This window comes from Canis lupus, chromosome 32, assembly GCF_048164855.1.
Source record: "Canis lupus baileyi chromosome 32, mCanLup2.hap1, whole genome shotgun sequence".
NCBI lineage: Eukaryota > Metazoa > Chordata > Mammalia > Carnivora > Canidae > Canis > Canis lupus.
This window is the reverse complement of record NC_132869.1, coordinates 39,484,757-39,628,935: the sequence shown is the minus strand read 5'-3', so window position 1 is coordinate 39,628,935 and position 144,179 is coordinate 39,484,757. Positions and strand designations below refer to the sequence as shown.

General features: G+C 43.2%; 2 protein-coding genes and 1 long non-coding RNA gene across 8 annotated transcripts; 2 read left to right on the top strand and 1 right to left on the bottom strand.

Annotated features, from left to right (window-relative positions):
• Window positions 1-43,061: 43,061 nt before the first annotated feature.
• ADPGK (ADP dependent glucokinase) lies at window positions 43,062-75,416 on the top strand. Of its 2 annotated transcripts, none has more exons than XM_072809534.1 (7): window positions 43,062-43,332; window positions 51,054-51,279; window positions 54,827-54,889; window positions 66,337-66,457; window positions 70,844-71,040; window positions 71,623-71,721; window positions 73,972-75,416. In XM_072809534.1, exons 1-7 carry the CDS (start codon window positions 43,106-43,108, stop codon window positions 74,521-74,523), a joined length of 1,485 nt encoding a protein of 494 aa, XP_072665635.1. In that variant the 5' UTR covers window positions 43,062-43,105; the 3' UTR covers window positions 74,524-75,416. The 2 variants fall into 2 exon arrangements, with proteins under 2 accessions (XP_072665635.1, XP_072665634.1); XM_072809533.1 differs by having other exon boundaries at window positions 73,969-75,416.
• Window positions 75,417-81,913: 6,497 nt separating this feature from the next.
• Window positions 81,914-139,406, bottom strand: BBS4 (Bardet-Biedl syndrome 4). Of its 5 annotated transcripts, XM_072809529.1 has the most exons (17): window positions 139,070-139,086; window positions 136,789-136,872; window positions 128,276-128,327; window positions 103,867-103,946; window positions 100,438-100,501; window positions 99,068-99,179; window positions 98,017-98,089; window positions 92,961-93,014; window positions 91,569-91,696; window positions 88,873-88,927; window positions 87,685-87,753; window positions 86,574-86,726; window positions 86,304-86,475; window positions 84,666-84,735; window positions 84,081-84,222; window positions 83,384-83,585; window positions 81,914-82,849 (listed from the first exon to the last, which is right to left on the bottom strand). In XM_072809529.1, exons 9-17 carry the CDS (start codon window positions 91,637-91,639, stop codon window positions 82,734-82,736), a joined length of 1,050 nt encoding a protein of 349 aa, XP_072665630.1. In that variant the 5' UTR covers window positions 91,640-91,696; window positions 92,961-93,014; window positions 98,017-98,089; window positions 99,068-99,179; window positions 100,438-100,501; window positions 103,867-103,946; window positions 128,276-128,327; window positions 136,789-136,872; window positions 139,070-139,086; the 3' UTR covers window positions 81,914-82,733. The 5 variants fall into 5 exon arrangements, with proteins under 5 accessions (XP_072665630.1, XP_072665629.1, XP_072665628.1 ...); XM_072809528.1 differs by lacking the exon at window positions 136,789-136,872 and having other exon boundaries at window positions 139,070-139,406; XM_072809527.1 differs by lacking the exons at window positions 136,789-136,872; window positions 139,070-139,086 and adding an exon at window positions 133,053-133,109.
• LOC140623250 (uncharacterized) lies at window positions 96,797-100,325 on the top strand. Its single transcript, XR_012022922.1, has 2 exons — window positions 96,797-97,071; window positions 97,388-100,325. It is a non-coding gene; the product is annotated as an uncharacterized lncRNA (long non-coding RNA).
• Window positions 139,407-144,179: the final 4,773 nt, after the last annotated feature.

Genomic DNA, 144,179 nt, shown 5'->3' with positions numbered 1-144,179 from the left:
AGAAACAACTACAGGAAGCACTCTCTGCCCTCCCCTTTCTACCTAAAAGCAGGACATAAAATTTCTCCCTGAGACGGGTGCCCTCCTACATCAGGAAGAGAACATTCTTATCAGAAGAGCCTGGGAGTTGACATTGAATTGGAATCGTACAAACAAACCTACAAATACAACCCTTATCTTCCATTAGTTTTCCACATATACTTTCCAGTCACAGTCCCGCAATTTCTGTCCCCCAAATTGCTTTTGGGTCAGTCCAAAGGGAGACTAGAAAAGGGATGCAAAAGGGGACACTGGGCCCAGGAGGGCTATGTGGGAGGAAGTCATCGTGCCCATGTTCTTGAGGACATTCATGCATGAAGATGGGCCCAGGGCTTGGGAGCAGCAGACTAGCAGCACTTCCAGGCCTGAAGATGACACACGTCGAATCATGAGGTGGAAGCACCGGACACCTGGGTGTCTGCCTACAGGGAGGCGGTGCTGGCCACAGGTGCCTCCTTAGTCCTGGTAAATTCATCCCAGCAGCTCCCCGTTAGGGTCTGTTTCACCTGTCCACTGACCGTTGGGTGAAGATGCCCTCATACCTTTGTCTCCCACACATTCGAGAGTGTGTGTGTGTGTGTGTGTGTGTGTGTGTGTGTGATTGTTTTAAAATCTGACTGCAGTTCCCACCACTAGTCCTAAAAGGATGATAGAATTCCTCTGAGGGAGAAAGCTGCTCTTTTGTTTAGGAAAACACCTTAATGGATCTTTTAATTATGCAGAGAGAGGCCCTAGGGCTGCTTTGGAAAGGAAGAATGAGACAAAGAGGAAGCTAAATTGCACTGCATAATAAACTCAACAGGAATTTTGGACCTATCCCAGGAGGTAGCCTTGGGAAGGGGGCGGTGGGGGCAGTCAGGAGCCAAAGGAAAAAGCCAGTGAGCAAAGAGTGAGAAACGCAGCCTTCCCCACCACCACATCCGTGTACCAACACCCTGGGGGCACAGTACAGTTTTTCCCACAGCGTGTTGGGATGAAACCTTGTTAATGGAAAGAACAGCCTAGAAGGCTGGAATGTGGAGACATCTAGATTACAGATTTCAACTATTTCACTCCCTAGGCCTGCAAATTTTTATTATTGTTAAACCACAAAAGTTCGAATGAGTAAATCTAAAGATCAGATTGGTTTATTCAAAGATTCATGAATTAAGCAGCATCCCATCTGGCAAATAGAAAGGGGCTCTGCTGAGAGCTGTAGAAAAAGGAAAGATTCCTAAAGGCGGAAAGAGGACACACAACAAAGGAAATTTTAGCCAAGAATGCATTGTTCTGGCAAAGTCCCCCTCCGGAGGGACAGGGATAGTCTATCGGGCAGATCACCTCACGAATGCTGACCCATGTTGACTGGCTAAAGGTCACCCTTCTGAGTGGTCGAAACTGCGATCAGGTTAGGTATTAAGTCTTGGTTTGCTGAAATGGGAGTTAGCACAAATGACTCCATTTGGGGCCTGCTGGCTCCCTCTTAATAATTCCTCCCTTTCGGTCAGACTCTCAGCCTAACTGTGAGATACGTTCAAAATTTAAAGGCACTTGACATCACTCTCAGCCCCTGTTCTGGGTTCCAGTAGTTTAGGTCAATCTTCTGTGTGGTAGTCACAGGCCATGATGTTTTTGCTTAATCCCTGTGCTATTCACAGGTCATGGCTTCAGGTGAACAATCTTGAAGTTGGTCATTCTCTTCGCTCCTTTTCTGTTGTTCCAGTCTTAGGGAGATCATTTGCTCGGTGGTTAGCAGCTGCAAACATACATCTGAAGCTTTGAGAGAATAAAACACACAGGGAGACTACTATGATTACTCTAAGCTGGGTAGCTCCGAGTAATTGGAGTGCACTTCGGAGCCATGGTCCCTAAGACCCCAACCAATCAAATCCGTCAAAGAACCTCACTGAAGGAATCACCTTTTTAAGCCAAGCGGCTTCTCAGTGATCTTATGCAACCCTGCTTCAATTTTCCCAGAAGTGTTAATCCAGGTGCAGCAGGTGGCCCGGGCCACAGCACAAATACCTCCTTGCTCAGCTAAAAAGATCATCAAGAGCTATCCTATTAACAAGAATGACTTTGGCCAGAGTGCCTAAGAATTTGGGGGGGGGGGGGGGGCAGCTTTCAGTTTAGCAGAGAATTATGGAATATTCTCAATAGTTAAGAGAGATTTCTGATAGTCTTGCTTGGAATAAATATTCCTAGCCAGGAAAGTGTGGCCCTGCCAAAGGATGTGAATCCTGAGTCACACATGAATGCCTCCTGGTAATTCCTTTCCAACTTGACTATGTAAATCCAAGGGAGTCTGAATGGGGAAAAATCAGAAAGGAAGACAAACCATGAAAGACTGGAAACTCTGGGAAACAAACTGAGGGTTGCTGAAGGGGGAGGTGGGGGGGCAGATGGGGTAACTGGGTGATGGGCATTGGGGAGGGTACATGATGTAATGAGCACTGGGTATTATACTACATGTTGGCAAATTGAATTTAAATTTAAAAAAATAATAAATCCAGGATGCCTGGGTGGCTCAGTGGTTAAGCGTCTGCCTTCAGCTCAGGTCATGATCCCGAGGTCCTGGGATCGAGTCCCACATCAGGCTCCCCCAGGGAGCCTGCTTCTCCTTCTGTCCATGTCTCTGCCTCTCTCTCAGTGTCTCTCGTGAATAAATATAAATAAATAAATAAATAAATAAATAAATAAATAAATAAATAAAATCTTTTTAAATAAATAAATAAATCCAAGGGAGTCAACCAATAAGGTGGGTTAGCCTGTGCAAAGTTAAGGGCATGGCTAGTTTTAAGACACAGTGCCTGGTTATATGCCCTCTATCCAGGCATTTATAGACCCAAGGAGAATCATAATCACCACAGATAAAGACAACCCTGTTGGGCAAAAACCATTCCTGTTAAGATGGCACTGTTATTAGATAGATAGCAATTTTTGATCACAAATCCAGCAGCCTGAGAGGGCTCCCCTCCCCTTAGGATACAGATGCAGGCATTACCTTTCCAGGCCAGAGTAAAAGAAAGAAAGTGAAGAAGGCTTTCACGTTTAGTTGAAGGGTGAAGTCTTGATCCAGTATCTTAGGTGAAAGCAGTCTACCTCAATGTCAGCTACTTCTCCTTTTCTCTTCCTCATCAATTTGATGGGAAGGTCTCCAGTGTTTGTGCCAAAACCAAATGTCAAATAGAGCCTTCTTCAGTAATGAGATGTATATCCAAGGATCAAGTTCCTGAAGTTTGGCTGTCACCTGGGTAGTAAAGAGGACTCAGCATAGTACCTTTCAAGTAGATTGAAGGGGAGTCTCTACTCTTAGTGATTCCAAATCAGAAAGGTGGAAGAAAATTGGAAACATTAGTTTGGAGATTTGTAGCCAGTGTTTTTTTTTTTTTTTTTTTTTAAGAAACTAGATGAATTTAGGATCTAGTCCAATTTAACAAAACCTCATAGGCAATTAACAAGATTAGAATCTAGTATAGACAAAGATGCAAACATAATTTCTTCTCTCTACAATTAACCTCATTTTTTATCAAAGATAATTATAGTAAAGCTAGTTTGTTTATATTAAATTTGGCCTGATTATTTACGTGAGTGTAGCAAGGATAGTGAAGGACCACATAAGCTCTTTTTAAGATTGCTTTGGTGAAACTTTGTAATCATGGTACCAGGCTGATTTTTCCAAGGGGCTTTATTGGCTCTGTAAAGTCAACCTTAGTTCCTTAAAACTGTCTGGTCATACCTGAGTCTGTGTACATCTATCTCAAATATGACATTCTAGTCAAAACCTTGTTGGTGTAACCAATATTTCACCAATATAACACAATAATGGTATCTTATTAACAAGTGGAACACATTCTCACTGAACTTATGTCCACCATGAAAAGAATACTCAGGAGTTTCCAAATTCTGGTGGGATCAGGCAGGGATAAAAAAGCAAATGTTTCATCTTTATTAGCAAAGGTATACATTACCAAATTGTTGATAGCTTAAGAGAAAAAGATTGTGTAAACTCTGGAAAAACAAAACATTAAAGAACCAGCAATGTTTCAGACATAAAAGTTACAATTTTTTCCCTTATTCAGTCCCATGTAATTATTATTTGTTCTACTTCAATCCAGTTTTTCCATTCATTGTAAAAATTCTTACCCAGTTCAGTTTTATGATCTTAAAGTTATCAGAAATCTGTACTTGTTATCAGAAACTTGTACTGATAACTTCAAGTTATCAGAAAGCTCCATGAATCTCCTCCAAGATGAAGCACTAGGGGCACCTGGGGGCTCAGTCAGTTAAGCGTCTGCCTTAGGCTCAGGTCAAGATTCCAGGGTCCTGGGATGGAGCCCCACATCCGGCTCCCTGCTGAGCAAGGAGCCTCCTTCTCCCTCTCCTTGCTTGTGCACTCTCTCTCTCTCTCTCTGTCAAATAAATAAATAAAATCTTTTAAAAATTTTTTAATAAAAATGAATTACCAATCTTAGCCAGTCCTGACTACACATAAAATTCTTTTCTAAAGATTTCTTTTCCGTAAACCTTCTACGACTTTTAAATTTTGTCCTCTATATTTCCTCTTTCTCATTTTGAAATAACTGATCTCATTTTAGCCCAAAATTATTTTCTCAACAAAAATATAACTGCACTCTTCGTATCTTCTTTCATCAAAACACACATTCTACTTTGCTTATATAGAGAGTTGTTTCCTGTGTGATTTCTAATAGCTTTAACCACATATGTTAGCTAGAATTTGTGACCCTTAGAAACCTGAATTTCTAGTGAAAACTAAGAAGCAAACAATTGTGAACTGTTACATTAGTTAGTATTCTTTAGATTGGCAAATCTATGAAAGCATTTCATAATTTTTAGAAGCATACACTTACAGTACAATCTTTCAGCATGGCACATGTTTTCTAACAGTTCTTTTTAAAACTATTTATTTCAGAGAGAGAGAGATAGAGCATGAGCAGAAAGAGCAGAAGAAGAAGGAGAGAGAATCTCAAGCAGACTCTGCACTGAGCATGGAGCCCAATATGGGGCTAGAGTCCAACATGGGGGCTAGAGTCCATCCCATGACCATGACATCGCGACCTAAGCTAAAACCAAGAATCAGACACCCAAATGACTGTGCTATCCAGGCAGCCCAACAGTTCTTTAATAAGAGTCAAAAGCAGATAAGCCTATGTTCAGTAATTATTGTTTCATTATGTTATCTTATTTGGAAATGATCTGAATATTCAATGAATTTAACTTCACTCATCATTTAATTTAACTTAGCAAAACTTTAAGGTTTCAGGTTACCAAAAATATTTGAGGAAACTATTTTAAAAGTTTACCTAAATTTTTTTTATCCTACTTACATCCAGTTAACTTATTTGTTCTTTATATGTTTAGATTACCCACAAAAACTTCATGGACATTAGACCAAGTCAGTCATTATCCCAAGCTTTTTTTTTTTTTTTTTCCTAAAAAATTTTGTGAGACATAACACAAACTCATTTGGCCTTTCATAAGCTTAGGTGGAATAACAGTTGCCTGTCTGCATTATTTGTAATGTTGATAACTCTTAAGACACATCTATTTTAATTAAGCTAACAAACTTTAAATTAACTTTAATACCAAATATTTTCCCTGAAATTCATTTGGGTTAGTTTCTATTACATTTTTGAGAATTTAATTTATATAAGCACTTAATTTTATTTAAGCCAATTCAATAGGGCTCTTTCAGAAATTAATTTTTGCACCATCTGGAGGCAGAAAATACCATCACACGTCTACAACACATCTATACAGACACACAGGAAACATACAGACGCAAACAGACCTTATAGTTTTTGTGACTAAAACTTTTTATTACTAACATTTATGGAGAAGACACTTCAGATTCATACTGATCCTTGGTGAGTAATCTTTTTGAGGCTGTGGAGCAGTTTGTATTGTTTTGTAATAAAAAAATAATGGTCTCTTCCGCCAGCCACACCACCACCACCTTTTTTTTTTTTCAGTCTTAGGAATTGGGGATGGTCTAGATAAGGGTTCTCCTAGGGGTCAGGTGGAAGAAATGCAAGTTCCTCCAAGAAGGAGTTTGGTTTCCCAAGGCCAATATTTATGAGCATTTTGAGATTAAAAGAAGAGGATTGGGGAGTGGCAAAAAGGAAGAGGTGAACTTTGAATCGCCTCTAAAGCCACATTTCTAGTTTTGCAGAGGTTTGTGAGATAAGAACAGTTGCTCTCAATCTTTCAAAGAGTTGAGCTGCAGCTGAAATGATGGCATAGGTTGAGCTGCCCATCTAATTACATCATCTTTTTTAGTAAATTCTTTAACAAAGGCTTCAGGTTTTCCTTTCTCTCTGGGCACATAGTTTCATTTTACTTTAGGGGAGGAGGCCTAACAAAATTCCTATTAGTCTCTGAATACCAGCTTCCAATTTGGCCAACTTTTGGGTACAGAGCTACTTAAAAATTTCCTTTAAATACCTTGTCAGTTTTTAGCCAGGACAAACAGCAAACATTTCTGGCACTATTGAATATCCCCTGCCTTGAATGTAAGAGCAGTCCCAAAAAAGGTGCAAAAGATGATTTATTTTTTCTCTCTCCCCTGAGTATCATAGAGATCTAGGAATGCTGGCTCTGGTAAGAATCCTCACCTTTAGCTGACTTCAGACAGTTTTTCCAGATTCCCCTCTGCCGGTTCTGAGTGGGGTTGAAAATAGAGTGTAGCTTCAATATTTACTTGAATTTGGAAGGGTTATTTAAAAATAGATTTTAGGGCAGCCCCGGTGGCTTAGCAGTTTAGCGCCGCCTTCAGCCCAGGGTGTGATCCTGGAGTCCTGGGATCGAGTCCCATGTCGGGCTCCCTGCGTGGAGCCTGCTTCTGTGTGTGTGTGTGTGTGTGTGTGTGTGTGTGTGTGTGTCTAGTAAGTGAATAAAAATCTTTTAAAAAATAAAGATAGATTTTAATTTTCATTTCCCCTTGACTGTTTAAGGGAATAATGTAGCAGAAAATTCTTCAGGGTCTTGTCAACTCCGGGTGGAGTCCCTATGGAAGCCCTCCCTTGAGGGTAGATATAGGAGCATCTGTGAGGCCTTGGTTGACTTGTATTTATGGTGTAAAGGTGATTCCAATGGGGGATTTCTAGAATGAGTGCTCGAATAAAGGAGGATACAAAGGAGGAGCAGGAGTTGAGTCCATCTTACAGTTTTTAATTTTATGTAACTTCTGTATCTTTAATTTTTCATTAGTCTTTTGCAGTGACTCTTTAATAAAGCTATTTTTGAATTTTAAGCCTTTTGTAGGCTTCCACATGCCACTTAAAGTAGGCATCTTATCCTGTTTGAGAACTATGAATTTCAAGTGCACTTCTTTTTTTTTAAGATTTTATTGATTTATTCATTACAGACACAGAGAGAGAGGCAGAGACATAGGCAGAGGGAGAAGCAGGCTCCATGCAGGAAGCCCAATGTGGGATTCGATCCTGGTACCCTGGGATCACATCCTGAGCCAAAGGCAGATGCTCAACCCCTGAGCCACCCAGGCGTCCCTCAAGTGAACTTCTTAAATTATTTTATCTTAAGATACTTTTCATAATGGCCACTGTAGTTCCCTGAGCGTTAGCAGCAGTTTGGGAGGACCCTGACGTGGAAATAAGATTTAACCCACATTTCTGTACAGCCATCTCTGGCCTCAAATGGAGTATCTGAGAGCCAAACAAATACCTAAAAGGGATGTGCCATGGGGTTGGGGTTTGTGTGGGAACTCTACAGAGTACTTCATTGCCTGGAAATTTTTCTTGAGGTTGGCAGGTGACCTACTGTCAATCTAATCCATTCTGTGACCCATATCTTAACATAGGAGTCTTTGTGTTAAGGGTCTGATGAGTGTTCTAACAGCCTTTAACTGTTCAACTTATGCCCAACAATTTTTGTGACTTTTTTTTTTTTTTTTGGCTTCCAAGATCCCCACCAGCAATAGTCTTTATCAACACCACATGAGACAAACAACATGTGCATCTTAATATACCAGCAGTAACCAAGAGATTACTGCGGACTGGCCAAGAGAAGGCAGTACACACCACCAGCAATTCCCAGTATGGACTAAATCAGCAAAGCTCAGTACGTAGGCACTTCAGACTGGAACTGAGGACAGTGACTCCAAATAACCAAGGAACTGCAGACTGAGCCAAGGGCTAGGGACTCAGGTTTCAGATATAACTGTCAGCTCAAGTTGACTCAGCCCTGGACTGGAAAGCCAATTAGATTGGGAGCTCAAAGCAAAGACAGTGGAACTTAGGACCAAGAGAAATAGTGAGAAAGACAAGGAACTGAAAAAAGGCTTTATCAATACCACCCCTGTGTTTTTCATTGTCCCCAAATGCCATCAAAAGTTTACCTGAGATCCCAGACAAACAATTATGAGGGAAAATTATGAAAAACAACATGCCAACAAGTTGGACAACCTAGAAGAAATGGGTAAATTCCTAGAAGCATAATAACTACCAAAACTGAAACAAAAAAGAAACAGAAAATTCAAACAGACCAATAACCAGCAAAGAAATTAAATCAGTAATCAAAAAACTTCCAACAAACAAAAACCCAGGGCCATGGCTTCACAGGAATATTTTAGCAAACATTTAAATAAGAGTAAATACCTGTTTTTCTCAAACTATTCCAAGAGATAGAAGAGGAAAGAAAACGTCCAGAGTCATCCTATGAGGCTGGCATTACTCTGATACCAAAATCATTAGAGACTCCACTAAAAGAACTATAGGCCAATATCCCTAATGAACATGAATGCAAAAATTCTCAGTAAAATAGTACCAAATCAAATCCATTTTTCACAGATCCAGAACAAACAATCCTAAAATTTTTACAAAACCACAAAAGGTCTTGAATAACCTTGAAAAAGAAAAGCAAAGCTGGAGGCATCACAATTCCAGACTTCAATACATTTAAAAAAAATCATTCACCATGAACAAGTGAGATTTATTCCTGGGTTGCAAGAATGAGTCAATATTCACAAATCAATCAGCATGATATACCACATTAATAAAAGAAAGAATAAGAACCATATAATCATTTCAGTAGATAAAGGAAAAGCTTTTGACAAAGTACAACATCTATTCATGATAAAAAACCCTCAACAAAATAGGTTTAGAGGGAACATACCTCAACATGATAAAGGCCATATATGAAAAACCCACAGCTAATATCATCCAGGAACAAGACAGGAATGTCCACTCTTACCACAGTTATTTAATGTTGTACTAGAAGTCCTAGCCACAATAATCAGGCAACAAAAAGAAATAAAAAGTATCCAAACAAGCAAGGAAGAAGTCAAACTTTCACTATTTGCAGATGACATGATACTATATATAGAAAACCCAAAAGACACCAGCAAAACATTGCTAGAACTGATACTGATACATGAATTTAGTAAAGTCACAAAATACAAAATCAACATACAGAATTCTGTTACATTACTATACACCAACAATAAAGCAGCAGAAAGAGAAATTAAAGAATCAATCCCATTTACAATTATACCAAAAATTGTAAGATACCTAGGAATTAATCTAATCAAAGAAGTCGAAGACCTGTACTCTGAAAACTATAAAACACTGATAAAAGATGTTGAAGATGACACAAAAGAAATGGAAAGATATTCCATGCCCATGGACTGGAAGAACAAATATTGTTAAAATGTCTGAACTATCCAAAGCAATCTACACATTTAATGCAATCCCCATCCAAACCAACAGCATTTTTCACAGAGCCAGAACAAACAATCCTAAAATTTTTATGGAACCACAAAAGGTCTTGAATAATCTTGAAAAAGAAAAGCAAAGCTAGAGGCATCACAGTTCCAGACTTCAAATTATACTACAAGGATATCTGGCTGGACTTGTGACTGTTGATCTCAACAGCTGATGTGAGTTCAAGTCCCACACTGGGTGTACAGATTACTTAAAAATAAAATCCCTTTTAAAAAAAATGTATATTACAAAGCTATAGTGATCAAAACACTATGGTACAGGCACAACAATAGACATATAGATTAGTAGAAAAAAATAGAAAACCCAGAAATGAACCCACAACTATATGGTCAATTAATCTTCCACAAAGCAAGAAAGAGTATCCAATGGGAAAAAGACAGACTCTTCAACAAATGATGCTGGGAAAATTGGACAGCCACATGAAAAGAATGAAATGGGACCACTTTCTTACACCATACACAAAAATAAATTCAAAATGGATGAAAGATTTAAATGTGAGACTTGAAACCATCAAAATCCTAGAGAACAGAGGCAGTAACATCTTTGTTTGGCTTTGACATCAGCCATAGCAACATCTTTCTAGATATGTCTCCGGAGGCAAGGGAAACAGAAAAACAACACAAAAAAATATTGGGACTTCACCAATATAAAAAGGTTCTGCACAGCAAAGAAAACAATTGACAAAACTAAAAGGCAACCTTCAGAATAGAAGATATTTGAAAATGACATATCTGATAAAGGGTTAGTATCCAAAATATATAAAGAACTTATAAAGCTCAACACCCAAAAAACAAGTAACCCAATTTAAAAATGGGCAGAAGACATGAGCAGACATTTCTCCAAAGAAGACATACAGATGACCAACGGACACATGAAAATATGCTGAACATCACTGAGCATCAGGGAAATGCAAATCAAAACCACAATAAGATATCACCTCACACCTGTCAGAATGGCTAAAACCAACAACACAAGAAATGACAGGTGCTGGTGGGAATGTGAAGGAAGGAGAATCTTCTTGCACCATTGGTGGGAATGCAAACTGGTACAACCACTCTGGAAAACAGTATAGAGGTTCCTCAAAACATTAAAAGTAGGACTACCCTATAATCCAGCAATTGCACCACTAGGTATTTACCCAAAGAATACAAAAATGTTAATTCAAAGGGAAACATGCACCCTGATGTTTATAGCATTACCTACAATAGCCAAATTATGGAAACAGCCCAAGTGTCCATCAACTGATGAATGGATAAAGAAAATGTAGGATCTCTATACAATGGAATATTACTAAGCCATCAAAAAGAAAGAAATCTTGCCTTTTGCAACAATGTGGATGGAGCTAGAGAGTATTATGCTAAGTGAAATAAGTCAGTCAGAGAAAGACAAATATCATATTATTTCACTCATATATGGAATTTAAGAAACAAAAAAAATGAGCAAAGCAGAGGGAGAGAGAGAGCGAGAGTGAGAGAGAGAGAAACCAAGAAATAGACTTTTAACTCTGGAGAACAAACTGGTGGTTAAAAGAAGGGAGGTAGGGATCCCTGGGTGGCGCAGCGGTTTGGCGCCTGCCTTTGGCCCAGGGCGCAATCCTGGAGACCCGGGATCGAATCCCACGTCGGGCTCCCGGTGCATGGAGCCTGCTTCTCCCTCTGCCTGTGTTTCTGCCTCTCTCTCTTTCTCTCTCTGTGACTATCATAGATAAATAAAAATTAAAAAAAAAGGGGAGGTAGGTGGGGGTGGGTGGGTGAAAAAGTGATGGAGATTAGCAAGTGCACTTGTTACGATGAGCAGTAGGTATTGTATGGAATTGTTGAATCACTATATTGTATACATGAAATTGACATTACACTGTCTGTTAACTAACTGGAATTTAAATTAAAACTTTTTTAAAAGTTCACTTCAGATCCCATCAGGGCCACCAAATCTGTTAAGCAACTGAATAAATTTAAGGATCTAATTGGCTTCATTCTAGGATTCAACTGAATAAATTTAAGGATCTAATTGGCTTCATTCTAGGACTCATGAATCAGGCAGTCTCCCACCTAGCAGACAGAAAGGAGCTCTGCTGAGCTGTAGAAAAGGAAAGGTTTTTAAAGGTATAAAGAGGGCAGGAAAAGGAAATTATTAGCAAGAATTGCAGGTAAAGTCACCCTCCTGAGGAGGCCAGAAGGTTCTATCAAGCAGGTCACCTCACTAGTGCTGACCAGGTAATTCCATGTTGACTGGTTAAAGTTTACATTTCTGGGAAGTTGAAACTGCAATAGGATTAGATATTAAGTCTTGATTTGCTGACATGGTGTTGAGCACAGGTGACTCCATTTTGGACCTACTATCTCCCTTTTAGCATTATAAAGCACTAACTTGGCACTGGAGTGTCTCAAACTTTGAGTATCAAAGTTTGAGTATCTCAAACTTTCCAGGAGTCAGAGAAGGAGAGAGGAAACATGGGGACTGATGAGATAGAGGTGAAGCACCTGGCCACCAAAGGGAGATTTGGTATTAGGACAGAGATGACCAAGGGGTGTTTGACTTTAGTCTTTTTTATAGTTTATAGGATTACCCTCCATCCCATGGTTTCACCAACTCACTTGTAAAAGCCACATCACTTGCCAATGATCTGTGGAGTACTATTTGATTTTTAGGGGAGGTAATCAAATGTCAAATCCTTCTCAGGCAGATGTGAACAATAGCGGAGACTCAGTCTGGGTTCTCACCTAAAGTTTAACGTATTCTGTTCAAAGGACTGTCCTTTATTCTTAGATTATGTCCTTCCTGTCTTTCATGAGGTAATGGGATATTGTTTTCATCTTCCTACTTGAAAAAAATATATACATTTTAACCTAGTATTACTTCTTTTTAAGAAAACTTTTCCACTGGTCCTTGAACTAACATCTGACCTGAAGCCACACTCTGAAGGTCCTGGGTCTCACAAATCTTACCATGGTCAGAAATGCCCCTTCCGATGGGAGTGGCTCTCTTTTTCCTAAAGCTTATGGCTGCTTCTGCATCAGCACAGGGACAGGTACGCCAGGCAATCTTTCAAACAATGAAAACAGCGTTTACAAACCATAAATGATGATTTGAGGGATGTTTTATGTTCTTGGGGAAACTTCTTTTTTTCCAGAACAAGCATCAGACTCAGAGGCACACAGATTTTAATTTGATGTTCAATTCACAATATCAGAATTTTTATTTTTCTTTTTTTAAAGATTTTACTTATGTATTTGTGAGAGACACAGAGACATAGGCAGAGGGAGAAGCAGGCTCCCTACAGGGAGCCTGATGTGGGACTCGATCCCAGGACCTGGGATCACACCCTGAGACAAAGGCAGATAGATGCTCGACCACTGAGCCACCCAGGTGCCCCAAAATCAGAATTTTTCATCTTCTCAATCACATTTAAATACTGGTTAGCCTATATTATACATCACAAGGGAAAGAAACTTTTCATGGTCTCTTCTAGTCTTTTTTTTTTTAAGATTTTATTTATTTATTCACAAGAGACACAGAGAGAGAGAGAGAGAGGCAGAGACACAGGCAGAGGGAGAAGCAGGCTCCACGCAGGGAGCCCGACCTGGGACTCCATCCTGGGACTCCAGGATCACGCCCTGGGCCAAAAGTGGCACTACACTGCTGAGCCACCCGGGTATCCCTCTTGTAGTCTTTCTTTCAGTCATGAAGTTTGGTGGCCCTTTGCACCCCCCATCCTATCTATGTGTTGGTGTCCCCAGGCTTTGTACTCCTGGGGTCTCCTCCCTCTCTGACCATGCCCAGATGAAGCACTTGTATGGTCTGCCCTTGGCCCTGTTCTCTCTCCTCACCAGAGAGATCCTCAAAAGTTCATCTGGACCTGCATTCAAACTACCTCCTATAGGTCTCAGGGGGCTGAGCTGGAGTTCGAATGGACATTAAATGACACAAAGCCACCTGGTGACCACGTTCCCTCCTCCAGGTCAGACCAAGGCTTAGTGGCTGACCACTTGGGACAGGGCTTCCAGGGGCACATCTACCCTAGGTTTCTGGTCACAGTCTCTTGGGAAACCCACCCCACCGCACCCCAGCCCTCTGGGGATGAGATGAGCCACACCCTCTGTTCCCTTCTCCATCCTCCATGATCAGCAAGATCATCTCTCTGCATGGTTGGCCTGGAGCTCACTCTACAGCTCGTAGGTATTTAGGCTCAGGTGCCCCCAAGGTCACCAGGAAGGAACAGGAGGCCACAGCTCCTCTCTGTGTCTGCAGGAGGCAGAGAGTGAGTATGGGGGCCAGGGGTGTTGACACTCTTCCCAAAGATGACAGTTTTATCATTCTCTCGTCCCTTCTAACTCTTGGTATTACTCGCCTTCTCTTTTTGCCAGTAGGATGTGTATGAGGTAATTTTTCATTGTTGTTTTAATTTGCATCTCTTTGATTACTGATGTGGTTTGAGCATCTTTTCAAATACTCCTTATCCTTAGCCCAAAACAAAGTTTCCTACCAAGTGTCTGGTCACTATCCTTTGCTCATTGTTCAATGAGGTGCATCTCAGCTGCCTGATTTGGCCCAGAAGCTCTGGGATGGGAAAAATCAGTCTAGCTTGGAGTTACCTCCACCCACAAAAACAGCTTCTGTTGGTGGGAGCTGTAGCTCTTTCTGGACACTCTGTTTCCTGAACTTTCTCACCCACCTGCGCTTAGAAAAAGCAAGTAGTTCAAAGCCAAGACAAAGGAGGTATAAGATCCAGAAGCTCAATGACAAAGAAAGACACTACATTGGGGAACAGTTTTTCTGGTGTGTGGGCTTCCTGGGATGAAAGAGGCCAAGTTTCAGAGTTTTATTTAGCCCTTGTCAGGAAAGGCTTAGGGATTATTCTGGGAGACACCAAGGTGGGAGTGGAAAGGGTTGTAGAAAGGCCTCGGTCACCAAGGGCTCCGTGTGTCTGCAAGGGCCCCTCACCTATGGAATGAGCTGGATTATGGGAGGAAACCTACCTCCCTGCAGAACAGAATACAGGCTACACTTCCCTCAGATGTGCTGGCAGGTGTGAACCTTCAAAAATGGAGCTTCCTCACCCAAGGAGGATCAGAGACTGTGTAGCCTTTCCCACTGAATGCTTAACCATTCCTCTATGCTTTGGAAGCACAAACCATCTGTGTGGGCAGATGCCCAGATATGGCAGTTTTTACAAATTGGAGGTTTGTGGCCACAGTATTGCCACCACGTTTCCAACAGCATTGCTCACTTTGTGCCTCTGTGTCACATTTTGGTAATTCTCACAATATTCCAAACTTGTTCATTATGATTATATTTGCTATGGTGATCTGTGATCATTGATTACAACTTACTGAAAGCTCAGATGATGGTTAGCTTTTTCTTTCTTTTTAAAGATTTTATTTATTTATTCATGAGACACACACACAGAGAGAGGCAGAGATACAGGCAGAGGGAGAAGCAGGCTCCATGCAGGAAGCCCGATGCGGAACTCGATCCCAGGACTCCAGGATCATGCCCTGGGCCGAAGGCAGACGCTCAACCGCTGAGCCACCCAGGCATCCCGATGGTTAGCATTTTTAACGATGACAATTTTTTAAAGATTTTATGTATTTATTTGACAGTGAGAGCAAGAGAGCACAAGCAGGGGAAGCAGCAGGCAGAGAAAAAGCAGGCTCCCCATTGAGCAGGGAGCCCAATGCAGGGCTTGATCCCAGGACTCTAAGATCATGACCTGAGCTGAAGGCAGGTGCTTAACCGACTGAGCCAGCCAGGTGCCCCAACAATGAACTATTTTTTAATTAAAGCATGTACATTCTTTTTTTGGACTTAATGCTATTGCATGCTTAATAGACTACAGCATGGTGTAAACTTAACTGTCACGTGCACCAAGAAACCAAAAACTTCATTCAACTCACTGTATTGCTATGCTCACTTTATTGCAGTGGTCTATACCAGAACCCACAATATCTCCGAGATATGCCTGTGTAGCCATGTGTGTTTTGTGGGGCATTTAATATGAATTATAATATGTATGTATGTTCCCCACAAACTTGTGTATGGGTAAATATGTGTATATGTGGGTCTGCTAGTGTGTGTGTGTGTGTGTGTGTGTGTCTGTGTGAACATGACTGAGCACAAGTCCTGGTGTGCGTATGTGTGCACAACTCTTATAAAGGACAAGGCCATGGGCATGCCATAGTGTGTAAAATGAAGAGTATAGAGAGTTCTTAAGAAAAACATAAAAGGGAATTGCTATGGGCTGAAAGTTTGTGTTCCCCAAAATTCGTATGCTGAAATCCTACCCTCCAAAAAGATGATATTAGGATATGGGACCTTTGGGGGGATTGGGTGGTGAGGGTGCAGCCTTCATAAATGGGATTAGCACCTTCTAAAAGAGACCCCAGAGAGCTTCCTGGACCCTTCTACCATGTAAGGACACAGTGAAAAGCTGGTTGTCTGTGAACCAGGAAGCAGGCCCTCGCCAAACCTTCTGGTGTATGGATCGCAGACTTCCCAGGCTCCAGAATTGTGAGAAATGAATTGTTGTTTAAGCTACTCAATCTATGGTATTTGTATCATAGCAGCTGGAGCAAGGACCAGAACTAAAAGAATGAAAATTGTATCTCTCGGGGTACATGAATGGATCAGTTGGTTAAGCATCTGCCTTCAGCTCGGGTCATGATCCCAGAGTCCCATGTTCGAGCCCCACATTGGGCTCCCCATTCTGTGCTCCCCACTCTCATGCACTCTTCTCTCTCTCTCTAAAAAAATAAATAAATAAATAAATAAAATTTTTAAAAAAATAAAATCGTGTCTCTCCTCTTCTTCAATGATCCCTTCTCTGACTCTCAGCACATGGGAACTCAGAAAAGTTTGAAAAATCTCAGAGTTGGAAAGAGCCATCTAATGCTCGAAGCCCCTGTGCGGCATGCCCGGCAAGAAATTGTCATCAATTTACACACTCCTGATGCGGTCCTGTGCTCACTGCCACTCTGGGCAGTACAGTCTCACTGGCAGGCGGCTCTGAGCACTGGAAATACCTTCGTATATCACCTGAAATCTGTACCCCTGCCAGTTCCACTCGCTGATGCAGCTTCCATCCGACAGGTTCCACAAGGCGAGTCTCTCTTCTCTGGGCCAGCCACGTCGTGCTCTCTTGCAATATGACCCCCGGGGCCAAACGAGAGTCTCCAGACGCAGCCAGATGAGAATAGGCAGATCAGATGAAAAGTCTTTGCCATGGCCAGAACAAAGTAGAGACAGGGAGTGATGTCTAGAAAATTCTGAGAACCTCTGCAAATCAACACAAAGAAATCGGCCCTGCAGTAGGACAATAAGCAGAGGATAACAAGCAGACGACTTAGGGAGAAGGAACCTCCAAAGGCCAAGGAACAGTGGCAAAGAGGTTCAGCCCACAGTAGTAAGCAAATACATGCAAGTTCAGATGACAATGAAAGACGACTTTGCATGTGTTAGACTGGCACTGAGAAGCTGAATAAGAGCAAGTGTTGGCAGAGATGTGGGAATGTAGAATTGTCACCCCTGGTGACAGCGTCGGACAGCGCAGCCTCCGGGGACTGCACCCTGGGGGAGGCCGGGATGTGCTACCCTCTGACCCAGCGGCCCCTTGCCTGGGTGTACATCGCAAGTTCATTCTCATGAGGGCCCACAGGGACCTGAGCAAGGATGTCGGTGCAGTTGTCCGTGATGGCAGGAAGGGGGACAGTGGGTTTCAGGTAGAGGACACTGCATACACGAAGTCCCCACGGCCTGGCAGGGCTTCGCCTCTGCTCCGACAGTCTCGCATTGCTCTGAAAATGGAAACTTCTGGAAAATGCAGTGCATCCACCTCTGTGTGTGTCTGCAGCGAGTCCCCAGGAGGGCGGGAAGAGAGAGAATGTGGTGAGCATACACGGGACCAGCCATGGGAACTAACAAAAGCCAGAGGTATTTTCTTGTCACCTTTGGGCAGCAAGGCAGCAGACATAAGCAGAGAATAGTTAAGGCTGTCGCAAGAATGAATTTCCTTTGAAACAGCACAAGTGAAAAACAAAAATCCTCTTAACCTAGTGACGGTTCCGGATGGAATAAAGCACTTTCTCTGAAACGACCCCCAAATTAGCAAAACCATAATTAAGATTACCAAATGAATAGATCAGAATTCCATAGAGAAAATATTTACTCAGGCAAAACCTCCTCAATTCAATAGCTCTTTCAATTAATTTTTTTCTAAAGTTTTGGATTTCCACAGACTAATCTGCTGGTATTTAGAAGGATTTGTAAACCACTTGCCAAGTAGTTAAAAAGTGTGAAAAGCCTTTGCCGGGAAGCTCTTTGGGGACCTTTGCGAGAACAGGCAGAGAGGAGTGAGGTGTTCCAAAACGGGGAGGTGTCCCTGCAGCCGATGGGACACTGCTCTCTCCACTGCAGGTTCATCCCCCAACCCCCCGGAAGATGCCTTACAAACTGTCCCAAGTAGCCTAGGATTGCCCAATGCCCTGGTCAAGTCCCAAAGTGGTGGCTGCCCCTGCAGGCGGGATGGAGCAAGGGTGGGAGACTGGTCTGCTATGGACCCGAGGGTTCCACTGGAGGAAGCTAATGAGTGATTGAAGCTTATGCACAATGAAGATGGGCTCCGTAGCTTTGAAGGTAAGACAGCATCGATATTTCCCACTCATTTTTTTCCCTTTCCCCTTTATTCCCTTTCACTATTTTTTATATTCCCCAAATGAAATATCAGAAAGGGAGACAGAGCATGAGAGACTCCTAACTCTGGGAAACGAACTAAGGGTGGTAGAAAGGGAGGTGGGCAGGGGGTGGGGGTGACTGGGTGATGGGGACTGAGGGGGGCACTTGATGGGATGAGCACTGGGTGTTATTCTATATGTTGGCAAATTGAACACCAATAAAAAATAAAAAAATAAAAAAAGACAGCATCGAGCCCGGGCCGCAGGCAGCCTGGAGACTCATTGGACCACTCTCAGATTCTGACCAGCATGTCTGGGAGAACCCTTGATGGGGAACGCACCTGAGGCCCTGCCCAGAGCCCTAACCCACTCACCAGCATCATCTCCTGCCTCTGTTCCTCACCCCTCCCAGCACACGCAGACATACCTGCCCACACAGTCTCTTCCTCCCCTTCCAACCTCACCTTTTGGCCTTTTGTGCCCTCACTTTTTTTTTTTTTTTTTTTTTTTTTTTGTGCCCTCACTTTAAATGGTCTTTTCCTTAACGAAAGGAATGGTCAGAGCAGAGATCACAGTGTAGTGGTACCCAGGGCTCCACGGCCCCCCGAACCAGGACCTGGTGCCCTCCCAGTGGGAGCCCCTGACCCACCCCTCCTCAGCTTTGCGGCAACTCAGCATTCCTCTCTGTTTCTCCAAAGAAGATCCATAGCACAGTGCATCAGAGTGAGAAAGACATTTTGTTCCAAAGTTTCAACAGGGGACACAGTGTAGAGAGTCGCAGGGCAGGGCACAGAGCAAACTTAACATCTCCACTCTCCCTGCAAGTTTCTTCTCGGCCATACACAACCCACCCACCACCCACCCCTGCTCTGCTGCTTTGTCCCTCTGCCAACCTTCTCCAAGCTTCAGTCTCTGTTCCCACCACCCCCTATATATTTCCCTCTTTCTGCAGAGCAATTTACCCTTCCCCGCCTTGCTTCCAACTTTGCAGACTCTTTCCCATGACTCCTTCGACACTGTTCGTGCTCCATCTTCTTTAGAAGGTTGGGATGAGGGTGGGGAGCATGTATTTGGAGTCCTGGCTGGTGGGGAGCATCTGAATTTCTGATAGCCAGCAGGGCGGCAGCAGTGAGCAAGAACCAGGAGAAGTTTGTAGGCTGACTTGCATCCCTGGAAACTGGAAATAAACCCTTAGAAGGATTGGACTTCCTGCTACTCAGATTGGCGGGGGTGCAGAGCCTTCATACATTGAGATATTTTGTTCGGGAGCATTTTACCTACAGAATCCACCAATTTGGGTGTTGTCAGATATTTACATAGATATTTACACCGATTAAGATGGGCCTCTGACAGGTTGTGCCTTCCAAAGACGGTCACAGTAGTACCACCCGTTGGACGTGTCCTTCTGTGAAGTAACCCTGCCACACTCCTATCAGGAGGTGGAGTTTATTTCCCATTTGTATCTGAGTTGTCCAATGTCTGCTGCAACCAACAGCCTATAACAGAAGTGATGTGCCAGTTCTGGGCAGAGCTTTCCACTGTCTTGGTAGCTTCTACTTCCTGCCTCTTGGAATGGTCACTCTCGAGATTATCCCTTTCAGAATGCTGCTACTATATTGACTATATTTATGTATTTTCTCTATCCTCAGTGCTCTGCCATTTGACCCTGGAGAGACTATCCCTCCCAGGTTTAGCTAATTTCTAGAGCTTCCCTCATGAGTACGGCTTTGATATACAAACCAACCTATCCAGAGCCCATACCTCCAACAATCCCCTTTATGAAATTCTCACACACCAAGCCAGTATTACCCTGTCCTAAGTCACCGCAGGCCCAAGTACCAGGCATAAGGACCACTCCTATACCCAGAGACCACAATTACTCAAACTATCCAATCCTTTTTTTTTTTTTTTAAACTATCCAATCCTAAATTTACTCAGCATATCTACCCTGCCTCACCCATTGCCTCTCATGAAAGCCCCAGTAAAGGCTCTGGGCACACTCTCCTCTCCCTCCTTTCTGCCTCCCCACCGACCCCAGTGCTTCTGCATGTGGTCTCGCAGGGCCAGCTGCACCTCCTGTTTCTAGGGATCTAGAGTAAGTATAAACATTTCCATGTCTGAATGTCTTACCATATCTGATTAGCACAAATCCTGGGTGTGTTTTAGAACACCCACCATTGCTGTGAGAAGCCCAAGCCACATGGAGAGGCCATGCAAAGGCATGATAGTCAGTAACCCCAGACAAAAGCTTGTGTCAGCTGCCAACCATGTAAGTGAGCCCTCTTGGACGGAAGACCACAGCTCCAGCCAACTTCTGCAACTCCATGAGGGTTGAGCCCAGTGAGAACTGCTGAGCTGAGCCCAATCAACACACGGAATAGTAAATTATATTTTAGGCCACTCTGTTTCTTTTCTAATTTTATTTAAATTCAATTAATTAACATATAATGTATTATTGATTTCAGAGGTAGAGGTCAGTGATTCATCAGTGTTATACAACCCCCCAGCGCTCATTACATCACGTGCCCTCCTTAATGCCCATCACCCAGTTACCCCGACCCCTAGGCTACTCCTCTCTAACGGCCCTCAGTTTGTTTCCTATGATTAAGAAAGAGTCTCTTGTGGTTTGTCTCCCTCTCTGATTTCATTTTGTTTATATTTTTCCTCTTTTCCCTTATGGTCCTCTGTTTTGTTTCTTAAATTCCACACTTTGAGTGAGATCATATGATAATTATCTTTTCTGATTAATTATTTCACTTGGCATAATATCCTCAAGTTCCATCCACATCATTGCAAATGGCAGGATTTTTTTTTTTTTTTTGATGGCTGGCTGAGTAGTAGATGTATATATATATCACATCTTCTTTATCCATTCATCTGTCAATGGACATCAGGGCTCTTTCCACAGTCTGGCTATTGTGGACATTGCTGCTATAAAAATTGGGGTGCAGGTACCCTTTCGCATCACTACATTTATATCTTTGGGGTGAACCTCACTGTTTTGAGGGTAGTTTGATACAAGGCTGTAGATAACCAGGACATGTATGATGCTCTTTCACTGAAGGATCATTTCCTATAATATTAAGTTCCCATGAATGGTACCACAGCTCACTGCAACTCAAAGCTTGAACAAACCCCAGAAGCTCATTGCAAATGCAGAATTCAACCATCTCAAATTTATGAAGCCAGAGTCTGCATTTTAACAAGAGTCCCTGATGAATTGAATGCACATTAAAGTTTAAGAAGCACTGCTGTGGCCAATATTGACTATACTCTACCCAGTTCTCCTTAAATCCTTTAAATGGTTCTCTATGCCCCTCTCTCACCTTCCGTCTAGGTGTTTTTATTCCAAGAGCTTGCTCCTGCGATCTTTAGACTATTGACCTTGGGTTACTGCAGTTGATTTGCCTGCACATGCAGACAGTCAGAAATATCTGGGAGCTTATGCCCTGGGATAGCCCACACAGTGACTGACTAATATGGCAATATGAAAGCCCAGCTCTTTGCCTCAAAGTGGAACAAACTTTATTTTTCTTTTTGTTTTATTTTATTTTTGTTTTATTTATTTATGTTTGTCTGTTTATTGGGGTGGGGAGAGTGAGGAGGGACAGAGGGAAAGGCAAAGAGAACCCCAAGCAGGCTCCACAGCCAGCACAGAGCCTGATGTGGGGCTTGGTCTTAAAACCCTGAGATCACAACCAGAGCCAAAATCAAGAGTCAGACTCTTAACCAACTAAGCCATGCAGGCACCCCACAGGGTGAAACAAACTTTTTTTAGTCTTAAAATATGTTTTTTAAAGATTTATTTATTTATTTTAGAGAGAGAGAGTGAAATGAGGAGGCAGAGGGAGAAGGTGAGAGAATTTTAAGCAGACTCTGTATTTTTTTTAAAAGATTTTATTTATTGGGGGTCCCTGGGTGGCTCAGCGGCTGAGCGGCTGCCTTTGGCTCAGGGCCTGATCCTGGAGTCCCAGGATCGAGTCCCACGTCGGGCTCCCTGCATGGAGCCTGCTTCTCCCTCTGCCTGTGTCTCTGCCTCTGGCTCTCTCCGTGTCTCTCATGAATAAATAAATATAATCTTTTTTTTTATAGCTTCTGAGTTTCTTTCTTTTTTTTTTTAAGACTCCAGGATCAGGCCCTGAGCCCAAGGCAGCCGCTCAGCCACTGAGCCAGCCAGATAAAGGCAGCCGCTCAGCCGCTGAGCCAGCCAGATGTCCCAAGCCGACTCTGTATTGAGCACGGAGCCCTATATGGGGCTCTATCTCATGAGAGTGAGGTGATGACCTGAACCAAAACCAAGAGTCAGACAATCAACTCCACTACCCAGGTGCCCCAAAATTACATTTAAGGTATAATTTTCCCCAGAGCTGTCTGAGATCAGTAGGAGACTTGGACTTTACCTGAAATGTCATCCTTACTCTACTTCCGCCTCTTTCCTGACCTGCTTCCCCCAATCCCTTCCCAACTTCTCTTAAGGGCTCTACCTTAATAAATTCTCCGCACATGAATGCTCAACTTAGAGTCTGCAACAGGTACCTAAGAAAACATTGCCCTATGACATCCTCATCACCCGGATAGTAGACATTGGCTAATACACCAGGATAGGATTGGGGGTGGTGGTGATGAGTACAGAAAACTCCTTTAAAGAGCTTTGCTAAAGAGGGGAACTAAAAAATGATGTCATGATTGGAAAGAATGAAAGTTGGGTTTATATTGCTGTGTAACCCATTACTCCAAAACTTAGCAGCTTGAAACAACAGACATTTGTTATTTCACAGTCTCAGAGAGTCAGGAATTCCTCTGGGTGGTCCTGCTCAGAGTCTGTCATGTGGTTGCAGTTGTGATGGCAACCAGGGCTGTAGTCTCATCCGAAGACTTGGTGGGGGCTGGAGGATCTGCTTCGAAACTCACTCACGTGACTGCTGGCCAGAGGCTTCCGTTCTTCTCTATTTGGGCCTCTCCATTGAGTTGCTTGGGGCATTGCTTTTCCCCAGGATGAGTGATGAGAGAGACAGGTGTTTGTAAATGCAAACCATGAATTGGCAAGGGCACACTGTTAGCAGTTGGTAAAAATCCTTAACCCTTGGGAGGATTGAGGAGCACAGGACTGTAGGGGTGATGAAGACAGATTTCCATTTTATATACCTCTTAGTTCCTTTTGTAATTTTATTTATTTTTTTTAATTTTTATTTATTTATGATAGTCACACAGAGAGAGAGAGAGGCAGAGACATAGGCAGAGGGAGAAGCAGGCTCCATGCAGGGAGCCTGATGTGGGACTCGATCCTGGGTCTCCAGGATCACGCCCCGGGCCAAAGGCAGGCCAAACTGCTGCGCCACCCAGGGATCACTCCTTTTGTAATTTTAAAACATTAAAAGAGAAAGCTTAAATGAATCACTAGTAGTGGGGCGCCTCGGTGGCTCAGTTGGTTAAGCATCTGCCTTCCGCTCAGGTCATGGTCCCAGAGTCCTGGGATGGAGCCCCATGTCAGGCTCCCCACTCAAAAAGTCTGCTTCTCCTCTTCCTTTCCCCTGCTTGTGCTCTCTCCCTCTCTCCAATAAATAAATACAATCTTTTAAAAAGAAAAACGAACACCAGTAGCTTGTAATGAATAAAGCTAAGTCTGTTGCAAAAATAACTATAAGAAGGAGAAATGACAAGGACAGAAAATTTGAACTGAGTCATAAAAAATATGTAAGTGATTTAAAAATGTGATTAATATTAGAGGCATGTATGTGTCCTATGTAGGATTTCTGGAAACTTGTTATAAGCTCTGGAACTGCTGCTGACCCCAGGTACATAGGAGTTCCTACCTCCACTAAAAAAGCCCCAAGCATTTTCTTTTCCATTCGCTCTACCCACCATGGGAGGACATCAACTCCGACCCGCTCGCTCTACGTGGCCTTTTTTCACCAACTGCCTTTCTGGGGCCTGACTATCGGCTTTCTGGTCTGATCTTAATAAACACCTCAGAATCAAACCTCTCCTGCTTCCTGCAATGGGCATGACCATTTGCCCTAGATGCAGAGTCCTGATGCCTCCAGCAGAGACAACTGAAACAATTAAGCCCCAGGTTTTGGCATCAGCTCCTAAGAGGAAGGATAGGAGAGTGATTTGTCTTAAACCCAGAAATGCACCTGCCACGCGCAGGTGGCGCTGCCTGCCCCTCTCAGTTCAAGGGGCAAATGGGCCTGGCTTCCTCTCCCAAGTCTCTGGAGCTGACCATCGGGCACAGGAGAGGTCCTGGCTGGGTCAAAGGCAACCTGGCACTCTCAGCGTGACCCTTGGCTCAGAAGCCTCCACTCTAGGCATGTATTTCAAGGTCCCTCATCATAAACCGATGACTCAGGGAGAAGCAGGGGATGAAGAGGCTGGTGGAGATGGAGAAAGCTTGGGGATCTGTACCTGTGTGAGGACAGTGAGAGAAGAGAGGGCTTAGGGATCCCTGGGTGGCGCAGTGGTTTAGCGCCTGCCTTTGGCCCAGGGCGCGATCCTGGAGACCCGGGATCGAATCCCACGTCAGGCTCCCGGTGCATGGAGCCTGCTTCTCCCTCTGCCTGTGTCTCTGCCTCTCTCTCTCTCTGTGACTATCATAAATAAATAAAAAAAATAAAATAAAATAAAAAAATAAAAAAAAAAATTTATAAAAAAAAAAAAAAAAAAAAAGAAGAGAGGGCTTAGTAGCCTAACATGAACGCCACATGACAGAGGGGGAAGTTCTCAAACTGTAATTGAGAAAGACAGTGGGGTAGGATTCAGACTGGTGGTTTCTGGTACTTTCCTTAGAGGCAAGAGGGGGTCCCTACCCTGGCTTCTGGGACTTCGAGCAGCACTGCAAGAAATGTGGTCTATGGACCGGTGCCAGTCTACAAGTGGTCTTGATGAGTTACACACAGAAATGGAGATTAACTTTCTATCTTTCAATGTTTAAAACTTTAGCCTTGTATTTTGTATGGATTTTTTAAATTTCATTTTCTCTAGGGATTAATTCTTCTTGGATTTGTACAAAAGAATCGGTCTGTATTGGATCGGAAAATTGAAAATCGGTCCTGCACCACAGGAAGTTTGCGAAGCTCTGCCTTAGAATCCCACAATATCATGAATACTCCAAAACTAAATTGATTAAGGATCACAGGGGATTTGGAGCCCAGCACTGGCATAGTGCAGCCTGCAGCCTAGACATCAGCTCCGGTGACCACACTGCTCAGGTCCCAGGGAAATGCCACTCCTCATCTTCTGCCCAATACAGTCAATACTAAAAGCAACTGTGTCTGAATGTCACAAAGGTTTCTGGGTTGTGCTTCTGCCAACATCAGAGACAGACACTGCTTCAGAGGAAGAGGAAGATTTGAGTGGCAGAAGCACTTAAGAAAGAAAAAAGACGAATTAATTAACTTGTCAAATCCTTTTTCTCAGATAGCATGAATGCAATAGTTTCTAACAGGGTGAAGTAGCATTTCCCAGTAGGGTACACATCCATTTCCAATGCTTTTCTGTGGCTCCAGTTCATGGGCCAAGGGGTACTCATGAATTAGTATGGTATTGACAGGTGTACATGGTGGCTAAGGAACATTTTCCCTATGAACACTTTTACCTCTGTAACCCTATATATACATGACTACTGATGTAATGTGTGTAGCTAATTCTTCACATCATAGCATGAACTCTAGATATTTCTTTAAGAGATGGTGAACTTTATAAGAAGTACAAAGTATAAGAAACAGAAATTTATATTGTGAAATAAAATATCTTGTAAGATTTGGGGCAGTTATGATAAATTTATCTCATGTAACTCCATTAAAATATGTGAACAGAAAAATAAAAAATAAAAAATAAATAAAATAAATAAATAAAAAATAAAATATGTGAACTGGCTCTGTATGATTCACGATTCATTTTCAAATTTAAATATTGTTTCTAAGATTTTGGGGGGACAATTCTACTTCTTTCTGAAACTTTCTCTATATTGGAATTAATTTTTTAAATTATCTAAGAATTATGACTCAGAACAAAAGATAGCTTAATCTGGCACCAATTTGCAATAGAACATAAATGGTGCAAAACTCTTGATTATAACAATCAATTTTGCAGTAAGGAAGGCAAGAAAAATTAAGTTAATAAAAAGATACATAATAATTTGTGAGATAAGTAATATTTTTATTACTTATCTGACCGTCAGCAACCAATCAACAGAATATCTAACTATGTGCAAAAATAATTAAATTCTATCTTCTTTATTGCTTTGCCTACTTTTATTCATATAAAAATCATAGTGTTACACTTTTTAAATTTTTTTATCTCACAAGGGCAGGAGAATAAAATATTCCTACTTAAGAGTTTACTGGCTTGGTTTATAATTTTAAATATTTACACACATACTATGCGGGCTTTCATTTAGGGTAGAGGACTGTTTAGAGCTGCCTTCACTGCCCAACAGCTGACTGGAGCTTAAGGAGTTCTCCACATTTTAAGTTGTTGTTACTGTTTTTTTAAGTAGTCTCCATGCCCACCATGGAGCCCAATGCAGGGCTTGAACTCATGACCCTGAGATGTAAACATGAGCTGAGATCAAGAGTCAGATGCTTAGTCAACTGAGCCACCCAGGTGCCCCTACTCCACATTTGAATTCATTTAAGACACAGGGGGAAGTTCAGGTGGATGGAGATATGACTTGACCACAAACATCAGAAGGGAGACATGGCTTTTAGAAATAATTATTTGCAGCTGATCCCTTCCATTAGTAGGAATTTTTGCCTGGCTTTGGCTTAAAAAAAGCTACTGTAGCTGTGACCGGCGTGAATGTCTATAACAGCCTCCCTCATGGTCCTCCTTTGTTGGTGTCCCTTCTTTGATCCTGGAGGCCCCACCAAGAGGAGCTGTAGGAATGCCTCTGTCCCAGATGATCGCTGCTCCGAATCCTGCTCTGGAATCAATGCCGCTGGCTACGGGCCGGAGTAATGGGGGCTTCTAATCATCCATAACTGCTCACCTGTCCAATGCTCCAGGTGGAGACCTCCCGTGGACTGAAAAGATTGCAGTTTACCCCAAGCCTCTAGACTGTGAGCCCTAAAGGAGAGCACTGTCATTTACACCACTTCCCTGCTGAGAGGCATTTGCTTTGTTTCCAGGCTGTGTGCGTATGTGTGTGTCTGCACACATACGCATTGTGCATGCACCTCTACGATCAATGCTGCAATAAACACCCTTGTACATGGACCTTTAGGTGGATGCCTTTATTTCTCTGGAAGAGAGTCCCAGGAGTGGGATTGCTAAGTCAAAGGGCATATGTATTTTTAATTTTAATAGATTTTTTCCAGATTGATTTCCAAAATGGCTATAATAATTTACTTCTCCACCAGCAATGATTAAGAGCACACTCCCCCCCCCCCCGCCCCACACATAAAGTAGATGTAGAAGCTCTTTTTATTTTGCCAGCCTGGAGGGTACAAACTAGTATCTTATTATTACTTTAATTTACATTCCACTGAATTCTAATGAATTTGAACATCTTTCTATAAAGTTGGATATTTTTCTTCTCTGAAGTTCCCATGTGTGTCATTTTGTCTATTTCTCTATTATGTTGTTTATCTTATCTATTGATAGCTTTTTGCATATAACCGCTTCTCCCTTTATTTATCATTGCACTATAAATATTTTTTTCCAGATCTACTGCTTGTCTTTGCCATTGTTTGCAGCATCTTTTGCCATTGCTTGCAGCATCTTCTGCCATAAAAATGCTTCATACACACTGGGTGTTATACTATATGTTGGCAAATCGAACTTCAATAAAAAATATTTTTAAATGCTTTATATATATATATATACATATATATATATATATGCAAAAACATCTATCGTTTTGATCTACATTTCCAGCCTATGTTGAAAAGGTCTTCTAACCCCTAGTTGATATGAAGCCTCCTTGCTAAAATTTTTATTGAAGTATAACATACTTATGAAATAATGCATATATTTTTATGGATCCATGATTTTTTAAGAGGTGAACAAACTCATGTAACCAGGACCCAGATCAAGAAACATAACATCTGCAGCACCCTAGAAGCTCTTTTGGGTCTCCTTCCAGTCACTACCTAGAAATTCAGCTCTACCCTGACTTCTAACATCATAGGTTAGTGTTTAAACTTTACTCATCCATATGTACTCCTAGATGTCTAGCTTCTTTAACTCATATTATGGTTGGGATCATTTTTTCTCATTGCCGTGCAGTATTCCTTTATGTAAGTATACCACACTTCATTTTGTTTTACTCTTTTTTAAATTAGTTTTACTATTGATGGGCATTTGGGTGTTGCTTCCAATTTGGGGCTATTACAAACAGTGCTGCTATGAACATTCTCGAAATATTTTTGGTGAATTTATGTCTGCATTTCTGTTGTATGTTTATCCAAAAGTGTAATTTAGGGGTCACAGGGTATGAGTATGCTCACCTTTTATAGATATTGTCAGTTTTCCAAAATAGTGGTACCAATTACACTCTTGTCAGTAATGTGAGAGACATCTCATTGCTCTATATCCACCCAACACTTGGTAGCATCTGACTCTTTCACTAGCCACTCTTGTAGGCATGTGCCAGGACTGCATCACGATTTGTCTTGCCAGATTTTTAATATTTTGTTTATATTGTAAGCCCTTAATCCATCTAGGATTTTATTTTCGTATATGATAACGTAGGAGTCCACTTCGACTCTCTATTTCACACACAAGTAGCAAGATATGCCAGATTAAATAATATATCTTTTGCCCTGATGTCTCTCGAGGTGTGACTAGTCATTTGCCAGGTGGAATAGAGTGGGGAAGGCACTCCAGGGTGATTGGAGCTGCATGAACAAAAGCACAAGGCACAATGTAGCATGATATGGTTAAAATTAAAAGTGAGGGTGCCTGGCTGGTTCAATCAGTAGAGCAGGCTACTCTTGATCTTGGGGTTGTAAATTCAAGCTCCATGTTGGGTGTAGAGATTATTTAAAAATACAATCTTTAAAAAAAATGTTTAGCTTTTTTAATAGAACATTTGTATAGCATTTTAAAATTTTTATAAGTGGCACAGGAAGGTAGGCAGAGCCAGACCTTGCCATTCTCGCAAGGGTACAGAGACACAAGGCTGCAACTGAATGTGCACGGCAAAGGAAGAAGAACCCTCTCTGATTCTGCTGTTTGGGGATGTTCTTTGAGATCTTCATTCTGAAAGGTGTGATTATTCAAAATGTCACTCTTAGGGAAGTGTTGACTGAGGTCCTTCCTAAGATCCATTACATCTATGATTTCATTTCAATCTCACAGTGAGTTCACAAGGTGGGCACCATTAACATCGATTTCTAGATGAGGGCATGAGTCAGAGAAACCAAGTGACTGGCCCTCGACCACACGGCTAGTCAGTGGCATTGGAACCCATGTCTGTCTCCCTCCTGAGCTCCTGCTCTTTCTTCCAGACACGCTGCTGGCACTGCCAGCGGGCAGTGAATTAAGTTTCCAGCCACTTCCCAAACAAGGGAGCATGTTACCAAGCAGATTTATCATCGTTACTTCAGCCTCTGCCAACAGACCCTCCTGGTGGCTGCTTTCTCTTCTCCAGTCACACCGAGTGGTTGATTTCCTGAGAAACAGAGTCACTGTTCCAGGCAGTAAGGGCCTCTTCCACCGAAAGGCTTGCAGAGTCAGACCAGGGCAGCTGCTTTGGGCTCAGGCAAGTGTATGGTTGTGTGGAGAGAAGGGAGTAGCACCCAGCACAAGCAGAGGAGGGCAGGAGAGACAGGGAGCATGAGGTTGCCACTGTCCTCAATCCCTTTCTCATTCACAGTTCTAGGACCCAGGAGGTCGAGCTGCTCTTCTTTCCCAACTGGGAGAAAGCTCTGTGCCCTACACTGATCCCCTGGTGAGCTGTGCCATCGCGAGGACTCTGTTCCTCACAGCCAAGGAGACGTGCACACTCACTGGCACGAACACACAGGCACTCAAACACAGAGGGGACACACAAGCTCCACATCATCACAGAGCAGAGCCAAACACCCACGTCCAGAGAATTTGCCTCCTGGAATGTGAGATCCCAGGGGACCAGTCTGGCTTAAGGGGTTTTCTGATTATGCCACATTATGCCATGTGAGCTATTCCACAGAAGAAAAGTCACTTAAATGATGAAGCAATTTCTCACCAAGGGAAAGATTTTTTTAAAGATTTTATTTTAGAGAGAGAGAGAGAGAGAGTGTGTGTGTGTGTGTGTGCTTGCACACAGGACTACAGTAAGGGGGGGGGGGCAGTGGGAGAGGGAAAATCCTCCAGCAGACTCCCTGCTGAGCCCGGAGCCCTACCACAACTGCAACAATGATGCTGGATCTCAAGGACGTGAGATCATGACTTGAGCCAAAATGAAGAGTTGAAAGCTTAACTGACTGAACCATCCAGCTCCCCTCACCAAGGGGAAGACTTTTTTTTTCTCTAAGATTTTATTTATTTATTTGTGAGAGACATAAGGAGAGGCAGAGACATAGGCCAAGGGAGAAGCAGGCTCCATGCAGGGAGCCCGACGTGGGACTCGATCCCGGGACCCCAGGATCATGCCCTGAGCCAAAGATGCTCAACCACTGAGCCACCCAGGTGCCCCAAGGGGAAGATTTTTAACTGCTAGAGATAATTGCAGAAAAGTTCACTACTAAATTACAAGGTGCCACTTCCGTCTATCAGATTTAACATTTTTTTAATTTAAAAGTTTGATAATACCCAGTTGTTGGTGGGGAAACAAAGATATGCCATTTAGCAGGGAAAAACAGTAAATGATTATAACTTCTGGTAACTTGGCACTACATGTCCAAATGTTTAAGTGCACCTGCCCTTAAACCCACTTACTCCACTCCTAAAATTTTATAGATATGGATGTATCACCACCAAAAAATGCTGATTAAGTTAGTTCATGGCAGCATTTGTTTACAATACCATAAAACTGGACTAAAGAATATCCATTAACAGAGAACTAGCCAGGTAAGCTGAGGTTATATCCACACCCTGGAATACTACTTAGCCACTTAAGATGATAAGGTAGGCCTCTATGTATTGATACCGAAATATGTCCGTGGTATATTTTCAATTGAAAAAAAAAAAGTTAAAAAAAAGTAAAGTACAGAAAAAAGAAAGTAAAGTACAGAAGAGCAAATTGTTTTTATCCCATTTGTGTTTTAAAAACCATATGTTTGTATTTGCATAGAGAGTGTTCCCTGAGGTATCAAAAAATCTTTTATAGCTCTAGAACTGAAAGGGGGGGAGGGAGAAGGGAAAAGAGAAGGAAGACTAATTTTTTTTTGAGAGAGAGAGAGAAGGGGGAGGGGCAGAGGGAGAGAGAGAATCCCAAGCAGGCCCCACGTCCAATGCCAAGCCCCAGGCAGGCCAAGCCCCAGGCAGGCCTTCCACCATCCTGAGATCATGACCTGAACTGAAATCAAGACTGGGATGCTCAAACACCTGAGTCATCCAGGTACCCCTAATTTTTTATTTAGTAATCTTCAGTACCACTTGACATTTTTACAATGAGCATGTATTAACTGTATAATAAATTATTTTAACTGAGATTTAATATATTAAATATAAATCTCTCTATCTCTATATAAATTAAGTCTGTATGTAATATATATTAAATCTCTATATTTAATGTATATATTAAATCTCTCTATATATGGATTTCCTGCAAGATTTCACCTAGAAAAAGAGTTCCACTACTAAAGACTTTGAAAAATCCTTATGCAAACCAACTCTTGTACAAATTGCCAGGAAAAAGTGTGAGAGGCTTTTGAAACAGGGAGAGAAGAGTGCCCTTGGAATACTGGGCTGGTGTGCCCTCCCAGGCTATCAATTCCTGGTAATCTCCACCTTTCCTTGTCTTTGAGTCTGTGAGTTGTAGAAAAGTGAAAATAATACAAATGAATCAGTCTCCATTTGGCCCAGTGGAGGTGCAATTGATCCCCACCCCCCACCATGGAAGAAACCAATTTTGTGTCCTTTAACAAATCCATTTCATCATTCCTGATTGACAGTATCTGTATCCGGTCTTCATATTGTCCTTGAACTGATTTTTAACATGTTATTCTCTCATTAATTGAGGAGTTAAAATCTGACACATGTCGGAGCGCCTGGGGGCTCAGCGGTTGAGCGTCTGCCTTTGGCTCAGGTCGTGACCCCGGGGTCCAGGGATCGAGTCCCGCATCAGGCCCCTCCCAGGGAGCCCGCTTCTCCCTCTGCCTGTGTCTCTGCCTCTCTGTGTGTGTCTCATGAATAAATAAAATCTTTTTTTAAAACAATCTGACAGGTGTTCATTTTATATTTTTATGAGAGCGTTCCCATTTAAACAATGAGCAAAGTGGCAATGAAGACCAGCGGAGGAAGGGGTTTGCCCAAGGTTAGGTTCCCACGGTTGCAAATGTAGTCCTGATCCCCAGCCCCGAGACTTCTGGGCTAGTTTACCCACAGCATCAAGTAACGCGGATTAGAATCCTTTCCCTTTAGACTTAAAAACTTACTCCACGGAGGCATATAGTTTAATTGGAAGATGCTTTCATAAATACGTGTACAGTCACCCAGGCACAAACACCCTGCCGACAGGCTGCCCAGACTCCTACACCGATGCAGAAACAGCACTCCCCTCCGCGAAAGCACACACACACACATGCGCGCACACATGCACACACGCATGTGCACGTACACACGCACACACACGGACACACAGGCTCGCACACACGGAGGCACGCACACACGCGCGCACACATGCACACATGCACGTGCATACACACATGCACGCTCACACACAGGCACCCGCACCCGCACACAGGCACACATGCACGCGCACACGGGCGCGCGCGCAAGGCACACACACGTGCACACACACATGCGCGCGCGCGCACAGGCACACACGCGCGCACACATGCATGCACGTGCACACACGCACACGCGCGCACACACACACACACACACACCAACTGGGACACAGGCGTTCCTCAGCAAGGAGGCTCGAGGGCTGGGGGTGCAGCGCGGCCCCTCCCGCAGCCCCGGGGTCGCACCCGCGGGGACAAGAGGCGGCCCCCCAAGCCTGCAGCGGGGGGCAGGGGGCGCTCGGGGCGGCAGTACGGGGCCGAGCGCCGGCGAGGAGGCCCAGCGGCCAACGCAGGGACTGGGCTGCGCCCTGGGCGGCCCGGAGGCGGCGGGGGAGCCCCCAGAGGCCGCGGGGTCCCCGCGGAGGCCTGAACACGCAGGGGCAGAGCCGCGGCCCGCGCGCGCCGACCTGGAGAGCCGCCCGCCTCGCTGCGGCGCGGGGGAGCCCCGGCGTGAAGGCCCCGCGCCCGCGAACCCCGGCGGCTCGTCCCTCCACCCCCCCCCCCCGCCCCGCCGCGGCCCGGGCCTGGGCTCGCGGCGCCCCCTGCCGCCCGAGCGGCTTCCCCCGCGGGCCGCGCTCTCCCGTCCTCGGCTCCCCGCAGGCGCCCGCGCTAGCGCAGGCGGGACCCGGCTCGGCGCAGCCCCGGGGGCGCCACGTGCACGCCTCCCCATCACCCGGGGAGCCCAGCCCCGCTTCGCAGACCGGGAAACCGAGGGTCACGGCCCGCACCGCGCAGGGAGGACGGGTGACCCCCTCGCACCCGCCCCGGGGCTCCTCTCTCTTCCCTGGGGACCCCTTCCTTTGCCCTAGAGGGCCCAGATGGGACCACAGACTCCACGGCTTGCTGGGCTCCCTCCCCACCCTCTCTGGGGTCCCTCGAAGCCTCTGGAGGCTCGAGTCCTCTGGAGCATCTTTTTTTTTCTTTTTTCTTTTTTTTTTTTTTAAGATTTTACTTATTCATGAAAGACAGAGAGAGAGAGAGAGAGAGAGAAAGAGGCAGAGACACAGGCAGAGGGAGAAGCAGGCTCCATGCAGGGAGCCCAAGTGGGACTCGATTCCTGAATTACAGGATCACGCCTTGAGCCTGGCAGAACTTAACCTCTGAGCTATCCAGGAGTCCCTATGATTTGGTTTTCAAGCAGAAAAGACCTAGGGTTCACTTACCCACCTCAGGAAAGACAAAGAAGCCTAAAAAGTTGGGTCAAGGCAGTAGGAAAGGGGCTTTATTGGGGCATTTCTTTTCCCTGACCCCACAGGAATTAGGGTCACCAAGAGCCGCTTCTGAATATGACAGTGATGATACATTTTCCAAAGTGTTGATTATAACACAGTTTGCAACAGGACCCAACTGATGGATCATACATTTGGCCACAGATCAGAAGCTCTGGAAGAAAAATTGCTACTGGATACTCCCTCAAATTGTGATGGTAACCGACTGATGCTCCGGATTTTTGTCCCAGAAAGTTCTCAGATGTTAAGTGATGTGGTTCTATCTGGTGCTAGTTTCACGCGTACTGACTGGAGTACATGGAGGAACGTCTGAAATCCACAGCTCTGTCCAAGAGGCAGGGGATTTATCTACTCCAACAGGGGTTTGCAGCTCTAGGCTACGCATGGTGAGCCCATGAAGCCATCATGTTGATAGATTCAGTTGTGACTGGGAGCAGTGATGACAAAGTGGCTGTCAGAAAGGAGCACATCCTCCAGATTCTTCCAGGCAAGGAGACAACACTGAAAACTACGTTAGGCTTTTTCCTTTCAAAACTTGGCAAAGCAGAATTGGCTGAAAAGTAAGCAGTGCAGTCTGGTTCTCATTTCATTTCTCAAGAAAATCCAGCTAACTTTCATCGTGATATTTTAAGCTTTTTTAAAAAAAAGATTTTATTTATTTACTCATGAGAGACACACAGAGAGAGAGGCAGAGACACAGGCAGAGGGAGAAGCAGGTTCCACGCAGGGAGCCCCACGCGGGACTCGATCCCGGGTCTCCAGGATCACGTCCTGAGCTGAAGGCAGATACTCAATCACTGAGCCACTGGGGCATCCCTGTTTTAAGCTTTTATCCTTTTGGAAATTAACTTTTTAATATAACCTTAACTAAAAATACATAGGTTTGGGGTATAAAAGTAAAATCTATTTCGGAAAAAGTTATATTTTTCCAGTGAAGTACTCTCCACTTTTTATTTAAAAAGATATTATCTATTGTCCTAAACAGTAAATAATGCCAAAATCTAAAAAAAAAAACAAAAAACAAAATCAGAGATTCAGATCTCAGCACCCAATATCCCCACCACCGCTACCACAAACTGTGTGGTTTGGGGCAAGTCACTTTATCTTTCCCAACCCAGTTTCTCATCCGTAGGATAGAGAGAACAATAAGCTAGAAGATGTATGATTTTATTACTCAACAACAGTTATTTATTGATGCCAGGCACTATTCTAGTCACTGACTAGGACAGACAAGGTCTCTCTTTTCACTGAATTCATATTCTAATAGGATGAGATCACAGTAAACAAATAACTTGATGAACAAACGAGAAACGTCAGCTGTTAGTAGGTTCTAGGCAGAAAAGAACAGGAGCGGTGGTGGAGCGCCACAGGCTGATGAGATTGTATGGGCTGGTCAGGAAAGCTCTCTCTGAGCAGACTGTATTTGAGCAGAGATATTAGTGACAGAAACACCCAGGCATGCAAAGATCAAGGGGGAGAAGCTGGGGAAAGGGTACAGGGAAACTCTGCTCTATTTTTGCAACTTCCTGCGAATATACAACTATATCAAAATAAATTTTTTTAAAAGCAACTATTGAAAAAATAAATAAATAAAAGCAACTATTGACATACACTGCAGCCTAAACGGGTATCCAAACCATTATGCTGAGTGAAGGAAACCAGATCAAAAAGAGTACATACCGTATGATTTCATTTATATGAGATGTAACAGAGGACGGATTACTGATTGCCTGGGTACAGAGTAGGGAGAGGGAATGTTTGGGAAGGAAGGATTACCAAGGGACGTGAGGAGTCTTTTGGGGGTGATGGATATGTTTATTACCCTGATTGTTGTGATGGGTTCATGGTGTATCCTTGTGGTAAACTTATCAAATCATACACTCTGAATACTGTGCAGTTACTATATGTCAATTTTACCTCTATAATGGTATTAAGAAATATTATGTGCCTAGAAATAAATCATGCTAAAGATGTGCAAAGCCTCTACATGAAAGGTGAGACATTTAGGTGGATCTAGATAAATGAAGACGTCTACCATAGTCTCAGGTTGGACAACTCAATATTGTAAAGATGGCAATCCTCCCCAAATTGAAACTGATTGAAATCCTAACTGGTTTTCAGTTAGGATTGTTTAAATGTCAACTTGACAATGTATATGGAATGAAAAAGGGCTGAGGATAGCCAAGATGGTCTTGAAAAATAAGGTACAAGAACCTACATTTTCAGATATCAAGATAGTGAGTGCTGGTATAAGGATAAACAGACTGATGAAACAGAATAAAGAGCTCAAAAACAGATCCGCACATATATGAACACTAAGTATAGGACCGATGTAGGTATGCAGGCCATTGAGATATAGCCAGTAAAATGCATTGGGTCACTTGGGTACCTATAATGATTCTTCCCATAATACACCAAAATCAATTCCAAGGTGGATTAAACTGCAAACCATGAAATGCAAAAGCATACAGCTCTGAGAAGGGAATATTGGAGTGTATCTCCATGACCCTGAGTAGGGAAATAATTAAAAAAAAAAAAAAACAAGAAGTACTGATGATAAAGGAAAAGGCAGCAAGAAAAAGGGACAAACGATTAATAGCATTAAAATTAAGAACTTTATTCACTAAAGATAGTAGAAGGAGAATAAAGAGATAAAGTGACGGGGGTAGAAGGTATTTGCAACTAACAAAAACCGTGTTGTGACCATAATTAGACACCACTACACAGACATCCTATAGAATGGCAGAGCTGTTTTTTTAAGGGAGGGAGGGGCAGAGGGAGAGAGAGAGAATTTTAAGCAGGCTCCACGATCCTGATCATTACCTGAGTCAAAATCAAGAGTCAGATGCTTAACTGACTGAGCCACCCAGGAGACCCCAGAAAGGCAAAGCGTTAAGAACCTATTGGTGTGTATGTGGAGCAAGAGGCAGTTCCATGTGGGTGAACTGGCATGCCAATTTGGAAGGGTGTCTGACATCTTGTAAAGTTGAGGACAGGTGTTTCCTATGACCCAGGAATCTCACTCTTGGTTTACACCTTGAAGAAACTTATATACACGTGCATCAGCATTCTAAACACAGCAATATTGTGCATAATAGTAAAAAGCTGGGAAAATTCCAAATGTTCTACTTACTATATGCTGAGCAAATGAATTCTAGTATTTTTGTCTAGTGGAAAATTATATAGATGCTGAACAGCCAAAAACTAGAAAAGGCCACTGCATAGCGATCTATGTAGAGACGCCTGCCCTCTTTATGGTGAGAAAATGCAGGGCTAAGAAGAAAATCAAGGAGAGTTCTTAGGAACCAACAGTGGCCATGGCAGGGAGTGTTTTTGTCATGCATCGACATGCAGTAGACAGTGTGCTAGGCTCTTTTAAGACATAGCTACGTCTCACAACCATTTGATACAGTAGGAATTATTTTGCAGGTGAGGAAACCGAGAGGCAGAGAGGTTAAATGATTTGCCTAAGATATGCAGATACTGGAGTGGCAGGCGTGGAGATTTAAAACCAGGCATCAAATCTCACATTCTTTCCGTTGGAGTAGAAGGTGTTGATTGCCTTGCAACGACTACTCACCAGCTCTCCTCTCTTTCGGAACCCCGATTTTATCACGGCATGGCCTCTCCCCTGTGCTGTCACCCTCCAGATGGCAGAGCAAAAGATGGAACGAGCCTGGGCCCCTGGCCACTCCAGAGCAACCCAGCCATGCCACACCAGTTGAAAGTTGGTTGCTTCCTTTTATTTTTTCCTTTATTGATATATTTTGTGGAAAACAACTCTTGGGCTAAGTGGTTCTAGAGTTGTTAGGGTTCTTGAATCAAGAAGGAAATAACAATTAGAAGGCAAACTTTCCATTTCCTTCCAAATGGACACTGTAAATATTACAGAACCCAAATCCAATGGCTGTAACAGGACCCACAACAGAGCTGGTTTACACAGCCTGCAGAGGAGCTCCAAGCCAGAGGGCCCCTGAGTGTGAAAGGCCTAGAGCAGCCAATGTGATAGCTTTGTTCCCAGGAGTGTAGGACAACCAAGAAAGCGCTGGGGGACAGGCCTATGCTTCACCCTGCCCCCTTACTCATTTGCCCTACAAAGCTCATAGGCCCCTGCCAGATAGAAGCCCAGACAGCTCTGCCTCTTCCTCTTTCCCACACTCAGTACTTCCTCCCTCGCTAAAGCAGTTAATCCCAAAGTATAAATCCACAGCCACCATACTGTTACATCCCCACAAACTAAGACGTTCTCTGCCCCAATCTGTGTAGGAGGGTTTTTTTTAGGAGTTTTAATTTATTCATGAGAGACAGAGAGAGAGGTAGAGACATAGGCAGAGGGAGAAGCAGGCTTCCTACAGAGAGCCCAATATGGGACTCAATCCCAGGATCCCAGGATCACACCCTGGGCCAAAGGCAGATGCTCAACCCCTGAGCCCCCGAGGTGCCCCTGTAGGAGGTTTGTTTTTTTTTTAACAGTCAAGAAACTATCATGCTTTGCTGCTGACATTCTTGCCACCTGGCTCCTGTGCCTTTAACTCCTCTGCCTCTCCTCAATCAGCAGTCCATCCTCCTAGCCCTTCTAGTGCCCTCCTGATGGCAGGTGAAGCAGGAGGGTGTCTGATTGCCCAGGGCAGTGGCTGCAGATATAGAACTTTCTCTTTTCGGATGCTGGGATCCTTTATTCCTTCTCTTTTGTGTCGAGTTTTCTTAAAAAAAAAAAAAAAAAAAAAAAAAAAAGCTTTGCTTATTTGAGAGAGAGAGCATGCATAGCATGCATGAGCTAGGGGGAGGGCTGTGGGAGAGGGAAAGAGAGGCTGAAGGAGTGGGAGAAGCAGACTCCCCACTAAGGGACTTGGGGCAGGGAGGGGGGGTGTCCTTGATCCCAGGATCCTGAGATCATGACCTGAGCCAAAACCAAGTGTTGGAGGCTTAACTGACTAAGCCACCCAGAGAGCCCTCCTTAGAATTTTCTATAACCTTCAAAGCTGTGCTCTGACTCTGGCCTTTGGGTATGGCCTGTGGTGGGCAGTTTCCCTGGCATCAGCAAAGGCCTTGACACAGTGTGGACTTCGGAGAGCACTTTGGATGAAACCCCAGAAGCCTGTGGAAAAGTGGGTTAGCCCGGCTTACACAAGGACTATTTGGTACCACTTTAGTTTCTATTCCAATGTGGGAACAAACTTGTTCCTTAAAACCCTTCAGATCACGTGAGTGGTGTTGACTTGTGTTTATGTCAAAGCCAAAGCCTCAGGCTAATAGGACCCTATTAGAACTGATAGGACTCTGCTAATTCCTTGTATAAATATGGAATCTGCATCTTGGCCTTCCAGGTCAGGTTCTTGGATAGGACACCTGGAGCCTCTGTGTGCCTCTGAATTTTCTGGAACCGAATTTTTTTTCTCTCTCTCTCTCATATCAAAGTCCTAGGAGAGAGAACCAACAGCAAAGGCCATGTCTGGAAGCAATTTGAGTGGGGGAGGAGGGTCTTGAGGCCTGCCCAGACCTTTTTCCTTTGTTCAGCCTAGGGAATGGAGCCACAGCTGTCCACTTGGGGCTCTTCTGTATAATTGCCCCCAGAAATCTAACTTCTAGAAAAACAGTTAGCTTGCAATGTATTCCAGACTGTCTAAACAGATAATGATCAGAATCTGAGATGACTATTTTTCATTTAGGAAATATTTCAAGAGGGACTGGGGTACCAAAAGAGCTGAATGCTTGCCCCTGAGCCCCTGATGAGGAGTGAGAAGGAACTGTGACTGTGTATGTGACCAGAAGTCACATCAGATTTCTGCCACGATTGGCAAGCGTAGCTTATTCTTCCTGCGGCACCTGCTGTTCTCAGTTGGGATTGAGGTCCAGACTCTGGGCTCTTTTTCCACCCTGCCACCACTCAACACAAACCTACCCTGAGTGACTAACCAGCAAGCACCCCAGAGCAGCCTCGATAATGATGATATGGGAGAGATGGGGGCCCATGCTTGCTGCTGCAGTACCAGCACCCCATTTGGACTTTTACATGAGAAATACATTTGTTTACGCTGCTGTTGTTTTGTCCCTGTGGCTACATGAAGAGTTCTAGTATCATATATTTTAAAGCTGCTGAAAGAGTAGATCTTAAATATTCTTTTTTTAAAAAAATATTTTATTTACTTATTCATGAGAGATAGAGAGGCAGAGACACAGGAAGAGGGAGAAACAGGCTCCCTGCTGGTAGTCCGATGAGGGACTCGATCCCAGGACCCCGGGATCACACTCCGAGCCAAAGGCAGACACTCAACTGCTGAGCCACCCAAGCATCTCGATCTTAAATATTCTTATCATAAGAAAAAAATGGTCACTATGTGATGTAATGATGTTAACTAAATTTATTGTGGCAATCATTGTGCAATATATACACGTATCAAATCATTTTGTTGGGTGCCTTACACCTATACAGTGTTATAACTGGTATGTCCATTGATATGTCAATTATATCTTAATAAAACTGAGAGAGTGGTGGGGGTAGTTCTGGCAAGCCTAGAAAGCAGCAGAAGAATTAGGTTCAAAGAAAGTGCTGGCAGTTCAGCAGCTATCTTGGGAGCCAGAAGGGAAGGCCCCAGGCAGCTTTCTCTCCACATCACTCTGGTGTGGAGTATTTCCCTGTTTCTCTAGGCCTGTCTGCATCGTGGTCGTCCCACAGTTCAGCTTCCTGAGCTCCTCCAAAACTTCACCTTGGGAATGTATTTAACTCTATCTGACCATCAAGCCTATGTGACCTTGGGGGGCAGGGAGGACCAGCTACAGACTCCTGACTCTTAGTCCAAATTCTCAGTAGAGGGAAGTATTTTCTGAGCTTTGCACAGTGGCAATATCATAGCCAATATAGTTTATCCAAGTCACAATTATTGCTAACTGAAAAGTGTTCTCAGAACGTCTGGGTGGCTCAGTGGTTGAGCATCTGCCTTTGGCTCAGGGTGTGATCCCGGAGTCCCGGGATCGAGTCCCACATCGGGCTCCCCGCAGGGAGCCTGGTTCTCCCTCTGCCTGTGTCTCTGCCTCTCTCTCTGTGTCTCTTGGGAATGAATAAATAAAATCCTTAAAAAAAAAAGTGTTCTCTGGCACAGCAGATTCCCTGCTTTTTCGTTAGGTGCTGGTTTAGTCGTCCCTGGGATGGTAGGGAAACAGGCCCACAGCGGGTCATGAGAGGGGGCAGTTTCTCTAGGAACTGATTTGACATATCTACCTGAGAAGGGAGAAGGGACAGGTAATTCTATAGAGAAGACAGTTTCATGGCTCCTTGCAAATCTCATTGGCTCCTTGGCAGCCCAAATCTCCTGTGTGGGTATTTCCTTTGGTGGTGGGGGGCTCAGCTCAGATCAAGATCCTGGACTCCCAGGATCAGGATCCAGCCCCCCCACCACCACCAGTCAAGCTCCTTGTTCAGCAAGGAGTTTGCTTCTCCCTCTGCCTCTCCCCAACTCGTGTTCCCTAATCACTCACTCTAATAAAAAAATAAATAAAATCTTTGGGAAAAAAAAAAAAAGAATATCTCCTTTGAATGAGCGGCTATAATCAGGTGTGCTGGGTGGGGTGACCTAGGGGAAGGCAGGCGGCCAGGATGGAGAGGTGAGCAGGCTGTTGGACTAGGGGCATAAACCCTATCACCCAGGATTAAAGCTAGGGAAATGAGGTTTCGCTGCCAAGTCCAAAGGTCAGGGGCAGAATGGAAAATCCGACACAAAGCCAAGGTCAGGAGCCAGCAGGACTAGATGCACAAGGAAACAGGCCAGGGAAGAAGACCAGGCCGTGCGGGGTGGCCGCTGAGAAGGAGCTGGCGACCGGCCTCGCTTCACCGCTCTCCACGTCGGCTCCTGCACAGAAGGGCACAGCGAGGAGGGCGGGCTGGAGCTCCCCACGCAAAGGAAGAGAAACCCGCGTTTCTTAACCCAAATCCGTAATCTCCGCGACACAAGATTCTGTGCATTCCTGCATTTCCCCCCCTGATTATTGTCAAAGGGAGCAGCGCCCCCAAGAGGGCTATTCTAAGGCTCTGAATCCGGTCACCCTGCAGGAGGATGGGCAGAGGTCTCGAGGGGCCGGAGGCCTCGGCTGCCCTCGGAGGAGCAGAAGCCCCGGCCCGCGTGCCCCGGGGGCTCCCCCGGGGAGAAAGAGGAAGCGGCCAGCGGGCGGCGAAGCGGGGCCGCAGACGCCGAGCGGCGGATCAAGAGGAGGCGCTGCTCCCAAGGGGACGCGGACCGGCTCCGACAGGAACGTGAGGCTGCTCCGCTTCGTCGCACTGGGAAGATGAGCGTGTCCTCGCCCCTCCGGTGGGGACCGTCGCGGCGGACGGCGGAGAGGCCGCCCGGGACCCAGCGCCCCGGCCTCTGCCGAAACCCCGCCCCGCCCCCCGAGCGCGCACGCGCGCCCCGCAGACCCCGCCCCCGGGAGCCGCGCAGACCCCGCCCCTCGGGGAGCCGCGGCGCGCCGGCGTGACGTGGCGCGTGCTGACGTCGGCGCACGCCGAGACGGAAGAGGCGCGGGCCGGGAAAGCAGTGGCCCGCGGGCGCGGCTGCTCCGTCCCCATGGCGCTGTGGCGCGGCTCTGCGTACGCCGGCTTCCTGGCGCTGGCGGTGGGCTGCGTCCTCCTGCTGGAGCCGCAGCTGCCCGGCTCGGCGCTGCGTTCGCTGTGGAGCTCGCTGCAGCTGGCGCCCGCGCCCCCGGGACCCGGCTCCCCTGAGGGCCGCTTGGCGGCCGCCTGGGACGCGCTCATCGTCCGGCCGGCCCGGCGTTGGCGCCGCGTGGCCGTGGGGTGAGTGCCTGCGGGGCCTGCGTCTCGCGGTCTCTGCAGGAGGCGCGGGCGCTCCGAGGGCCGCCGCGGCGGAGCCCGGGCGGCTGGGGGACGGGGAGGGAGAGCGGCGCGGAGACGGGGCTTCCCGGGCGCCCCCCCGGGAGGCCCCTCGGCGCTGGCGTCCGCGCCGCCTCCTTGGCGGGAAGCGCCGGATGCCTGGGACCGGCCCGGCCCGGCCCAGCCCGGCCCGTCACTGCAGCGAGGACTCCCCGGACGCCGCCGCCGCCTCCCGCCCGGCTTCTCCGCAGCCGCGTCTCCTCTCGATGGGACCCGCCTGACAGCCTCCCGCGAACCCCGCGCAGCCCGACGCCCTCCAGCCGCCTCCATTCCTGTCTCGGCTCCTCCTCGGGCAGCTGCCTCTTTTGCGGTCAGACGCTTGGTCTTCCTTACACCGCTCTGCCGGCTCTCGCCCTCTTCTGAACTTCTCGAGCGCGCCACCGACTTCATCTCCCTCCCGCCCCCTTGCTTAGCACCGTGGCTCGGGGACCGCCACTGTGCCGAGCGCGCTCGCTCCCAGCGCTCCCTGGGGACTTAGGCGTCGTTGGCCTCTCCCTCCAGCCCTCCGTGCGTGAAACATGCCCTCTTCTCCCTGAAAGCCCTTTCCTCCTCCGCCTCTTCAGTGACACCGCATGTTGAGGGTCCCACCCCCCCCACCCCCGCACCGCCAGTGCCTCCCTTCTTTGTATCCCTCTGCAGAAGTGTAATTGTCACCCTCGCACCGACTTTAAACCCAGTCTCGCTTCGACTTAAATAACTTAACCGTCAACTCAGAAGCACCGTACCAAAAAAAAAGAAAAGGGGGGGGGGGCAGGCCTTCTGCGAAGTACTCTGCTAGTTTTTGTGAGTGCTGGGGCAAGGCTAAGGAAGAGCCAAGTTACCCTGAAGATTAAGGGAGATAACGGCAGTCTTGCGTGGTGTCTTATGTAAAAAGCATGCAAATGTCAGGAATTTTGTTTTTCCTTTTTTTTTTTTTTTTTTAAGATACTTTAAGTAATGTCTACACCCAGTGTGAGGCTCACACCCGATCCCCAGATCAAGAGTTGCATGCTCCAGGTGCTGAGCTGGGCGGGGACCCAATAGTGCTTTTTTTTTTTTTCTTCCTCCTAATCAGCATATCGTTTCTTCCGATGTGTCTCCTTTACCTCTTTTTTCAAGTTCAGGCCCTTTCACTTCCTTATTAGGGTTTGTTTCTTCTTTCTTTCTTTCTTTCTTTCTTTCTTTCTTTCTTTCTTTCTTTTCTTTCTTTTCTTTCTTTTCTTTCTTTTCTTTCTTTTCTTTCTTTTCTTTCCTTCTTTCCTTCTTTCCTTCCTTCCTTCCTTCTTTCCTTCTTTCTTTCTTTCCTTCCTTCCTTCCTTCCTTCCTTCCTTCCTTCCTTCCTTTCATTCATTCATTCATTCAAGATTTCTTTATTTTGAGAGAAAGAACAGGGGCATGGGGCGGGGGGCAGGCAGCCGACCCCACTATGGGGCTCCATCCCAAAACTCTGGGATCATGACCTAAGCTGAAATCGAGTCACACGCTTAACCGACTGAGCCCCCCAGGCGCCCCTCCTTATCAGTGTCTGAAGCATTCCCCCTGGCTTTACACACCTATCAGCGACTACGTAATACGTGTCAGGTCTGTGCTAGGTTCTGAGGATGCAGAAATGGGTGAAACAAGGTCCCCACCCCAATTGATGAAACTAGATATATTCACTATTAGTGTTGGGGCGGACATGACAGGGTGCCACAGACTGGGTGGCTTAAACAACGTAAATTTTCTCACAGTTCTAGAGGCTGATAGTCTCAGATCAAGGGGAGGTGCTGGCAAGGTTGGTTTCCATGGAGTCCTCTTCCTTCCTTGCAGGTGTACCATATGGCCTTTTCTCTGGGTGCACACCCCTGATGTCTCTTCCTCTTATTATATGGACATTAGTCCTCTTGGATAATGGCTTCACTTAACCTTAGTTGTCTCCTTAAATAGTCCCTGTCTCCAAAAACACACATTTGTGGTTAGGGCTTCAATATATGAATTGATGGGGGGACAGGGTCACACCGTGCTGTTTACAACAATTGTGAAAAGTGCTTTGCAGAACTAGTGGTAAAAAAAAAAAAGTAGACTTGTGTTCCAAAAGATTGCTAATTCCTCCCAGGATTGCTAATTCCTCCCAGGGTGAGGTTTTCCATTTACTATTGCTACATCTACAAATCCCCCCAAAACTTGGTAGCTTAAAACATGGTTATTTGGTGTATTCTCATGATTCTGAGACTCAGGCTTTGCTAGGCAGTTCTGACTCGAGGTCTCCCGCAGTTTCAGTCAGATTGTGTCTGGGATTGGAATCCTCTTAAACGTTGATTGTGGTTGTCCGCCACAGCTACGTAGCTTTCTCACAGCAGGGTAAGGAGACAGAATGTCCCTACAACCAGGCAGAAGCCTTAATGCCCTTTATGACCTAAACTTAAAAGCACATAGCATCACTTCCACCGCTGTCCCAGGTGCAGATGGTTTCAAGCAGATGGGACTCAGGACATACCTTGATGGGAGGATTGTCTGTAAAGAGAACACGTGGGATGGAATATCTTGAGTCCATCCTGGAAAATATATTCTGCTATAATGATTTGCATGGTTTAGGTCCTGGGAGAAGAAACAGAAAATGGGGTTTCTCCACCCAGGGGTAGGGGAGTAAGTCCACTTGGGCAGAGAGAACCAAATGTGAGGTACATAGTTTAGAAAGAGCAAGTTGAGCCTGAGTTGAGGGCAAGGAACTTCTGGTAGAGAGGGACCTTTTATACCAGGTGGTGGGAAAGCAGTGAAAGTAGATAAATGAGGCTAAGATCTTTCTGAGAATAACTAGTGGGGATGTAAAGGGTGGGTTTTGAGTAGTGGTTCTGTTTGACGGTTTCACATCATTTGTGTGGGTACCAGACAGACATTGGTAACATTTTTCATTACCCAAAGGGATTTTCAGCCTAAAGATGGGGTTGTGCAAAGGGGTAGTTGAGAGCAGTTGCAGTACTTGTACCAGAAGTTCATCTGGAGGAGGAGGTGTCGTGGTTTGAGTTCTCGGTAGAACACGCACACACATATATTCATTTGCACTCTCACAGTGTACAATTTAATGTGGTCCATAAGGAGGAAAGTCTTGGGATCCTGACCCTAGTTAAGAGGTCATTTTAGGATCTGGGCGAAGGGAGAAAAGAGCCTTTTTTCATTGGCAGTAGTGCCAAGTGTGAGATTTGCTAATAGGTTGAATGTGGTAAAGAAAGGCAGTCCAAAATGGCAAGTTTTTTAACATCGAGTAACAGCTAACAACCTTAAGTAGGTAGATACAGATATTGTCATCCAGTTTTTACAGATAAGCACACCAGAGCTTAGAAATATTGATTGGCCCAAAATTGCCCAGCTGTCAAATACCAGAGGCACAAGGTAAGCCTGTTCCTGTCTCCATGTTCATGCCACATTGTTGCCATAAGAGACATTGAGAAAAAGGAACAAGTTTGTGTTGGAAGATAACAGGTTGGATTTCAGAGAAGGGGCAGTGCACTTGCTTATGGGATTTCAAATGAAGCTGAGCCATCAGCTGACAGGCCGAAGCTTAGGAGCATATTGAGGAGCAGTCTTGCAGGCTGTGAAGATGCCAGTAGTTAAGTTGAGGTCAGAGACTCTATGGGATTATCCCGAGAGAGAACCAGAAAGGGAGGTAAATGGCAAGGGTGGAATTCTGGGAGGCACCAGCGTAGGAGCTGGTGGAAAGGACCCAGAGGAATAAAAGATGCAAGCCCACTACCACATCTTTCTAAAACGTACCACCTCCCCGGCCTCAAAATTGGACTCTGGTGCCAAAGACTCGTTGGGTAAATGATAAACCTAGTGTTCATTCCTGGCTTCACCCTGACGTTTGACACCTATTTCACTCTATTCCTCTGTTCAACTCTCCATTCTAACTAGATCAACATTCTTATTGTATCCATACAGAGTTAATCCCTTCATCTGCATCTTTGCTTGTGCATGCTCCCAGTGAGGGCTTCAGTATCAGATAAATCTGGGTTTGATTTTAGGCTCCAGTAGCTGTGGCCTCTGCCATGGTAGTCAGCCTTCAACCTCAACTTCTCTCAGCTCTAAGCATTGTGACCACTTCTCTATCTTACCACGTTTTACAAATTGGTGTGGTCTGTCTGAAAGTGCCTGCTTTACATGCAGTGCTTCATATACCAGCCTTCTTTCTCTGTCCAGAGCAGCATCCGGAGCTCAGTCCAGAGACCACTGCCCCTACCCGTCTTGATTTCTCTTCTCTGCAGTTCTGCATCTTATGGTGATGATGATTACCTGTTGTAGTATCTCAGGTATAGTGTTAAAGCTAGGAAGAACCTAAGGAAACATTTTACAGGTAATGAAACAGAAGTGAGGTGATGAGAACCACCATCCTTGCCTTTAAAGAACTTGCAGTCTAGGGAGCACATGGGTGGCTCAGTCAGTTAAGTGTCTGCCATCAGCTCAGGTCAGAATCCTGGGGTTTTGGAATTGAGCCCCGAATCAGGCTCCCTGCTCAGTGGGGAGCCTGTCTCTCAAATAAATAAATAAAATCTTAAAAAAAAAAAAAAAAAAAGATGGGATGCCTATGTGGCTCAGCAGTTTGGTGCCTGCTTCAGCCTAGGGCGTGATCCTGGAGACCCAGGATCAAGTCCCACATCAGGCTCTCTGCATGGAGCCCACTTCTCCCTCTGCCTGTGTCTGCCCCCCCCCCCCCTTTCTCATGAATAAATAAATAAATCTTTAAAAAAAAACAACAACTTGGAGTCTAGAAGGGGAACTGTGCCTCCTTCCCCCACCCCCAAGAGCCTCTGGCAGTAGACCTGGAAGCCCAGACTCCCCTGCCCTTCTAGCCCTTCCTCTTATTTGGACATTCAGCATCTGTTGCCTTGCTTTGTTTTCCAGTTATTTCATCTGTGTCTCTATTTTTCTCCAAACTCACATTATAGTCCTTTATACATTTCTTACTCAACTCTGAAATTCTGCCTAAAGTCAAATGAGCATAATTTTGTCTTCTGGTTCTTTTGCTCCCTCCCTTTTAATTCCCTGGATAATAAAGCACCGTAGGTAATGTGCTTGTTTACATTTCTGGATGCTGTTGAATTGAGGTAAGTGCAGAGGAAGTTTCTTGCTCTGGTTAAAGTATAACTAGAAAACACATGGAGAAGTACTTAGTTTGGTGTCTGGCACATAGAGGTTCAATTATTTTTATTATGGAAAGCAACTGAATACATTTTTTTCCTTTGTAAGTCTTTTTCATGACGTGATGAAGGAAGGGTGGAAAATATTCCTATTGTAGTTACATTTTTTACTCAAAATTAGTTCTGTTGGGCTTTATGTTGTGTTACGACATATGCTGAACATTGCTGCTTTTGGTTTTGCTCCTTTTTTTTTTTTTTTTTGGAACTTTTGCAAACTTCTCCATTCTCATCTTTAAAGAATCAGACCCTGTTCAGGGTCTCAGTGTATCACTGGAGATGAAGGTGATATGTTTGTGCAAGCCACTGTTTGCAAATGTGGGAATCCCTCCCTCAGCGTCTGAACTTTTGCTCTCCAGAATCAGGACCCAAATCCACTAGGAGACATTTTCCAGATAGGGCTGTTTGGTGGAAATAGTATCACTCACTGTCCAACCTTGCACATGTCTGAAACTAGGGAATCTACTTCTTTCTGAGAACCCAGGGAGAGTATTTCTATTAAGAGTCTACCCTTTGGGGCAGCCCCCGTGGTGCAGCGGTTTGGCGCCGCCTGCGGCCCAGGGCGTGATCCTGGAGACCCTGGATCGAGTCCCACGTCAGGCTCTCTGTATGATGCCTGCTTCTCCCTCTGCCTGTGTCTCTGCCTCTCTGTGTGTGTGTGTCTCTCTATAAATTTAAAAAAAAAAAAAAGTCTACCCTTTGGACATCTAATGTTGCATCCAGTAGAAATAAAGAACGCCCTGTATGTGGTGGAATTGAGACCAGTTTTATAAGGTGTACTTGGTTTATGTAGGGCTGTGAAAGGAATATGTTTTAAATATTAAGCACCTGTCACGTGAATGTGTTTTATTCACAGAAAACCATAGTAACTCTTAGGTTATACTTTTCCAGTTGGCCAGAGTATGTATGTATCTTTGTTTTAAAAGAATAAGAAAATTTGAGTATTTAAATGCTGTTTGGTAGGTAAAAATCTTTTTAAAAGCATGGGATCCATAGAGGAAAAATTATAGAATCCTTATGATGGGGGTGCAGTCAGCATGTGTCATTAGGAGAGATGGGTCTCTTCCTTGCCCTCATAAACTTTGCTTGAGTGAGATCAGTGATGACTAGCCTCTGTTCGAACCTCTTAAAAATTGTTTTTTATGACAAAAGTAATATATGCCTATAAAAATCAGAAATATATCTAGTGAAAAATAAAATTTCTCTCCTTTACTCAGTCTCCTTCCTCTTAGAGTTTACCACCATTAATGAATTAATGTGTTAATTTCCAGATCAAGAGGGTTTTTTTCTTTTTAAGACATTAGAAGGGAAACATTGTAGCTATATTCGACACTAGTATCCAGTCCTTTGGGCCTTCTCTATTGATGAGTATACTGTCTACTTTTACAACTGCTCCAAATTACCCTGGAAGCCCAGCCATCCTTATCACCTGGAACTATTTTTTTTTTAGCCTGCTGTGAGCCTTGGCCTTCTCAGAGGCTTCGAGCTACCTGTGTGGTCATCTAGCCCCATTGGCAAGAATGACATCCCCAGGAGATAGAGGCAGAAAAAAAAGGGAGTGTGAGGTGGGGGCAGGAAGTCCTCTTCTAGCTACCCAAATCATTTAACCGTTCTCTTGTAAGGGATGATTTTTATTTAGCAAAGTAACATTACAAATATAAGCCAGAACTTTTCTGTGCAGACCATAGAGAAGCCATGCCAGACAACCATAGTGCTTTATTATTTGGTTCCTTGGAGCCATCCAGATAATGCAGCATTGGCTTCTTACAAAACTTTTAAAGGTCATGGATTCACCCAGTGAACACCTGCCAAGTGATGAATTGTTGTAAGACTGTAGGTGTGCCTCAGTTTTAAGGCACCACAACTCTTGAAGAGTTTCAGCTGGGAGTATTTAGATATTAGGTATTTAGTGTATCTTACCACCATCCTAAGGAAAGGTATCTGATACTTGGCTTTTGACCAAAACTTCTGTTTTGCTTACTTTCCACCAAGCAGTGTTCCTAAACATATATTAACTTAATCTTCAAAACAGCTTTGGATTAGACACCTATGTAACAGCATTTTGTAAGTGAGGACATTGAGACCCGGAAGTTAAAGTGACTTGCTCAAGTCACAAACCCAGTATGAATCCAGACAGTTGGGCTCTGCCAACATTTTCTCAGAAATGCTGTATTTGTGTTATTGAGATAGCTTTGTTCCAAAATGCTGAGCACCTATCTTTTCAACTAGTGTAAAAGTTTGCCATCCTTTTGGAAAGATTCCTGTGTTCTGATTCTAATAAGACATTTGTCCAGATAAAGGAATCTTCTTTCTGCCACATGCTGTTTATTTCCCAGTTGAGGTTTCAAATCCGCTTCGTTGGTTTTTCTGTTTGAATACAGTTCCTGGAAACATTTCTGTGTTGTTGATGCAAAGTACCTGCCCTTGTGCCTCTCCTTTTTTCTTTCACACTGTCTCTTTGCTTCTTCTTTCCAGAGTCAATGCCTGTGTGGATGTAGTGCTCTCAGGGGTGAAGCTCTTGCAGGCGCTTGGCCTGAATCCTGGGAATGGGAAGGATCACAGCATTCTGCATTCGCGGACTGATCTGGAGGAAGCTTTCGTTCACTTCATGGGGAAGGGAGCTGCAGCCGAGCGCTTCTTCAGCGATAAGGAAGCTTTCCAGGACATTGCCCAGATGGCATCCGAGCTCCCAGGAGCCCAGGTCTGTTTGGTTCGCCAGCAGTGAATTAAGATAAGGTGGGGAAAGATAGCATTTTGTAAGGGTCCTAGAAGCAACCAAACAACTTTTCCTCCAGTCTTTCTGGAGGGTGGTTGTTGGGAATTCTCTTTCTGGTTTCCCTTTCTGTAAAGCTGTGTATCTGAACTTCCATTAACTCTGCTGTTTCTAGTCAGTTCAGTTCAGCCAACATTGATGAAGTATAGTGACTGAAATTTTGGTTTATCCATTAAATTGCTCTTTCTTCATATTACCCAAGCTTAAGGTAAAGATGCCTCCTCCTATTTGGATATTGCTTGTGGCTAATAACATGGTATAATCATAATATGGCGGAGTCCTTCCTGAGCAAGAGAAAAAAGCCAGACACACAGCACTGGTTGTAACTTTGGCATGGACAAGGGAGGCCTGGATCCTCACCTCTGCTTGAGTGATCCAGAGCCAGGTTCCTTACCTCAGTGTTACTGATGCATTGGGTTGGAGAATTCTTTGTTGTAGGGGCTGTCCTCCTGCACGTTGTAAGATGTTCAGCAGCATCTCTGGCATCTACCCACTGGATGACAGGCAGTAGCACTCCCATCCTCCCCTAGTTGAAATAGTTAAAAATGTCTCCAGACATGGTCACCTGTTTCCAGGGTTGGGGAGAGTTTAGGGAAGCAAAATCGCATTGGTTGAGAAGCACTGGTCTAGATCAGTGGTTCTCAGACCTGAAACACAGAATCACTTGGAGAGGTTATTGAAACAACTGCTCTTAGAGTTTCTGATTCGGTAGGTGCAGGCTGGGACCCAGGAATTCACTTCCCTTCTGGGAAGTTTCCTTGATGCTCTTGTTCTGATAACCCTGTTTTGAGAACTCCTCGCCTACAGGGTGGAACCTGTCAGAGATGGACAGAACTTAGGGGTCCCCAGGCTCACATGATGATCATAAAGCCTTGGGGTCCATGTGGTCCAGATACTTTCTTGAGGTTCACAAAGCAAGAGGCAGAGCTGGGCCTGCAGACCCAGGCTCTCACCCTAGCATACCTACTGCTACGCATGCCCTCATGCCTCTTGCGGCTGGAATTTGATTGTTTATTTCAGCGTCCCTCTACCCCTCAGTTCTTTTTACTCACCTAAATCCTGCTTTGGCTAGTCTTCTCAGTCTGGATGTGATTCTTGCTAGAGAGTTCCTGGGTTTTTTTGGTTTTATTCATTCATTCATTCATTCATTCATTCATTCATTCGAGGCTTAGAGAAAGAGGCAGAGACATAGGCAGAGGGAGAAGCAGGCTCCCCACGGGAAGCCGGATGCAAGTCCTGGGACTCCAGGATCACACCCTGGGCCGAAGGCAGGTGCTCAACCATTGAGCCACCCAGGCATTCCACTCAGGGAGTTCTTTTAATGCTATTTTTAATTGGTACCTTTCACAGGCCATCCTTTATGACCACTTTTATTTTGAGAACATTTAAGGTTTTAAAGTTCTTTTTTCTTTTGAAGCTTCCCATTTGAACATTAGAAGTAGGCACGGGCGTTACCCAGCTGAGTTTGTAAAGCAGACAACAAGCTTTTAAGATGTCAGCTGCAATCATTTTTATAGCTGAGCTCACTGAGATTCTGATCTCTTATGAAAGAATCTGGGTAGTTCTAACATGATGACTAGTTGCTGCAAAAAGTCTTTATGGTCATAGTATTTGAACCACTAATTCAGTTTCTATTCTTTTCTGCCTTGATCCTGGCTTTTGTTTCATAATGCAAAAAAAAAGTTGTTTTTTTTTGTATAAAAACTTCACCCAGCTTTTTTGATTGTCCAAGTTCTTTCTTAAAATTATGAGTCCTAAAATGTACTTCCTTACCTTCCTCCAGGGTGACACTTCACTTGGTGTTTTTTCAAACTCCCTTAAACCATAAGCAGATTCATAAAACAGTCATTAATAACTATTACATGAGGGTAGCCTGGGTGGCTCAATGGTTTAGCGCGGCCTCCAACCCAGGTGTGATCCTGGGGTCCCGGGATCGAGTCCCACATGGGGCTCCCTGCATGGAGCCTGCTTCTCCCTTTACCTGTGACTCTGTTTCTCTCTCTCTCTCTCCCTGTGTCTCTCATGAATAAATAAATAAAATCTTAAAAAAAAAACTATTACATGAAAAATTTTAAATCCACTTCATAGAATCTTAATATTTTCCCCCAAGATTTTTAGTAAATTCTTCTGGCCATCATGGGCAAATAAAAAATTCATGCTAACATGAAAAGACCAAATTTTAGCCTATATATCACAGAAAGCTTTAAATTTACCTATAGAAAGCTGTAACTGTTTACCTGAACCTGGACTTTGGTGAACACAAAGCTTAGGATGAAAGCAAGGTCTAGAATCTAGAACTGAATTGTTTAGTCTGTGCCTCTCCATACTGCCAAGGACTGGAAGGTGAGGTGCTGGCATCCCATCCGGGTAGGAGTCTTGATTAGGCCTCTCAGTTTTCACAATAGAGCATCAGCCTTATCTCCTGCTTGTCAGGTGTCCAGAGCACATGGATCCATCCTTAGTCAGCAACATGGAATACCAGTCTTGAGTCATCTCTCTCTCAAGGACCAGGTCTGTAGCTGAGAGAGGTGGTATTTAGGAACTATTATTCTATTTTAGGGCCCTTTACCCTTAGACTTGCTCCCAGGAAACCCTTTATGTTTTCTAACACCTTTTTCTCGAAATCTAGCAACAAACATTGCTAGATTTAAACTGAGCATTTACTATAAGAAGACAGCCGGTCCTGTCCTGAGGGAGCTAGTCTTGCACCCTGATGACAGTAGCCCAAGTGGGTAGGACTCTAGCGGAGGTTTGGTATAGGGGTAGCAAGGGATCTGTATTCCTGTCTGGGAGGGGCGCTGTAGAGGCTGAGGTGGCAGTGAGGTAAGGGGACAGCAAGCCTGGCAGAAGAGGTGAGTGCAACTGATTCTTGAGAAGTAATTGGGGATTTTCCAGTGCATGAGAAAAGACAGGCATCCTGAGCAGAGGAATAGCATGTGCTAAAAGCACAAAGAGAAAGGCAGGCTCAGAGAGCTGCCAGCATGGTGTGGGAGGGAAGCACAGGAGAGGAGGGTAGAAGGGAGGGGAGATAAGGAAAGGCCTATGTGCCTCACTTTTGAGTTGGATTTTAGTTCATTGTGGTATCGATTGAATGATTTTTAGGAGGACAGTGACGCAGTCATACACTCATTTTAGTAGGACTGTGGCATAGAAGATAAGATCTGCCCATGTTTTTCATGTTTCCTTTATCTGTCCTGGCTTCCTGGAAGCTCAAGGCCAGGTTTGATCTATAGTTAAGACTGTTAGACTAATTTTCATGGTTCGTGTATTTGTTTTTTTTCACCTCTGCTTATAATTCATTGTTAACCTAGGAGGTTAACGATGTTATTAACCTCATCTATGTGTCATTGTTGTAAACCAGCCACCAATTTTTTTTGGAAAAAAAAGACTATAAATTCAATAAACTAAGAAATTGCTAAGCTTGGGTAACATGGTTTGCTGAAGTACTGTCTAATAACCTTGAACTATCTTACAGCACTATGTAGGAGGAAATGCAGCTTTAATTGGACAGAAATTTGCAGCCAACTCAGAGTTAAAGGTAGGTCAAATTCCCAAATTAAAACCTGTATCTTTCACTAGTGTTTCAATAATTTCAGGAGCAAGAATGAATATTCATCTTATGGACCACCTAGTATGTTCCAGACCTTAGGTCTCTTGTTAGGAGCCAGTATAGTAATAGTGAGACCGGAATAATAGCTAATGCTTCTTTAGTGCTTACTGTGTGCTGGACGGTGCTTTACATAGATAATCTCAGTTCTAGCAACAGCTGAGGCTAGTTGGTGCTGTGGTTGGTACTCCACGTGGAGCTTGAATCATAGAGGGTCACAACTAATCAGAAATGGAACTATTCTAACCTATGACTCTAGTGCCCACATTCTTTTTTTTTTTTTTTAATTTTTATTTATTTATGATAGTCACAGAGAGAGAGAGAGAGAGGCAGAGACACAGGCAGAGGGAGAAGCAGGCTCCATGCACCGGGAGCCTGATGTGGGATTCGATCCCGGGTCTCCAGGATCGCGCCCTGGGCCAAAGGCAGGCGCCAAACCGCTGCGCCACCCAGGGATCCCCTAGTGCCCACATTCTTAAATACTTTATCACGTGATGGTTAAGAGGCTTTGGGCTCTGGAATCAGTATCCAGGACTGGGGAACACACAGTGAAGGGAAAAAACATACTTGGCTGTGTTGATGAGCCTGAATCCAGAGTGTTGGAAATGAAGGCCTCTAGATAGAGGTCAGTAGAGCGGTGTCTTCAAGTCTTAAATCATTTGGTTTAAACAGAATTGAAAATGACTGCTATGTTCAAAATGACATGTGACTAAGAAGGTCCTCTGCTATGAGTTAAGTAGGTCTGAGGGGAGGAGGCCAGCAAGGAGTCCAACTGTAAAATGATTAAGGTTTGGATTAGAGCAGCCAGAAGGGGAGAAACATGTATCTAAAGCCTACTAAAAATGGACTCACTTCAGGTGTTATTAGGTGGCTCAGTCGGTTGAGCGTTTTGACTCAGTTTCCACTTAGATCATGATCTCAGGGTTATGGGATTGAGCCCCACGTTGGGCTCCATGCTGGGTGTGGAGCCTGCTTAGATTCTCTCTCCCCCTCTCCCCCTTCCCTCCTGTGTGTGTGCAGTCTCCTCTTGCTGTCTCTCTCTCTCTCAAAATAAATAAATAAATAATAATAATAAAGAATAACTAAATAAATAAATAAATTGAAATCACTTGGTGCTAGACCGTATGTGAGGACAAAGAAGATAGGCTTGACAAAGATGATTCCAGAGTAAACAAACTTGAGAACTGCAGAATAGATGTGGCTACTGGTAACAGATGGGGGAAACCATGAATGGTCCTCAGGTTTGAGGGAACCAGCCTGAAAATAAAAATACGGGTCGGGGACACAGAATCAAAACCCTACAGATACCCTGAAATACAGATAATCAGCTGTTTAAGGGAAAAAACACATAAGGAGCCACACTACATCCAAGAGATGGATGTGCATAGATGTAGAAAGTATATTAAAGTATGAATGTTGGCATTTTAATAAGAATTAAAGTTTTCATGAGATATTAGGGTGGAAAATAGAGATTTTTTTTTTTTTTGCAGCCACTGTCTTTATAGGTGGTAATTAACTCCCAAGTAGAGATTAGAAATTCAGGGCTGACTTTCAGAAATACCAGTGGTTAATGGATAGAAAAGAAGATCAGTTTGAAGCTCATTGGAGCCCAGGCTCTTGCCATCAGAATCCTGGTCCCCAAAAGGCCATTCTCATGACCCTGAGAGGTAATTCTGGCCTCTGAGAGGACAACACCCTAGAAGTCCTAGGTGAATATAAGATTTACCTTTCAATACTGACCTCTTCAGAGGCCAGCATTTGCTGTTGGTTTCTTGAAAGGCTGGGCCTATAGCCAGTTCAATTGGAAGGCATCCTGGTAAAATAAGTCTGGCCTTTGTAGGAATTTGAGGAAAGAAAAGGGATATCTACACAATCCTTTCAACAATCTGAAGAAGTAAGGTATTATCACCCTTTTACTATTTTATTTTATTTTATTTTATTTTATTTTTTTATTTTAAAGATTTTATTTATTTATTCATAGAGACAGAGAGAGAGAGAGAGGCAGAGACACAGGCAGAGGGAGAAGCAGGCACCACACAGAGAGCCCAATGTAGGGCTCAATCCCAGGTCTCCAGAATCACGCCTTGGGCTGCAGGCGGCGCTAAACCACTACGCCACCGGGGCTGCCCCTATTATCACCCTTTTAAACATGAGTAAAGAGGTCCAGAGAGGTTAAGTAGTGTGCCCCAGGACACATAGCCAGGAAATGATTGAGCCAGGATTCAAACTTCGGCTGTGCCATGGCCTCGCCACCCCATACTGCTCTATTAGTTTAATCTGCTAAAATGCTTCTCTACATGGACAGAGTGATTATCTGAGAACAACCAGAGATTAAGGACTAGATATTTTCCAATCATAATAAAAATAATAGTTAACACTTACATAGCTCTTACTATACGTCAGGCACTGTTTTTAGTGGTTTGCATATGTTAATGTATTTAATCTTATAATGCCCTATAAGAGAAGTCTATTATTATCCTCATTTTGTAGATAGGAAAAATGAGGCACGAGAGAAGTTAGAACTGTTCAAGGTCATATACCTAGTAAGGAGTAGAGCTCAGAGTCCACACTTTTAATGGCCATGCTATATTGCATCTCAGAAGTCGACCCTGGTGAATATAGCAAAGGCAGATTTAGTGGACTAGAAACTAGATTTCAGGGGGAAAGAGTGCCTATAAAAAAATGTTTTTATGTTATTTAGCCAAGATTAGGAGTAGATGTTGGGTTTGGTCAAATGAAGAGTTTTCACTTTTTAGTTTGATATGTTGTAATTACATTGGTTTTCAAATGTTAAACTAACCTTGTATCCTTAGGATAAACCACACTTGGTTTTGATGTATTTTCCTTTTTATATATTGGTGGATTCAGTTTACTAAAATTTTGCTTTAAAAATTTGCATAGTTTCCATGGGGGATGCTGGTTTGTATTTTTCTTGTATATCTGCCTGGCTTTGGTATCAGGGTAATACCTTACAGAATGAGTTGGGAAATGTGTCAGTATTTTCTAAAAAGAGTTTATGTAGAATTGGTATGATACCTTTCTTAAATGTTTGTAGAATTCACCAGTGAAACCCTCTAGGCCTGTAGTTTTTGATGTGGGAAGGTTTTTAACAACAAATTTGATTTCTTTAATAGATCTGGAGAAATTCAGATTTTGTATTTTTTGAGTAGGCTCTAATAGTTTCATCTTTCAAGGAATTTGTCCATTTCATCTAATTGTTGAATTTATTGGCATAAAATTAATTGTAATATTTTCTTATCCTTTTTAAGATCGGTAGACTCTGTAGTGATGTTAACTCGCTCACTATTGATATTTGTAATTTGGGTTGTTTTGTTCCTGGGAAGTTCATCTTGGTTTTCTTTCTTTAATTGAAGGACAGTTGACAAACAATATTGCTTTCAGACATACAAGGTAGTGATTAGACATTTACATACATTACAGAATGATTGCCGTGATAAGTATAATCATCTGGCACTATACAAAGATATTATAATATTTTCTACTATATTTCCTATGTTTTCAATCCCTGTGACTTATTTTCAACTGGAAGTTTGTACCCTTTGATCCCCTTTACCAATTTTACCTATCCCCTACACCCTTCCTTCTGGCACCCATGAGTTTGTTCTCTGTATTTAGGACTTTTGTTTGTTCATATGTTTTGCTTTTTTAGTTTCCACATAGGAGTAAAATCATGTGGTATTTGTTCCTCTGACTTGTTCACTAGCATAATGTCCTGTAGGTCCGTCCATGTTGTTGCAAATGGCAAGGTATCATTCTTTTTTATGACTGAGTAGTATTTTATCGTGTGTGTGTGGGGGGGGGGTGGGTGGGTGGGTGTGTGTCCGTCCCAAATCTTTAACCATTCATCTATCAATGGTTATTAGGTTGCTTCCATATCTTTTGGCTATTGTAAATAATGCTGCAGTGAACATAGGGGTACATAAACCTTTTTTTTTTTCTTTTTTTTTTTTAAGTAGACTTCATGACCAGCATGGAGCCCAACTCCAGGCTTGAACTCATGTCCCTGAGATCAGGACCTGAGCTAAGGGACACCTAAGTGGCTCAGCGGTTGAACACCTGCCTTTGGCCCAGGGTGTGATTCTGGAGTCCTGGGATCGAGTCCCACATCGGGCTCCCTGCATGGAGCCCGCTTCTCCCTCTGCCTGTTTGTCTCCTTCTCTCTGTCTCTCTCATAAATAAATAAATAAATAAAACCTTAAAAAAAAAAAAGACCTGAGCTAAAATCAAGAGTTGGATGCTTAACCAACTGAGCCACCCAGGCACCCCATAAATATATCTTTTAGAATTAGTGGTTTCATTTTCTTTGGGTAAATACCCAGAAGTAGATATGCTGGATCATATGGTATTTCTATTTTTAACTTTTTGAGGAACTGTACTGTACTGTTTTCCACAGTGGCTGTACTAATTTACATTCCTGTCAGTGGTGTACATCAGTCTCTTTATATGCTTGTCAATACTTGATATTTCTTTTTGATACTGGCTATTCTGAAAGGTATGAGGTGATCTTTCATTATGGTTTTGACTTGTGTTGCATTTCCCTGATGATTAGTGATATTGAGCATCCATTTTGAGTTTACTTTTGTATATGATGTAAGAAAGTGGCCCGGTTCCATTCTTTTGCATGTAAATGTCCAGTTTTCCCAACTAATTTGTTGAAGAAACTGTTTTCTCCCCATTGTATTATATTCTTGCTTCCTTTGTCATATATTAATTGACCATGTAATCGTGGGTTTATTTCTGGGCTCTCTATTTTGTTCCATTGATCTTTTTTATGCCAGTACCATACTGTTTTGATTATTATAGTATTGTGTAGTATAGCCTGAAATCTGGGAGTGTGATTTTCCAGCTTTTAGCTATTCGGGTCTTTTCTGGTTCTATATAAATTTTAGTATTATTTGTTCAAGTTCTGTGAAAACATGTTATTGGTATAGCAAATAGGGATTGAATTGAATCTGTAGATTGCTTTGGGTAGTATGGGCATTTTAATGATATTAATCTTTGCATTTATTCATGTCTTCTTTGGTTTCTTTCATCAATATCTTATAGTTTTCAGAGTATAGGTTCTTCACCTCCTTGGTTAAATTGATTCCTAGACATTTTATTCTTTTAGATTCAATTATAAGTGTGATTTTTTTTCCTTAATTTTTCTGCAAGTTACTGTTTAAAAATGCAACAGATTTTTGTGTATTTGTGTACTGCCACTTTACTGAATTCATTTATTAGATCCCACAGTTATTTGGTGGAGTCTTTGGGGTTTTCTATATGTAGTATTATGTCATCTGCAAATAGTGACTGTGTTACTTCTTCCTTTACAGTCTGCATGCCTTTTATTTCTTTTTATTCTCTGATTGCTATGGCTAGGGCTTCCAGTACTAGAATAAAAGTTGCAAGAGATGCATCCTTGTTTTGTTCCTGATCCATTGAGTATGATAGCTGTGGGTTTGTCATATATGATGGCCTTTATTATGGTGAGTTATGTTTCCAATGTACCCACTTTGTTGAAAGTTTTTATATTAATTTTGTCTTCTGATTGGTTGCAGAAATTAAACCATTCTTGCATCTCTGGAATAAATCCCACTTGGTTGTGGTGAACGATTCTTTTTTCTAATGTCTAGATTCTTGCCTTATTTTCCAGAGTCAGGATTTCTAACTATCTTGCCAGAACATGCGCATTTGAAATTTTATTGTTTTCTTTTTTAATCTTGTTTTATCCATCATTCTTAGCTGTTTTCTTTTTCAATTCCGGTTAGTTAACATATGGTGTAATATTAGTTTCAGTAGTAGAATTCTGTGAGTTTGTCACTTACATACAAAATTAACAGGCAGCCCGAGTGGCTCAGCGGTTTAGTGCCTGCTTTGGCCCAGGGCGTGATCCTGGAGACCTAGGATCGAGTCCCATGTTGGGTTCCCTGCATGGAGCCTGTTTCTCCCTCTGCCAGTGTCTCTGCATCTCTCTCTCTCTCTCTCTCTGTCTCTCTCATGAATAAATAAAACAAAAACAAAATTTACATACAGAATCCTCAGAAGTGTCTTCCTAATACCCATCCCCCATTTAGTCCATCCCCCTGCTCACCTCCCTCCAAGCAAACCTCAGTTTGTTCTCTATAGTTAAGAGTCTGTTTTATGATTTACCTCTCTCTTTTTTTACCCCTATGTTCATCTGTTTCATTTCTTAAATTCCACATATGAGTGAAATCATATGGTATTTGTCTTTCTCTGACATATTTCACTTAGTATAATATACTCTAGCTTCGTTCACATTGTTGCAAACGGCAAGATTTCATTTTTTTTTTATGGATGAGTAATCTTCCATTGTGTGTATAGATACATACAACCCCCACGACTTCTTTGTCCATTTACCAGCTGATGGACATTTGGGCTCTTTCCATAATTTAAATATTGTTGATAATGCTGCTATAAACAGGGTGCATTTGTCTCTTTAAATCAGTATTTTTGTATCCTTTGGGTAAATTCCTAGTAGGGCAATTGTTTGGTCATAGGGTACTTCTATTTTTAACGTTGTAAAGAACCTCCATACTGTTTTCCAGAGTGGCTGTATCAGTTTGCATTCCCACCAACAGTGTAAGAGAATTCCCTTCTCTCTTGCATCCTGGCATTGTTCAGTCTAGCCATCCTGACAGTTGTGAGGTAATAGCTCATTGTAGTTTTAAGTTGTATTTCCCTGATGAATGCTATTGAACATCTTTTCATATGTCAATTTTTTTTTAAGATTTATTTATTTATTTATTTATTTATTTATTTATTTATTTATTTATTTATTTATTTTATTCATGAGAGACACAGAGAGAGAGGCAGAGACGCAGGCAGAGGGAGAAGCAGGCTCCATGCAAGGAGCCCGATGTGGGACTCAATCCCCGGTCTCTAGGATCCGGCCCTGGGCTAAAGGCAGCGCTAAACCACTGAGCCACCCAGGCTGCCCTTAAGATTTTATTTATTTATTTATGGGAGACATAGAGACACAGGCAGGGGGAGGAGCAGGCTCCGTGCAGGGAGCCCGATGCAGGACTGGATCCCGGGTCTCCAGGATCACACCCCGGGCTGAAGGCGGCGCTAAACCACTGAGCCACCCGGCTGCCCATGTCTGTTAATTATCTGGATGTCTTCTTTGGAAAATATTCATGTCTTCTGCCCATTTCTGAACCATATTATTTGTTTTTTGTGTGTTGAGTTTGAGTTCTTTATAGATTTTGGATACTAACACTTTATCAGATATGTCATTTGTAAATATCTTCTCCCATTCTATAGGTTGCATTTTAGCTCTGTTGATTATTTCCTTCACTGTAGAAGCTTTTTATTTTGATGAAGTCTCCATAGTTCATTTTTGCTTTTGTTTCCCTTGCCTCAGGAGACATATCTAAGAAGTTGCTACGCCGATGTCAGAGGTTGCTGCCTTTGTTCTCCTCTAGGATTTTTATGATTTCAGGCGTCACAATTAAGCCTTTCATCCACTTGAATTTATTTTTGTGTATGGTGTAAGAGAGTAGTCCAGTTTCATTCTTTTGCATGTTGCTGTCCAGTTTACCCAACACGAAGAGTCTGTCTTTTTCCCATTGGGTATTCTTTCCTGCTATGTCAAAGATTAATTGACCGTACATTGTGGGTCCATTTCTGGGTTTTCTGTTCTCTTCCATTGATCTAAAAACATATCTGTTTTTATGCCAGCACCATATTGTCTTGATCACTAGAGCTTTGTTAAATACCTTGAAGTCTAGAATTGTGATGCTTCCAGCTTTACTTTGCTTTTTCAAGGTTGCTTTGGCTATTTGGGATCTTTTATGGTTCCATACAAATTTAGATTGTTTTAGCTGTGTGAAAAATGCTGGTGGTATTTTGATAAAGATTTCATTAAATGTGTAGACTGCTTTGGGTAGTATAGGCATTGTAACAGTAACAATATTTTGGTTCTTCCAGTTCATGACCATGGAATGTTTTTCCATTTCTCTGTGTCATTTCTATTTCTTTCATAGGTGTTCTGTAGTTTTCAGAGTACAGATCTTTTACCTCTTTGGTTAGATTTGTTCCTAGATATCTTACGGTTTTTGGTGCAGTTGTGTTAGACTTTCTGTTTCTTCCTGTTTCACTCTTGGAAGATCGTTTCTAGGAATTTGTCCATTTCTTCTAGTTTTTTGGCACATAATTTTTCTTGGTAGTCTCATAATCCTTTGTATTTCTGTGGTGTCAGTGGTGCCTTCTGTTTTTCATTTCTGATTTTATTTGAGCCTTTTTTTTTTTCTTGATAATTCTGGCTAAGAGTATATCATTTTTGTCTTTTCAGAGAACTAACCCTTAGTTTCACTGATCTTTTAGTCTCTCATTTATTTCTGCTCTGATCTTTGGTATCATTTCCTTTCTGCTAACTTTGGGTTTTGTTTGTTATCCTTTTTTTAGTTCCTTTAGGTCAAGGTTAAATTGAGTTTTTCTTATTTCTTGACATAGGCCGTATTATAAACTTCCCTCTTAGAACTGCTTTTGCTATGTCCCAAAGATGTTAAAATACTGTTTCCATTTTCATTCATCTCAAGGTTTTGTGTTTTTTGTTTTTGTTTTATCTCAAGGTATTCTTTTTTAATTTCTTCTTTTATTTCTTTGTTGGCCCTCTGGTGGTTTAGTAGCATGTTGTTATGCCTCCATGTGTTTGGTTTCCACTTTTTTTTTCTTGGAATGGATTTCCATTTATCATACCATTGTAGTCTGAAAAGATACCTGACCATAAATAGGAAGAATATCACAGGTATGGTCAGCGTTCAGGGGTTTGGTTCCCAGATTGTATCTCTCTCCCCTCTGTCCTTCTCAGTAAGTCTTTTTCTTTGTGTCTTTGACATGGAAGAGTTGTTCTCCAAATCCTCAGGTTGTTCTCAGAGAGGGATGCTCTCTATGTAGTTGAAGCCTCCGTGTCTCTGTGGGAGGAGGTGAGCTCAGGATTTTTCTATTCTGCAACTTCCCTTTGTGATTTTTTTTTCTCGATCAGTTTGCTTAGAGGTTTATCAATTTTATTGATCTTTTCAGTAAATAATGAGTTTTAGGTTTCATTGTATTTTCTGTTTTTTTTTTTTCTTTTGTATTTCATTAGTTTTGTTTTATATTGTTTAACTTGCTCTTCTTTTTCTAGCTTAAAGTAGAACTTGAGGTCATTGATTTGAGACTTTCTTGTTCTCGGATATAGGTGTTTAGTGATATAAATTTCCCCTTAAGTACTTCTTTAGCCATTTCAGATTCTGATACATTGTAGTTTTATTTTCATTCAATTCAAAGTGCTTTCTAATAATCCTGTGATTTCTTAAAATGGGCTATTTGATAGCCCATCCATGAACTATTAAGTCTGACATCTTGCTCTTTGTTTTCTGTTTGTCCCAACTCTTCCTTTTTTCCTTTTTCTGCACTCTTTTTGAGTTATTTTTCTGTGCTTTCATATTATCTTCTCTGGCTTATTAGCTATAATTCTTTGTTATTTTAGTGGTTGTTTTAAGAGTTCTCATGTATGTGTTTAGCCATCATAATCTATTGTCAGGGATCGTACCTCATTTATAATTTGAGTACTTTATAATGAATAGGTGCTTCCATTTCTCTTCTCTGGTCTTTATATTGTTATTGTCATATGATTTTCTTCTGTGTCTATTGTAAACCTCATTCTGTGTTGTTAATATTGCTCTTTAAACAATTGATTAAATCTCTCTTTTAGAGAGATTTAAATATGTAGTTACCCAGAGTTACTATTTCTGGTGCTCCCCCATTACTCTGTTTAGATTTTTATTTCCATCTGGCATCAGTTTCCTTCTGCCTGAAGGATTTCCTTTAACATTTCTTATCGTGCAAGTCTGCTGCTGATGAACTCTTTCAGATTTTTGTAATATCTGGGAACTCTTTTAGGGTAATTTGATGCGGCATTTGTAGGTCTTACTGAGTTTGGTTTCTTTCCTGTTAGGGATCACTGTCTTTTGTTGCTAAATGTCCAGATGTTTTGAAAACCATCGTTTCATATATTTTGTCTGTTTGTTGTTGTTGTTTTGGGCAGGTGGTAAATTTGGCCCATGTTCTCTCATCTTGGAGGGTGAAGTTTGGCCAGGAATTAGAGAAAAGAAGTAAAGTGGTAGCTGTACAAAAGCAGTTAGCAAGTAAAATGCCTTTTGAAGCTTCTGGGAGGAGCATATTAAATCCACAGTGGTGGTGATCATCTCTGAGGACTTTCCTTAGTGACCCCTGTCTAAGCCCCGTTGTTTGGTAGTTTTGAGCATGTTGGCTTGGCTTGAGTGGGATCCAGAGCTTGCATGGCAGGAGCAGCAGCTTTTTGGAACTGAGGAACAGCAGCAGATGTGAAATAACTTCTAGAAGAAACAGCCAGGGAGAGACCCAGGTTGGAGTCGAAGAAAGGGTTTGGGAAAAGTTGGAGAGTACCTCCCCACAACTTGGTGAATTGAGGTGCTCTTTAATTCTTATCTATGGAAGACTTTTCTGCTCGCATAACAGCTGAGTATAATGGGGAGGCTGATCCCACAAATTAGGTCCTGTGATTAGGGAGCATAATGTGATCGTGAGGCTCTTTTCTATACCATGTAAAATTCAGACAGAATTGTTTTCATCTGACTGTTCTGAGCAGACAACGTCCTGTATCTGTTTGCCTACATAGGATGAGTGAGTAATGAAAAGAAAATGGGGGTGGGGGTGTCTTTGTTTGGTTAGCCATAACAACAAAGTGCCATCGGCTGGGTGGCTTCAACGACAAAAATTTATTTTGGCACAATTTTGAGGCTGGAAAGTCCAACTTCGGGGATCCAACAGAGTCCAGTTTCTGGTGAGGACTTCTTTCCTAGCTTGCAGTCACCTTCGGGTGTGTCCTCACATGGCCTATCTTCAGTGGGTGTGTTGGAAAGAGAGATCTCGCTCTCCCTTTTCCTTTTCTTATGAGGCCACCAATCCTACTGGATTAGGACCCTCCTCCCCTATATGACCTCATCTGACCTTAATTACCTCCTAAAAGCCCTATCTCCAAATACTGTCACATTGGCAATTAGCCTTCAACCTAAGAATGTGGGGGTTGGGGGACAAATATTCCGTCACTTGCAGAGTGTATGATTCCACAGCTACATAGGCATCTAACAGGTGTGATTCGAGTCTTTAGTCAACCCCTCATTTCTGGTGGCCATTCTCTCTAGAGGCCCAAGCCCTGGTAAAAGCCCCTTTTATGACATACCTCCAGACCAAAAGCTTTCAGAATTAGATTTGAATTCTAGTGTCTTGTTGAAATGGATAGAAGTGGCCTGGACATACCTTTTCAGTTACTGTCGATTCTGTAGGAAAATGATGGGTCTCCTGACAGATTTCCTGTATCTTGTCTCCAGGTGCTTCTTTGTGGCCCAGTTGGTCCAAAGCTGCATGAACTTCTTGATGATAATGTATTTGTTCCACCAGAGTCGTTGCAGGAAATGGATGAGTTCCACCTTATTTTGGAATATCAAGCAGGTAAGAGAAATGAGTAAGTAACGGTATGAGACTAGGCGGGGGACTGTGTGTTGTCCAGCTGAGGTGTGACTGTGCTAGAAATTTATCTTTGTAAATTGGCAGGACCTTTTCTTGCCTGACCGAAGGTTTCCTGACCTGGTTCTGCTGAGCTGATGCTGGCCATTGTCTTGAGAATAGAGAGAATTTGAGCACTGAAGAAAATTCTGAGATCTACAGACAGAACTGATCTGAACCCTGGAAATATCAGGCTATAGGAAAGCTGGCATCTTGAATCAAAATGAAAATGTATTAAACACACATGTACAAAGTTTTTCTTTCTTACTAAGGAAAGAGAAGGGCATGTAACATCTGTTCAGCATGGTGCTGGATTCTGCTCCAGGCTTTTCTGGCCAACTGTTCCAAGCTGCTCAGGATTGATTCCAAGCCCCTGGCAAACTTCCTTTGAAGCATTTTATTTTCCCTTGGGTGTGTAAGTGGAAGAGTTTGTATTTAACAACACTTATATTATTTCCCATTATATACTGTTCCGGTGTTCATCAATCCAAATCCGGCCCATCCGGTGTCCCTCCCAGAAGATTTTGTGTGTTACGTAGACTACAGATCTGATTCTTAGAGAACCCTAAATACCTAAACATATTTTAACTGTTTATCTAATTCTGTGTATTTGCTGTTGTCTCTTTCCTTTGCTTAGAACTCCAGACTCTTGAAATTCTGACTCAACACATTATTAACTCAAGTTAAAGACTCAAATATCTAAACAGACTGATTGGTCCCTTAAAACACTGCTTAATAGGCTCAGTGAACTGCTTCCAAGTCGATCAAGAGAACCTCACCTCCTAGAGTAATTACTGTAAGATAGGAAATAGAGTCCTTCTCGAAAGTTAGGCTTTCTCCATGTTCAAGAAAGGAATTGTGTCTGGTTATCTTTCGGGTGCTTATTGGAATCAGGAAGTTAGGAAGGGCTAAGCTGTGAACTTTATGAACAAAAGATTGCTGTAGACAGTTCACATTTAATCATATGCAAGTTTTGAGTTTCTCAGAAACTCTTCCTGCCTGAAGATTGTGGTAAAGGTTCACAGGTACTGAGGGCTTCTTCATGAAAGGCATGAATGGGACTGTTGACTGGAAGGGTCTAGAAGAGCTAAAGATGTGCCTTGCAGGTGCTGCTGCTGCCAGTCCCAGGTTCCCTTCCCTTGCACCTTGCAGGTGCGCACATCATGACCCGGAGACCTCTCTGGTTCCTGGTTTCTGTCATTTTCCCTGGTCACTGCAGGGAAAGAGGAGAGACTGCTCTCTTCAACCAGATTTTCCTGTTGGATGTGACAGTTGTGCCACATGTGGAGGGAAGAAGACGGCACAGCTTATCCTGAAAGGAGACTGTCTCCATCTTGGGCTTATAAACCCCACACTTTAGTTTTTCTGTTGTGTGCCTAACTTTGTTAGTACAAAGCAGGGCCCCCCATTAAACTTCCTGTGAAGTTACATTTTCACCGGTCTCTAGAGGGAACTCAGTCTGGTGGCAGAAAACATCGGGTCATTTGTCTTAACAGAAATCCATCCCCAGCTTCTCACAAATTTAGATGACTAAATTCCCAGAGGGGATTTGTCCCCAATCGTTTCCTCCCTTTCCTCTACCAGACTTGCCCAAAGAAACCTATTTTCAGATTTCGGGCCGGGGACCCACACGCCACTATGTAGGTTTTGCTGACATAGTGGCCAAAGGGCAGGACGGTAAACTGAGAGAAGGGATGGCTCAGAGAAACACCTTCTGAGCTCTGAGAACAGGGGGGCGTTGAGGCTCCAGGCTTGCCCGGTCTGCGTTCTAGTCATTTCGCCTCTGGGACTGCTCGGTTGTCCTGTGTCCTGTGGGAACAGCCAGGGAGCAGCCCTCTGCTTCTCTCCATGTTTCTGCTTTGCAGAGGCCTGTTTATTTTGCCTCTCTTTTTCCCTGAGGAATTTCAATTACTTTGAATGCTGCATGTCTCTCGTCCCCTGGGGTGAGTTAGGCAGTGCTTCTCAGAGGCTACACCCCGGGAGGGGCAGGCCCCGGTCTTGCCCTCAGGAGGATACTGATGTGGATTTCTCCCCTCCTGTGGAGTCTTGTCAGTGGGGGAGATGTTGGATTTGGAGTCCTACCTGTATTCTCTGTTGTCACAGGCCATGGAAGTCCTCAGTCCTCTCGTTCGCTTATTCTTTGCTCATCCATTTGTTCCCATGCTGCGTGCAGGGGCAAGGCAGGGGGAGCTGGTGACGGAAGGCGCGGGCCCTGCGGGTGATTACCGAATCGTGTGTCTCGCCCTTGAGAGGGCCCAGGGGAGGAAGCAACTGAGTCTGCTGGGGTTGGCAGAGTTAGGAAAGGGTTCTCAGGGCAGGCGTCCTGGCTTTGGGTCTTTGAAGATAGAGCAGGGTCGGAGTGTTGCCCTCAGCTGTGTGGACCATGATTGTGTGTTTTCTCTGGATAAATGATAAGACGAGGGCCACGGATTAAAGGAACATGGCATTGTGACCAACGTAACCCTTGTGCTGGGGTTTAGTAAATAGGAAATGTCTTTTTCTGCTTTCATAGATTTTTATAGAAATGACCCACATATAAAATGTTTTTTTGAAGAATGGATTCAGTAAAGCTGAACTCAAAGTACAGGAAATTTGGGCTCTCCCAGCCTTGACACTTGCTCCAGAATAAGGCCTGCCCTCGCCCCCACATTCCCTGTGGAGAGGGAGGGCTTCTGTTTGAAGAGGCCTGTTGCAGGAAGGAGGAAGGCCTGTGCTGACCACAGTTAACGATCAGCCTGCAATATGCGGAAACCCTCTGCTGTGGTTTGTCTGCCTCGGGGACAGACTTTCTGAAGGAATGTCCAGTAACTGATAGAAACCAGTGAAAAACTAGGTTTCGGTGTATGAGCTCTAACTCTGTAAATGAGCTGAGTCCTTTACTTGGAGGGAAAGCTATATAAACCCACATCGTGAATCCTTGCCCCTCAGTCTCTGGAAGCACCGCCGTGCTGGCTGGGGGGCAGGAGGAAGTGCCCTAAGCAGTCGCAAAGCCTCGATGGCCCTTGCACTGACTGAGTTTGAAGATTTTCTGCCGAGTGTTGGGAGAAGAAAGAGCACTGCACTTAATAAAACCTCCGGTTATAAGGCTTCACCAAGTGAGCCTGGGGAAGGCCCCTGTCGCTGGTCCCGCTTTAGGACCCCAGCCATAGCGCGTTCCTCTGGAATGCTTGGCAGCTATGGGGTCTTTATGGGTGGTTCCCCCACTCCCCCCACCTCCCGTACATCAGGATCTCCAGCAGTGCGTCCCACCCCCTGCACATGTAAAACTCATTTCCCCAGGAGGTTTTGCTGCACAGCCTAGGAGGGAGAGTCACTCCTGTGGGTGGGCATAGATCCCAAACTCCTACCCCCACCAGAAGACCCAGCCAAGGGTGGATCTGGCCGCCTCTGCTTGGATCAGTGTAGCAGATGCTGAGTGGGCATTCCCGCAGGGGCCTGTGACGAGTACTGCGAGGATCAGACGCGTACGGTGTTCCCTTCAAAGAGCTGGGGTTCTATTTGGAGAGATGTGGCGTGATGTGTGAAAAGTTAAGCAATGGTGTAAGTTTGAATACTCGTTCAGAACAGTAGGAGAGAGAGCGCAAAACAAAATGATATTCACCAAACCATGTGAAAGGAAATCTCTGTGGATGCTCCAAGTGGTGAGAGTGCACCAGGCTGGAGCAGTCAGCGGCCACTTAGGGAGGAAGTAGCACTTGAACTTGGTCTTGAGTTGTCATTATTGCAGAGCAGCTCGCTCAGAGGAGACGACAGCAGCTAGATGCTCTTACCTCCTGGATCAAGTGCCAGGAAACCACCAAAGAGGAGGAGTAGGGCGGAGGGGCTGCCATCAGCAAGACTCTTGGAATTCTAGCCTCTGTAGGTCCCAGCTGCATAAAGGGGGCTCGGGGCCCCTCTCTGAGGTGGGAGTTGCTTCGAGAAAGGTAGTGTGTCCTGTATACAGGGACATGCACAGTGTGCACTGGATGCTGGTATTTGGAAGTCATGCTACTGTTCTGTGACCAGGAAGGGACACGGGCGTCCTATATCTGAGAGCTCAGCGGGCAGTAGAGCTTTCCTGGGAGTACTTTTCCAGCCCCTGACAAAGGCACAGATAGCCCATGCTGTATTTTGTTGGGTTGGGGTTGGGTTTTGGTTGATTGGTTTCCTTACTGACCGCCGTCCTCCTGGCTGCAGCGCCGTGCTTGGCTAAGCCATCGTGGCTGGCCTCCACTCAGCCAGAAGCCCGCCTGCCCAGAGCCAGGGCTCCAGTGAGGCCCCGTCCAGCCCCCACAGCTAGGAGACTTAAAGCCTCTTCCTTTTCTTCCCATTGTGTCAACTGGGCTTTTCTAGGGGAGGAGTGGGGCCGGTTAAAAGCTCCCCATGCCAACCGATTCATCTTCTCCCACGACCTCTCCAACGGGGCCATGAATATGCTGGAAGTGTTTGTGTCTAGCCTGGAGGAGTTTCAGCCAGACCTGGTGGTCCTCTCTGGATTGCACATGATGGAGGGACAAAGCAAGGAGCTCCAGAGGAAGAGGCTCTTGGAGGTAATAGCACTGTCGCAGAATTTCACAGATCTCAGCTGGCACTGTCCCTGTTTCTCCCTCTCTTGGTGTCTGCAGCTCATGCTGCCTGGTCCTAGGTCCTGGCCTCCCCGGGACGATGCCCCGATTAACCGCAGCCGCTCTGACGCCGGCCTCCTGCTGCGGGGCGGCGCCTCCTGCTGGGGTGGCGGCAGCTCGGGTAGGACAGGTCAGAACCTCCTCCTGCCTGAGCCTCTGTGCCCTGTGCGACGCGGAGTGTGGCTCCAGCCATGGTGTGTGTCGTCTGCATCCTGCGTGTCGTGCGTGTCGTCTCTTCACACCAGCTGTGCTGCGGTTCCTCAGTTTCTCAGCCTGGGCCCCCGGGAATAGGCTGCTCCCTGAGCCCACGGGGGCGGCTCTTGGTGCCGGTCGGGAGGGGCGTCCCTCATCCCTTGTCTGGAGGCTGCGGTGACCCCCGGGGCTTAGAGCTTTCATGATGATGCAAAAAAGGCAGTGACCAGAGGTACCACGTCTCGGCCTCAACCCTTTCTTCCCTCCTGCGTGAGTTCTGTTTCTAATGGCACCACTGCACTCTTCTCTCCGCAGGTCGTGACCTCCATTTCTGACATCCCCACTGGTGTTCCGGTTCACCTGGAGCTGGCCAGTATGACCAACAGGGAGCTCATGAGGAGCATCGTGCATCAGGTAAGCACAGGGGCAGCGCGTGCAGCCTTCTGAGGGTGAGCCCTCACCCTCAGGAGGCCTTGCAGGGAAGTGCCCTTGTCCCGTGGGGCCAGCTCTTGGGGCCCAGGGGCCGGCTCACTGAGGTGTGGATGTTCTGTTGCTCAGAGCTGGGTCTGTGGAGAATCCAGATAAGGAACCAGAGCCATCCTGGAATAGCATCTCCCACTAGGTTGGAAATCTGTCCGCATAACTGATGGATTTGTGGGTCCTGTTTCTCCTGGAATAAAGAAGTTGGATGTGAATGGTTTTTGCAGTAGGACCCAAAGGAGAAAACCGAAAGCCCAGTTCAACTGCTTTAAATTGAACTTCTAGAAGTTCAGAGGAGAGGAACTTTGGGGGAGCTTTACTCCCTCACCACCAGGCACCCAGGTGTCCGACTCCTGCCTCCGGGCGGCCGCGGTGATTAGATAGACCTGGGAGTACAGTGCTTCAGAGGACAGGCTTTGGGAGCCGGGGTTGGAATGCCAGCTTCGCCGCTCTCTGGCTTTATGAACAAAAGCAAGTTATATAACCTTTTATTTTATTATTATTTAATTTTTCTAATGGGTGACACATTCATATGGTCAAACCCCAGTAGTACTAAGATACACAGTGAAGTCTCCCTCCTACCACCTGTACCCTTGGCTTCGTCCTTGTGCTCCAGAGTCACTGTACAAATAGAAGCAAACATGGGAATATTTCCTTAATGTTTGGTCCCTTTTTATCCCAAAAGATAGCACAGCGCACAGCATATAGACAGTTGTGCATGTTGCTTTCTCTCACTGATTGGATTTTGGAGGCCTTTTCTCCATCATCACTGGGTCACATCCTGTCTTTGCACAGCCAGGCAGTGAAAGGGAGTATGTGGGTTCCCCAGGCTAGTCCCCCTGCACCGTCTCGGTGGGCATCTTGGTTCTGTCCTTTGCTGAACCAAACAGGAGTGCAGCAGAGAACCTTGTACGTTCCCCGGGAGCAGGTCTGTATGTCTGATGAATTCGCAGGAGTATGGCTGCTGGGAGAGCAGAAAAGGTCTTCGTGAGTTTAATGCCGCCAGCAAGCCCTCCGCGAGAGCTGTCCCATTCACCTCCACTAGAACTCTTTACAAGTGCTATTTCCTCATATCCTTGCCACCAGGACGTGGTTAGAAGCAGGCATTCTTTGACCAGTCTGACAAGTGAAAAATATATGAGACTAGTTGTGGGTTGTTTTAATAGACTTTACTTTTTAGGGCAGTTTCAAGTTCATGGCAAAAGTGAGTAGCATGTGGTGAGCTCCCATGTACCCCGCGACACACACCTGCCGCCTCCCCCACTGTCGGCACCCTGCTGCCCATGGTGTCGCTCACAGTGTTGCTGCCGTGAGTGCCCAACCCTGCGCTCGCACGGTCACTGCCCACAGTCCGTGGTTTACGTGAGGGTTCACGCTTGTTTTCCAGTGTAGTTTTTTTTTTTTTTTTTTTGAAAGATTTTATTTATTTATTCATGAGACACACACAGAGAGAGGCAGAGACACAGGCAGAGGGAGAAGCAGGCTCCTTCAGGGAGCCCGATGCAGGATTCAATCCTGGGACCCCGGGGTCATGACCTGAACCGAAGATAGACACTCAATCACTGAGCCACCCAGGCGTGCCTCAGGATAGTTTTTAATTTAAATTTCTCTTCTAAGGTTATCTTTCCACTTTTTAAAAAAGCCATGTTAATTTCATTTTCTGTGTATTTGTGCAACTTTTCCGCGCCTCAGTCCTCGTATCTGTAAAACGGTAGATGCGGTGGCTCCCCTTAAGACTAAAACAGGCTCAGTGGCTCCTGTTCAGACCCTGTTGTAGTTACTACTAAATGCGGTCTTCCCTAAGCCTCTCCTTGCTTCTTGGAGTTGTGTCCACAGCACCACGTGACCCTGTGTGTTGCTAGGGCCTTGGAACCGAGAGCCCTGTCCCACCAGTGGGCAGAGGGTCTGCTGTGCGCGCAAAGTCTAAAGCCAGGCACCATGGACAGAAATAGGAACTAGGTGCCCCTCTGCCCTTTGTCTCCCAAGTGATCGTGAAGGTGTGATTAGAGGTGTAGCCAAAGCAATGACCTGTGACCATCGCTTCCCTGGTGGAGAGTCTCGTGGGAAGGACAAAAGACACCGTAGTGCCTGCCTTCCCTGACCGTCGTCACTGGCTGTGTCCTCAGGTCTCTTGAGAGCCGCGTGTCCATCAGAAAGAGACTTCCGTTGTGTTTCTGTTAGCAGGTCTTTCCTGCGGTGACTTCCCTGGGGCTGAACGAACAGGAGCTGTTGTTCCTCAGCCAGGCGGCGTCTGGACCTCACTCCTCTCTCTCTTCCTGGAACGGCGTCCCCGACGTGGGCATGGTCAGTGACATCCTCTTCTGGATCTTGAAGGAACACGGGAGGAGTAAAGGCAGAGCCTCAGACCTCACCAGGATCCATTTCCACACGCTGGTCTACCACATTCTGGCAACCATAGACGGACACTGGGCCAACCAGCTGGCGGCCGTGGCGGCGGGAGCACGTGTGGCTGGGACACAGGCCTGCGCGACAGAAGCCATAGACGCCAGCCGAGTGTCCCTGCGGGCACCCCCCGAGTTCATGACTTCCCGTTCGGAGGCGGGCGCCAGGATCGTAATAAACCCCAACGAGCCAGTAGCAGAGTGGCACAGGGAGGGAATTTCCTTCCACTTCACCCCAGTACTGGTGTGTAAGGATCCCATTCGAACGGTGGGCCTCGGAGATGCCATTTCTGCCGAAGGCCTCTTCTATTCAGAAGCCCGCCCTCACTCCTAGGAAGGTGGCTGTGGGTGGTTTTTCTGGAGGAGAGCTACTCGATCTAAGAGTTACAAGAAAAATAGGAGGAGGGCTGTCCAAACAGTTTCTAGATCTAATTGAAAGATAGCCAAAGAAACAACAGATTCAACTGTATCAGATACATTCCAGCCTGTTGACAATTACACAGAAACATTTCAGGTTTTAATCAGAATTCAGCTATCTACTAACAAGACTGGATTTTTTTTTTTTTTTATGTTGTGTGTTAAGAGGGGTAAAACTTGATCCCCGTATCCCCATCTTACGCAGCGTTGTCAAGTACTTCAGGCCCGCCGTGGCTCTGGAGAGCACGTCAGCTGGAGAAAGCCCTGCCCCTTCGCCAGGTGCAGAGGCGCATGCTCACTCACCCGTCCTCCCCGTCTCCCGCGAGGCCCAGCGTGAGCGTCTCGTGTTCCCTCTCTGCTCTGCGCTCATGGGCAGGACCGTGATGTCCCTTCAGTGTTACAGTGAAAATATTTCGTGAGCACTCCTGAGTCTTCTGCTCTCAAACTTAAGACAGAGCCACACATAAGGACAACACCGTCGCTCTGTGCTCCGCTGTCACAGCAGAGGCCGGGAGCCTGGCTCACCTGCGGGGCGGCCTCGGGGGCCTCTGAGCTCCGCCCTCCTGCCCCAGCTCCCGGGGTGGTCGGTGGCTGGTCCGAGGCCGCCTCATCCCCCGGCCCTGGACGTGCTTTCCACAGTGGAAGACTGATCTTTGTTCGTTCTGATCCTTGAAGGAATTTGCTTTTACAACTGGAATATGCTTGTGTGTGTGTAACCGGTCATGTTTGTTTGATGTTGACCCACCACATCCATTAAAAAGTTTTACCTCATCAGAGCCCCAGGATCATGAATAAATTGGTCACACGTTACGTATTTATTTTTTTATAAGTCAAGGAGACTTCTGTGTGCTTTTAAATCTATTAAAAACAATTTACATTTCAGGAATCCTCAGTCTACTTGTGATTGATTCCGTTTCTCCCACCACCGCTCCGGAGCCAGATGAAGTAGGAATCCCTGTGATCCTGACGAGGCCGTGTGTTGCTCTGCTCTCAGGTGCTGGTCTCGCCTCGCGCTGAGCCCGAGCTGAAGGTCTCCTGTTGGTTTAAGGTGATGAGAAGACCGTAGTGTCAAGTAGCCAAGCCGGTACGAAACCGCGGTTTGAAAGAGCAGGATGAGCCTTCTCGGTTGTTCGAGGAGCAGTCTGAACATGGCAGCGGGGCAGGCCCGCCCGGCTGTGGGGCCGAAGGAAAGGCCTCGTTACTCCTTCAAAGACCGCGTAAGTCTAGAGCTCGAAAGTCAAAGCAAGTAGTTTATAAAGGAAATTTCTGGCCCCTCCCTCACCAGTCTCTGCCTCCAAGCTCCATTAAAAATTAAACACCCAGCGTCTAGCCTATTTGTATCAGAAGGGCTTAAGTGAGAAGAGATTCTGTTTTCTCATCACGTAAACCGTTGGGAACCCAACGACTGCGAGCCCGGAGGTGTTTTCCGGGACTTTTCCCCCTTCTGCCTCGAGCTGTGGCTGCCCTGCCCCCGCCCGGGGTCCCAACACGTTCGCAAAGCGGACGTCAGTGAGGGCAAGCACTGGGGCCTTAGAGCAGTGCTTTTCAAAAGCTGGGCCTTGAAGTACTTCTAGTCACTAAATCAGTGTGGTGGGGAACACGAAGTGTCAGCGCGTCAGGCTGAGGGGCAAGTGTGACTTCCTGCTCCTGAAGCTTTATGTGTGTCTGGCGAACGTGCGTAGCTAGGCCGTCGTGCCCCTCAGAACGGCCCACCCTCGAGAAGGCAGCTAGGCTTTGGAAGGAAGACGGGATGTCAGCCGACAGGCTTCGTGGAGGGGAGCTGGCAGGGCCGGACAACCCGCAGGCAGGGCCGCAGCCTCCAAACTGCTCCACAAAGCTTCCCACGTGATACGACGAAGGTTGAAATCCCGTGGAGCAGGATAGGGTGCCGGTGAGCCGGGGGCCTCCCTACCAATGTTCTCACGCTCACTCTTCCCTTGAAATGGTTTCACCCCCGCCGCCTCCCGGAAAGGGCGAGGTGCCAGCACAGGAAGCACAATCGGGATGAGAATTTGGCCAAAAACCAGTCACCGCCATCGTGCAGACGGAGCTTGTGTTTTACTCTGTGTAGTGGGGTGGTCCGTTCAGGTTCCGGGCAGGGTGCTGAGAGGGCCGGGACTGCAGGTCAGGGCCAGGCCACCTTTACTGAGCCTCGCTTTGCTCACCCAGAGAACGGGGTGCACAGCGGCCCCTCCCCGGAGGGTTCCTGATGATTTAAGGAGAATGCGCTGCAAAATATTTAGCACAGTACATGGCACATATTTAAGTTTTTTTTTTTTTTTAAGATTTTATTTATTTATTCATGAGAGACCCAGAGAGAGAGAGAGGCAGAGACACAGGCAGAGGGAGAGGCAGGCTTCATGCAGGGAGCCCAACGTGGGACTCGATCCTGGAATCCCGGCTGGGATCATGCCTTGGGCCAAAGGCAGGCACTCAACCACTGAGCCACCCAGGTGTCCCTATGGTGATTTTTATTTTTTTTTTTTTAATTTTTATTTTTTTTAAAGATTTTATTTATTTATTCATGATAGTCACACAGAGAGAGAGAGGCAGAGACACAGGCAGAGGGAGAGGCAGGCTCCATGCAGGGAGCCCAACGTGGGACTCGATCCGGGGTCTCCAGGATCACACCCTGGGCTGAAGGCAGCACTAAACCGCTGCGCCACCAGGGCTGCCCCCATATTTAAAAGTTTAATGACTGTCCATTACTATTACCAAACTGAACAGGCAGTTTCCTGGGTCTCCTTAGAACTGTTTTAAAACCTTGAAGAGCCACCACAATGACAATTTAACATGTCACTCATGTCTCCTAGGTAAAAATTTTCATTCAGTGGAGCTCCACAGATTTCAGGTGTACCGTTTGGTGGTTGAGACAAACGCATAGGCCTGTCCAACCCAAATGCCTGTCGAGGTACAGAATGTTCCCATCACTCCAAAGTGGCCGACCCATTTCACGCCTGCCAATGATGTTTTGACAGTTCTGGTGGCTTCTCCCTGCCAAGACTTGGAGGCGTCCGTGTAATTTGTAGCCATCTCAAAGGGTGTGCAGTGGTATTTCGCTGTAGTCTATGCATCCCCCGATGATGAATAATGAGCATTTGTTTTTTTTTTTACATGTTTATTGACCATTTGTGTGTCTTGGTGAAGTGTCCAAATCTGCTTACTCTTTTTTCTTTCCAGCTGAGTTGTTTTGTGTATATTGTTTGGGTGGGTTAGTTTTATTACTGTTCTTACTATTCTTGAGTTGTAGGAGTTCTTTATGTATTCCCAGTCTGTAGACAGGTGCTCATTTTCTTCCTGGCCTGCTGGTCGAAAGCACCGAACTGTTCCTGTCATGCTTGTTGTCTCATTATTTTCTTCTAGGAACTTTGTAATTTTAGGTTTTACATTTAGGTCTATAATCCATTGGGAGTGACCTTGTGGATGGTGTTAGGTTGGGATCAGATTCACTCCTTTCCACAGCTGTGAACAGCTGTCCAGTTTGGCGTTCACTTTCCTTTTCCCATTGCACTGCCTTCTTGCCTTTATCAAAAATGCCTGTGGGCACCTGGGTGGCTCATTGGCTGTTGAGCGTCTGCCGTCGGCTCAGGTCATGCTCCCGGGGTCCCAGGATCGAGTCCCGCATCGGGCTCCCTCGGCCTCGGTCTCTGCCTCTCTCACGAATAAATAAAAAATCTTTTTAAAAACTGCCTGTGTAAGTGTGGGTCCCTTCGTGGACCGTATCGTCTTACTATTTGCCCACCCCAGTACCAGTACCACACAATTGCTCTCTGGTCAAGCCTTGAAGTGAGGTGTCGTGTTAAGTCCTCCCGCTTTGTCCAAGATCGCCTCGCGTGCGCGAAGTTCGCTGTATTCCCTCCCGTAGAACCAGCTCATCACTTTCTAACCCAGACCCTGTTGGGCTTGTGCTAGGACCCCATAGACCTATTTGGAAAGAAATTTTTTTCTCTTAACAAGAGTTTGTTTTCCAGCTCTGTCCTCATTTAGGGTTTACTTTGCTCTTCTTTTTCTAGCTTAAGGTGGGGACCTCTCTCACGGGTTTTCTGCCTTTCTTTTCTAATAGCAGCGTTTATAGCTAAAAGTTTCCTTGTAAACACTGCTTTTAGCTGAGTCCTACAACTTGTGATCTGCTTTCATAGTATTCAAAATATTTTCTCTGGATTTCTTTCTTGACTTATGAGTTACTACAAGTGTGTATTTAGTTTCCAAATAGGGTTTTTCTACGTATCTGGTTAATTTCTTTTTTTTCTATTTAAAGACAGGGTTTTTTATTTTGTTTTGTTTTGTTTTTAAAGATTTTATTTATTCATGAGAGACCCAGAGAGAGGCAGAGACACAGGCAGAGGGAGAAGCAGGCTCGGCTCAGCCCGCTGTGGGACTTGATCCCGGGACTCCAGGGTCACGCCCCGAGCCCAAGGCAGACGCTCAACCGTGGAGCCACCTGGGCGTCCCTCTTGTTAATTTCTAATAGAATTTTACTGTGGTCAGAAAACACACTGAATATGAGTCTTTTCACTCCGGGTCCTGCCGTACGGCCCGGTGCGTGTGTGTCCTGCTGCAGAGGAGCACTGGTGAAGGATCCAGTCTGCGCGCTTACTGGCCGCAGCGTTCTGTGAATGTCAGGAAGTCGAGGGGCTTTGAATGTCCTTTTACGTTTACCATCTAGTTCTAGCAACTGCTGAAAGGGGGGGGTGCTAACATCCAACCAAAATTGTAGATTTAATTCTATTGATTTTTACTTCACGTGTTTTGAAGTTATGCTCTGAGGGGCATGCATATCTGTTATGTTTCTTCTCCTAAATTGAATTTATTATTACTAAATGTCCTGATTTCTGGTCATGCTCCTGGTTTTGAGGTCTACTTTATCTGACCTTAACCTAGCCCTCCACACTCAGGCCTGTAGCTTGAATGATAGAGCTTTTTCCATCCTTTTGCTTTCAATAGTGGATTTATCCTTTCTCTACTTTTTAATTGGAATGTTCAGTCCAGTTTTTAAAATCTAATTATGCTTTAGTACAATTATATGGACATGATTGTATTTACATTTAACATTTTGCTATTTATTTTGTCTTTGTCCCATCTTTGTTGTTCCTTGGTTCTTCCTTTCCTGCCCTTTAGGCGAGGAGGATAGTAGTGGGATATTTCTTAGAATTTTAATTTCCTGGGGTGTTGGCTGGCTCAGTCGGAAGAGTGTACAACTCTTGATCTCAGAGTCATGAATTCGAGCCCCATATTAGGTATAGAGATTACTTAAAAAAATAAAATCCTAGGGGCGCCTGGGTGGCTCAGCTGTGTCTGACTCTTGGTTTCAGCTCAGGTCATGATCTCCTGGGTTGTGGGACTGAGCCCTTTGCGGGGCTCTGCCCTCTGGGGAGTCTGCTTGAACATTCTGTCCCTCTGCTCCTCCCCCAGCTCTCTCTCTCAAATAAACCTTAAAAAAAAAAAAACTTTAAAAAAATTTAACCTTCCAATCGTAGAGTTTCATGTACCCCCTTCTGTTAGTCACAGTGATACATGTTAAGTCTCACAATCCTTTGCTTGGAACAGTCACAGCATTTTTTAAAAATTAGGCCTACCGAGTGCTTTATATTTAGCTTCCTGGTTCCATGTGTTGTCTCTGGAGGGTGGTCCAGTGAGCCGCCCTGCCTTTCTCAGACGATGGGGATTCTTCCTTAGAAACAAAATGATCGTGGGGCACCTGAGTGGCTCAGTGAGTTAAGTGTCCAACTCTTGTTGATTTCGGCTCAGGTCATGGTCTCAGCATCAGGACACTGACCCCCTGTTGGGCTCCATGCGGAGTGTGGAACCGGCCTAAGCTGCTCTCTTCTGCTCCTTCTGCCCCTCTCTCCCACCCTTCTCCAAAAAGCCCCACAAAGTTATTATAATCCCCTGTACTACTATTACCCAGTAAAAGGGCACTGGTCCCATACGCTAGTTTATACTTGCACTTTCCTGCCTCAGTTCCAGCCATCGAAAACCACACCTGTATCTGTGATGGTGTACTCTGCCTCGTTTCCTAATTCTGTGAAAACCTGTGATGACATGAACTTCCATACTAGAAATGAGAATTGCTCCTCTCTCATCAGAGTGAATGCGAAGCCGCAAACCACATGCCCAGAAGACCGGCAGGTGCAACCTAGGAGGGCCAAGCTCTAAGTAATGTGGCCTTCAACTGCACAGGCCCACTTCTACACGGATTTTTTTCAGTAAATGCATTGGAAATGTTGAGATCTGTGACAGTTTGAAAAAATGCAAATGAACCACATAGCCTAGAGATAGCCAAAAAAAATCAAGAAAAATGGATGATGTCATGAATGCATGGTAAGAGGAGGAGCTTTGCATCCAGACCTGGGTTCAAATCCTGATCCTGCCACTTTCCTTGGAAAACTCATTTTACCTCCCCCAACCTCAGCTTCCTCCGTACGGAGAGGGGCTAACGGTGTCGCTCTGCTGGAAGGGCTCAGGGAGACCGCTCCCTTTCGTGGCCCCCAACACCACTCGCCTGCGTTGGTCTCCTGTCACAGTCACTTGCTTCTGTCTCCTTTGTGGGCTCTTCGGCTTCTCCCTTTAACTACTGGTCTCCGGTCTCCCTGTTCCTAGCTCTCCTCTGGGCTCCTTTCCAATCTGTGGTTCCCACGAGCCACCCAAGTTACTCCGGCATCTTTATCCTCCAGCCCGATTTCACACCCGAGACCTAGCTATTCAAGTGTCTGAGGCACACGCCGCTAACCTGGACTCCCGGCCCTCCACTGCGAGCCCCCAGAGCTGCTCTTCCCTGGTTTCTGGGGAAACCATGCCCCCAGGGGCAGCCGCCCACCCCATTCCCCGTTCGCACCTGCTTCGTCGCTTCCCAGTTCATACCCTATTTCTCACCAAGACCTTCCGGGCACGGGCACATGAGTCCACACCGAGGTGAAGGTGAGCTTGCTCAGCTGCTCGGCACAAATCCCACTTGTGCACACCTGCCGCCCAGGGAGGGAACTGCTGCTGGTGCCTTGCTGTTTCGGAGCTAGAAGCGCAGTTTCCTTTCACTTAGCTGCTGCCTCGAGGTCGAAACACACCGAGTCATGACAAAAAACACTCCACAGTTTGCTCTGGTGGTAGGTCTGTCCTCACCTTCAAATTATGGTGAGTATGGGGCACTGTAGGTGCCAAGCGGGGACCGGCCCCCGAGCAGATTGCTGGCCCACCGGCCCTCAGGGCTGCAGCAGAAGCCACGCTGGCACGGAGAGGAACGTAGCCTTGCGGCGCCTTCTCTGGTTTCAGACTAGTTTTGGAAGTAGATCAGGGAAGACTGCGATCATAGGTTCCTTTAAAAAGGTTTTATTGTGATCTCTTATTTTCACACCTCAGTAACAACTTTCCCCAAAGGGACGATAATACATAATCTTTATTCTAAAAAGGACATACAGAGAACGTATTGACAGCATCCGGCCAGTGACATCATTGATTGTTTTTAACAAAAATTAGTTAAGAAGCTCCTTTTTCCCTTTTGATCCTTGGTGCTGATACCAGACCAGCCCTTCACTCTCGTCTTACATGATCTGGCCCCACACTGCTGTCTCAAGAACAAGCTACAGGGATTGTTCTGGGTTCCCTTGGACGAGTGCAGCTGGAATATCCAACGGGCTGGGCCTCAATGTTTAGAGGTTTTTTCATCATTCCCCCCCTCACATTTAGACCGTTAAGAGCTGGGACCGTTAGACCGTTATTAATCTAGGATTTGTATTTGCCTTCGGGGCTGACATGCCCCCCCAGCCCGAGGATCACCCCCCCAAGCCGAGGCTTCATCAGAACAGGCTACTGAGCAGAGGTCTGACGTTCCTTCCACGGAGGAAAGGATCAGTCATCCAGGAGGTAAAAGTCATCTCAAAAGCCAACAGCGTCACGTGCCCGGCTGGCTTGTGGAGCCACACACAGACCCACAAGCCCGCGCGGAATTCGTATAGGACCTGTCTGCCGGCCACGGGGCTCCCGGGAGGCCACACAGGCCTCAGCCTCCTCGTGGTCACTGGAACACATCTGGGTTCCCTGGTGCCGGGGGCACCTGGCCTCCGCGCGCCTGTGTCCTGCGCCCTTCGCTAACCTGCCACGTCCCCACCAGAGGAGCCCTGCCCCGGGGCCATCCTACTCCTGTGTTTCTCTGATCTGGGCTGGTGCTTCAGTTGGCTGTGCTCCTGCGGCGGGCTCTGGCTCCAGGGGCAGAGACGGCGGCTTGGTGGGCTGGGCTGTTGCTCCGGCACCTAGTAACAAAGCAAACAGCTTGAGTGCTCAGGCCCACAATTCTAGAAGAAATCATTCTTTTTATTGTCAAGTCTCAAAAAGAAACCCCGTGTCTTCCAGGACCAGTGGGACGGTGCTGTGTCTGCACGGCTGTGAAGTAGACCAGAGCTAAGAATTAAAGCAACAGTTGTTTGCCTTCAAGGACTCACTGAAAAGAAATCGAATTACCTGCCCGAGGCTGCCTTACGAGGTCTCGCTTCAACGTCGCCTGCCTTCTCTTACGGAAGGTACTGGTATTGCTGAACTTGAATGTATCGTCAAGCCCCAGTGTTTCAACCGCTCGAGAAGCCTGCCAGTAGCCGCTCCCTAGTGCACAGCGTGGCTAAGAAAGCAAGTGCCAATCTGGCCGGCATATGGCAGTTTCCCCTTCCAGGAAGCCCTGCTTACAGGCGTTCTGAGTCTGAGAAGTGTAGGCCTCGCCAAGAGCCACAATCCCTCTGCTGGCACACGTGGCCCAAACCCACGAGGACTCAGGGCTGCGTGTAGCCGCCTACCTGATGGGAGTTTCCTGTACGCAGCTGCCGACGACATGGCCTGTCCCAGAGCCTGGTTAGAGCCCAGGGGCTGCTGCAAACTGGCAGCTTTGCAGGCTGAAGCGCTCCGGTGCTTTGACTTGGTGTCTTTAACTGGTTTCGTCCAGACCAGCGCCTCCCCGACCTGCAGGGCAGCTCCCAGCTTCTGGGCCATCTCTACCATCTTGGGCCCACATGGGAAGAGAAAATGGAGTCACATATCCCACCGGCAGAGACCAGCCTACCTCCTTCTTCCTAGGCCTTCACCTGGGAGTCTGAAATCCTGTCTGCTGATATCTGAGAGAGGAAGCATCTACTGCAAGGAGCTCCTCCTCCAGCAGCAGAGAATACGCACTCCCCTTAGGGGCCGCGAGGGGACGCATACAGGACCTCAAACCCCACGACTCCAGTCTGGCGCATCACAGGGTGCGAGACAGGGAGGAAGCTGCAAAGGGACCCAGGCCTCAACTCCGCTGTGCTACATCAATAAGCTAACTCAGCCTGAATTTCCTCTTACTGTTTTCTTCTGGGAGTTTTCCTTAGGCTGTTACTGAAGACTTCATGCCGCCAGGAACACCAAAGCCAGAATGGGCATGAACCTTCAGAATACTTTGGATTTGGATTATCTGGGCTTGATTCATCCCCGCACAGCCTCCTGGGCACTAATAAAAAGACACACCTCTGCGTCAAATTCCAGAGAGGGGCTGTCCTTGAGCAGACGGATTTTCTTCTCCATCTCCTGGAACTGGGCCAGGGCGCCCTTCCTCTCGCCCTGGTTGTACAGGAGCACCGCATAGTTCAGGTTCACCAAAGGGTTACACCTGCGGCAGAAGGAGCCTGTGGGGCTTAGGCTGCGCAGGCGGGGCTCGCTCGGGGCCTTCCACGCCCGAAACACAAACCCGGGCCGAGCAAACTCCTTCCTCGCGAGGACGGCGAGCTGAGAACACCTGCTGCACGCACCTCTGGAGGAGGGTCCAGGAGGTACATGCCAGGCAGCAAAGCCGGGGGCAGGGGAGCAAGCCTGTCACCTTGGCCCCCAGCAGGCCACCAGGGTGGCCCCCCGCCGCTGGGCAGATACCAGGGGAGGAAGTCCCCGGGGAGTTCAGTTTGTCGGAAGGTTAAGCTCAGAGTCCCACCTGCTGCTCCCCTAGCCCGGGCTCCTCCTCTGGCCTCTGGACCCCTAACCTCGGGCTGGAAGCCTCTCAGCAAGAGCCCGGGTCACACCGGGGCTGCGGCGCCCCCTGGTGGCCCGCCCGCGGCTTACCTGTCCAGACGGGCCGCTTCCGCGTAGGCTCTCCTGGCGTTCTCCGGGTCTTCCAGGTTGGTCAGAGCCACTGCAACAAAGAAAGAGGGCACCGCGGCTGGAGAGCCCAGCGTAGAAGGCAAAAGGAATGTTTCAAGACCACCGGCCGCCCAGCCCCCAAACTGCAGTCCTCCTCTGCCCTCTCGGCTCCTGGAGCCACAGCCGGTGCCCCGTGTCATCTGCTCCGACGGTCCCTCCCCAGATCCCTCCCTGCGGTCAGCTGTGGCCGAGCCCTGTGACACTGCTCTTGTTCAGGTGCAAGTTGTTTCAGGCGTGTCATTTTGTCCCCACCTGCCACAAAGCCGCTGGGCCTTGTCCTGACTTACAAACCCATCTGACCATGTCACCACCTGAGTCAAGAGTCCTCCCTGCTTCTCCATTACCCATAACCATGATCTTTAAACTGCTGTTAGCAACAGAACGTGCTCTCTTTTTTAATCAGTGTTTTCTGGAAGCCTCTTCTATAAAACAAAGCAAAACAGAGCCATTCCGGAAGCCGGGTCCACTCCACCTCCCCCCGCCAGCCACGTGCTCACTTCTATCAGACGCAAAAGGGGAGATCCAGGAATACAGTTGGAAAACCTCAGCCTCTAGGATAAAAGACTTAGGATAAAGGCCAGAGCCCTTCCACTCGTGCCCTCCGTGATGTGGCTGACCCCAGGCCCTCTTTCCTGATTCCTCCCCGACCTGTGCTCCACCCCCACCCCCCACCCCACTCACTGCACGGCCACCGTGCAGCTCCCTGGCTGCTGGCCTTTGCTCCTAGCTCTTCAGCCACGCTGTGCCAGTGAATTCCAGCTAAGCCTTCAACATGTAGCGAAGGCCAAATCTACTTCGTTAAGTCAGAAATGCTGCTCCTGCCTCCCAGTAGGGCTGTTAGCCCTGCATCCCCATCAGAATGGAGCTGGCTCTGCATTCAGGCAACCCCCAGTTAAGCACCATTCAAAGTGCTTCTGCAGCCTTCCTCTTATAAACAAGAACCCCACAATAATGATCTAAAAAAACCCACCTGAAGACCACACTGTCAATGAGAATGTGGAAACTGCTTTCAGGCTTACATTTATTAAGTCTAGTATATGGAGAAATATCCCCCAGAAAAAATATTAATTGGTACTTTAATGTTATAGTAACACATTAATAATAATAGACCAGTTATGTAATGACAACAAAACCAATAATCTTCATTGGTTATTTAATCACGTAATCCTCCCTCCCCACTGAGAGACCCCACTGAGGTCCTTCCCCCAGTACGTAGTGGAAGCAGGACCCTCCTAAAGCCCAGGCTCTTCACACTCAAGCATATGTGGAACTTAGTTGGGCCCCCCCACCCCTCCTCTACATAAATGAATTGTTAAGCCAAGGGAAAACAACTGGTAAAAGATGAACTAGGGATGATCTTGATTTAACCTGCTGGTCTCTGAGTGAAATGCCCCCAAACTAGAAGCAACTAGATATTCTTCTTTTCCAAGCTCTAGGACATTCATCTGGGATCTGCAAGGCAACAGCTTCTACGGGACATTTATCACCAGCCTCGTATGGTTCTAGACCATTTTCCATCAACAAGACCACAGAGGGGCTCTGCCCACAGATGTCTCTTACCAGCCAAGAGCATGAAGAGCTCCCCCATCTTTGGCTGGAGGTTGATGGCTGCACTGACAAAATGGAAGGCCGACGCATACTGCTGCATGGTCAGGTGGACAAGGCCCAAATTATACAGAATCTTCCAATCGAAGGGAGCCAAGTAGTTGGCTCGTTTCAGGCAGCTGATAGCCTGCAGGAGAGAGGGGGCACTCGAGTGGCTGGAACAAGCCGGGCAGTCCCAGGGACCGCGTGGACGAACACAAATGAGAAAGACGGGAAGCCACTCACTGCCACGTATTTCTTCTTGCCGAAGAAACACATTCCAATGTTATTCCACAGTGGAGGACTTTCTGGAACGGCACAAGCTACGACTCTGTATTTGGTGAGGGCGACATCAAAGTCCCCATGGGTCTGCATCATGCTGCCTGCTGCCAAGATGGCCTGAAAACACAGGACACGCAAAGCTGGTAACTAAGCCATTCCCAGAAAACTGCAGCAGTGAAGCAGTCATTCTGGGTGTAGACACTCAGCAGGCCCATCACACGGACAGGAAATAAACACTTCTTCCAGGCCACAGAGAACATATTCGAGTTCTCAGGAGGAATGTCCCCACACATTTTCGCTGCACAATGCAGAAAAAGAAAAGATAAAAGGTCAGTGACTTTACCTAGCTCATCTGTTTCCTACTTCTAGTCAAGGAAGTCAATATTTCAGAAAGTCAAAGCCCTTTCAGTCAACAGCGGCCTCTCATCTGTTCCCCGCGGCCCCTACATGGTACCCCAAGTGCTCCACACAACTCATAAACTGCTGTCTTTGGCCACTTAAGGTCCAGCTTTTTCTGGCACCACCTGGCGGGGGGGGGGGGGAGGGCATCTTGAGGCCTCCATGGTCCAGCCCTCTCATTTCTCTGAGGAAAGGCGTCCACGTTGGGGAGCCGGCGGCGTCAGCCTACGTCTTCCGCGGCAGAAGAGACAGGACCAGGTCTGCACCCTTTGTCAAAGCTTGTTTGGCTGCATCTCCCTCCACGACATTCATCTGCTACACAATCCCCGCCCCAAAGTCCTATCTGGACAAGAGTTATCCCTGCAGATTCATTAAGAACCCAGAAGTCGTTCACCAGATTCTCCTCGGACAGTAGCTGTGGAAGCTTTGTTCACTTCCTGAGTAACACACGGACCTTCACCAGTGCGACAACTTCACTGCGTGACAGGCCTGTGACAGCAAACATGTGCTTGTAGAAAATAAGCAGAGCGCTAACACTAAGGGCCGTGTCTATTTATACTTTTCCTAAGAGAAAGGTGATTTCTCGGGTATCCAAAATGCTTTCTAGGGCCAGATCACCTCTGGCAACAGCAGGAACACCTATTTGAAGGCCCTGGGGTTTGACAGCCCATGATACCTTGTAGTTGGTAGGGTCGTAAGTCAGCGCATTTCCAAGGTGTTCAAATGCCTTCTGGTAAATGCCGAGCTTGGAGAAAAAGCAAACCAGAGAATTAGATCAGTGGAGAGAGAGCAGTTAAGGAGTCTGGCCAACCACACCCTGAACTGAAATGCCTGGGCTTTCCAGTTGTCATGATAAAAAAAGCTACAGATACCAGATAAAAAAAAGAAAACTAAAAATCCCCATGTTTGTTGATTTCCCCTGAAGGTCAAAGTATCTGTTTGCCAGAAACCACCTCTGGCACGCTCTGCTGTTCCACACTAATGCCTCCTTGGCAGAAAATGGGCTGCTTAGCCTCATTTCCCTGGGGCCAACATCCAAGCCAAAGCCCAGGAAGGCCCAGAAAAACAAAACAGACAGAAAGGCCGCCCTGGAGGCAGAGCTGCAGGGTCAGCTAGGAGGGACCCCGAGGAGCCGGTAGGGGCAGGGTGGGGAGGGCACAGGGATATGGCGGGCGCAGGCTGGTACAACTGAACTGCAGGCACTAAAAGAATGCCATTCACATGCAGGAAAACGTGGAGGGGAGGGAGACTCCTTGTTCCAGACAGACAGAGACCTGGCTGGGAAGAAGGAGCAACAGAAACCGCCTCTGCCCCAAAGCCCCACTGGGGCTCAAGGCTTCTCCCACCACGACATAAGGTCCCTCCCCACCCCCGTTATTTCTCATATATGCTTTTTCCTTTTTTTTTTTTAAATTTTTTTTTTTAATTTTTTATTTATTTATTTATTTATGATAGGCACACAGTGAGAGAGAGAGGGGCAGAGACACAGGCAGAGGGAGAAGCAGGCTCCATGCACCGGGAGCCCGATGTGGGATTCGATCCCGGGTCTCCAGGACCGCGCCCTGGGCCAAAGGCAGGCGCCAAACCGCTGCGCCACCCAGGGATCCCTATATGCTTTTTCCTTAAGTGGGTAAGAATCAGAGCTGCAGTAGCCTCAAACTGACTGGTTTGCTTCTGATTTAATGCAGGGAATTCAGTCCTGACAGAGAATATCAGATGCGGAGAGGAAGGTTCCTGCGCTTCACAGGCTCGAGTAAGATGTGTTGTGTTACAGTCCAATCAAATCGCAGGGAAGCCACAATCCACACAAACCCAAAACCATTTCTAACATTGGGGCATGAATGAGTCAAGGTTCCCTCCTTACCTGTAAGTACAGTAGTCCCAAAGTCGTAAGAAGTTCCGTGTTTTCTGGCGAGAACCTGCAACACAGAGGTCAATGCGGAGTGCTCAGAGGGAAGCGAGACTGAGAGATGCCAAGACCTGGCCGTGACGTGCCCGCAGGCGGCACCTGGCAGACACGTGTGCCTCCTACTCCCTGTGAAAAGTCCTGCAGGGGATTTGGGAATTTCCTTCAAAAGCAGGTCATCTCAGCCCTGGCTACAGGATGAGTTGCTCAGCAAGAAAGAAATGGGACGCCTGGGTGGTTCAGTGTTTGAGCGTCTGCCTTTGGCCCAGGGCCTGATCCTGGAGTCCGGGGACCGAGTCCTGCATCGGGCTCCCCGCATGGAGCCTGCTTCTCCCTCTGTGTGTGTCTCTCATGAATAAATCAATCAATCTTTAAAAAAATAAAAAATAGAATCCAGACTCCTTTATCAGGACTGTTCCTTAAGGCCTAAGTCCTAAGAATCACCTATGGAATATTCTGTGTGACTGTCCTGATTACTGATGTAACTAACGTCCAATGCTCCATAAATCAAGTCAGCCTAAAACACACAGTTGTAGCCAGTTCCCGCTCGCAGCTTGGTTGGTTGGTTGGTTGGTTGGTGGTTTTTCTGGTCTCCCGGTACTGACAATGCGAGCCCGCAGTTTTCTACGTGGTTTAGGATCCCAGGGGTCCTAAGGCTCTGCTCTCCATATTAAGCAAAAAGCCATACTAAGTAGCCAAACTAAAAAAGAAGGAAGCCACATACCAGCTTGAGGAAAAAATTAACCATTGGCTTTGGGGAATAAACGCTGACTTAATAGATTCTTTGCTTTCCCAACCCCTCACAGATACTTGCCTTTGTCACAAAAATCTAAGCAACACTGAGCTGAGCTGTTCTGTCTGTAGGATCATCAGCAGTTTCAACAGTGAAAATGCCAAAATGCAAAGAACAGCGTCTCCTGCTTCTAAGGAATGAGGGGCACTGGTTACCTATGGAGAGAGCAGCGCCAGAGAGGCCAGCGCCCCAGCCAGAGGAAGCCCAGATGCCAAACGGAGCTTACTCCATTCCACTGAGTATCTGCCCTTCACTTTCTGCCGTAATCCTATATCCACTTGGATCGCCTCCCACCCACAAACCAATTCTGTAACTTCGCTGGTTCTGGTGGCATCCCCCTCACCCTCTCACCAAAACATGGCTACCATCTCCAGAGCTGGGTCCTAAGCAGTGGTCTCCATTCTCAGTGAGGTTCCAGATGCTCACTGTCCCCTTTTTCCCTTGGGAATTTTACTGACTTACATCCTTGACGAGCCCCTGGAAGAATGTCACCCTCTAGATTTCTGTGAGCTAATCTCAAAGAGCCTGCTTTAGAAGACAGAAGTCAGGGATCAGGCTCCCACCCAGCCCCACAGAAGCTTACAATAGTCTACATGGGCTCCTTCCTACTTGTCCCTGTAAACTTAGCCTCTTGGTGACAAGAGTCTTTTGTAACTTAACAAATCAAGGGGTTTTTTGTTTGTTTTTTAAGATTTATTTATTTTGGGGCAGGGAGAGAAAGAAAAGGGGGAAGGGCAGAGGGAGAGAGAGAAACTCTGAAGCAGACTCCTCTCAAATGGGGAGCCTGACACAGGGCTCGATCTCACAACCCTGAGATCACAACCTCAGCCAAAATCACAAGGTAACTACTGAGCTACCCAGGTGCCCCAAGCCAAGGGAATTTTATGTCTTTTTAGACACAAAATGTGGTTGAAGAAAATTCAGAAAGAAGTGTTGTGGATGGTAGAACCAGAAAAGTGACTACCATGGTAGGAGACAAAGGTGACTGGGAGAAATCTAAGTTTAGTTCAGAGACTAATTATCACGAACAGTACACTCTGTGGCCAAACATCCTGTTAAGTGACACAACCAACGAGACATCTTGCTATAGCTATTCCACTTAAAACAAACAAGACCCTATATTAAAAAGATAAGATAGTATGTGTCCCTAGAGAAGAAACATGGAACGCCATCCTGGGAAAGCCAGTCAGTTCCATTATCAAAGGGTTTGGCCTACCCTACTGATGTTTTGCAAACAAGATACTGGTCTCATGAGAATGAAGGCCACATGTTTTTTAGTGAATCGGATTTCTGACCCCAAGGTCTCTGGAAACAAGCACTGCTATAAAGTTTAATACCACAATGGCAGACTACCAGCGGACTCCAAAGTCCATCCGCCCCTTCCTCCTGAGCACGTGTGTACCCATTTCCCTTGCAGCTCGTGGCCACCTCACCTCATAAACCATGGAATGTGGCAGGTTCTGAACCAGGAAAACCTTCCTTCGAGCTGCTGACTCAGCAGTACCTGACCCACCGCCCCTTACCACAGCCTGGAACATGGATGCTACGTTACATTAGCTCCCACCATGCGTGTGAAGGCAACACGTGAGGAATGGTGAGCTGAAAAAGAACCTGGATCCCTGACTGGTCTTGTGGAGCAGAGCTCTCCTGCGAGGCCGGACTAGCTAAACTGAGGGTGAGAAACACAAGTCCTCCTTATGTAAGCAAGCCCTTGGGAGCTTTTAACCTTAGCTTGAGCTTTACTCTAACTCACACAGCTGGTAATCAGTCATGGTAATCCGTAATCAGTCTTAAATTTGGGGGTTCGTATGTCTACTCCCATTTATTTTCTCATTGCCTTAAAGAAAACAGACATACTTACTCCACTGCTTTCTTATAGATTTCGATGGCTTTGTCCAAGTCTCCCTGCAGCAAGTGGATCTTCCCCAGCATGATGTAAGTCAAATCATGCCTGTTAAGATGTAGGGCATTGTGCAGCTGGTCATGTGCCTAACAAGATCCGTGGAGTAAAGAGAACCAAATCACTAGCATGAAAGGACAGTGGCCTGGTGTAGCCAGCGTAAAAACAGAGCTCCTGCCGTACTCATGCAGGAACACCACATGTCGGACAACAGCCCCCACTACCCCAAAAAACTAAAACACACCCAAACTGCGTGCTGACAGGATAGATGGCAACATGGGGTGTCTGCCTCTGGAGCCACGTGGGAGAGTATTTATACGAGATGATTAACCTGAGTATTCTCTGCTTCTTGATATTTATACCCATGACTCATACTTCATAATTCATATGAGCGCCATAGTACAGAATCCAGCACTGCCCTGAACTCCATCCCAGCTGCACCACCTTCCGCGGGGTGGACCTCATTTTCCTCGCCAATATTTTGATCAATGAATGCATGCCCTGTTCTCATTTATTCACCAACATGTATTCACTGACAAACTCCTTGCTCTGGAAGAGCTTTATCCTAATAGTTGACCATAAGGGCTTTAAGTCATTCATTGATTCAACAACCATTTACATCACTGTCCAGTATTAGATTTGCTCTGTTAGCTTTACAGTAAAATCTAAATATAATTCTCCTTCTCCTCAGTACAGGTCTGACCAAAGACCAATCCCACCTCTCCCTTGGTTCAGAATAACCCTATGAATAGAAATGTACTTGCTTGAAATATTCTCTGAGGAGAAAACTCTCCTAAGCAAGTATATCACACTGCAGATCTGCCCAGGAAACTTAAGGAGACCCGCTAAATAAATCTAAGTTCTTACATGGAAAATAACATTATAAATTTAACTGTCAGAAATCAGATCCACTTAAAACTTAAATTCATTTCCAATAACCTTAAAAACTAAAATCAGTTGCCATCAGACCATAAGATAGCTCTCTCAGCCATGATTACACTTTTAAGACCCAAGAGTTCACTTTTTGATATCTAAGTTTTATTGAACATTTGTTTCTATACTGGAAAATTACCCTGGGGATGGACGAGAGGAGGGGGGAGAAGTGATTTTACTGCCATTCCCTCCTAACATTTCTAGAGTTTGTCATTTTCTTGCTAAAATCAGAAAAGAAAAAAAAGCAAATGGATGAAAAATGAGAATAAATGTATTGCGCTTTCAATTTTTGCTTCCAAAATCTCTACATGCACTTCCCAGGAATAATACGCCACGAGCGAGGTAGCCTCTGCAACGAGTGGACCCTCAGTGGGCTCCCAAGCCCAACACTCAACCGCCACCACCATTCCCATACATTACCTTGTCGAACTGTTTCAGATAAATGTAGCAGACTCCTAGGTTGTGACAGATCTCCTACACACAAAAGAAAGTAAAACAGCATACATGTAAACTCCACCGTTACGATCAGAATGAAACAACAGGCATCTAGGGACTGTTGCTGTCCAGCAAAACTTACATTTTAAATGGCACTACAGGTAGTTTTTTTACTAGATTTCGTACTTAAATACATTTAATTCTACAAAACAGGTTTTTAATATTAAAAATTCAGATTATAAGAGAAAAAGGCAGAGTAAACTAAACAGGTGATCATCCTGGGTCTTTGGAGGGGGTACATACCCAGCTCAGCCCCAGGCCTGCTCTTCTCTAAGGGCTGCCCTCCTCACAGAAGAGACTGCCCATAGCCCCTGCTTCACCTCTAAGGAAATGTGTGTGTGTGTGTAGGTGTGTGTGTAGGTGTGTAAATCAGATTCCTCCTCCTAGGAATCTAGGACTTGACTAGGTAATGTGGACTTGAGGCCCAGCCACACTATCTGGAGGCCACTGAAACGGAATATATGGAATTAAAGCCAATCTGCTTAAGTCTACAAACCTTGGCCCAAATCCATCCTCTGCTTTACTTGTAAATAAAAAAAAATTTTTTAAGATTTTATTTATTTTTTCATTAGAGACACAGAAAGAGAGAGAGGCAGAGACATGGGCAGAGGGAGAAGCAGGCTCCATGCAGGGAGCCCGACGTGGGACTCGATCCCGGGACTCCAGGATCATGTCCTGGGCTGAAGGTAGATGGTCAACCCCTGGGCCACTCGGGCATCTCTGTTGTAAATAAAATTTTACTGGAACACAGCCAATGACTTGTTACACGTTGTCTATAGAACTTTCACACTAGAACTTTAGAGTTAAGTAGTTACAATAGAGACTATATGAAACCACAAAGCTTAAAATATTCACTAGGCCCTTTACAGAAGCAGCTTGCCAACTGCTGACCTACAGAAAGAAAAAATGAAGCAGCAATGCAGAGTAGCCACCTTGGTTACTAAAGCTTTCCGGTTCTAGTTCATCGTAAGTCTGCATTTCCTGACCTTGAATTCTAAAGAATCTCTCTTTCCTTATACTGAATCTCCCCTTATCTGCAGTAGCTTAAGAGAAAAGAGGAAGCAGGAGTGAGGAAAGTGCTCTATGGGAAACAGTGAGGACCTTCTTGTTAGGAGTGGAGAGGTGTGGGAGGACATTTAGATCCAGGAGGACATTTAGATCCAGAAGTGTCCCTGTCTGAAGAAACACAGACCCCAGGACTCAGAAACAAATGGTTCAATGTGTTCCAAGTCTCCTAAAATAACAAAATAAGGTTCACTGATTACCTACTTCACATCAGGCTCTATGCCAGATGGTTGTCATATATGTACTACTTTAATATTCCCAGCAAATCTGAAACACAGGTGTAACAATTTGGACTCCAGAGAGAAAAAAACCTGAAGCTCAGGTTAAGTAGTTTTCCTAACTTTATTTTTTTTTATTTTATTTTTTTTATAAATTTTTATTTATTTATGATAGTCACACAGAGAGAGAGAGAGGCAGAGACACAGGCAGAAGGAGAAGCAGGCTCCATGCACCGGGAGCCCGACGTGGGACTCGATCCCAGGTCTCCAGGATCGCGCCCTGGGCCAAAGGCAGGCGCCAAACTGCTGAGCCACCCAGGGATCCCAGTTTTCCTAACTTTAGACCAAGTATCAGCACAAGGGTTTATGAGGTCAAAATCTTCAGAAGAATTTCAACTATACATAAATGTAGACAGAATCACCATGGGCTCATCACTCTGTCCCAACAACCATCTAATCCATACTCCCATCTACCCCACCACCTTACAAAATACCAGCTAGGGGCAGCCCGGGTGGCTCAGCGGTTTAGCACCGCCTTCAGCCCAGGGCATGATCCTGGAAACCAGGGATCGAGTCCCATGTTGGGTTGTTGGGCTACAAGGTCCATGCAGGAGCCTGCTTCTCCCTCTGCCTGTGTCTCTGCGCCTCTCTGTGTCTTTCATGAATAAATAAATAAAATCTTTAAAAAAAAAATACCAGCTACCGTAACATCCACAAATGTTTCAGTATGTTCTAAAGTAGGTCTTTTTTTTTTAACTACTTAGAATACCATTATCAGACCTGAAAAAAAAATAACTGCTTATTTCAGATACTGAGTCATGTTCAAGAAGCATAAAACTCATAAATGTCTCACACCCCATAAAAGGTTTTTTTTTTTTATAGTTTTTTTTTTTTCTTAAATCACAATCCAAATAATGTCCACACATTACAAAGCACTGGGACTTGAACTCAGCTTGCCTCCAAAATGTGTGTACTTTCCCATTAACATACAGATGGAGGTGGAAAGAGGAGAAATGTACCCATGCTTGTCCTTTAAGCACCCTAAAACTAACTAATCCCTAACTCTTTAACATCATTTGTCATAGATAGTACTTGAGAAGGCAGCAGCAACAGGCCTTAAACAAACTGAATAAGGAAAGGAACAAACAAAAGGAAAATAAGAGTTAAATTGTGTCTTTCACAGAATGAGGGAATCCAACAGATATCCTGCAAAAGGCAGCTGGAGAGTGGAAAAATCACAGGCCCACAGTAAGGAATCTTAGAGTCTAGGCCTGAATTCTAGCTCTGGTTCTGCCCCCATCTCACTGTGCTTCTTTCAGCAAGTCACTCGAGCTAGCCAGAGCCTCGGCTTCTCACCCCTCTGAGGTCAACAGGATAAAGTCTCCCTACTTAACAGAGCGGTTTCAGAAGTCAAATGAGATACCAGCAGGAGGAATGACTATCCCCCTGTTGCAGCCACACTATGGCGTACCATGATGAGTCCAAGAAAGTAGGGCTACAAGGTCTTCCGTGGGCCACAGGAACTTAGAGGCAAGTAGGACACAGAGTGGCAGCTGGGGGCCACGACCACCTCGACTAGCACCAATGGAATGGAATGGCTCTCACAAGGGAGTCAGTAATACCGAATGAGCTCCTTCAACCAAGTGGATGGATGAGCAGATACTCTCTATACGCCCAAACGACTCTGAGCTCCCCTGCTCCACTTGCTCCGTATCTTGCTCTGAGGGCTCTTTTCCTCTTTAGCTCAGCCCTTCAACGCTTTTTCTAGGCTTCCACCCTCAGCTCATTGAAGAGTGATCTCATCCCATTTCATGTCTTTAATCATCACCTTTATATTGTTGACTCCAGGATTAATCTCTCTAGCCCAGAACACTTGAGTTTCAGATTTCTACATCCAGCCATGCACTGACCACACCTCAATTTAGACAACCTACCAGAAGCAAAAACACATCACGTCCACAATCTTAAAGACAGGATTTAGCTCTGACTGGTTTATCATCCTCTCCCAAAACTTCCTTCTCTTCTCGTCTGTATTTCCTATTCTAGTTGATTGTCCCATAATCCATCAATCCATCTTTGTATTTCCAGTGCCTGTCATGTAGCAGACATTCATTTGTTCACTGAATGAACGAATGAATGAATGAATTTTCCCTTATCTTTGGCTCCATTTTGGCATTTAGGTATAAAATACTTGGTGGCATCTCCGTCTTCAGACCTACAGAAGTGACCAACAAACGGAAACTTCTCAAAAATAATAGTGCCGTAAGAACTGCAGGAGAAATCCACGCCAGCTCTCCGTATGAACCAATCTAATCTCTCACACACAGTTAGGTCTTTCCAAGAGTCGTCAGCTATTAGAAAAAAAGCCCCAACAGCCTGAGAAAGAAGAACCAAAATAAAGAGAGGAAAGAAAACGTAATTCTGGAAGGTAGAACAAAACTTCGGGATCCCTGGGTGGCGCAGCGGTTTAGCGCCTGCCTTTGGCCCAGGGCGCGATCCTGGAGACCCGGGATCGAATCCCACGTCAGGCTCCGGGTGCATGGAGCCTGCTTCTCCTTCTGCCTGTGTCTCTGCCTCTCCTTCTGCCTGTGTCTCTGCCTCTCTCTCTCTGTGTGTGACTATCATAAATAAATAAAAATTAAAAAAAAAAAAAAACAAAAACAAAACAAAACTTCAAGAGTCAGAGACATGGAGAGGCTATGTCCCTGAATATACAGAAAAAAGACAGGGAGGGGGAATATGTGAGATGCAAGGTAAGAGACACGCAGAACAAATACAGAACACATTTAGGACAATGGAAAACTGTGGCAGATGCCACTAGTTAATCCACTCTCTTTTTTGCCCTTCCTAACAGACCCTAAAACTTGGTTTAACATGTCAATGTATCCAATGTAAAAACTATACTTCCCAGCCTTCTTTAAAGCTTGGGGGGTGAGGGGGGGAGTTGATATGACACAAGTGGCAGTTGATTGGGGATTTCAGGGAAAGCTATACTTTCCTAATACAGTCTGTCTTTTTCTCTTTGTTGTTTCCTTTTTCTCCCTGCCTGGAATGATGATGTGATGTTAGAGCTGCAGCAGACACCTTGTGACCATAAAGAAAAAGCCTCATCCTTGACGTCTTGGACCACCAAGTCAATGTTGGCAACTACTTACCTGGATTTGTTTCATGAGAAAAAATAAACCCCTAATTGGTAAAGCCAATGTTTAGTCAAATTTTTTATTGCAGTTATAAACCCTAACTGGTATAAAGAGACAAGAGAAGCAAGAAGAAAAAAAGCAAAGAACTACTCAAAGAAAATTTCCCTGACCCAAAATAGGGCCAGGATCCTCAGAGAAAAACCATCTGAGGATCCATAGATCAGGGGGAGGGGGATGCAGAGGAAAGAAACACTTCTGGGTAACCATTATTGATATTTCAGAACTCCAATGATAAAGAGAAAACCCTAGAAGCTTCTAGAGAGGAAAGTGGAGTTATCAACAAGAATCAGACTGGTAAGAGTGTCAGAAAACCAGGCAGCAATGTCTGCTAAGTTATAAGGAAACATGATTTTTGATCTTATGCTTAGCTAAACCATCAATCAAGTGTGAGAATAAAATAAAGACATTTGAGTCACATAGGAATTCAGTAGCAATAACAAAAGACAAATGAAACCATTAGCAGGTCACTAATAACAAAGAACAAAGTTCTCCACTTACCCAATCTTTCTGGTTAAGTTTAGCTGCTTCATTATATACTTCAATGGCAGCTTTATGTTTTCCCAAAAGAAATCTGTGGAAAAGATAACATTTTCTGTAACTATTAACTCAAAGCTTTTTACAGGACTAACTCCACTAGTCCTTCATTTGACCCATATTCCATCTGGGAGAAAATTCTGGAAGCCTCTTCCCTATTAGCTGGCTGTGCTGCTTTGGCCAATGAGGTTGGTATTTATCAACAACAGAAGCTCTTTTGGTAGGGGCTGCACTGATAGCTGGCCCACAGTCTTGGTCTCATTCTACACTGATTTTAGTGAAAGTCTTCTGTGATTTATTTTCTGCAACATACCACAAATGTAGAACAAAAAAGAAACAAGCCAAAGTATATTTGCCTGTTAAGCATTCATCATCACCATCTACATGCCCTTCCCTTCCAAGACTAAATCTCTTGCCTTGATATCAGATCCTGATTCTGAAGAGAGGCACAGGCAATCCAGGCTCTATGCAAAGACGGCACAAGAATGGATGACAGTAGGTAAGAAAGTGGGGCTGGAGACCCCGTGGGATACTTTATGGCTCTGGAGTAGAAAAACTATCAGCGTACCTAACAGTTTATAAAGACTGGAGGTTGACTGCATCCAGGAAGTGTCAGGGCATCCACTCGACTCACACTTACTAAAACTTAACTATGTCAAGCATTTTAGTAAGTGTTAGAACAGCAGATGAAAAGAATTCTATGGGTTGCCAGTAAGAGAGCGGATCGAGGTAACAAGATATCACTATTTATATGATAAACAGTATCAGTGTTTCCTCATCCCTCTACACTATACAATGTTTGAAATACTCCCGTTCCTTCATACTTGATAACTCATTTTCTCAAATTTCAAAAGTAGTCCACTCTTCAAAGTGGATCCCAGTATCTCTATGGAGCAACTCTCCCTCTCTGTATCCGCAGGCTGGTCAGGCTGCCAGAATCAGCCACTGCGCCTGAGAACGCATTCTACGTGGTTGTCTGTGAATGCCCCAGGGCTTGCAGGCAGCAAATACTCACAAAGATCTGGCCACCTGTTTGAGGTTATCAGCACACTGAGGGCTGAGAACAGCACACGTCTGAAAGAGTTCTAGGGACTCTTGGATATTTCCTTCCAGGCGAAATATTAATGCTGCCAAGAGACAGAAAACACAGAAATAAATCATCACGTTCTGGGGAGAACAGTCTCATATCAGAAAAATTGAAGAAGAGGGACTTAAATCATACCAAAGGAATCCTTTGGATAACTGTATCTTTAACACAATCAGATAGGACCTCAGGTAGGCTGAAACAAGTAGCAAAATTGTTGACAATCTAAAACTTTTTCTAAGAAGGTATCTCAGAGCCACCTACTCCCCATTCCCAGCATCCACCACGTGGATAATCAGCTGCCTTGCAAATTATCCCACAAGTTCTTCATAATAAGGATATTCCTGGGCTTCCCCATCAAACACTCTATTTATCATGATAATTCAGACATCCATCTGGCTGTTTCCTGAGAACACTCAAACAGGGAAAAGGCAATCAAGGAGATTCTGGCTGCAAGTGCACTAATATCTCAGACTTGGCTTTCAGTATAGCAACCAATGCAAATCGGTCATTTTTCCCAGGCTTAAGTTTTCAGAAGAATTGACATGTTTAAGTATTATGAGGCACTGAAAGTCTGGAACTTGTAATATTGGCAAAAAAGGAGCACTTTTTTTTTTTTTTCCATGATGTCCTAGGTGTGTCAGTATCTTACCAATTATGTCACAAAATTGTATATTAATCTGAAGGCTATCAATCCAATAAATAGTAAACAAAACCATTTACATCAAAGAATCAAAAGGAAAATTCCTAGAAAAACTAAAGATGCCAAAGGGTAAAATTTCAGTCAGTGGTTCCTATATTTGGTTTTTGATAAATTTCATCTATTCTCTGCTTTATCCTCTATACCTCTAGGCTTCTTCCCTTCATCCTACCACCCTTATAAAAAATCCTCAAGCCTTTCCTCATCTCTCTTAGCCTGACTACAAGGAGCCTTTCCGGAAGCCCCTTCTGGGCTTGAAGCTGCTGCCTGAAGCAGGGACCCTAACATTCACTCTGAAAACACTAGCCAGACACTAGAGAAATGGGGGAAGGACAGCAGCAACTTTTAATAAAACTAGTCATTTCTGAGGTCAAATCCCACACAATAATTATGTTGATTTCAAACAATGTAATACTGAATAAGACCTTTGTAGAACATTTGAATTTAAAGTGTTTCATAAAAAAAAAAATAAAAAATAAAAAAATAAAATGTTTCGTAAGTAGTTTGCTCTTCTTTTAGAACCTAGACAAAGAAAAAAAAAAAGAACCTAGACAAAGTATGCATTTCTCTAGCAACAAGAGAAGAAATATATATATCTTACCTTGGACATAGATAGCATATTCACATAAGCCCTGAGTCTCCTGAAGTTGCTCTTTGATAACAGCCTGAAAGAGGAAGAAATATACTTCTGAGTAATAGTTCAGTGTCTTGAAATGTTTTTAAGAAAAGGTAGACGTGGGCTATGAGACAGGAATCTATCAAAATCCTACAGGAGAACGCAGGCAGCAACCTCTCTGACCTCAGCCGCAGCAACTTCTTATTAGCCTAGTGTGTAAAGGCAAGGGAAATAAAAGCAAAAGTGAACTACTGGGACTTCATCAGGATAAAAAGCTTTTGCACAACAAATGAAACAGTCAAAAAAACTAAAAGGCAACCTACAGAATGGGAGAAGATATTTGCAAATGTCTTATCAGATAAAGGGCTGGTATCCCAAATCTATAAAGAACTTATCAAACTCAACACCCAAAACACAAAAAGTCCAGTTAAGAAATCTGCAGAAGACAGGAACAGACATTTCTCCAAATAAGACATACAAATGGCCAACAGACACATGAAAAACTGCTCAACATCATTCAGCATCAGGGAAATATAAATCAAAGCCACAACGAGATACCAGCTTACAATCAGTCAGAATGGCTAAAATGAACATTTCCATAAACAACAGATGTTGGTGAGGATGTGGAGGAAGGGGAACCCTCTTACACTGTTGGTAGGAATGCAAGCTGGTGCAGCCACTCCGGAAAACAGTATGGAAGTTAAAAATATAGCTACCCTAAGGCCCAGCAATTGCACTACTGGGTATTTATCCAAAGGATACAGTCATTCAAAGGGGCACATGCTCCCCAATGTTTATAGCAGCAATGTCCACAATAGCCAAACTACAGAAAGACCCTAGATGTCCATCGACAGATCAAAGAATAAAGAAGATGTGGTATTTGTATACAATGGAATAGTAGTCTCAAAAAGAATGAAGTCTTGCCATTTGCAACGATGTGGATGGAACTAGACAGTATTATGCTAAGCGAAATTACATAGAGAAAGACAATTATCATATGATTTCACTCATCTGTGGAATTTAAGAAACAAAACAGATGCAGTGTCTGTGTGGCTCAGTCGGTTGGATGTCTGCTGTCACCTCAGGTCATGATCCCAGGGTCCTAGGATTAAGATCCACATCTGGCTTCCTGCTCAGTGGGGAATCTGCTTTTCCATCCTCCTCTGCCCCTCCCCCCACCTGCTTATGCTTGTTCTCTCTTTATTTTTATTTTTTTAAATTTTTATTTATTTATGATAGTCACAGAGAGAGAGAAAGAGAGAGAGAGAGGCAGAGACATAGGCAGAGGGAAAAGCAGGCTCCATGCACCGGGAGCCCGATGTGGGATCCGATCCCGGGTCTCCAGGATCGCGCCCTGGGCCAAAGGCAGGCGCCAAACCGCTGCGCCACCCAGGGATCCCCTCTCTTTAATAAATAAAATGAATAATACAGTATATGCCAACTGAATTGAATTTAAGTTAAAATTTTTAAAAAAGAAAGAAAAAAGTAGACATGGTCAAGGAGCATATGTAAGAAATCTAGAATACAAATAATTACTAATAATGTTCGTTTGGAATTTTTTTTAAATTTCAACTCTCTTATGGCTGCTTATAGAACAAGGGTCAGCAAACAATGGCGCACGGGCCAAATCTGAGCTACATAGTCTGTTTTTGTAAAGCTCTCAAGCTAAGAGTAGTTTTCACATTTTTAAAGGGTTATAAAAGAATAAGATGAAGAGTATGAAACAGAGACTGTGGCCTACAAAGTCCAAAATATTTACCATCTGGCCCCTTACAAAAAAAGCTTCCCAACCCTTATCTAGAATCTAGGCAAGCTAAAGAAAACGTGAAAAGATTTCTAGGCATCACCGTAGATGCCAGGTGCTCTCTGATGGCAAAATACAGGCTCTACCTTCCTCCCGTGACAGGCTAAGCTCAGTATGAGACAGGAGTTCAGAGAACAAGTACCTGAGTCAACTTAGAGATTCAAGGAAGGCTTTCTGGAGTCAACAGTTTTAAAATCCTGTGTTGACAGGGGTTGGAGGAGAAACTGAGGTGGCTAAAGGAGGGAGAAAAGGGCTTCCAAGTCCAAGCTAAAGAAGTTGAGAGCCATAAAGAAGTTGAGAAGTTTGTAAGCTCTGTAAGCAGGAAGTAACCCGGTGCTATTTGCTCTGTAAGCAGGAAGTAACTCAATTCTATTTGCTTTATAGAAAAGTCATTTTTGGAGCACTGCTGAAAACAGATTGAAAGGAGGCAGGATTGGTGTAAGAATTCTTACAGTAATTTAAACAAAAATGATGAGAATTAACTAAAGCACGGAGAGAGAATAAAGTGGACAATTTCAAGAGACAGTAGACAAGGATCTCCAGAACTTACTGATTATCTATAATATACTAGGGAAAATAAATCAGGGGATTCTGACACAGACAGATGGGTGAAAGATGGTATCTATTCCTGCGAAAGAGTACAGGAGAAGGAACAGGGTTGGAGGAAAGCAGATAAATTCAGCTACAGAAAAGCTAAATTTGAAATGCCTGTGAAGCATCAGGTTTCAAACTGGTCTGAAGATCAGAAAAAAATGTATGAAATGAGCAGACAAAGGGATCAAGGAGAGGACCTAGGAACATCCCCAACTCTTAAGAAATAAATGAGGAAGAGAAGCCAAAAATAGGAAACAGAAAAAGTTGTCAAAAAAAGGAAAAGGGAAACCAGAAAAAGATAATATCATAGGAGAGAAAGAAACCTTCTGAGATTCATGTTGAACATGCCCAGTTCTGTCCAGTGCCACAGGTACAAATGCCACAGATTTAAAACTACAACCTCAGAAGCATGCAAAGTTCTGAATGCCAAAAAGACAAAACGAAGGATATATCTTGCATGTTTTAGTACTGTTATGTCATATATGTTACCAAAGATACAGTTTAGAGAAAAAGGAAATACACATAGTTTTTAAATATACATATAATGATCATGTTCACCATAATAAGAGAATTATAATACTCAATGAAATATCATTTTTAACCTATCCAGAGATCAAAAAGGTAAATACCGTGCTGTGTTGAGCATTTGTCCCCCACGAAAAGACCAAGTCCCAGACAGTGGCTCCTCCTTCATCCACATCTTGAAATGAGAAGACACATGGAGGACACCTGAACCTGACCCCCAGCCTACAGTCAGACCCAGGCAACCCACAGCCAGTCTGAAGGCCCATGGGCAATAACTAAATGTTTGTTGATGGAAACCACTGAAATTTTGAGGTTGTTAAGCAGCATTATCATAGCAAAAGCTAAGTGATACACAAAGGGTGGGGAGACACACAGTGTAGGAATTTGTACATTATTAGTGGGATTTAAACTGCCACAACTCTGTGTGACACATTCTGTTAGTTGCCTAACAAAGCCCGCCTCTTACGGTGTCTATCTTTACAATCACTCACCTTGCATGCTTCATAATCCTTCCGGATATAGTGGAGATGTATCAACCAGTTCTGTTTCTCCAAAATTGGAAACTCTTGAGCTGGAGAGCATATTTTGACAGACAACAGAGTCATTATTAGGTTTTCTCCTTTAGCATTGTGCTCACATGTGACTACAATCCTACTGCAGTAGCACATTAAATTCTTCATGCTGCTGATCACAAAAATATCATACATCAAAAATGTCTAGATCTTTAAACTAAAGATACTTGTCCTACTATTATACATTGAATATATACTTCTCTTCGGTTTTTGCAGCCTATCCTGTCAGTTTCTCAGACCATAACTTGGCCTGTAGAAAATAAAATCATTGTCTCTTCTCCCTTTCTCTCTCCCTGGTTATCGAAGGTGAGCAGACGACTCTCTAAAGGATATTTCAGGAATATTACAAACAAAACATAACACAGTTAACATCCCATCTGATAGATCAAAGGTAAAATAGTTAAACACAATCCTAGCAATAGCAAGTAAAACATTATACTGCTGCCCAGGAATGAGAAGGCAACAATGACCAAAAAAAATTTTAACTGAGTCACTGAAAACAATTTCTGATAAACCATAAAATGAGTTACTATCCTTTTGAATTTAAAAGTTTAAAAATATGGGTAAAAATACATTAAGAAAAACCTCTGTGGAAAAAAAGAGAAGGCTTCACAGAAGTAGGGAGGAAGGGGGAGGGAGGAAAGTTAAAAAGGAGTCTTCAGGAGCACTTGGGTGGCTCAGTCGGTTAAGCATCTGACTCCTGATTTTGGCTCAGGTCATGATCTCAGGGTCCTGGGATCGAGCCCCACATCAGGCTCTGTTCTAGGCGTGGGGCCTGCTTAAGATTCTTTCCCTCTGCTCCTCCACACACACCTCTCTCTCTCTCTCAAAAAGAAAAAGGAGGGATCCCTGGGTGGCACAGCGGTTTGGCGCCTGCCTTTGGCCCAGGGCGCGATCCTGGAAACCCAGGATCGAATCCCACGTCAGGCTCCCGGTGCATGGAGCCTGCTTCTCCCTCTGCCTGTGTCTCTGCCTCTCTCTCTCTCTCTCTGTGTGACTATCATAAATAAATAAAAAATTAAAAAAAAAAAAGAAAGAAAAAGGAGACTTTAACTCTTTAATGTTTTAATTCTACACACACACACACACACACACACACACACATAGATCTCTAAACTATACATGACTAAATGTTTACACTTATTAAATCTGGCCAGTGAGTACACGGATGTTCATATTTTTATACACTTTAATACATATTTGAAATATTCCCTTTTAAAAATGTAAAAGAAAGAATACAGCAGGAAAACAGGTGGAAACAATTTCTAAATATTTGTCATCATTCTGTCCCATAACCTTAAGAGATACATCAACAGGAAACCTAAGATTTGTAGATCCATAATATGACAGGAAGGAAAAAAGTTTACTATGACCCAGAGTCAATGGTGCCAGAACACAATAATTAATGCTGCTTACTCCTTCCCAAGAACAGGGAATATCAATGGAATTTATAAGATAAAATTATGAAAGTATGGATATGCTTTTCTATGCCAGAAGGAAGAAACACTTCTATGTGAAACAATTACATAACCAAATAAACATGACAACTGCAAGAATTCTTCTCCCTTATAATTTGCCCTAGGTGCCAAATCTCTTAGTAATCTCCCTAACTCACATTTTATATTAAATTTTGATTAATGCTAGGGAATGACATCCTGGATATATGAAGGCTGAGCAGAAAATTACTGTGCTTTGAATTTTATTGAAAAATTTTCTAAAATGACTAAGACTTTTCTAAGTATAAATAAAGTCTTCTTTGGTAAAGGATCTCTTCTGGGATGAGGAGATACAGCACATGTTTTGTTTTGTTTTTATGTAGAATTCCCATCCTGATTCAGTACCAGCTTTCTCGGGACCTATAGCAAATTATTTAGCTTCTCTGGGCCTCCATTTTTCCCTCAATAATTTTCAGTGGAAAATTAACGAAAAATCTGAAAGTGGTCATCCAATAAATGTAAATTTCCTCATGTTATAATAGGACTTATAATACTTTTCTGCCTCAACATATTATTTGGGTCATTGAAAGATATGACAAATCTACTGAGGCAAGGAAAACAAAAGTAAAAATAAACTTTTGGGACTACATCAAAATAAAAAACTTCTGGACAGCAAAGGAAACCAACAAAAGACAACCTACTAAATGGGAGAAGATACTTGCACATGACATATCTGACAAGGGGTTAATATCCAAAATATATAAAGAACTTATAGAACAACAAAAAAAAATAATCCAATTAAAAAATGGGCAGAAGACAAGAACAGACATTTCTCCAAAGAAGACATACAGATGGCCAACAGACACATGAAAAGTTGCTTAACCTCATTCATCATCAGGGAAATGCAAATCAAAACCACAATGAGAGATCACCTCACACTGTCAGAATCAATAACACAAAAGAAGCAACATGTGTTGGTGATGATGTAGAGAAAAAGGAATCCTTGTGAACTGTCGGTGGGAATGCAAACTGGTATAGCCACTGTGGCACAGTATGGAGGTTCCTCAAGAAGTTAAAAATAGAAATAACCTTCGATCCAGCAATCCTCCTACTGGATATTTACCCAAAGAATATGGAAAAACAAATTTGAAGAGATATGCACTCCTATGTTTATGGCAGCATTATTTACAATAGCCAAGATATAGTAGCAGTCTAAGCGTCCATCAAGAGATGAATGGATAAAGATGTGGGGTGTGGGGCGTGTGTGTGTATGTGTAATGGAATATTTCTCAGCCATAAAAAAGAATGAAATCTTGCCACTTGCAACAACATAGATGGATCTAGAAGGTATAATGCTAAGTGAAATCAGTCAGAAAGAGATAAATACCATATGATTTTACTTATATGTGTAATTTAAGAAACAAAACAAAGGGGGAAAAGAAGATAAACCAAAGACAGACTCTTAACTACAGAAAGGAAACCGATAGTATGGGTGGAGGGGGAAGGATGGTGGAAGTAGATAAAGGGATAAGAGTACACTTATCTTGGGATCCCTGGGTGGCGTAGCGGTTTGGCGCCTGCCTTTGGCCCAGGGCGCGATCCTGGAGACCCGGGATCGAATCCCACATCAGGCTCCTGGTGCATGGAGCCTGCTTCTCCCTCTGCCTATATCTCTGCCTCTCTCTCTCTCTCTCTGTGACTATCATAAAAAAAAAAAAAAAAAAAAGAGTACACTTATCTTGATGAGCACTGAATAATATATGGAATTGTTGAATAGCTATATTGTACACCTGAAACTAATATAACACTGTATGCTAACTATACTGGAATTAAAAGAAAGAGAACAAATCTTGAAACGAATATAAATGTATAGACGAATATAAATGTAAGACATTATTACTATCAGTTTGAGCTCTGTATTAGTCGGGGTCTAACAAGGGAAGATGGAAACCACTTGAGAATTTAAAACATAGGGATTTTTTTTTTTTTTTTTTTTTAATGATAGTCACAGAGAGAGAGAGAGACAGGCAGAGACATAGGCAGAAGGAGAAGCAGGCTCCATGCACCGGGAGCCCGATGTGGGATTCAATACTGGGTCTCCAGGATGGCGCCCTGGGCCAAAGGCAGGCGCTAAACCGCTGTGCCACCCAGGGATCCCAAAACATAGGGATTTCAATGGCACGAACGGTGATGAATGAAATGAGAGGCCCAAAAGGGAACAGTGAGACAAATCAAAAGTTAGCATGGGAGCAAAAAGCTACCACCTGGAAGGAAAAGGGGAGGAAATGTGTTGTCACCAGCATCCACGACCGAAGTTATCAGGAAGAAACTAAAAACAAGATGGCTTGAAGCAACAGAAGATGCTTCCAGAGACCACCTCACTCCTCCAACTTCCCCAAGCAGAGAGAGGGGAAAGCCATGGGTTCTCCTTCCTGGCCTCCAATCTCCTGCCAGTTCCCCCCACTTGCTAACCCAGACAACTGCTGACACAGAAACTGCTGACACAGGGGCATGGAAAGGAAAGAAGCCTGCAAGGGTAGGCTCTTCATAATACACAGCAAAGAAGGGAAAAGTGTGGAATGTGGATCTGAGGGCACCCAGGCCCACGATCACCAGAAACCTCAATTCCGTTCATAAATGATGATGAAAGAGGAGGAGACTGGACCACGTCAGTATTCACCTCAAGATAAATAGAAGCTGGCTTTTAAAAAATTATTATTCTTTAAAAAAAAATAAAAATAAATAAATAATAATTATTATTATTCTTAAATTGTTTGCTACCCAACTTGCTTACTTCTTGTGAGCTTAAATAGGATGAGGAAGAATGAAAAAGTCAAAAAGATCAAGTATGGTTTTACTACATATCCTATTTTACTTCCTCAAATCAAAATTTAATAATTACACTTTATCCTTTTTAGGGGTGCCTGAGTCTGTATGTATCCTCCTATATGTATTTATATTTTTTATTTATATGATTTACTTAAATATATTCCATAAGTATATATAATTATTAAACATACTTGGACACTGTTTGCTTATAACTACTGAACCTAAATATATCCTGTGACCAAGTGACCAAGCAATTCTACTCCTAGATACATACATTGTACTCAAATCACATGTACAAGATGTCATGGTGACATTATGCATAACATCTTAAAATTAAAGTTTCCCTATGTTCATCAAGAGTAAACTAAGGGTGAGTGGTTAAGTGTCTGCCTTTGGCTCAGGGCGTGATCCCAAGGTCCTGGGATCAAGTCCCATATCCGGCTCCCTGCAGGGAGCCTGCCTCTCTCTCTGCCTATGTCTCTGCCTCTCTCTCTGTGTCTCTCATGAATAAATAAATAAAACCTTAAAAAAAAAAAAAAAAGAGTAAATTGAACTGAGGTTCCTGGGTGGCTCAGTCATTTAAGTGGCTGCCTTCAGCTCAGGTCATGATCCCAGAGTCCTGGAATCAAGCCCCGCATCTGGCTCCCTGCTCAGTGAGGAACCTGCTTCTCCCTCTCCCTCTGCCTCTGCCCCTCCCCCTGCTCATCCTTGCATGCACTTGCTCTCTCTCTCTCTCTCTCTCTCTCTCATAAATAAATAAAATCTTGGAAGGCAGGAAAAAGGAAGAAAAGAACAGAAAGGAAGACAGAAAGAGTAAACTGAATAAACTAGGGTATAGCCTAACAGTGGGATACTATATAACAATGAAAAATATATTTCTTTTTTTTTTAATTTTTATTTATTTATGATAGTCACAGAGAGAGAGAGAGGCAGAGACATAGGCAGAGGGAGAAGCAGGCTCCATGCACCAGGAGCCTGATGTGGGATTCGATCCCAGGTCTCCAGAATCGCGCCCTGGGCCAAAGGCAGGCGCCAAACCGCTGCACCACCCAGGGATCCCGAAAAATATATTTCTTAAGCAAATACTGAATAATTGTTGATCCTAAGTTCAAAAGCACAGCAAAACTGATCTACGCAACAGAAGTTGGATGTAAGTAACCACTTTTGAGAGGAGTAATGACCAGTAGGGGGCATGAGGGAGGCCTCTGGGATGCTGATGATGTTCTATAGCTTAATCAAGATGGATAGATGGATAGATGGATACATGGACCTTGTGAAAATTTATTGAGCTATACGAATACGATTTATGCACTGTTCTTTATGTACACTATTAAAAACAGTATCAAGAATCAAATTAAATACCTCCTCCACCTAAAGATTAATTTCTATAATACCAGTATAGAAGAGGAGGGGCACACAGCTCAGTCTGCAATTAAGAGTAAAACTCTCTAGACAAGACACAAAAGACATTCATCATAAAACAAATGATGCAGTTTAAAAATAGGCAAAAGCCTTGAATATTTCCTTCACAAAGAAATGACCAGTTAGTATATGAAAAAGTGCTCACCAGTCATAAGGATAATGCAAATTAAAGTCACAATAAGATACTACAACATATCTACCAACATGTCTAATATGAAAAAGACTGATAGTACCAAAAAATTTATAGCAACCAAAATCTCATAACTGCTGGTAGGGGGGTACAATTATACATTCTGGCAGTGTCTTATAAAGTAAAAACATATACTTTATATATGACCCAGCAATTCCTTTCCCTAGGTACTTACTGTAGAGAAAGGAAAACACATGCCACCCACACACAAAAAAATGTGGCAATGAATGTTCACAGAAGTTTTTACATAATGGTCAAAAACTAGAAACAACACAAATGTTGAGCAACAGGAGAATGGATAAACTATATTAAGTCATAAAATGGAACATTAGACAGTACTTCTTAAAAATTAAAAAATAAAAAGCTACTGATACATTATAGCAACATGGATGAATCTCAAAAACCTTATGTTGAGGAAAAGAAACCTAAAGCTAAGTAGTACATATGATATGATTCCCCTTGTATGAACTTCAAGCACAGACAAATTTAATTTATGGGGACAGAAATCAGGAGGGCTCCGCCTAGGGAACTGAAGGGAGGACTGATTGGACGGAGGCATGAGGAAACTTTCTGGGTGATAAAAGTGCTTACCTTGTTCTGAGTAATGATTACATGAGTATATATGTTTGTCAAAATTCAAGAGTTGGGCACTTATGGGGCACCTAGGTGGCTTAGCTGGTTAAGCATCCAACTCTTGGTTTCTGCTCAAGGCATGATCTCAGAGTCGTGTAATCTAGCCCTGAGTCAGGCTCCGTACTGGATATGGAGTCTACTTGAAATTCTCTCTCTTCCTCTCCCTCTGCCCCTACCCCTCATGCACACATTTTCTTTCTCTATCAAAAAAAAAAAGGAAGAGTTGGGCGTTTAAGATTTATAGATCTTACTAGCACTTCCATTTAAATTAAAAATCAGCTTTGTTTCTCAAAAAAATCAAACAGAATTACCATATGATCTGGCAATTCTACTGCTGAGTATATACCCAAAACAAATGAAAACAGGGAGCCTGTTTCTGCATTTGCCACTGAAGTGCTTGGTCTTTCCCAGGAAGCTAAGGCCATGTTGCAGTAAAGCCCCCTCATTTCATCCTGCGAATATCCTGGTAGCCCAACACTTATAGCTGCCAGCCCAACACTTTCACCTGCATCTCCTGGGCTCTCCTCCTGCACAGTGATGAGGGGATGGTTACAGAGGATAAGATCAATGCTCTCATTCACACAGCCAAAGTAAATGCTGAGCCTCTCTGACCAGGCTTGTGTGCAAAGGCTTTAGCCATTGTCCACATGGGAGCCTCATCTGTAGTCAAAGGGTGATGGGCCTGCCCCAGCAGGAGGCTCACTACTGCTGCTCTCAGCTGAGAAGAAAGTGAAGCACAGAGAGAAGAAGCTGAGGAGCTTTGGTCTATTTGACCAAAAATGTTTTTAACATATGCTTTGGTCTATTTGATAACATATGCTTTGGTCTATTTGACCAAAAATGTTTTTAACATATTTAATTATAATACAATTATAATATTAAATTATTTAACATATTTTCTTGTAACATAAAAATAATAAAAAGCCGAACTCTTAAAAAACACAAAAGAAAAAATGAAAAAGAAAGCAGGGACTCAACCAGACACTTGTACACCAAGGTTCATAGCAGTGTTACTGACAATAGCCACAAGGTGGAAGCACAGGATCCCAGTGTCCTGGCACCGAGTCCAACATCAGGTTCCCCAAAGGGAGCCTGCTTCTCCCTCTGCCTGTGTCTCTATGAATAAATAAATAAAATCTTTAATGAAGAAGAAGGAAGAAGGAAGAAGGAAGAAGAAGAAGAAGAAGTGCACTTGGGTGGCTCCATAGTTGAGCAACTGCCTTTGGATCAGGTTGTGATCCCTGAGTCCTAGGATCAACTGCAGCATCAGGCTCCCCACAGGGACCTTGCTTCTCCCTCTGTGTCTGTGTCTCTCATAAATGAAGAAATAAAATCTCAAAAAAATAATTAAAAAATAAAAAATAAAAATTTTTTCTAAAAGATGGAAAAGTTTGGAGATGGATGGTGGTGACAGTTGCAGAACAATGTGAATGTACTTAATACCACAAAACTGTACACTTAAAAATGGTTAAAATGATAAATTTTATGTTCTGTATATTTTACCACAAAAAAATGCCAATGCTCAGCTCAATTTAATCAGTGGAGTAGTAGGGCAATGCCAGATTTACAAAGAGTTGAAGATATGGAGACAATTAGGATTGACTATCCCTTCCAAAGCAAATCAATAAAAGTTAATTCACTATTACAGTAGAAACAGTGAAGTGAGATAACTGTTTATCAAAGATACTGTGAGAGCAATTTCATGTGAATTGTAAACTGAATTAGGTAACATCTAAATTGTCTTCTACCAAAAATAAATAAATAAATAAATAAATAAATAAATAGTCTTCTACCTCTACAGTTCTCTATACACAAGAACTGAAACATAGGAAAAAGGAATGATATTAATGAAGTCAAAAGCATATACCTATGAAATACAGGAATCAGATATATAGATAGAAATTAGTCTGAGAAGAAACTGCTATATATAGTGTAGAAAATGATATGTAAAAAAAAAAAGAAAGAAAATGATACGTAACCAGAATATCTGTAACATTCCCAACCTCCACAAACCTTTAAATTCTTTAAGAATTACTGACACATTATGGGATGCCTGACTGGCACAGTGAGTTGGGCATTGGCTCTGGGTCTGATCTTGCGGTTGTGGGATTGAGCCCTGCATCCGGCTCTGGGCTCAGCAGGGAATCTGCTTGGGATTCTCTCTTCCTCTGTGCCTCGCCCCATTCTAAAATAAATAAATAAGTCAAGAAAGAAGTCAAGAAAGAAAGAAGTCAAGAAAGAAAGAAAGAAGTCAAGAAAGAAGTCAAGAAAGAAGTCAAGAAAAAAAGAAAGAAGTCAGAAAGAAAGAAAGAAAGAAAGAAAGAAAGAAAGAAAGAAAGAAAGAAAGAGAGAGAGAAAGAAAAGAAAGAAAGAAAGAAAGATGAAAGAAAGAAAGAAGAAAGAAAGAAAGAAAAAAAGAAAGAAAGAAAGAAAGAAAGAAAGAAAGAAAGAAAGAAAGAAAGAAAGAAAGAAAGAAAGAAAGGAACGAACTACTGACACATTAAAAATACTCTTTGGAGGGGTGTATGGCTAGCTCAGTCCCGTGACTTAATCTCAGGGTCGAGATTTCAAGCCCCAAGTTGGGCATGAAGCCTACCTAAAATTAAAAAAAAAAAAAATTTTAATTAAAAAGAAAAAAAAGGAATATAAGGGAAGGGAGAAGAAATGTGTGGGAAATATCAGAAAGGGAGACAGAACATAAAGACTCCTAACTCTGGGAAACAAACTAGGGGTGATGGAAGGGGAGGAGGGCGAGGGGTGGGGGTGAATGGGTGACAGACACTGAGGGGGGCACTTGACGCGATGAGCACTGGGTGTTATTCTGTATGTTGGCAAATTGTACACCAATAAAAAATAAATTTATTATAAAAAAATAAAAATTAAAATTAAAATTTAAAAAACTCTAAGGAAGCAACCCAAATGTCCAACAACAAATAAACTGATAAACAAAACGTGGTCTATATATATAAAATGGAATATTATTCAGCCTTAAAAGGGAATGCAATTCTGTACAACATGCTACAACAAAGGTGAACCTTGAAAACATTATGCTAAATAGCATATAAGCAAGACACAAAAAGGCAAATATTGTATGATTTTGCTTATATGAATAACTAGAATGTAGAGGCAAATTCAGTGGAATAGAAGTAGAACAGAGGATATCAGGGGTTAAAGGTTAGGAGGAAATAGATTTATCATTTAATAGGTACATAGTTTCTGGAGTGATGAAACAGCTTTTGAAATAGTGGTGACAGTTGTACAACACAGTGAATGTAATTAATGCTGCTTAAGTGTACATTTAAAAATGGTTAAAGAGGTAAATCTTATGGGACATATATTTTGCCACAATATGAAAAAAAAATTTCTTCTATTGCAAAAATACTCTGAAAGCAAGCCTCAAGCTGAGATCAAGTTTCTCACAAGTAAATATATTGTCTCGGGTTGTAGACAAAACTCATCCTGGGTTATAGCCAACCCAAAATGGAAGAGGTCTCCAGTGGAGACTCCCTAAAGAAAGGAAATATACCCATGAAGGAAATCAATTCACTCACCTCAATGATGGATAGGGTCCTCAACTGAAAGTCAGAAGAAAAGTCACTTGAGGTCATACCATGGGGAAAAATGAAGAGGACTTAAGTAGCCCCATGTAGGATATTATTTTCCAGAACTATCAAGTAATTTTGATAAACAATTCCAAATAAGAAGTTCCTTGTTCTTGAAAAAGTCCAGATATATTTAGACAAAAACTCCAAATAGGAAGTCATTTACCCCTTCCACAGTTGGCACTCACCGTCCTCAAGAACAGAGTCAAGTGAGGATTATGAGCCTCTCAGGCTAAGGGGTGGGTGTGTTGGGGGACAGCACCCAAATCCAGACTCAGAGCTTCTCAGTCACAATGCCCTCGACCAGGGTACCTGGGTAGCTCAGTCAGTTAAGCATCTGACTTCAGCTCAAGTCATGATCCCAGGTTCTGGAATCAAGCCCCCATGCTGGGCTCCCTGCTCAGTGGGGAGTCAGCTTCTCCCTCTGCCCCTTCTCGGCTCCTCACTCTACTCATGTTCACTTGCTCACTCTCTCTGTCAAATAAATAAATAAAATCTTTTAAAAAAATGTCCTTGACTACTGCTTGTTCAGATGGAAGTCTTTCTGCTTGCTAATGCAACTTCTGTGTGCATTCTTCATGTTAAATTTATCAGCTTCCTGTCTTAGGCTTTCAAGTATCATACTGTTTAACCAGAGCAGTGGTTCTCAACTAGGAACAATTTTGTACCCTAGAAACATACGACAATATCTAGAAATGTTTGGTTGTCATAACTGGGTACTACTAACTCATACTAGGTAGAGGCTAGGGGTGTTGTTAACATTCTGCAATATATAGGGCCTCTCCCACAATAAAGAATTATCATGCCCAAATCAATACTGCCAAGGTTGAGAAAATCTGAACTACAGATTAATAAGACACCTAAAGAGTTCACAGTGAAATATAAGAGCTTTTTGTTCAAAATACTACTTTAATTTTTAATCCATCAATTAAAGTTCATTAATTCTTAAGGCTGATATCCTGTTTTCTTTATATTCCTCATATTTTCCAAATTTCTATGATGAACTTATATTGATTTTTACATCAGAAAATCACAAACTTATGTTTTAAAATAGAAACCCTTATCCTTTCCTTTTTCTGTAATAGTCTATTTGCCTAAAGACAATTTTCCTTCAGGTCGACTGTGTGTATTTTTTCTACTGACATTTTATTCTTTATTGCTGCTCTGTATCTGGAGTAGGAGTGACCAAAACTTGTGTTTACTGCACCATCTTAACTGGAAACCCAATTTGACATCTGAGTTCAAGAGAAACTACTGAGTAATACTTAAACCAAGTTTTATACAAAACAATTTTCTGATATTCTATTCTTCAGAGTCCATCATTTTACAAACCTGTACAATATAAAATGTGTGATCCGGATATTTACACTATTTGAAATGTTTTTATCATAAAAGGCAAAGGAAAGTAAAAGAAGTAATCATAGTAGCACTACAAGCAGAGTCTCAGAATAAAAACAGATGAAGCACATGATAGAAACAGAAGCAAGTTCAGTGCTGGCGATTCCTCAAACCACACTATGCCAGAGAGAGGACAGTATGACAGCCTCCTGTGCATCCTCATTTGTGTATCCATATACTTATCTGTCTGTGCTCTGCAACCAGCAATGAATACCCTTGACTCCTCAAAATTCACTCCCTATCAGTTAATTAAATTAAATTAATCAATGGTAATTTTATCTCTCTTGTCCATGACTGGCAGATGTATTAATCTGATTCAACGAAAAGAGTATTCCTAAGAGGTTCTGGGGGAAAAAAGGCCTTTCCTATTTTAAAAGAAAGCCATTAGGAAGCCAGACCATATCTCTGGCATTGGAAAAATGGATGCTAAATGCTACTGGCAGCTTTGATTCAGGAAAAAGCAGGCACTGCACAGCACAGTGGCAAGGCAGAAAGATCTTAGGGCTTCACAGATCACTGAATCACTTGACCAATCCTAGTTTAATTCTGGACTTCCTCTTATATTAACTGGAAAAATTCCTTATTGTTTACAAGCCACTTTCTATTATTTACTACTGAAAGCAACTCATGTAAAACAAGGTCTGAAAAAGATGAACAGATCCCTCTTACAACCCTGTATTCCACATTGCTTACTGCTATTTTTTTTTTTTTGCTTACTGCTATTATTTTGTGAACATCATAAAAAACAATAAAGAGAGATATGTTACAGGTACTCCTGTAAAAATTCATAGTAAAAATATAAATGGCCATTTTGGAGAGTAATTTGGCAGAATTATTAAAATTTTACATGTGCATACTTTTCTTCCCAGATGTCCACTATGACAAAGAGTGAAAAATTACAAGAAATTTAAATGTTATGAAAAGGAGGAGAAACTATAACATATCTATAGTATGAACTCATATTTCTAAAAAATAATGAAGTAGGGGCACCTGGGTGGCTCAGTTAAGCATCTGCCTTCAGCTCAGGTCATGATCTCAGGGTCCTAGGATCCAGCCTCTAGTCAGGCTCCCTGCTCAGCAAGGAGTCTGCTCCTCCCTCGGCCCCTCCCCCTGCTCATACTTGTTCTTTCTCTCTCTCAAATAAATAAAATCTTGAAAAAAAAAAATAATGGGGACGCCTGGGTAACTCTGCAGCTGAGTGTCTGCCTTCGGCTCAGGATGTGATCCCAATGTTCCAGGATCGAATCCCACATCAGGCTCACGCATGGAGCCTGCTTCTCCTCCCTCTGCCTGTGTCTCTGCCTCTGTCTGTGTTTCTCATGAATAAATAAATAAAATCTTAAAAAAAAAAAAAAATGAAGTGATTTTGACCTAGTGACATGGAAAGCCCTCCAAGATATACCAACCTAGCAAAAAACATCATAGTTGCCATTTATATAAAACACACACAACAGTAAACTATATATTTATATTGCTATATACATATACACAAAAACAGTATAAATGTCTAAATAAAGCACATTAACTGGTAATAATGATTTCCTCTGGACTGGATGATGATTTAAGGAGTATTTTAGCTTCCTTGAAGTTGTTCAAAGTTTTTAGAATAAGAATAGATTCATATATGCCTGATGTATTTAAAATACATAGGTAGTTTCAAAATAAAATCTAGGGGGGGGTGTGGTTGGCTCAACCAGTAGAGCACACAATCTTGATCTTGGGATTGTGAGTTTAAGCTCCATGTTGGGTGTAGTGCTTACTTAAAAATAAATAAAAATATCTAAACTTAGAAAAAATACATACTACTGTAGAAGTTTTGAAAATACAGAAAGGAACAACAAAAAAATTGAAACCTTACATGTTACCACTAGTCACAGATAATTATGGTTATCTATTTTATTTCTTCCTAATCTTTTTATATGTGCATTTTAAGAAAAATATTTACCTGTAGACAGTTGTAAAGCCTGCTTTTAAAAACTAAACATTTTTTTAAAGATTTTTATTTATTCATGAGAGAAAGAGAGAGAGAGAGAGGCAGAGACACAGGCAGAGGGAGAAGCAGGCTTCCAGCAAGGAGCCTGATATGGGACTCGATCCCAGATCCTGGGATCACGCCCCAAGCCCAAGGCAGACCTTCAACTGCTGAGCTACCCAGGCGTCCCTAAACATTATTTTAAGTAGCTACTTAGTATTTATTTGCATGAACAAATAATCACCTGGCCTTGTCTTATTGCTGAATGTGTAGATTGTTTCCAATAAATTACTACTATTAATAATAATGTAATGAATATGTTCGCTTAAGAAAATATCATATGTGTTGAGGATACTTTATTAGAATAGATTCTTATAACAGGAAGTACTAACTTACATAATATGAACTTTTACAGTCCCTGACACTTACTGACAAACTTTTACTCAGAAGTATTATGGCAATTCAGACTTGCATATTTCTCTGCATACACAGGTACCTTGATAATTTTTTTTTAATATTTTTTTTTAAATTTTTTTATTTATTTATGATAGTCACAGAGAGAGAGAGGGAGAGGCAGAGACACAGGCAGAGGGAGAAGCAGGCTCCATGCACCGGGAGCCTGATGTGGGATTCGATCCTGGGTCTCCAGGATCGCGCCCTGGGCCAAAGGCAGGCGCCAAACCGCTGCGCCACCCAGGGATCCCCGGTACCTTGATAATTTTTAAATATAAATAACTTACTCCTCACTGTAGTTCTCCATGCTATTTAAGAGGAAAAAGAGGATGATGCTTAGCTAATAAACTTTTACTTCCAAAATTAAATCAAGACTAGACTTTTAATTCCTTTAAATCTGTCTTTCTTTTCAGCCTAAAAAGAGAGAAAAGAATGTTGGCTTTTTTTTTTTAACTAAATGATACTGTGTAAGGTCCTTAGAACAAAATTTTTAAAATAAAATCCTGAAATAACTGAAGCATACATTTCCCAAGGGGAAAAAAAAAAAAAAAAAGACACGAATCAATCACTATTAAAATAGGCCTAACTTCAATGACAAAGACAACCCAATGTAGAAATGGGTAAAGCCTTTGCACAGACAGTTCTATAAAGAACATATACAAAAGGCCAATAAGAACAGGAGAAAAGATGCCCAGTATTCTTCATCATTATGGAAATGTAAATGGTAATCACAATGAGATACCACTTCACACCTACTAGGATAGCTATTTAAAAAAAAAAAAAGGCAGAAAATAACAGTATTGGCAAGGATGTAGAGAAATTGGAGCCCTTACACATGCAGCTGCTGTAGAAGACAGCTTGGCATTTCCTCAAAAAACTAAACATAGAATTACCGTATGGTTCAGTAATTCCATTCCTAGATATATACCCAAAAGGAATGAAAGCAGCGACTCAAACAAATTTGTGCATCATTTCTACTGCAGCATTATTCACAATAGCCCCAAGTTGGAAACCATCCCTGTCCATTAACAAATGCATAAACAAAATGTGACATATGTATACAACGGAATATCATTCAGCCTTTAAAAAGAATGAAATTCTGTATAACATGTTCCAGCATAGATGAACTTTCAAAAATTATGCTAAATGTAATAAGCCAGACACAAAAGGATAAATAGTGTACGATTCTGAGTATACGAAATATCTAGAATAGGCAAATTTCATAAAGACAGAAAGTCAAAGAGAAGTTACTAGGGACTAGGGGGAAAGGGGCAATGGAAAATTATTGCTTAAGGATACAGAGTTTCTGTTTGGGATATGAAAGTTTTGGAAATAGTGATGAGTGTTGTAAAACATTGTAAGTAATGCCACTGGATTATATGCTTAAAAATGTTTAAATTTTATATTATATGTATTTTACTACCATTTCAAAAATAATAATGTACCAAAACCAATGAATTGTATACTTTATTATTTTTTAAGGTTTATTTATTTTCTTTATAGAGAGCACGAGAGTGTGAGCATGAGCAGGGGGAGGTGCAGAGGAAGAAGAGGAAGATTCCCTCACTGAGCACCAAGCCCAAAGCAGGGCTCGATCTCACAACCCTGAGATCATGACCTGAGCCAAAACCAAGAGTCAGACACTCAAATGACTGAGCCACCCAGGTACCCCCTAATTATCTTTTTAAGTAAACTCTACACCCAATGTGGAGCTCAAACTCACGACCCTAAAATCAAGAGTCGCATGGTCCACCAACTGAGCCAGCCAAGAATCCCTAAATTGTATACTTTAAATGGATGAGTTGCATAGTCAAAGGAAAAAAAGATGGGGAGGGAATGCCAGGGTGGCTCATTTGGTTAAGCAGCCAACTCTTAAATTCAGCTCCCGTCATGATCTCAGGGTCCTGAGAAGGAGATGAACATCAGTCTCTGCACTTAGCAGGGAGCCTGCTTTAGGATTCCCTCTCCCACTGCCAGTCTCCCCACTCATTCCCACGCTTTCTCACTCCAGAATAAATAAATAGGGGTGCCTGGGTGGCTCAGTCATTTAAGTGGCTGTCTTTGGCTCAGGTCATGATCCCAGGTCCTGGGATGGAGCCCCACATCAGGCTCCCTGCTCAGTGGGGAACCGGCTTCTATCCTCTCCCCTCTGCTGCTATCCCTGCTTGTGTGTGCTCCCGCTTTCTCTCTCTAAAGTAAATAAATAAATAAAGTATTTAAAAATTAAGTTAAATAAATAAATAAATATATATTTAAAAAACAAAAAAAAGGACGTCACAAGCACCTGGGTGGTTCATTTGGTTTAAGCATCCAACCTTTGATTTCAGCTCAGGTCATGACCTCAGGGTCCTAAGACCCAGCCCCCCATCAGGCTCCACCTTAAGCAGCTTTATCAGAGTGAGAATGGCTTTTCTTCACAGGAACTCCTTTTTTAAAACTGTACTGTAGGGGTGTCTGGATGACTCAGTTGGTTAAGTGTGTGCCTTCTGCTCAGGGGACTGAGTGCTGCAGCAGACTCCCTGCTCAGCCAGAGTCTGCTCCTCCCTCTCCCTCTCCCTCTCCCTCTGCCTCTCTCCCCAGCTCATGCTCTCATTCTCTCTCAAGTAAGTAAATATATATTTTTAAAATTTTTAAATAATAATAAATAAAAATAAAAAACTGTATTGCAAATACTTTCAGCTGGAGAAAAGCTAAAAAAAAAAAAAAAACAAACACAGAATCTCTGCAAAACTTTCACCTATTTATCCCAGTCAGGTTCTGCATTCACCAGGGAGTCTACTTGGGATCTTCTCTCCCTTTCCTTTTGCCCCCACACCCCGTAATACTCAACACACACTCTCATAAATCAATCAATCAATCAATCAAAAAAAAAAAAAAAAAAAAACCTAACATCTATACAACACTATTATCTACCCTACCATTCTTTTTCAAATTTTAACAAATGTCTTAATAATTTCCTTTATGGCAAAAGAAGAGTCTTTGATTTTAAAACATTTTTTAAAATTTTTTTAGAAAGAGAGAGTACAGGGGGAGGCGCAGAAGGAAAGGGAGAGAGAATCTTAAGCAGACTCTGCAATGGGGCTCAACCTCATGACCCTGAGATCATGACCTGAGCCAAAACCAAGAGTCAGGCACTTAACTGTGTCACCCACGTGCCCTTATTTTAAAACATTTTAAAAGATGTTTTTCTCTCTCTCTCTGTGTGTCTCTCATGAATAAATAAATAAAATCTTAAAAAAAAAAAAAAAAGATGTTTTTCTGGGAACACCTGGCTGGCTCAGTTGGAAAAACATGCAACTCTTGATCCCAGGGTTGTGAGTTCGAGACCCATATTGGGTATAGAGATTACTAAAAATAAATAACCTTTTTTAAAAAGATGGGTTTTTTTGCTCTAAATCAAATCTAGAAACAAATATTATAGTTAGCTGTTATGTCTCTTTAGTCGTCTTTAATTTTTGTCTTCCATGACCCTGACAGGTTTTTTTTGTTTTTGTTTTTGTCTTTTTTAAGATTTTATTTTTTCATGAGCGACACAAAGAGAGGCAGAGACACAGGCAGAAGAAGAAACAGGTTCCCAACAGGAAGCCTGATGCAGGACTGGATCCTAAGACTCTGGGATCACTCCCTGAGCCAAAGGCAGACGCTCAACCACTGAGCCACCCAGGGGTCCCTTGATAGTTTTTTCTTTCTTTTTTTTTTAAATGCAGACTAGTATTTTGTAGACTGTCTCTCAATTTGGGTTCATCTAATATCTCTTCGAGATTAGACTGAAGGTATTATTTTTGGCAAGAATACAATAGAAGTGATTTAGGAAGCACAGGATGCTGGTTTGCTCCATTACTGTGATGTTTACCTTCTATCACTTGGTCAAAGTAGTGTTTGGTAAATTTTTCCACTATGAAGTTACTACTACCTTATAATTTAAAAGTATCATACTTATAGAGGGATATTTAGAGACTTATGTAAATATCCTGTTTCCCATCAAACTTTTACCCACTAGTTTTAGCATCCATTGAGGAGTCTTGCATGAATCAATTATTACTATGATGGTTGTCAAACAGTAATTTTTATCATTCATTCTACTAGTTAACATTCTATTTTCTAAGACCTTTTCCTTATTTGTATACTTTTATCAGTATGCACTGGTGTATTCTTATTTTATCCTATGTGTTATATTCACTGCTATATTAGTAGAGGCTCCAGAACTGGCCAGTGGCCAGAGAAAGCCCTTCAAACCCACTTCTGTGCCTTTATGACAAATCCCCATCACACTCTGTAAGCCATTCTTTATTTTCTGGTACAAGATCTCCTAGCCTTAATCATGGAATTAGGCATTTCCCCAAGGAATCCTGGTTCCTTTTACTTGAGAACAATAGAAACTAAGATCTGGGAGCTAACTGTGCTCCTGGCTACCAGGGGGTCATTGCTGCTAACCCTTCCCTGACACAGGCAAGGAAAAAATATATTCTATAACTATGTATCTGTATTAAAAGCCATGTGCTCAATACGGATACCTCCAATTATTAACCAATACCTTAGGGTTTTATCTCACCTCTCCCCTTTCTATATTATGTAACTCCCTTCTCCAACAGTAAGAAAACTTGACTCCAATCATACCATAGTATATTTGCTTCTGCTTGCATTTTATTTTTAAGATATTTGCTTTCCAAAATTTTAATGAAATAATTCATGGTTCTAAAAGTCAAAACTACACTGAAAGTCATACCTAAAGAAGTGTCACATCCCCCATCCTTCCCACAGCATTTCCCTACAAAACCCTGGAAATAGCCAAAATCCTTCTGGTGTTTCTTTTTTGTGAAAATAAGTACATACATATTTTTTTACTTCCCCTTCTTTCTTATAAAAATGTAGCATATGGCAACTCCTCTTTTGTACTGGCCCTGAGATCAGGACTTGAGCTGAAACCAGGAGTCAGTCACTCAACTGACTGCACCACCAAGGCACCCCTCCATGGCCTATCTTTTAAATGTGTACCAATACCATACTATTTTAATTATAGAGGCTTCATAGTGTTTTTAATATCCATTAGGGAAAATTGTGAACTTCATGCCAATATATTTGACAATTTAGATGAAGTGAAAATAATTCCTTGCAAGACACAAACTACCAAAGCTCAATTAAGAACTAGGGTGATGCCTGGGTGGCTCAGCAGTTTAGCGCCTGCCTTTGGCTCAGGGCTTGATCCCGGAGTGCCGGGATCGAGTCCCACATTGGCTTCCCTGCATGGAGCCTGCTTCTCCCTCTGCCTGTGTCTCTGCCTCTCTTTGTGTGTCTCTCATGAGTAAATAAATAAAAAGAACTAGGTAACCTGTTTAGCCTTATCTCTATTAAATAAATTGAATTTGTTCTTGAAAACATTTCTACAAAGAAAACTCAAGGCCCAAATGGCTTCACAGAAACATTCCAGCAAATATTTAAGTATGAAGTTGGTCAATTCTCCATAACTCTTCCAGAAAATTAAAAAGAAGAAACTATTTCCCAAATCATTTATGAGGTATAAGGAACACTCATACTTTGAAGAAGGAAATACAAAACAGTGTAACTACTTTGGAAAACAGTTTGGCAATTTCCAGTAAAAATAAATATATATTCAAAATACCATCCAGCAATTCCACTCCAAAACACTTCACAAACGAAATAAAAATATGTTCACACAAAACCCTTGAAGCAAATGTTTATATAGCAGCTGTATTTGTAATAGCCCAAAACCCAAATGTCCTTTGATGAACAGATGGATAAATGAACTGCAGCATAAACATATAACTGAATACTACTCATCAATAAAAAAAAAAAATTCAAATACACAACATGGATAAATCTCAAAAACATTACACTTGGTGAAAAATACCACTAAAAAGGTTACATAATGTATGCTTTATTCAAATGTTATTCTCAAAGAGATAAAACTATAGGAAGAAAAAAATCAATGATTGCCAGCAACTGAAAGTGGAAGAAGTGATTTACTACAAAGTAAAGATGAATTTTTGAGGGTGATTAAGCTGTTCTACATCTTGATTGTGGTGATGGTGGTAGTCACAGAACTATTCTCATTTGTCAAAATTCCCAAAACTTTATACTTTAAAAAAAGGTGAATCTGACTGTATGTAAACTATACATTATAATACAAAGACTAATCAAAGCAAAACTGGAATAGCTCTATTATCATCAAAGTTGACTTCAAAGAAGGAATATAATCAGGAATAGAAGAGAGACATTGCATAATGATAAGAGTCAGTTCACCAATAAGTCAAACAATCTTAAATGCATATCCATCGAACAACAGATCTTCAAAATACACAAAGTAAAAATCGACAGATCTTTAGGAAGAAACAGACAAACCCATAATTACATGTGTATACTTCAACATTCTTGTCTCATTATGGGCATCAGTACCTTCCTGGTAAGGATATTAATATCTGTATCGGTGAGTACATAGAACATTATCAAACAACTTGACCTAACTGACATTTGTAGATTACTCCATCCAACAGAAAAATACATGTTCTTTTCAAGGTACATAAAATATGCATCAACATAGATCACATTATGGGTCATAAAATAAACCATATAAAGTATGTTCTCTATGTATAATTAGAATTAAACTAGAAACCAGGGATCCTTGGGTGGCGCAGCGGTTTGGCGCCTGCCTTTGGCTCAGGGCGCAATCCTGGAGACCCAGGATCGAATCCCACGTCGGGCTCCCGGTGCATGGAGCCTGCTTCTCCCTCTGCCTATGTCTCTGCGCCTCTCTCTCTCTCTCTCTCTCTGTGTAACTATCATAAATAAATAAAAATTAAAAAAAAAAAAAAAAGATTCTAAAAAAAAAAAAAAAAAAGAATTAAACTAGAAACCAATAACCAAAAAAAATCTGGAAAAATTTCCAAATACAGGGAAATTAATGAATACCTTTCTTAATTGTGCACAGGTTAAAAGGGAACACAAAGGAAATTTTAAAATATTTAGAATTATATAAAAGTTAAAACAACATTTGAAATGTTTATGAACCAGTTAAACAGTATTTAGAGGGAAACAAAGTACTAAATGCTTAAAACAGAAGAGAAGAAAGATATCAAACCAATTACCTAATTTTCTACTGTAAGAAATTGCAAAAAGAAACTGCAAATTAAACACAATATTAGATAAGAGCAGAAATCAGTGAAATCAAAACAGAAAAGCAATAGAAAAGAAAAAATAAAATCAAAAGCTGGTCCTTTGGAAAAAATCAATAACATGAATAAACCTCTAGCCAGATTGATCAAGAAAAAAATGATAATAGACATAAATCATCAAAATCAGGAACAGAGGGAATATCACTACACATTGAAAGGAAGATACAGGAGTATCAGGACCTTTATGCCAATAAATTTGATAACTGAGGTGAAATGGACAAATTTCTTTGAAAGAAAAACATTACTAAAGCTCTCCCTAAAGAAATATGTATAACTAGAATAACCCCATATCTATTAAAGAAATTGAGTTTGCACTGAAATGCCTTCCAAAGAGAAATCCAGACCTAGACTGCTTCACTGTCACACTCCAGCAAACATTTAAGAAAGACATAACACCAATTCTATACAAAATCTTCCAGAAAAGACAAGTATGGAATAGCTCCCAACTTGTTTTAAGGCCAGTATAACCTTGATACAAAAAAAAAAAAAGGGATCCCTGGGTGGCGCAGCAGTTTGGCGCCTGCCTTTGGCCCGGGGCACGATCCTGGAGACCTGGGATCGAATCCCACATCAGGCTCCCGGTGCATGGAGCCTGCTTCTCCCTCTGCCTATGTCTCTGCCTCTCTCTCTCTCTGTGACTATCATAAATAAAAATTAAAAAAAAAAAAAAAGACAAAAGCAGTGGAAAAATAATAGTAACTACAGACCAACATCCCTCATGAACAGAAACAAATTGAATGTAGTAACATATAAAAAGGTTAATACATCATACCATGTGGGGTTTATCCCAGGAATTCAAAGGTTCTTACAACATTCCAAAATTTAATCAATGTAATTCACCATAGTGACATAAAATTTGGGGCTGTGGAAGCCAGAAATTAAGGGCAGGTTAAGAGAAGTTATACCTTTGATAGTTTAGGTGCTTGTGTCACCACTTTGTACAACTCCATTGTATTTGACATGAATGACACCCCAGGAATTGTAAAATATAGTGGTATTTAAAATGTGTAAAATGGTTAACCAAAAGGCAATGCAACTTTGTGCTGGACTGAAATAAATAAAAGATCCAGATGAAGAGATTTTTACCTTTCAGACATTCCACTTGGTCCTGTTCACATCTGAAATACTCTGTTTAATTCTGAACTCTTTTTCTTTTCTTTTTTTTTTTTTTAATTCTGAACTCTATACTTCCAATGAGAACAATGAATTTCATCAGAGAACTAAAGCAATAATGGCAAAAGAGTTCTAGACATTTCATAGAAAAAGAGCTAGAAAAATTGGAAGGCGTACACTACGTTTCAATAATTTGCTTATATTTTATATGCCCTGAAAACTATTAATTCCTGAGGGCAGAACCCATGCCCTATTTATCTTTGTATTCCAAATATCTATTACTGATCCCGGAACTGGGTAAGTACTCGTGTATGAGGGGGTTCAAGAACAGGAAAAACTAAACTTTAATAACTGAAATCAGAAAGTAGCAAGAAAAGATTGGAAAGGGCACTACAGCACTGTTACTTCTCATAGCATAACATGCCAAATGTGACCCTCCATCCCATAGCTATCAGCTTTGTATCTCACTAGCCTCAATTGCTCATGTGCCAAATTTTGATTGGTATATATACTAATTCCTGCTCTCCTGGACCTCAGACACCCAAGTCTATTGAGCCACAGAGTTTGACTCCGGAGGAAGCACAGAAGAGATACTTACAATACTCACTAGCCCCACCTAACTAGCCAAATCACCCCAGCAATTAAATGAAGTGATAGACATCACAGCAAGATGATTTGCATGTCCAGAAATGATGTAAAAAGTAAGTGCAACTATGTTAGATATTAGAAGAAACACCTCAACTTCGTAAGTAATCTGAATTATAGATGTACTGCTCTTTCAGTGAAAGATATATTCCTGAAAAACTCTGAAAACAAATTCTGAAGGCAATCATATTTTCCAACAACTTGTATTATAATTTCAAAGTGGAAAAGAAATGCCCCAAGTAAACTAAATAATTTACTGGCAAAATGAAATTTAAAAATCTTAGCAGACAACAGGAAAAACACATGCTGCTAAAGGGTGTATGACCTGTTAATCATCACTCATAATGCAGACAAGAAATACCCCCACGACCCTGGGTAAGTCATGCTGCTTCCCCTCAGCCTTGGTTTCCTCATCTGGAAAATAATAAATAAATGGGTAAATAATAAAATAGATGGTCTCTTCTGCTAAATAAAAAGTCTGGGTATTTTCTAATGCCTGATGAGTTTGTGAGGTATTAGACATGTTTATTGGACACCAACAGAAAATCCAATATAGTTAACTACAATCTGCAAACCTTCCTAAGGCTTTAGAAGTTAACAAATGAAGGAATCCTATTCTTCTAAATAAAATATAACATATCTGTATCAGATTTTTTAATGCAGCTCTTTATAGTATATGCCTTTACCTAGTCTTCACAGACTCAATTCTCATAAAACCTCACACTTATTTAACAGACATGAGATTATGTGGGGCCTGATGTGTGCCATGGTAACTTCAGAGTGTTTTGTCCACAAGTAGAAAATACACACCTGAATAACAAAGCCCCATTTAAACACATTTACAGGTAAAATCAATCCCATATCTAAAAACTCCATAGGGATCCCTGGGTGGCGCAGCGGTTTAGTGCCTGCCTTTGGCCCAGGGCATGATCCTGGAGACCCGGGATCGAATCCCACATCGGGCTCCCGGTGCATGGAGCCTGCTTCTCCCTCTGCCTGTGTCTCTGCCTCTCTCTCTCTCTCTCTCTCTCTCTCTGTGACTATCATAAATAAATAAAAATTTTAAAAAAATAAAAAATAATAATAATAAAAAAATAAAAACTCCATAAAATAGGGCAGCCCCAGTGGCCCAGCAGTTTAGAGCTGCCTTCAGCCCGAGGTGTGCTCCTGGAGACCCAGGATCGAGTCCCACCTCAGGTTTCCTGCACAAAGCCTGCTTCTCCCTCTGCTTTTCTTTCTCTCTCTCTCGAATAAATAAGTTAAAATCTTTAAAAAATAAAATAAAATAAAATAAAAACTCCATAAAATAAAAGCTACAGAGGAATATTTAGACTATTACTGCTTTCCCCAAAAACTCACATTTTTAAAAGCTCTAATGCATATAGAACAAAGAATCAATAGAAAATCTGTGCAAATACACACATACAATAAAATTGTGTACTGACCTTTTTTCAGCCGGGGTTTTTGAGATTCAGCAGATGCAGGAAACTGAGTTCTCTGGGAAAAAAAAAAAAAAAAGTAGTCTATGTGAAAGCAACACCATGTATCTTGCTAACTTTTTTTTTTTTTAATTTTTATTTATTTATGATAGTCACAGAGAGAGAGAGAGAGGCAGAGACACAGGCAGAGGGAGAAGCAGGCTCCATGCACCGGGAGCCCGATGTGGGATTCGATCCCTGGTCTCCAGGATCGCGCCCTGGGCCAAAGGCAGGCGCCAAACCGCTGCGCCACCCAGGGATCCCTATCTTGCTAACTTGAAAAAGCATTCAAACAATAATAATCAGTAGCTCTCCAATCATGCAATACATGTGGGCACAAAGATTTATTTTTAATATGGTTTAAAAATCAAATGTCAAGTCATACTTTGGCTATCCAAACTATTAATAATGTATAATGCATATTTATAATATAGTCTTATGTTTAATATATGATTATATATATATATATTAAAGATTCTATTTTTTTAAAAGACAGAGAAAGCATGAGAAGGGGGAAAAACGGGGAATCTTAAGCAGATTCTGGACAGTGAGGAATCCAATGTGGGGCTCAATCCCATGACCTTGAGATCATAACCCAAGCTGAAACCAAGAGTCAGACACTTAACCAACTGAGCCACCCAGGTGCCCTGTGTAATATATAATTATAATGCATAAAATGTGCACAAATAAATGTACTAAGCTCTTAAATACTACATATTAGTATTATACTTAATGCTATACATTTAGCAGCCAAACCAAAAAGTAGTCATTTTGATAAAAAGAATTTTATGAGGTCATCTATATAGAAACTGCCTAGCACTCAATTCCAGGAGTTTCTCTTTTTCTTTTTTTAAGGATTTATTTATTTGAGAGAGAGACAGAACACGCACTAGTAGGGGGAGGCAGAGAGGGAGAGAAAAATCCTTAAGAACACTCCCTGCTGAGCACAGACCCTGACCTGGGGCTTGATCCCACAATCTTGCAATCATGATCTTAGCCAAAATCAAAAGTTGGACGCTTAATCAACTAAGTCACCCAGGCACCCCTAGGAGGGTTATTTGTTAAGGGACATTATTCAATATAATAAATACTATCTTACACATAAGATCTTTGCAGAAAATCTTCAAATGGAGTTTTCTTATACTACCTTCTGTTATATAGGATATAGTAAGATATAAGCAAAAATAATGGCTGAAATTTTCCAGAAGTAATGAGACACTAATCTTTATATATATATATATATATTTTTTAAAGATTTATTTAGTTATTTATGATAGACATAGAGAGAGAGAGGCAGAGACACAGGAGGAGGGAGAAGCAGGCTCCATGCCGGGAGCCCGATGTGGGACTCAATCCCAGGACTCCAGGATCGGGCCCTGGGCCAAAGGCAGGCGCTAAACCACTGAGCCACCCAGGGATTCCCTATTTATTTATTTTTTTAATTTAAAGATTATATCTCTTTATTCATGAGAGCCAGAGAGAGAGGCAGAGACACAGGCAGAGGGAGAAGCAGGCTCCCTGCAGGGAGCCTGAGGCAGGACTCGATCCCAGGACTCCAGGATCAGGCCCTGGGCTGAAGGCGGTGCTAAACCGCTGAGCCAGCCGGGCTGCCCTGGACACTAATCTTTACATTCAGAATGCTAAACCAATCTTGACCAGGTTAAATGAAAATAAATCCCCACTTGTGTTCATCAAAAGGTCCTGCACCAGAGACAATAAGAAGTTCCTAAAAGCAACCAAAGAGGGTGCTTCGGTGGCTCAGTCAGTTAAGCATTTGCCTTTGGCTCATGTCATGATTCTGGGGTCCTGCGGTGGAGCTCCATGTAGGGCTCCCTCGGAGGGGGCTCCCTCCGCGACAGGGAGCCTGTTTTCTCTGTCCCTCTGCCCTTGCTGGCCCGCTGGAGCTTGCTCTCTCTTTCTCAAATAAATAAAATCTTATATTAAAAAAAGTAACCAAAGGAAAAAAGTATCACTAGCTAACCTATACAGAAAGGACAATTAGACTGACACCTGATGTCTCAACAATTAAAAATGGAAAATAATATCACATAAAGAGATTATAAGAAAAATCACTCTCACATCTCAGGTGCTAAGTAAAATAAAAGTAATCTAAACACAAAGTCAACAAACTATGCCCCGCAGGCCAAACAAATCCAGCCCATTTATTTATTTATTTGAGAGAGAGAGAGAGAGAACGCGCAAGCTCATGTGAGCGGGAGAAGGCAGAGGGAAAAAGAGAATCTGAAGCTTATTTCACACTGAGTGGGGAGCCTGATGTGGGGCTTAATCCCACAACCATCAGATATGACCTGAACCAAAACAAAGAGGTTATGCTCAATCAACTGAGCCACCCAAGCATCCTTGCTTTTTACATTTTTAATAGTTTTTACATTTTTTTCATATTTTGTAAGCCCTGAAAATTCTATAAAATTCAAATTTAAGTGTCTAAAATTTTATCAAACCACAGTCACACACATGTTTATATGTTGTCTATGGTTGCTTCCACACTACAACTGCATAGTTGAATTGCTTGCAACAGAGACTAGCCCACAAAGCCCAAAATATTTATTACCAAAAAATAGTCTGCCAACCTCAAATCTAAACTCTTACGTCTTCCAAAACTAATTTTCAGAGTGCCTGGCTGGCTCAGTTGGAAGAGCATGCAACTCTTCTAAGTCTGAGCCCGATGCTGGGTATAGAGATTACTTAAAAAAAAAAACAAAAAAAAACAAAAAAAAAAAACCACCAAACTACAAAAATTTTGTTTAAATAAACTTCTAAAGGATATAAATTAGGAAAAAGGAAAAGAATCCCAGAATGAAGGAGACAAATGAGCAAAGGAACTAGTAAAATATGGAAGTATTCTAAACATCCACTTACTGAATAAAACAAAGTATAATTTGTGGTGCTGAGAAACACAAAAACTACAAAACTGAACAACAGTAGCATGGCAATGTTGTGGCATGGCAATGGGTAATAAAGCATTTGATAATCCCTACATTACCAAGTTTTAAATTTGAACTTTCAGTTAAATATGTATTATAAAAAGAAATTGGGTAATCACTAAAGGAAGACTAAAGAATAGAGTATACAACTTCCAAGTAATGAAATGAGAGGAGGAGAGAGAAAGAAGAAATTCAACCAAAAAAAAAAGAGAGAGAGAGAGAGAGAGGGGGGCAAGAAAAGAAAGAAAAAATGAAATTCTCCAGTTAAATTATCAGGATGGATTTAAAAATCTAGATGTACGCTATTTATATAAAAACATACCCAAAGGGGATCCCTGGGTGGCGCAGCGGTTTAGCGCCTGCCTTTGGCCCAGGGCGCGATCCTGGAGAACCGGGATCGAATCCCACGTCGGCTCCCTGCATGGAGCCTGCTTCTCCCTCTGCCTGTGTCTCTGCCTTTCTCTCTCTCTCTCTCTCTCTCTGTGACTATCATAAATAAATAAAATTTAAAAAAAAATACCCAAAGCAGAAAGGCAAAGAAAAACAAAGTAAAAAGATGGAAAAAGATACACCAGGAAAATAGAAACAAAAAGAAAAACTAAAGTAGCAATATTAACATGAAACAAAACAGACTTCCAGACAGAAAGAAAGCTTTATCAGGGAAATGAAAATGAATTGATATAGATCAAAGACTAAAAATGAACAAGGCAAATTTAAAGCCTTTAGAAAAAAATATAGGAAAGGATTACTTCAGTAAGATATAAAAGCACAAACCAATTGAGAAAATATCTAAGTATTCAACTACATTAAAATTAAGAACTTCTAACCCAAAAATGAGGTGAAGACAGAAAACTAAGAAGATATTTGCAATACAAAAAACAAAAAATCCCCCCCAAAAAGTGATAAAGGATTAACAGCTAGAAACTATAACTAACTACAAAACAAACAGTAAAAAGAAAGCAAGAAGAAAAACAGTTAAGTAGAAAAATAAGCAAAACATGGGGTGCCTGGATGGCTCAGTTGGTTAAGCATCTGCCTTCAGCTCAGGTCATGATCCCAGGGCCCTGGGATAGAGCCCTGCATCGGGCTCCCTGCTCAGTGGGGAGTCAGCTTCTCCTCCCCCTTCTCCCCATCATTTGTGTTCTCTCTCATTCACTGTGCTAATAAATAAATAATATTTTATAAAAGAAAAACATGAGCCAGGCATTGCACAGAAAAGTAAAAGACAACGAACCACTGCTGCTCCACCTCATTAATAATCAGTTAATATCACATTAAGACTTCATTTCACATCAACTATATTAACAGAATTTAAAACCATGACATCGAAGATGTAAGCAATATGAACTGATGATAGAAGCATAAATGGTTACAACCACCTTAAAGTTTACCACAAGTAATGAGGTTGAAGATGTACCTACTCCATGAATGAAAAATCCATTTCTCAAAATACCCTAGAGAAACTCTTAGATTAAGAGACATGTATAAGAATGTTTACAGGGCAGCCCGGGTGGCTCAGCGGTTTAGCACCGCCTTCCACCCAGGGCCTGGTCCTGGAGACCCAGGATCGAGTCTCATGTCAGGCTCCCTGCATGGAGCCTGCTTCTCTGTCCTGCCTGTATCTCTGCCTCTTTGCACCCCATCCCCCTCTCTCATTAATAAATAAATAAAATCTTAAAAAAAAAAAAAGAATGTTTACAGCCAGGCCTGAGACATTCTTACTTCTTACTTTTTGCACCCTAAGCACCTCACTTGCCCTACCCTGGCCCTAGCCCTGTTAATAATATTACTTTTAATACCTTAAAGTCAGGGGCTCCTGGTTGGCTCAGGCAGTAGGGCATGTGACTCTTGATCTCAGGGTCATGAGTTCAAGCCTCATACTGAGTACGGAACTTACTTAAAAAACAAACAAACAAAAAACTAAAACTGAAAATCAGAAGGAAAAAATAAGTTGAACACAGGCTCAGAGAATAAAAAAGTGATTGCCAGGGTTGGGAAGTAGGAGAAATAGGAAGAGGTTAGTAAAAGTGTACAAGCTTTTAAGATGAATATAAGGTGACTATAGTTGACATTATATTGTGTAATTTAAATTTGTACTGTATAATTTGAAATTTGCTGAGGTGCCTGGGTGGCTCTATCGGTTGAGCGTCCAATTCTCAAGTTTGGCTTGGGTGGTGATCTCAGGATCCTGGGATCGAACCCCACATCTGGCTTCCCACTCAGTGGGGAGTCTGCAGGTATCCCTCCCACCACTCTCAAATAAAAAAATAAATCTTAAAAAAAATTTTGCTAAGAAAGTGGAACTTAAATGTCCTCACCAGGAAAAAAAAAAAAAAAAAAAAGGTATATATGTGGAGTGATGAATGATTTGATGGTGGGAATCCTTCCACAATGTATACCAAATGATCACATTGTATACTTTAAATATCTTACAACTTTGTCAACTGTACCTCAATAAAGCTGAAGAAATTAGAACTCAAATCTCTGTCTAGTAGAATGGATAAATTAATTATAGTATTTTCATATAATGGGATAATATACAGCACTGAAAAATGAATAAACTACACAATTTCTTAAATCCAATATATTATCTAGAGGTATTAAATACGATAAAACTATAAAGAAAAGCAGACGAGTAACAAAATTGAGGAAAGAGATACTCCTGACAGAGTAGGAGGAAAATGCAGTAAGGGAAGAAACATTTAGAATTCAAAGTTATTGTTAATGACCCATTTCTTAACCTGTGAGGTAGAAACACAACTTTCCATTACCCTGTTCTTTAAAATTTGCATATAACCTTTTATTCATTCTTTTAGAGCTAAGATACACTTCACAACAACAACAAAAAAATTGATTCTCAGAAAACAAGATTCTCAAATACAGACTTGTTCTATTAGCTATTTTATTATTTTGACTTAACAAATACAGAAATCTTACTAAATCAAATAACCCATTTTAAATGGGCAAAATATCTGTAGACACACTTCACTAAAGAGAAATGGATGAATAAGCACATAAAGATAATACCATTATTCGTTGGGGAAATATAAATTAAAACCACAATAACCAATATACATACATTAGAATGACAAATTAAAAGACTGACAATATATGAAGTATTAACAAAGCAGGGATGTGGAAAACTGAAACCCTCACATACTGCTCGTGGGAATGTAAAATGGTATATATAGCCACTTTAGCAAAGCTTGGCATGGGGCACCTGGGTGACTCCATCAATTAAGCATCCAAATCTTGATTTCTGCTCAGTTGATGATCTCAGGGCCCTGAGATCAAGACCCACACTGGGCTCCTGACCTCAGCGTCCACTTATCCCTCTCCCTTTGCTCCTCCTCCCACTCATTCTATCTCTAAAATAAATAAATAAAATCTTTACAAAGAATTTTGGCAGTTTTGTTTTGTTGTTAACACACACTAACCATATAACCCAGCAATTTCACTCCTGAATAAATAAAAGCATATCCGTACAAAGATTCACAGCAACATTATTCATAATAGCCAAAAACAGGAAACCAGTCTTCATGTCCATCACTTGGTGCATAAACAAAATGTATATATTCATACAATGGAATATTGCTTAGAAATAAAAAGGAACAAAAAAAAGGAACAAAATACTGCTATGTACAATATAAATGAACCTCAAAAAACATGCTAAGTGAAATTCAGACACATAAGACTATATTGTGTGATTACATGAAATTGTAGAAAAAGCAAACAATGGAGAAAGATCAGTGGTCAGCCACTGATCAGTGGTTAGGAGTAGAGAGTGGCTGCAAATGGACCCAAGGGAACTTTTTGGAGTGATGGAGGTAAGAGGATTGTGGTAACAGTTTTGCAAATATATAAATTTACTAAAATTGATCCAACTGTACACCTAAAATGGGTAAATTTTATGGTATGTGTATTATACCTCAACATAGCTGGTTTTTAAAATGCTGAAGAACTCTATTTTTTTCTAACTGGGATTTTTTTTTTTTTAAGGTTTTATTTAGAGAGAGGGAGAGCATGCACATAAGCAGAGAAGGGGCAGAAGGAGAGAATCTCAAGCACACTCCTTGCCCAATGCAGGGCTCAATCCCACAACCCTGAGATCATGACCTGAGCGGATATCAAGAATCAGATGCCTAACTGACTGAGCCATCCAGGTGCCCCTGATTGGAATTTTTTTAAACTTTGGGGAACAAAAAAATAAAAAATAAAAAAATAAAAAAAATAAACTTTGGGGAACATATTAAGAATCTTAAAGGCTCAGGTTGCCTGGCTGGCTCAGTCAGCAAGGCACGCAACTCTTGATCTTGGGGGTGTGAGTTCCAACCCCACAGTGGGCAGAGAGAATACTAAAAGATAAATAAAAATAAAAATCTTAAAGGCTCAAAAAGCATCTTCATGAGCCAGCAACCTTTCTGCAAAAGGAGAATTAAAATAAATTATAATTTTTTAGTCTCCTTTTCAAAGTATCTTTCACAACATTCAGATAGAAAGGATTCTATTAGCCCACTTGATCTTTACAGCTGGGATATATGGAGAATCCATTTTGTTCTTCTGGTTTTTCATTTTTATGTACTCTGTGATCTTTTCTTCATCTAACAAATATTCATGTAATATTTGGTATGTGCTAGGCACTATATATGAGTCAAGTCAACTAATACAATAGTAATTTTTACTTTCCATTCTGAAAGGTTTAATCTTTAAACTTACAGGAAGAAAAACAGGTATTTATACAAATACATTGAATAATGGGAATCAGGGAGTTATAAAAAATTTGTAAGCATAAATCATAGAAAGCAGTATTATTTGCTTTTATTTTTAAGATCTCTAAATCATTTACTATATATTCTTTAAAAATATATAAATATCAATACTATATATTCTTTAAAAATATATAAATCAGTCCCCAGTTTTCCCAAGGAACTAACTGGTAATAATCCTTGGTAGTTTGGGTAGTGTATTACAATTTCTGTGTGTCTCATATTAGCCTAGTTTTACTCCATTTTATTGGGATGTCTCCTGGCTTCAAGGCCTGTAAAGCAGCAGTCTTAGATTTTTTACTTATGCATTTAAAAGTCTCTGTTTTAAGTCTCTTAGTATTCTTTCCTCCACATCTGTATATCCATATCCACAGATCTATGTGGGGGTTTTTTATGCCACAAAATTAAGATCACACAATATACCCCAATAAAAAGAAAAAGAAAAAGGGGGGGGGTGTCTGGATGGCTCAGTTGGTTAAGTGTCCAACTCCTGATCTCAGCTCAGGTCTTCATCTCAGAGTTGTGAGTTCAAGCCCTGTGTTGTGTGTTCCACGCTGGGAGTGGAGCCCACTTTAGAAAAAAAAAAAAAAAGCCCCAAATGGAGTTATTTATGCTAAGTCCCATGTCAACAAACCAAGACTGAATTTCTACCTCCCAGGAACAGAATCTTAAACCAGGCAATCAGAAACCATCTAATCAGTATAAGTGAGGTAATGTGCCTGAAGACCCCTACCATCACCTAGAGGAAAGTGACCTTGCAATTACCAACCTTTTTGTCTAGTAGAACTTCCCTGTTCCCACTCCTTTCTGCCTATGAAAGCCTTTCATTTGTACGGCTCTTCAGAGCTCCTGTCTGGGAGAATGAATGCTGTCTGATTCACGAATCGCTGAATAAAGCCAGTAAGATCTTTAAAGTCTACTCAGTTAAATTTTGTTTTTTAGTACTCCACTGCACATCTAGATTTTTAAAAATGTATACCATCCACATCAACATATATAGTTCTAACACTTTTAATGGCTGCATAATATTCCTCAGAATGGAGGTATCATAAGTCATCTCTTCCCCTATTCACCTTGCTTCCAGCATTTTGCCACTATCAACAATTCTGCAAATGAATACCCTTGCACTCTGTGCTTTCTTTTGCTTTTATTTCAGGAAGATACAGGTCAGTTGTCTGAGTGAATGGGGGGGGGGGGGGGTTCATTTTATTACAAGACCAGATCACTTCCAAAAAGGGCAAAATTCAAATCTCCATGCACTGGTAATGTGAAAAGATGAAATTCCTACAAATACATACAACCCTGCTAGCAATAAACTTGACAGTAATGAAAATAACCAGTTAACTTTAGGCTCAAGAGCTAAAGCCATATTGAAACAAAACAGCCATTCTCTGTAAGATACTACTAGATTGGAAAGGTCAGGACAATTCCGGCATCACAGAAATCACGTTCATATTCTATTTATAAACACCTATCTCTATGGGCAATGAGCACTGGAGAAATAAGCTGTATTTATAAGCTGTATTTATAGCAATGTACCATTATACCTTACATTTATGGAGGTGAAGTATTTTCTTTGCCATATTTCTAATATCTAAAACCTTGTAACACTAACCATGCTATTTAAATTTTTTTTTTTTAATTTGTAGTTTAACAAAAGTCTTTGATTTGGGCCTCTGTCCCTGTATTCAGGATTGTATGATGACACTAAAAATAATTTGACTTCTCTGGGTATGAAAAGGGAATAGAAAACAAGCCCACCCCCCACCCCCAAATAGCACTGGCCTTGCTCCTTAATGGCCCAAAAGTAAGTTGCAAAACAGCCAAAAAGTGCTATGTTATCTCCTATGTTTTCCAGGCCGGTTTTCAAAGGGCAATACATTCCAAATAAATAACTAAAGCCATTCTAACAAAAGGGCACAAGATGCTTTGAAACTAAACACCAGAAGTAGACAAGGTTTTGCACTTAGATCTTTGCAGAAATTAGATCCAATTCTAGACACTTCACAAACTGCCACAGGGTCACCCTGAGTTAGTTCTGGGCTACTCTATTACCGTCTCCGTGGGCTTTAATTAATGCCTACCTCAGGCTCCCGCTGAATCGCAACAAAGCACTTTCCTAACTAAATTACAACGGAGAAAAAATAAAAGGGTTGTGGAAGGGGGGTAAGGTGGGGGGACAGGGGGACTGGGCGATGGGCAGTCAGGGGGGCACTTGATGGGACGAGCACTGGGTGTTATACTAGATGCTGGTAAACTGATAAGAGGAAGGAAAGGAAGGGGAGAGGGAGAGAGGAGGAGGAGGGGGGAGGAGGGAGGGAGGGGGGAGGAGAGAAGGAAAAGGAGGGGGGAGGGAAGAGCGAGGGGGGGAAGGGAGGGGGAGGGGGGAGGGGGGAGGAAGGAGGAGGAGCGAGGGAGGGAGGGAGAGGGAAGAGGGAGGGTGGAGGGAGGGGGAGAGGGGGAGGGAAGAGGGAGGGGGAGGGAGATGGGGGAGGGGGAGGGACGGGGAGGAGCGATGGAGATGGGGAGGGAGGAGGAGGATGGAGGGAAGGGGAGGATGGAGCGGGAGGATGGAAGAGGGAGGAAAAAGAAAAGAGAAAAAAAGAAAAAAGTAAAGAAAAAGAGAAAAGACGGAGAGGTCCGCGGGGAAGGGCCGGCCCGTCCACCAGCAGGCGGCGCGGACGCCGACAGCCCCGGGCTCCGTCCGGCCCCGAGCCCAGTCCGGGAGATTAACCCCGACGGCGGCCCGGCCGGCAGCGCTTCCTTCCCAAATCTCACGAGACCGAGATCGGACTGGACGAGACCGACCCCAGCGCCCGGACCGGCCCAGCGCGGCAAAGTCCGCGTCGCCCGGGGAGACCTGCTCCCAGGAGCCGGGCCGCGCCGCCCCGCACACCCCCAGCGGCTCCAGGGCCGGCTCCGCCCTCCCCCGGGGACAGCTGCGTGGGGCACAGCTGCCCGCCAGCCTGCCTCGCCTCGCCTCTCCGCTCCGCTCGGGGCGGCCCACCCATCCCGGCGGCCGGGACACCGAGCGGCAGGTCGGCGCTCACCGTCGCCAGCCTCTCCTCAGCCATCTTGGCTCCGCCCACCGCTGCGTGGGCGGAAGTGGGCGGTTCGCAGACGTCGGGCGAACGGAAGTCGTGGTGCGGGGGAAGCCGGGAGCGGCCGGACCGCGCGGGAAGAGGTCGAGGTGGCGGCCTCCGCCTGGGAGGGTCTTCGGGAGGTGCGGCGCGAGTCGGGGGCGGCTTCGCCCGCGGCTGGGCGCCGAGAGGGACCCGGGAGGCAGCGCGCGTGCTGCCGGACAGCCCCTGGGCGCCCCGGAGAGTCAGAGAAGCCGCGCGGCCCCGCCCGCCCCGCCGCCGCCGCGCGCGCCCTCCAGCTCCCCCGCGAGGCCTGGCCCCGCGCCCTGAGGTACCGAAGCCCGTTCTCGGCCGCCGGAAACCTGCTCGCTGCTCAGCCGCCACCTCCAGCCTCGGCTTCGCCGCCTCGGGCCCCCGCTCCCCTTGGCGCCAGAGTTTGCGGATGCGCTGCAGGCGGGCTGCCGACGAGCGCAGTCTCGATGGGATCGGAAATACTGGGGAAAAACCCGGGAGATTTCCCGGGAAAGCCGGAAACGCGGCCTCGCGGCCTCCGTCCCTCAAAAGTCAGTGAAACGGCCGAAAGACGCTGCGACTGGACAGACGTCCGCGGTTTGGGCACAACCCGCTCCCCGGCACAGGTTACGTGACGTGACGTGACCCCTCTGGGCCCTGGCGTGGGGGGAGTTCTCGTGGAAGGAACACGTGGGCTCTGGAGTCAGTCAGACGCGAGTTCGGAGCTGGAGCGCCGCGTGACGTGAGCTCGTCGCTTCCTGAACTTCATTCATTCTAGGACCTGAAACTATGGAAGGAAGGAAAACCGCCAAGAGGAGCCCTTGCACCCACAGCACCGACCTTAAAAGCAGAGAGAGGAAGTCAGACGTTAATAACAGAAGCAAAATTTATGAAGAAACCGTTCACCAAATAAGTACAAATGGCTGTTTAGACATCAAAGTATAACTTTGCAAGGAAGGAAAAAAAAAACATGCAAATTAAAGTTTCCAAGAGATACCTTCCCCCTCTTACATGGCAAAGGAAAAAAAAAAATCTTTCACTAACATAGTTGTGAGGAAACATGCATTTTTCATCTGTGGCTAGTGGGGATATGAATGGATACAACCTCCATTGACAGCAGTTTGGCAATAACTACCAAAATTCAAAATGCACATCATCTTTAATTCCCTTATTTGAATTCTAGGAATTTATTCTATAGGTACATTTGCGAGAAATGACTTTACATACAAAGTTATTCAATGCAGCATTGTGTGTTATAACCAAAGCCTGAAAACAACCTCATTGCCTAATCATTGAGGTTAAAAATTTATGGTAAGCCCGTACTTACTATCTGATACATGAAAAGAGGCAACTATTTACATATTGACAGAAGAATTGCCAAGATACATTATTAACAGGTAAAAACAAAGTGCAGAAAAATGTATATATCTGTGTTAATAAAGAGAAGGCAAAAAATGAGTATTATGTACATAATTGCTCGTGTACTCAGAAAATATCTCTGGAAGTAGATTCAAAATGCTAGAAGTGGTTACTAGTAAGGAGAACAACTGGGTAGCAGAGCAGAGGGGCAGGGAAGAGAAGAGACTTTTTATTCTATACCTTGTGTACAATTTGAATTTTTTACCAAGCAGATGTATTATCTATTTCAATTAGAAAAAAAATAAAATTAAATGAAAACTACATAACTATAGAATTGTGGTAAATGCTAATAAGGAAAAATACAGAGGAAAAGAGCAAATAACAGGGAGATCCAATATAGACTTGTTTGGGCAGAGAAGTTTCCCTGGGTAAGAGATTTTTAAAATGAAATCTAGGGGATAAGGCATTAGCTTGTGGAACAGGGATGAGGAAGTGGGCAGGCCTGGGAAGAATCCTAAGGCAAAGGAAGAGTTTGTGCAAAGGCCCTGAGGATGGAAGAAATTTGGCCAGTTTGCAGCACAAAAAGACCAATGTGGCTGGAAAGAAGAAAGGGAAAGGGAGTTGGTTGCAAGAGTGGAGAGGTAGGAAAGACTAGTGGTGCAGATCCACAGAGCTCATGTGAGGGATTTTATTCTAAGGGCAGTGGGAAGGCACTAGAGAGTTCTGAGCAAAGAGTGACATGGTCAGACTTAACATTTAAAGAGTTCGTGTTAGGTGCATCTGGCTAGCTGAGAAGAGCATGTGACTCTTGATCTTGGCCCCACATTGGGTGTAGAGACACTCCAAAAATAATAAACTTAAAAAAGTAAAGAGTTCATATTAGCTAATGAGTGGAAAATGAATCAAGAGGCGGACAAGAATTGATCATCTAGGAGAGACTAAAGGATACTGAAAACAAAAGATGATGAAACAGTTCACTTGGACTAGAGTGAACGAATTCTCAAGGATATTAGCACGAATTTCCTGTGCTGTAGAATTGTATATGGGAGAATGAGAGAGGGGGGATAGAGATCACAGGAAAATAATCAGGTTTCCAACTTTATAAAAGCAACTAGATGAATAGTACAATTACTAAATGGGGAGTCTTAGAGAAGCAGATGTTGGTGGCAAGCTCGTAAACACACTTCATAATATTTAAAATCTCCCTGAAAGGGGTCCTATGAGGACTATATGACATTCTTTATGCCTATGTTATTAAATAAATAGGTGTTGTTATTATAATATGTTTACATATCTCTCCTTGGATCCCAGATCTTCGGAGAAAGATGGAGCACTTCTGTGCAAGAGCCTTTTTCAAATAAGAAAGCATGTTGGGTTTCTTAAATTGCAATAACTAAGTTGAATGTGCTTTAATTAGAAAGGTAATTAGAAACAAATTCCTCAAAAAACATAGCATCTTCATAGGAAGATCCTAGAATCACACAGATACTGTTTCTTATATAACAAATGAGTTTCCATTTCCCTTAGAAATCGTCCTGGGATGTAATTTTGCTTATCAGAATCATTTCAGTCATACCGCTGGTTAAGGCATTCCAGACAAAATGACATTCATCTTTTTCCCCAATAGTAGTACTTGAGGATGCAGGAGAGGAATCAAGCATCAGCAACTTTTAACATCCCCAATATACGTATAAAGAGTTACCCCCCCCAAAAAAAAAGAGTGGAAAAAAGGAAAGAAAGCTACACTAATAGGATCTTAACAGCCAGCTTTGTTCTAATGCCACCTGCTAGGCAACTCTCTGGCACCTTCTGCCTCTTGAGTGGTACCGATCCTCCCAAAATGCATACCACTAACTCCTAAGGGCCCAGCCAACACCTAGGAAAACACTATAAAATATGAAGCTCCAGGGACCTTCATGAAGCATTTTAAACATACCCATTCCTGATTCTAGAGATACACTCAACAGCAAATGTGGGCAAAGGAATATACACTACATTGTGGGAAAAAAAGACACAACTCAAATGTCCATCACCAGGAACTGTTCACATAAACCAAAGTATATCCATACTAACACATAGCCTATAAAAGACTTCAAGATGATGAAACCATTCTATGAAAAAAGGTAAAGCATAAAACATTTAGTGTGCTTCTGTTTCTTAAATAAGTTGGGAGGGGTATATTCACATTTTCTAAATAGAATTTTGAGAAGAAATTGCAAGACACTGGTAATGATGTTTGTCTCTGTATAGGGAATGAAGAGGGCCAGGGGAAATAGAATGGGAAGAGGACTTGTTTTTCACTGTTTACCACTGAATAAAATTTGACTTTTTATTATCCATTTACTTTTAATTTTAAAAATTAGTTAATATGTAAATGAAACCACTTTGAAAATTCTCATTCCTGGAATTCACGTCTTATTTGGATGTTGAAAATCATAAGAGGATATGGCTCCCATCCTAGCAAACAAAGGTCAGATTAGCTAGAAGATCAAAAATCTTTTAAAACTCATCAGAAAGATAAGGACGTAAAGAAACATAAATGAACCAACCTCCAGAAAGTGCTCAGTCCTTCATAGAAAAGACAGACCCATGGCTGCTAATATTCCTGAACTATTCTGGGAAGAGGAATCCACCATAGGGGAATAAGAGAAACCGCTTGAAATTTAACAAAATTTTAATAGGCCTATGGAGACTGGCATGATATTAGCATTGAGAGGACCCAGGTCCACAGAGAAAGCCTGCACCCACTCACCAATCTTCTCTCTTGTATCTTAACCAAGCACAGGGACATAATAAAGTGGGAATGGAGTGGGTAATAGAAGAGTTGAGACAGATTAGTCCTGCCTTTGAGGTAAGTAGAGCCTGTCCCAAATACAAGATACCCTTTAAAAATAAGGGAGCAAAGGAAGGACACTGAAAAATCCATCAGAGGCACTCTTGAAGGTTAAGAGTGGGGTGGGAGAGCTGGGAGATCCACACCCAAAGTTCCGTGGGCATTATTCCTCAAAAGACTAGGGTAGGGCACATACAGGGAATGAGACCAATACCTCCCCCATGCCCCATTCCAGTGACCAAAAAACCTGGCAGCTAGCTCAGTTTGTCCACATTTTTTACTAGAAAGAGGAGATCTCTCACATTTCCAAAGACTGATTGATGACTTGGCTGTGAAGCAAAGTCAGATCTCTAGAATATTGCCAATGCCCCAAACCCAGGACTTACTGAAGGGAAAGTGCTGATTCTGCCTTCAAAATATTTAAAACTAGTGGCAACTTAAAGCCACAATAAAGCCCAGATCTAGGTCAGATATACATTAGATTAACTGAACCACTACCCAAGTTGGCTTAAAGAAAAATGGGCATGCCTCAATTTGAGGGTAATATTTCTTTCGTTTTTTTTTTTTTTTATGCAAAACGTCCAGCATACAATCAAATCAAAGGCATGTGCAAGAAAATAAGATCCATGGTAACAGGAAAGGATCAATAGGAGCAGAACTAGAGAGACACCCCAGATGCTGAATTATCAGTTAGGATCTTTAAAACAACTCTGATTAAAATGCTAAAAAATCTAGTGGAAGTCAAATACTGGAATCGATAGGGTTTTTGAAATTGCTATAATAAATATGCTTAAAAAAATCTAGTGGAAATGTGGACAACATTCATAAAGAAATGGGAAGTTTTAGCAGACATGTGGTAACTATATAAACATAATG

Excerpts from the sequence above, each read along its gene's own strand:
- ADPGK (XM_072809533.1), top strand. The coding sequence starts at position 43,106 with ATGGCGCTGTGGCGCGGCTCTGCGTACGCCGGCTTCCTGGCGCTGGCG. Across the intron at positions 51,280-54,826 it reads CCGAGCTCCCAGGAGCCCAG|CACTATGTAGGAGGAAATGC; the intron begins GTCTGTTTGGTT and ends ACTATCTTACAG. Across the intron at positions 71,041-71,622 it reads AGAGGAAGAGGCTCTTGGAG|GTCGTGACCTCCATTTCTGA; the intron begins GTAATAGCACTG and ends TTCTCTCCGCAG.
- BBS4 (XM_072809527.1), bottom strand. The coding sequence starts at position 133,094 with ATGCCCTACTGCCTGAGCCAACCAGGAGCCCCTGACTTTAAG. Across the intron at positions 100,502-103,866 it reads AGGATTATGAAGCATGCAAG|GCTGTTATCAAAGAGCAACT; the intron begins GTGAGTGATTGT and ends TTCCTCTTTCAG. Across the intron at positions 99,180-100,437 it reads ATATGCTATCTATGTCCAAG|CATTAATATTTCGCCTGGAA; the intron begins GTAAGATATATA and ends GTCTCTTGGCAG.